General features: G+C 43.1%; 1 protein-coding gene across 2 annotated transcripts; it reads left to right on the top strand.

Annotated features, from left to right (window-relative positions):
• The first annotated feature begins 24,365 nt into the window (after positions 1-24,365).
• ZNF652 (zinc finger protein 652) lies at positions 24,366-86,096 on the top strand. Of its 2 annotated transcripts, XM_061176241.1 has the most exons (7): positions 24,366-24,593; positions 60,753-60,849; positions 70,946-72,105; positions 74,729-74,876; positions 75,237-75,352; positions 75,818-75,962; positions 83,656-86,096. In XM_061176241.1, exons 3-7 carry the CDS (start codon positions 71,203-71,205, stop codon positions 84,165-84,167), a joined length of 1,824 nt encoding a protein of 607 aa, XP_061032224.1. In that variant the 5' UTR covers positions 24,366-24,593; positions 60,753-60,849; positions 70,946-71,202; the 3' UTR covers positions 84,168-86,096. The 2 variants fall into 2 exon arrangements, with proteins under 2 accessions (XP_061032224.1, XP_061032225.1); XM_061176242.1 differs by lacking the exon at positions 60,753-60,849.
• The last annotated feature ends 37,706 nt before the right edge of the window (positions 86,097-123,802 follow it).

Here is a 123,802-nt window from a genome sequence, read left to right as displayed (position 1 = left end):
TGCTATTTCCCTCATCCGTGTCCATAACCCTCCCGCCTCACTCACTTCCTTTGGGGATCCTTTCCTATCTAACTCCACCCCCACTGGAGTCACAACAGCACAGAACTGAGTAGCAGGCTTTCAGATCCTCAGGAACAACCCCTTCATTTGGGAGAGGAGGGGGAGGAGACTTGCCCAACGTCCCACAGGATGCGGGTTGCAAAGCCAAGGGTGGAATCCAGGTGTCCACACTCTGTCTAGTACTGTCTCCATCCCATCTCTCAGCTTCCAGGATTCTATATCCGGGCCCCCTTGTCCTGTAAATCCTTTGCACTTACAGGTGGGCTTGTGCATGAGGGGTCTTCATTCTCTTCGTAGGCACACTTCCATCCCCAGCTAGACCACAGCAGGCAGAGACAACACCTTCTCCTTCGTAAGGCCCTTCCTTCCAGGGCACTGCAGCCATCCTTGCTGACACTGTGAAACTCCGAGCTGGCCTGGACATCCCAGATTTATCACCCCAGAAGGTAACTAAGTTTGTAGAAAGAACATGGGTTCTAGAATTAGAAAGCTTTGTGTTTGGATTCTGACTCTGCCAATTACTAGCTTGGGAGACCTTGGGTAAATTACTTAGCTACTTCAATCATCCTTTTTTTTTCTTATCAAAACTAAAGATACGAATATCCACATTGCAGTGTTGTTAAGGAATAAATGAGTTGACAGATGTGAAAATGCTCAGCACAGGGCTCAGCCCACAGGAGATGCTCAAAATATTCTCGTTCCTGTCCCTATTTGTGTTCTAAGGGGCTGCCTGCCTCTCCCTAATGTCAGAGATCAGGAAACTCCTTTGGAATTCTGAGGTAGCAATAGACACCTACGTGCCCCTGATTCCATGCCTATAGCTATTGAGAAGGGGGCATAGGGACCATCATGGGTCTAACCCTGGTTTGATTCAAACAAGAAGATGTAGAAGTTGAGTTCCAGGCTTCTCCTCCCAGGAGCCCGGATGTCTTGGGGTAGGTGGCTTAATCTAGCACTCAGGAAGCTGTGTTCAGGCCTTCCTTATTTGAGGTTGAGGGTACAGGTTGGCTGCACAGATTCCGAAGTGTGCCTTGTACAAAGAATTTCCACAAGTCCCTTTATATCTCCAGGTCTCCATTTCCCCATCCTTACAATGAAGGGGTGAACACCCTATCAGCTGTTTGCCAACTGAGCTTGGGGGAGTGTGGAATGGGTCCAGTCTTTCCCCTGCTACAGCCAGAGCAGTGCTGAGTTTAGCAGTCTTACAGGAAGGCCTTAGTCACTGCTGTCATTTAAAGGAAGGGCTCCACAGCTACAAAAGTTTGAAATCCACTGTCATGGAAGCTGTTCTCAAAGGTTCCTTTCATCTCTCAAGTCTGTTTCAGGCCCAGCCCGGCAAAGCTGTGGCCTCTCTTCTCCACCAGATGGCAGCAACCTGCCTGCTGCTGCAGATGCCAGGCTGCGTTGACAAGCACAAGATGTTCAGAAAAATATCCTAGGGAAGGGACCAGGAGGACATTAGCACCAGCTCTGAGGGTAAGTAAATAGATCAAGGTGACCGTCTGCAGATGACTTCCTGATACAAAACCCCCTGGGCATCTGTGGCTGTAAACATACCAAGTGACCTGCCCCAAGCACCAGCCAAACTGGTGCTACCCCTCTCTTTGCCAGGTGGGAGATCGCCACCAGCTCAGCTTAACTCTTTCTAAAACCAGGGCGGTTCCAAGTGTGCTGGATAGTGAGGCTTTGGCAGCCTGAGGTCACTTTGGAGAGCTCAACAGTTGTTAATGAATTAGTGAGACACAGAGGGGACATCACATTCTCCTTCGGAGGCCCCAAGAGTTTCCTTCCAGCTTCCCTTCCCCAAACACTCGTGAGGAAGAGCAAAATCAAATCTGTTAGGCTTAGGGGTGGTTTGACCTTCCACCTTGTGGATGCTCTGTGAATGAACAGACCTGAAAAGGACAAGTGTCATGTACACAAGTTGGTCCATTTATTCATCCAACAACTATTGAGCACCTACTGTGTGCAGTCCTGGGCTAGATGCTTCAGGGGATTAGAAGATGAATCAGATACAGGTCCTTTATAAAGAAGCGAACACAAGTTAGTCCAAATGACAGGTGATCAGGTCGTGTGTGTTGAAGTCATATTGTATATCTTCTTCTCCCTTCAGATTTCTGTTCCTTATTGTTTGGTTCAGGTCAAAAGTTAAATGATGAGGCCATGAAATGGAGGAAGACACAGGGAAAGGGAGTGGTTAAAAGGAAACCAGAGACAGCTCAAACATTTACCATAAGGAATCCACAAAGTGGAATGTCGAATGGCTCTGCTGTTACTGATGTGTACAGATCTTAAAGCAAAGCACTTTCCCCATCTCCTCCCATCAGTTGTCCTGGAGAATGTATGATCCTAGCTCTACCCTGTTTCATCTTGCAAATGCACACTGCCCGATTCTTTAAATTGGCTTAAAAATAATACTAATTGCTTTGATATTTTTTATTTTAAATGATACAGAGAAGTACAAAGAATTAAACAGAATGGACCATAATCCCATTGCCCACAGGTAATATTTTTAAAATATGTATATCTATCTCAATATCATATATACATCACTTTAAAATGCAAATGGTACAGGAAGATACATAATGAACACTGAATGCCTTCCCACCACTTTTCTTCCACAGTTCCTCTCCCCAAAATAACCGCTGTTATGTTACTTAAATTTCCTTTCAGTAAAAAAAAAAAAAAAAAAGTCATGCATTCTGGAGCACATACATCTCTAAACCTATATGAACATGTCCTCTGCTGTTCTGATTATTTGCAGAAAAGGGATCACGCTGTTCTGTATCTTGCTGCTTTCATTTACTGAAATATCTTGGACATCTCACCACAGTAGCACAAACAAATCCACCCCATTGTTTTTAATGGCTACAGCGTTTCCCCCGGTGTGGATCTATCATGTTTCGTTGTCACGAATCGGCTTTTGGATGACTTGCTGGTGGTTTTTCGTGTGTTTTGCTGTTGCAAACAAAACCACAATGCGTGCAGCCCCATTTTTCAAAGGGTCCAATCTCTGCACAAGGTTTTCTTACAAGGCAAAAGGGTTGTGTCCAGGGTCCTAGGAAATAATTTTGGGGGTGGGGAGTTGGCATTGTTTGAGCCCCTGGAGCTGCCCAGAGGCTTCATATTATGAATGTGTGACTCTGACTTCTCTGGGGAAGTCATTACTCCACCTCTTTACCCTGCCGACCTGGCATGGCTGCTCCCAGGCTAGCCATCCAAGTGTGGCTGCCCTGGGATGGGTCTCTGCTCTGGAGTCCCAGATGGTTGAGGGCTTGCTGGGTTGGTTGGTGGGCTCCCTGGAACTCTTGGCTCAGCTGGGGTTCTTCTACTTAGCTGGGGTTCATGGCTGCACGGTGCTGCTCTGAGATTCACAAACAAACAGGAAGCCAGGCCACTTCCTCCTTGCTGTGGCTGGTCCCCCGTCCTTATCACCCAGTTGGCCCAGAGGGGAAGGGGCAGCCCAGGATTCACAAGGCAGCTTCCTGGCAGAGGTGGCAGGGGAATTCTGGGTCCCACTGCCAGGATGAGCTTCCCAGCCCTGTGCACCTATTTGTTCAGCTGGGACAGCCCTATTGAGAATCAAAGTTAGGCTCCGATCTCCCCCTTTCAAGAAGACTTTTCTGATAAAGCCCACCCTGTTTGGCTCCCCCTTACCCCTTTGGTTCTGAGATGGAGCGCTTTCGAACTTGTAGTAAGCAGCTCTCTGGGTGTTTGTGGTGGGAGAGTGTTTTCTCCCGAAGGCAGCACCAACATTTTCTTGACTTTTCCCAGTACCCACGCAGCACGGCACTCTGCTCATGCGGGATGCCCAATAAATGTTGGTAGACTGAATGACTGACCAACTCCAAAAGGGGTGCCAGGGAACAAGCGAGACGGAACAGGGCTGTAGTCCCGGCTCATGGTGGGGTCAGAAGGCATCGCTGCTCAGGACCGGACCATGGGGTGTCTGACCGCCGGGAGTGGTGGGGACTGTAAAGAGAGTGTGAAGCAGAGGTGTGGCTGGGGCCGAGGCCGGGGATGAGGGCTGCAGATACTATAGTCCACAAGTCCCGAAGGCCCACTAGACTGCCCGGAACATCAGTTCCCTGGTTTCCAATCAATAATCAGTTAGTTGCTATATACGTTACACCGGGGGGCGGGAGGTGGGGGGGTGGAGGGTGCCCTTTTTTTTAACAAATTCAAATTTATAAAGCACAGTCAACATAAAAACAATGCTGAATATACTTTTAATCCTTCATGGTGACTCAGAGGGCATAGTAGGACACCTCGGTGCTTGGGGCTGTCCTTACGCCTATCAATTACTTTAGAGGTCCTTACGTCTATCAGTTACTTTAGAGAACATTAGCCGTGGGCCCAGCAGCCTGCAGTGAGTCACTATCAGTTGCTTAAAAACAAAAATCTCGGCTATCAACTCGCTTAGTTGCCACTGTTCTCTTTTTTTTAAGAAAGTCGAGGACAGAAACCAAACTTAAAAACAAACAATAACTAGGAAACCCTAAAAGCTCAGTTATCTTCCCTTTGCAGTTGTTTGGGCTTCAAACAAAAGTTTCTCTGTTAAGCACCCGCGGTGCAGAGAAGCCTGTGGAGGTTGGAGGCCATCCGTGAGGACTGAGCAATGGGGGTCCAGGCTGGGGCTGAAGCGGAAGGCGAAGCAGGAAGGGCTGCCTGGAGGTGGAGACCTTGGACATTACAGGAGGGCAGAGAGGGAGTCGGAGCTCCCTGAGCTGCATCTCCAAAGCTGCAAAGATGGTGCAGACCACGGACCAGCAGCTCCCCTGACGCCACCTAATGTGGGTCACACAGGTGGACAGAGAGGTGACCCTGGAGGCCTGGTGAGGTTCCAGCACTTGTGATCCTCACCTGGCTCCATATACAATCTCATAGCATCGCGGGAGGAGGGTCAGCTCCCTACGTGTCCTGCACAGTTCCCAAAGCTTTGACCAACAGCCAGTTTAGGGTGTTTCCCCCGTAAGCAGAGAAGGGAGAGCTTTATAGAGATGGCTAAGGGTGAGGGCCAAGGCTGGGCCCAGCATGAGGCCACGAACTGTAGCCTCCAAGGCTGGCAAACCACCGGACAGTAAGAGATGAGTGGAAACCTCAGCTTAAAATACCCAATCTTGTTGTAAAGAGAAAGAAGAACAGGAAGGAAGTGTGGGCAGGCAAGGCAGAATAGACAAAAAGCCCCAGAGAAGAATGAGATGTTATTAATGGCCAGAAGCTGATCAGGTAGAACAGGTGGGGAAAGACCTCCAGGTGCCCGAGGGGCTGGTGGGCAGGGGAGGGGATCATGTGCGCGGTGCAGGCACACCCTCCCAGAGAAACGATTTGGACCTACTGAGACCAGGATTCAGATCTCCCCCAAAGAGCCCTTGGCCCAGGAATGGAGTGGCTGGGCACGGGGCCACCCCAGAGGAGAGTGGGGCAGGGGTGACCAGAGGGAGACTGTCATGTCTGTCCTTCCCTCTCGGGGGAGAGAGCCACCTGAGCCACCAGACCCTCAGCTCACGCCTGGGCAGGGTGGAAGGGTGTTCAGCTGGCCTTGGAACAGAAGTCACTCTTGTGGAGGGAAGGGAGAACAGGGAGAGGGCTGAGTGAAGTGGCATGGCGCCGACTCCACGCCACCGAGGTTACAATCAGGGCTCTGGATCCAAGATGCTGAGTTTCACTCCTGACTCAGCCACTTACTAGCTGCATGACCTGGAACTGATGCATAACTTCTCTGTGCTTCAGTTTCCTCATCTGTAAAATGGAGATGCCAGGAGTGGCAACCTCATGGTGTTGTGGTGAGGATTAAGTGAGCAAATATGCCCAAGCTTTCTAGAACAGTACCTGGTACCTAGTATTGTTTTTTAAGTGTTAGCCTTTGTGGGGTGGAGTAGGGGGCAGTGCAGGTGATGGGTGGGAAGAAGTTCCCAACACCTCATGTCCATGGGACAGCGCTTCGCAGAGAGCCTGCACCGCACCACGCTAGGAAGGAGGGGATAGAAATAAGATAGATGTGATCTAAGCTCTCAGGAACCAGTGGCTTATGGAGGACACAGACAGCTAACCAATCACATTTCAGCATAATACAAGAGCGTTTCATACCAAGTGCTGGAGCGCTTGGAAGATGGAGTAACTTTCCCTGCCTTCAGTGTTTGGGAGGCACGGGGCATGCTAGTCTTAGAGGTTTAGTAACATAAGTCATCAGGCCGAGAAGGGAACATGGTATTCAAGGTGGGGCTCCTGGGCGATTGCCCGGGGTCGAGAGCAGAGAGGGTGGCTGGGAGTGAGCAGTTTGGAAGGGTCAGCTGGGCCTGGGCTGGCAATTCTCTGCCAAGAGTTCGAACTTTAGCCTCTAGGCATGAGGCAAGTGGAGAGGCTAGGAAGGGGGGACCCAAATCAGACTCTTGTATTTGAAAGAATTCTCTGGCAGAAATGTGGAGGGGAAATGAGAGGGGACGAGAACAGTGGCAGGGAGGCCAATTGGTTAAGCAACCTAGCAATGGTCAGGGCCAGAGACACCAAAAGGAAGGCCCTTAGAAAGTGGACTAATGGGGGTTAAGGATAAATTAGGAGCTTGGGATCAACATATACACACTACTATATCCAAAACAGATAATCAACAAGGACCTACTGTATAGCACTCAATATTCTGTAATAACGTATATGGGAAAAGAATCTGAAAAAGAATGGACATATGTATATGTATAACTGAATCACTTTGCTGTACACCTGAAACTAACACAACATTGTAAATCAACTATAAATAAAATAAAAATTAAATTAAAATAAAAATTAATAAAATTAAAATAAAACTTAAATTAAAAAAATAAGCTACAAGCATATATAGTACAACATGGGGAATACAGCCAATATTTTATAATAACTATAAATGGAGTATAACCATTAAAATTTGTGAACCACTATATTGTACACCTATAACATATGATATTGTACAGCAACTATACTTCAATTAAAAAATAAAATAAAATAAAATAAAAATACTGCTCAAGAAAAAAAAAAAAGAAAGACAGTAGACTAATTTGGAAGGATGGCAAGCAGAAAGGAGGGGAAACTGACCCTGTGGTTTCTGGTCTGGGCAACTGAGTGTTTAGTGGTGTCCTTATTGGAGATGGGGAAGAAAGGGAGCAAAGCGGGCTTGACAAAGAAGGTTTAGAAAGGGTGAGCTTGAGGGAATTCCCTGGTGGTCCAGTGGTTAGGACTCTGTGCTTTCACTGCTAAGGGCCTGGTCAGGGAACCAAGATCCCCACAAGCCATGCAGCGTGGCCAAAAAAAGAAAAAGAAAAGGAAAGAAAGACAGCAAGCTTGAGCTTGAGGTGGCTGAGATAGCCAGGAGGGGCTTGGAGAAAGAGGAAATGGTAGTGCAGTGATGGAAATGAGGTGGGGTTGCAGAAGACTCCCTTCAGAGTGAATCAAGGAACGTTGGACACGGAGCCGTGGGCGATGTATGACACGTGGGGTCTGCAGGGTGAAACACAGAAGCAAGGGTACCAGAGGGGCTGACAGGGCTCCCCCACTCCCTAGCTCATGGCTAGAAACCTGCAAAGTATCACAGTTTCCATTGCCTAGCTAAATGACATTACGGATTACATTACATAAATTTAACTAAATTAACCTTCACAAAATGGACACTGGGTTTAAAAAGATTCCTGCCAAGGAACTGCAGGTTAGAGATCATCCTAACTCAGCAAGCACTAGCACACGAGAAAGTCGCACCATTGGCACTTCTCACATGAGCTCTTTGTCAGCCCCATCAGGAGGTTAACACAGGGACAATCTGATCAGGTCTAACACGATGACAGCCACAAAACTTTTTTTGTAATTTGTAATTATCAAGGTCACTATTTGATATGTGAATTACACTTTCCACCATTGTTAAAAACAAACCTCACCCAAGTATATATTGTGCCCTGAGATATAATGATAGTAGGCTGTGTGTACAATTTGTAAGTAATTGAACTTATATGAAGGGCACATGCTCAAATTTTATAATTGGTGAGATGTAACTTCTCAGTAGGAGAGTTGTCATCTCACTCAGGATTTGATTTGGGGGAAAATTCTTAAGTCATAGGTTTCGGGTCCCAGGGCATGAACTGCTTTCCTACTTTATCAGTTCCACACATCTGAAGTGCTATGTATTGCATTTACCTCTTAGAACAAAAGATGCTTGTACTCAAAGTGTGGCCGCAATGGCTCACTTCTCTTTCGTTGCCATGGTCCTTCTCTTCTTTCTTGGGATGAGGGAAAGATTAGTTGAGCTCCCTGGAGAAAAGCATTAAGTAAATACAAGGTGTTGCCAAAGTTATTGTTACTGTTATTAACAACACTAACAGGCAGCAGCAGTGAACACTGCTCCAAGGTGTTCTCATAAGGATCCAGGTGAGAGGTTTCTAAACACATCCAACCTCTCATCTCTTAACAACACTTGAATCCAGCGGTCCTGCTGGCATATGAGTCCCATGGCACATGGAGGCTGATGGGGCTTAGAAAAACGGAAGCCCCCAAGGGATGGGATTGCCATTCTCTGAGGAAGGGAAGAGCTCGCCTCCTGCTAGGCAGAGCGCAAGTTCACACTGGACCAGCGACTGGTTGAGAAAAGCCTTCCGCATGTCGGCCCAACGCTGGGAGCTAATACCTTCACCGGATACTTGGGTACCTGCATTCCACTACCCCGAGGAAACTGGGGAGAACACACATGCATACAATTTTATATTAAAATAATTACTTTTACTTTTTCAAAGCACATTTGTGTGGGGAAGTTAATAGGGTGGGGATGATTATTTGCCACAATTTATGCCCAACACTTATTTATTGAGCATGTGTCGTGTATGCAGGATGCTGTACTAGGTGCTATGAGGACACAGAGATGGAGACCTCAGCACACTGATGACCCCAGTGGGCAAGTTGAGATATGCACATAACCAGGGCAGAGGGTGGACCCAGGGGCTTGAGGTTCAGACAAAGAAGAACCAGCATTCCAAGGTGGGAAGAGAGTCAGACAGTCATGGAAGCAATGATCTCTGGCCTGGACCTCAAAGGCTAGGAAGGTCTGGCCAGGTAGAAATGAAGAAAATGACATTCCCAAAGAAGGATGGCAACCCCAGAATGAGAAAGCATGGGATATGCATGACCAACAGCAAGGAGTCACTTTTGGCTGGCATCTGGAGGGTGAAGAAGAGTGGGGTTGGAAAGGTGAATTAGAACCAGATCTTTGGGACTTCCCTGGTGGTCCAGTGGTTAAGACTCCACGCTTCCATTGGAGGGGGCCCTGGTTCGATTCCTGGTCAGAGAACTAAGATCCTGCATGCTGCATGGCATGGCCAAAAAAAAAAGAACCAGATCTTCAACAGCCATATGCTGGACTACGAGATTCAGAGTTTATCTTCAGTGAACAAGGGGAAACCTTGGAAGTTTTTGGGCAGGTGAGACAGTGAATCCAAAGAAGTTGAAAACAAAATGAAACTTGCCCAGGGTTCCTACCGTGAGTTAATTTGTGGCCCAGCGAGGACTTGAATTCTGATTTGTATTGACACAGGCAAAGCTCCTGGACCTAAAACTGACCAGACAAAAATGGGTCTGTGGGAAAGCGCTCCAGGCCAGGGATGGCCAGAGTGCTTCTCTGGGAAACCCAGGAGCCCGAGGCTCCAAGAAGCCTGGCGTCCTACCCTCGACCCTCTAGTTGAGCTCACTCTTCCCATGGAACCTGGGGGCTGGATGAGCCGGTAGCTGGACTGCAGTCCTTGGGAACACAAATGGATTGGGCTGGGAATGGCTAAGTGTGGGATCACTGCAATAAAATGAAGGGAAAGGAGCCCTCGGAGTGTCTTGGGGTGTGGGGAGCGCAGGGCGTGGGCCTCACATTCCTGGATGGTTGAGACGCCACAGCTGATGATTATCATTATTATTCCTGCTCTGGCTTCTCCGAGCTTTCATGCTGCAGGACCCTGCCTTGCTGGCTGGGCTTCACCAACTAACAAGTCCTCCTGGGGTGGGGCAGGGCAGGGCGGGCGGCTCCTGGCTGCAAGGGAACACAACACCATTGTGGGTTTCTTCCCCAGTGAGACCAGGGAACTTCCTAACCCTGGAAGCAGGGGCAGACTTTCTCAAGGGGGAAACTGAGGCACAGAGCCAGGGTATGATGTGACCGAGATCCTGGGGGCTTCCCTCTCCTGCCGCTACTCACCAGACCATACTTATCCTTCCCCAACTGGAGCAGATCTTGTCGGCCTGGAGGGGAGCCAGGGAAGGCGTGGATGCTAGAAGAGATAATTGGGTCTGGGCCAGGACAGCAGAACTGAAACCTTCCTTGCCAGGCGATGTGGGCATCATGAGGTCAGGTTCCTGGTTTCTCATCTCTCTGGAAGGTCCTTCCTTATGCGTGGATCTTCCCCAAGCCCCTGAGGAAGGCCAACGCCGCAGACGCGGATGTGCAAAATGCCTGGCTCTCTCGCATCAGACGTTACATTCAGCACCTGGAGAGGAAGAGCCCCGGTCTCATAAAGATGGGTCAGGCCAGGGGCAGAGGGCCAGACGATGGCTCCGAGACAGGGAAAGGGGCGTGTGTGCATGCACGCGCACATTTGCTTATGCCAGGCTTCCAGCAGTGACATGTCCCTGCCTGCCCAGATGAGATCAAAGAGAGAAAGACTAGGAGGAAACGTGAACAACACCTGATGACTGGGTGGGGGGCTGAGTGGGATCCTATCGGCAGTGGGAACCCCAAGGAGAAGGGAGGGAGTGACCTGACCAGCTGAGGCTGAGATCCAGTTGGCAGGTGCTAGAGTCACCTTCCCTACTCTTTGCTGTTCACCTAGAGAGCCGCAGTCTTTGGGAACATCTTCTGGCTTAAAGCAGAGGGGGGACAACACAGAAGAGTAGGCCGAGGAGGTTGGAGGAGAGAAGACAGTAAACAGGGCTTCAGGGGCCTCCACAAGCTCTCACATCCTCAGTGCCTCCCAGAGCCAGCCCACCAGCATTCATTTATCTAGCATTTATTAAGCAGCTACTGTGTGCAAGGCACTCACTCTGCTTGGGGCTGTGGGTGTAGATGCTTAAGACATGGCCTCTGCCCTCAGGAGAAAGACGAATCTTCCTATTTGGTTTCACCCCCACTCCACACGGTGCAACGCCAGGATCCCGGGCTGGGTCCCAAGGCGCCTTCCTCTTTGGCCATTTTTGGCTATTACTGCACTGGCCCTTGCTTCTGTTCCCACCGTCAGCTCTGAGTTCACACAGCAGCAAGGCTCACTAGAGTTCTTACCGCATTCTTGACACTCACCCGGCTGAAACATTCACCCTTCAGCCACAAAAGTCGTCTCTGGAGCTTGCCACTGTGATTAGGTGGCTCCAAGAAGACGCACTGTTCTTCGGGTAACCCTACCCTCTTCCAGATCAAGTACAGCCTGTAAAACCCCCGCCTGCTTGCCTTCCCCTGTCGGTGACCTGAAGAACCTGCAGGGGTTCCCTGTTACTCAGCAGATACAAATGGAACTTTGGGGCTATTTTCCAGAGACCTCCCATGCATTTCTAGCGCTTTTTATTATTACCCAGTGGTGTCCCTATGCACCCCCAGCACACCCATCTTGTAATGTAACTCAACATCTGAGCAAGAGCAAAGAGCTCTTTATGGGAATCACTTCCACATTTATAGTTGATTTATTCAACAAATATTTAATAACAGCCGCTCTGTACCAGGCACTGTGATACATACTGAAATGGCTCTAATGGTGTCTAGGGCACACATGCCTCCGGTCCTGGGGGAGCCCATGAACTAGCAGTCAGGACAGACACTAATAATGAAAACAGAATGGGATGTGTGGTCAGACTGGATGACCATCCGGGGTTCCTGAGAGTCTGGGCATTTCCACTGTGGCCACAGAGATCTCTTTTACTTCCTGCCTGGATTCTTCACAGAGCAGAGTGTGCCTTGCTGGGGAGGAGTGAAGAATGTTCCAACAGGATGTCCACATGGTAAGACCCCAAGGGCATCAGCCCCCATTCTGTTCTCCTCACGGGGGCGGGGGTGCCTAGGCCCCACCCTTCATGAATTCAGTCTCCTAGGGAAGTGACACAGGAAGCAGGGACAGAATTAAGAGCTTAAGAATTCCACATCCATATATGTATATGTATAGCTGATTCACTTTGTTATAAAGCAGAAACTAACACACCATTGGAAAGCAATTATACTCCAATAAAGATGTTTAAAAAAAAAAAAAAAAGAATTCCACGTCCAAACAAACCATTTGGGCCATGAAACTGAGAAGGGCTGCAGAAGGCACTTCCCGATTTCACCATGCTGGGAAATACCAGGTCCCGCCACTTCTCCAGAAAGCAGCCACCTTGTTGAGGGTGAAATCCACTCTCCTCTGTTCTCTGACTACATCGCCCATGAGAGATAGTACCCCTGTGTTTCATTTTGAAACTTGTCCATGAATGAAGGCTCTAACCTCTCATGCAGATGTTAGATGTTGCGTCAGTGTTTAACCACTGTAATTGGCAGAAAAAGTCCTCCAACTATCTAACCAAGATGAGACACTGCAAATTCCACCCTCTTGCTCATCTGCTGCTCTCTGTGGAATGCAGAAAATAAGGAAAAGTTACAAAGCATTCCCTACTCCTAATGTTCCCAGAAAACTTCTGTAAACCTGACATATATAAAAGGGCTTCAGATCTGATGACCCTCATTCTCTCTAAGTGTCAGCATCCCATATGGAAATTTTTTTAGAGGTAGTGATGGTGGGGGCAGGTGGGGGGGACAGAGAGCTCCCACATTCTTGAATACAAGCCTCCTGGGTGCTTTCCTGGGCCCCACTCCTGGTGGGGGTCTCTCCCTGTTTGGTGCCTCTGTCACCTGGTTGTGAAACTGGAATGGGCCCCAAGAATGCTGTGGAGGTGGCATGTGGGGCGCGGCAGGCATGTGCAATGCAGCAATAGAGCATTCCTTCTGAGGTGTGCCTGGTAGAAATGAAAGGGGCTTGAGCTCTAAAACAAGAAAAGCGTCAGAGAAATAAAATTTTCAAAGGCTGCTGCCCTAAGTTTGTGGGAGTTTCCTAAATCAACGGGCAAATCCCTACATTAGAAAGAGTTTCTTTCCCTCCTTCCTCCCTCCCTCCCTTCTTTTCTTCCTTCCTTTCTTTTCTCTCTCTTTTTCAATGGAAACACCTTTCTCCTCTCTTCCAGCCTCAATTCTACCATCCTTTCAGGTCAAGTTAACGGCCAACCTCTTTCATACAACTTTCCCATCTAGTCAATCTCTGGTTGTCCGCTCCTTTCTCTGAATTCCCATTGAATTCTATTAAATTTTGGGGTTTGGTATGACTACACAGTGTCTCGTGTTCCCCAGCTGTTTTATGTACATGAGTCTTGTCTCCCCAACCAGGCTGTAGATGTCTAGAGGGCAGAGGCCATTCCTTACATTTTGGAGTCCCTCAGCCCAGGGCTGGGTATGTAATAGGCCTTTATTGAGACCTTCATTTGCCTTTTACTTCTCATTAAACATCAGATAATTCATACAGGAAAAAAAATTCAGAAGTGTAATAAATGTGAATAAGCCTTCGTTTGGGTAGAGTCACTAACCGTCTTATACAACACCAGAGAATTCTTACTGGAAAGAAACCTGTATCTGATGTGTCCGTGCGAGAGCCCTCGGGTGAGTCTGGAGGCTTGGAAGGCACATCTGACTCAGTGTCCTGGAACTTAATTACATAGAATGTGATGTGCGGAAACTTTCGCTCAAGATGAGACCCAACATCGGCGTGCACATTAGAGAGAATCCATGAATCCGAAGAATGTGGAAAAACCTCCCTAAAGATCTTCACCAACCAGCATCAGAGGATTCACCTGAGAATCAAGAGCAGTGTAGATGCAGGGGATACAATAGGCTGCGATGTGGCCACAGCTCCTGTCTCTGTGCAGCTCGTCTCTAGACCCATTTCCCAGCTGAAAAAACTGAGACTTGGAGAGGAAGCATTGTCTACCGTGGGTACAGCTGGAATATTACAAAACTTTGATTAGCACTTTTTCTTTTTTAACTTGAAACACTCCCATGTCTCACTTTCTTTGTCATTATCTCTCACTAGGGAAGGGAAGGGATGATTTCCCCCTAACGCTTGTTGTCAACGGAGAAACGGGGCTGGAGGGGTTGCATCACTGGTCCACTGCACAGGTCAGGATAAGAGCTCTATTCTCTGGGGACTTTTATTTGATGTGCTGGGGACCATGCTAGGTACTAAGGGAGACCAAAGGTGAGAAGAGAGGTCCTGTGCCCTCAAATAGCTTTTAACCCAGGGAGGGAAGTGACCGGTCCTTAATATCTGCTTTAACAGAAGTGCATACGAATTGCAGCAGAGGCATGAAATGCAGGAAAGGAGCCCTACGTTCCTTTGGGGGAAGTAGGAAAAGCCTCACAGAGGAGGTATTGTTTTAGCTGAGACATAAAGGATGAGGAGTTTGCCAGACAAACAAGTGAGGATAAGGTGTTCCAGGCAAAGGCATTGACGTAAGAAAGGGCATGGCTGTTAAGGATCCTGAAGAAGTTCAATATGTAAAGCATGGGGTGGGGTGGGGCATAAGCTAGCCAGGCAGTTAGACAGGGGGAAGATAACATGAGGCCCTTGAACGCCTTGCAAAGCAGTTTAGATTTCCCTTTAAGCAATGGAAGCTGTATTAGTTTCCTACTGCTGCTGTAACAAATCACCACAAACTGAGTGGCATAAAACAACACAGATTTATTTATTTATTTTTTATAAATTTATTTTATTTATTTATTTTTGGCTGCATTGGATCTTCGTTGCTGCGCATGGGCTTTCTCTAGTTGTGGCGAGCGGGGGCTACTCTTCGTTGCAGTGCGCAGGCTTCTCACTGCAGTGGCTTCTTTTGTTGCAGAGCACGGGCTCTAGGCGCGCGGGCTTCAGTAGTTGTAGCACGTGGGCTCAGTAGTTGTGGCTCGCGGGCTCTAGAGTGCAGGCTCGGCAGTTGTGGCACACGGGCTTAGCTGCCCCACAGCATGTGGGATCTTCCCGGACCAGGGCTCGAACCTGTTTCCCCTGCTTTGGCAGGCAGATTCTTAACCACTGCGCCACCAGGGAAGCCCAACACAGATTTATTATCTGACAGTTCTGGAGGTCAGAAGCTTCACTTGGCCAAAATCAAGGTGGCAGCGGGCTGTGTTCCTTCTGGAGGCTTTAGGGAAGAGTCAGCTTTTTGCCTATCCCTATTTCTAGAAGCTGCCCACATTCCTTGGTGCTTGTCCCTCTCCCATCTTAAAGCCAGCAATCACACCATTCTGACCACCGCTTCCTGGTCACATCTCCTTCTCTGACTCTAATGTTCTTGCCTCTCTCTCCTAAGGACCTTTGTGATTAGATTGGACCCACTGGATAATCCAGGCTAAGGTCTGCATTTCAAGATCCTTAACTTAATCCCATCTGCAAAGTCCCTTTCACCAATGTAAGGTAACATATTCACAGGTTCCAGGTTTAGGGAGCCATTATTCTGCTTGTCACAGGAGCCATTCAAGAATTCTGAGCAGGAGAGTGGTGTGACTGAATTGGGGTGTTGGGCAGTACAGCGTTGTGGTTCAAAGAGTAGGTTTAGGAGTCTGACTACCTGGGTTCAATCCTGAGTCTCTCACGTAAGGCTTATGTGACCTTAAGTCATTTCCTACTTCATTTCTCTCTGCCTTGCTTTCCTCATCTGTGAAATGCGGATACCTACCTCAAAAGGAAGTTTGAAGGATTCTATGGGATAACAGAGGTGCAACATTTAGGACAGTGGAAAGCACTCAATAAGTTGGGGACATCTAGGTGCTTAGTAGGTGCTACGAACAGCGACCTGGTCAGGAAAAAGACATGCACAGTCAATGCCACGCAGAGCAGAACCCAGCTTCCTACGGGACCCATTTCCACAGGACCATCAACACGATAGGAAGGTCTCCAAGCACCAGGGGATTCTTTGGCGCAGAGGAAATATGCAGCTCCTCTGAATGGCACCATACCGCTCAGTGGAGCACTCACCTTCTCCGTCTCTGTTGGCAAAATGAAATGAGGGATGTAAGTTGCCCCTGTCTGTTCCCATTCTTAGGTGAGGTTCCGTCTGTGTTGGATAATATTAGAGAGTAGGTGATGTTTTGTCTTAAGCTCTTCCCTGAGATCTCTGAAACAACTGTTTGGTTTGACACAGGGCCACTTAAAGACCTGGTGACATCTTACCCATGCACCCAGTGTGATGGTAAGTGTGCTTCTGAGTCGATGGGCATCTGGTTTAGGGCCTCTTGCTTCCCTATCTTCTCTGTCCCCATTTTTCTGTCACCAATGAACCTGAAGCTATAAAAGAATATCTCTTTCCTGTTGCTTTTTTCTCTAAGGAACTCCAAAGGAGTGGCTATGGATCTCCTAGAAGTTTACTTGTAAGTGGATAAAACACAGGACACCCAGTTAAATCTGAATTTTTGCATAAACAATGAATAATTTTAGTAGGTCCTACGTGTTACTATGTGTTTAGTACTACTTTAAAACCAGATTATTTGATTAACCAGAACACTCCGTTCCCTAAGTCCACCATATAACACTTTACTCTATGTTCTTTGATGTAATCTGCAAGGGAGATTGGTATTCAAGCCCTGAAAGTTCTAGTACCTTCTAGAAGATTACGTTCTCTGTACTAATACAGGGAAGGGAGGGAAGGCTGTGTTTCTAGAGGGATGGCAAGGGTCAGAATAGTAAGGACTGGTCCCTCTTATTTCCCTGATATGAATGGTGATGGCGCTTCAGCTGTGACACAGTTTCTTCTTCTGCCCAACTCTGAGATTCAGAGAAGCTCAGATCCTGCTCTGTATCTCACCTGCCCTCTTCATTAATTGGGAGCATCATCCCCGCTGCTCCATGACCTAAAGATGACCAGGATACCCATTCTCTTTAGGTATACTGAGATTTTTTGTCTATATTGCTGTCTTTGATGTTGACTAGGATAACGATGATGACTCTCACCATCTATGGCATGTAAGTGAAAGTCTGTCCTTGGATTGAGTGTGTGTAATTTGTAGTCACTGTTACGTGAAACAAATAAAAGAACGGTTGAAATCTGCAAGGGTAGTCACTATTGGCACTAGGTTTGCTCAAGGTTTGGCTCCCAGGCTCCATCCCATATGACTCCGCAATCTAGAATGATCCTCCTCTTTTTACTCACCTCTAGCCCTCACTCTAAACTTCGCTCCTTGGTCTGTGTGGGGTAAACACCTGAAATCCTCCAATTTACCTTGTTTGCAGGCCAAGGCTCAGCCTTGCCACCAGTTAGGGCTTCAAGCAGATGGTCACTTCCTGGTCCCTCCCTGGTCATCTGCAGGCCACTCTCCACTGCAGCATATTGTCCAGCCTGGTGCTGTCAGGTGGGACTTGAGTTTTCACATCAAAGTTGTTTAGACATGTTGTGATGGCTGATTTCTATATTTCTATACTCACCCCATTTAAGTATCATTTCAGAGACTCTAAGTAAATGCAAAAGATTATAACAGCTTATGAAATGGGAAGTGAACCCTGGATTTTACCCCTCTGGATGTGAACGAACCCACCCAGCCAATGGCAGGAGGCTGAGCCCCACAGGATTAACTGTGTCCTCTAGCACCTCCATCACTTCTAGAAAAAGGTGGCCCTGAGGGGCCAGGGGAATTAATGACTTAATGCCTACAAAGCTCTAGGAACAACTTGCTGCAGGTAAGGTCTCATTATCGTTAATTGTTGTTATTATTGTTGTTATTGTTGTTCTTAACCCAACTCCTGTGAAAAGCTGCCACAGCTTTGTTAACGACCTCAGGTCAGGGGTTTAATGAATACCTCTGAATGCCAGAGGCCCCAGGCACTGTGTTCCCGCCCCCCACATCCAGGCTCCACCTCCCCTGAGCTCCACCCTCAGGATCCTCTCCACCCACAGATCTTCCCAGGCGCTACCTGAGGGGCTCCATCATTCTTCAGTCCTGCTGACAACTCCAGCTCCCTCTGCAGCCCCCAGTTTCAGACACCCTCATCCCCTTTGCCACCCCTCCCCCGTAATCTCACACACCTCCTTTGGCCATGCCTTCCCTTTTCTGCAGTTTTCTTGCCCCCCCAACACGTTTCTTGGGGCTCCCAAACTGTTCTCCTGAGACGAGCCTTTTGAGGGTCACTAAAGCTAAAGGGGGTACCCTGAGCCCTGTCCTTCCCCCTTGCAGCCCCCATGTCCTGCACTGCATCCCAGGTCTCCCATCCCACCTCTGTGAGAATTTCGGGATTGTTCCTCAGGTAGCGAGGCCGGTTGGGTGGATTGCCAGGTTTAGGATTACGGAGTTTGGCACTAACGCACAGCCCCGTGCAGCCGCCTTCTTTAATTAATTAATTCCAATTTTTAAAAACCATGTCTTCAATTGGACCTCAGTGCATGCCTCTGGGGCATATGTCACATCAATTACAGACAACAATTAAGCATGCTGCCTAAAAGAATCCGAGAGCCTCTTTAAAGACTCAAACACAATTCGGGCCTAACTGCCTTAGATCACTCCCCTGTAGATGGACCTTGAGGCAGAACCCCCCAGGGGAGGAATTGGGCTGCAACAGTCCATTTAGAGATGGGAGATGTTCTCCTGTTGTGGGTCCCTGCCCTGGGCTGCCCACACTCCCTAACCCCAGGATTCCTCTTGGCCTTTGCTTAGATATCCAGGAAGCTAAGCTATTGCAGGTAGTGTGGTAGCCTAGCTTCTCTGGGGTAGTACCAACGTCCCTCAGATCCCAAAGCCCACCTCTCTACTGTCCTAACTGGCCATCTTGCATGGATAAAGATGAATCTCAGGCCCTCACACAACAGGACAGACAGAGACTAAGTTAATCTGTCCTTCCATCCGTAGAGATGGTAGACGCAGGGTTAACTAATGCTTTCACAAGTGGTTTGAATCAGGAAAATGGTTAGAGAGGCTGCTTGAGGGTAGAGATGATTTCTTCATGGTCCTTGATTCCCACCTTGCATGACAGACACTTACTTAGTAGTTATTTCAGGAAGGTTGATAGAATGTTGATGACAAGAAGAGGAAAGAGCATGCAGTGCAGCTACAAATAGTTTTTCCGTGTGCGAAGCAAGTAGGCAGATGGGACTGGTCTAAAACCTTAGCCTCATTAACATTGTCCTTTCTACCCAACTGGAATTTAAAAAATCATTAATAGGCCAGGTAAACATGGCTTTCCTTATCTATTTAACTCATTTCTTTATTGGCGTATGTGAGTTGACCGTCAATCACTTTGTCCCTTTATGTTGGCCAGAATCGTGGCTGGCCATCTGAGTCCAAACTTCCAGACAGCAGAGACCACATCTGTTCCATGTGCTTTGTATGGTGTCCAGCAAAGGGCTGCAGTACCGTGTCACAGACAAGTCCTGGACTTGGACCCTGGAGACCCAGGATTTCATTCTGGCCATGTTACCCTTAAAATCCGGACATTGTTTTTAATTTGATGTTAAAAAAAATAGCGGAAATGTTTTCTGCCCTTCCTACCTCCCAGGGTTGAGGGAAGGATTAAATGAAATACTGTAAAGGAAAGATTTGTAGTAATTGTCACATACGTCTTTTTTGTTTGTTTTTTGGTTTTTTTGTTTGGTTTTGGTTTTGGGTTTTTTTGGCTGCATTGGGTCTTTGTTGCTGTGCGCGGGCTTTCTCTAGTTGCAGTGAGCAGGGGCTACTCTTGGTTGCGGTGCGCGGGCTTCTCATTGCCGTGGCTGGTCTTTGTTGTGGAGCACGGGCTCTAGGCGCGCAGGCTTCCATAGTTGTGGCACGGGGGCTCAGTAGTTGTGGCTTGTGTGCTCTAGAGCACAGGCTCAGTAGTTGTGGCGCACGGGCTTAGTTGCTCCGCAGCATGTGGGATCTTCCCAGACTAGGGATCGAACCTGTGTCCCCCGCATTGGCAGGCGGATTCTTAATCACTGCACCAACAGGAAAGTCCCCATATGTGTGTTTTTAAAAAAATTATAAAATGCATTTTGATGATAAGGACACCAGAGTAATCGTGATCCAAACTCTGAGATGTTTCAAATGGAGAAGCTGATGTATAGAGACCACAGCTGCAGGGAGCTATGAACCAACTGATGGTCCCAGGCCATGCTACAGCTAAAACCAGCTGAGACTGAAGTGACACTGGCTATCTCAATAGCCTCCCTCATCTCCATCCCCAAAGCAAAACAGCTCCACTCACACACCTGGCCTTTTGGTGCATTCTGGCATTTGTTTTAACTTTTCTCTGGAATTTTAGTGGGGGTGGTGGGAGCTGAGGGGGCACAGAATGAAAGTGCCCATGGACCACATATACACATGTCCACAAGTGCACGCACACGTACAAGCCCCATGGCAGACAAGCCAAAAGTCCAGCTTTCTGAGCTGTCTTTAAACATTATCGCTTAGAGAGCTGAGAAAAAAAAAAGTGAATACAAAAGGAGAGTCCAGGACATCTTTATCCATTCTGTAAAAGGGGCAGTTTCCTATAGGAAGGGCTTAAAGATGAGAATTGGATAGTAACTCTTAGGAAAGGAATGGAATTACAAGGTATTAATGAACACAGTCAACTTTCTAAAGTAGAATCCTAGGTATCAGATCTGGAAGGCACTAAGAGCCATATAATCCCCTCTTTTTACAAAGCCTCAGAGGTGGAGTGATTGAACAAAGGTCACAGCACTACAAGTATTAGGGCCTAGGAGACCACGACCAGGGCTCTGGCCCCAAGTCCGGTGCAGTAGGACGGGGTTACATTAGTTAATGGGTGGGCAGGGAGCCACAGCCACTGCCCCTCTATAAGTACAGGTGGAAAGAACTATTATTGACTGGGGGTACACCCCTGGAAACTTGGGGAGCAAAGAAATGCAGTGAATAGGGAGCTTGTACCAGGCTGTCCAGCTCACCTTACAGGAACAAGATAATTCTGCTGCTGTTTAAATTAAATTTGTGAAGGTTTCCAGAGCTGTCAAAATATAAAGAATTTTCACTAAAATTTTTAAATCAAAAAAAAAAAAAAAATTGGTGGGCCTAGTGGTTAGGATTCCAGGCTTTCACTGCCATGGCCCAGGTTCATTCCCTGGTCAGGGAACTGAGATCCCGCAAGCCACGTGGCGTGGCCAAAAGAAAAAGGGGGGACGGGGGGTTCTGTTGGTTTCTGCCCACGGCCTTAATGAGAAAGTTAGTGAAGAACTATCCAGGACCAGGAAACCAGGATGACAGAAGCCTCGTCTTCCAATAAGGCCAGATGTGGGTGCTAAATGTTGCCTATAATGACTGCCAAGACGAAGAAGGGAGGCACTGGGACTAGCAAAGTGATGACAGCCCTTCTTCCTGTAGGTTCTCAAGGGGGAAGAGTTAAGGGGGAGCAGAGGAAATGCGATCGCCTTGCCAGGCCCACGGCCTTCCAAAGTACCAGTTACCAAGGCTTCAGATACACAGGGCAAGTGCCAGGGGCCTGGAGAGAGCAAGGACGAAAAAAAACATGAAATAAAGGAGATGCAGATGTAGAACTGAATATCAGAATTATTATCCCTCACATGGCCAGGCTACCTGTTTTCAATCCAGAGGACTATGTAGCTGTCTTTCCGAGAAGGCCTGTTAAACCCTTTAAGAGAACAGCACATTGGGAGTCCTGCTTTGCCTCCATTGTTGACTGGGCTGGGTGACTTGGGCTGAGCCAGTAAACATACCTTGGCCTGGATTTCCTTCACTGGGAATAATACCTGTTCTGCCTGCTTCATGGGGTTGTTGCAAAATCTGATAATGGACATAACCTTTCTGCAAAAACCATAAAGCACGCTTCAAATGGAAGGTGACCATATTACTATTTCAATGACTAGGAGCCCTTCAGAGGTTTGGCCTGTGGGTAGAAACTCCTAGAGACTTGGTTCTTTAGCCGTCGCTCTGCATACCCCTCTTCCAAGCAGGATAGCCCTGACAGGCAGAGGGTGGGGGATGGATCAAATGTCCAAGAAGGCAAAGCTGGACACCTCAGTCAGATATTCTAGGCTCACCAGCCTCCACGGATGCCAAGTTATTTCTCACACTGAATCTAAGTCTTTTCTTTTACTACTTACGCTTGCTTCCTCCTGTTCTGCCTGAAGAGTTTCTCTACTTGCTGAAATATGATATCATTTTTAGTGTTTACCCACTGAAGACACTCACTATTGAAGAACATGACCCAAAGTTGCTAAACTGCAATCCCTAGAGTATGGAGTCCAAGTGTAATAAAAACCAAGCATATGTTTTTGGAAGTAGCTAAGGACAGAGTTAACCCTCAAACCCCTTTATAAAGTTTCAATCTCTTCCCTAACCTTTTCCCAGACTCAGGTCACTTTACTCCCCACAGGAATTTTTGGGGGGCTGCTATTTTGGGGAGAAATACCTGCGTCTGTCTTCAAAATGTTGAGAGCTCAGCCTTAGTGCAAGAACATTTGTTAAGTGTGCTTTTAATAATGGAAGGATAATAAGGAATTCCAATTAAGATAAAATTTGGAGGGACTTCCCCGGTAGCGCAGTGATTAAGAATGCGCCTGGGGCTTCCCTGGTGGCGCAGTGGTTGAGAATCTGCCTGCCAATGCAGGGGACACGGGTTCGAGCCCTGGTCTGGGAGGATCCCACATGCCGCGGAGCGACTGGGCCCGTGAGCCACAATTGCTGAGCCTGCGCGTCTGGAGCCTGTGCTCCGCAACAGCAGAGGCCGCGATGGTGAGAGGCCCGCGCACCGCGATGAAGAGTGGTCCCCGCTTGCCACAACTAGAGAAGGCCCTCGCACAGAAACGAAGACCCAACACAGCCAAAATAAATTAATTAATTAATTAATATTAAAAAAAAAAAAAAAAAGAATGCGCCTGCCAAGGCAGGGGACACGGGTTCGATACCTGGTCCGGGAAGATCCCACATGCCGCAGAGCAACTAAGCCCACGCGCTACAACTACTGAGCCTACGCTCTAGAGCCCGCAAGCCACAACTACTGAGCCCGCGCGCCTAGAGCCCGAGTTCCGCAGCAAGAGAAGCCACCGCAATGAGAAGCCCATGCAACGTAACAGAGTAGCCCCTGCTCGCAGCAACTAGAGAAAAACCCGTGCGCAGCAACGAAGACCCAACACAGACAAAAATGAAAAAATAAATTTATTTAAAAAAAAAAAAGATAAACTTCGGAAAACATCAAGGAAGTATGGTTTATGGTGGGAAAGGTCATGCCTTGGTTCTACTCCATCTAAGGCCTTTACCTTGCCGGGTTCATTTCCCCTCTCTGTACTCCAAGCACTTTCAATTATGGACTACTTCTCTTGGCTATGAACTTGGATAAATGCTACCTTGTTAGCTAATAGTACCCTTAATTATATTAATGATTAATAGCTAATTAGTCATAATACTATAATACTTAAATGGAGGCTTCCTTTCTTTTGGCAGCTCCCTGTCTCAAGTGCACGCGCGTGCGCGCACACACGCACACACACATATCCCCTTCCCTATTTCTGGCCACAGAACAAGCACGGCTCTAAATTTGTTCTTCTGACCACTCTGGGTGATCTCTAAATTTCTCGTTTTTATTAGCTGTCCCATTACTCTAGCGAATGACCACTACTGCTTATATTTTGCCTCTTTTATTTCTGTCTTCTGTCACTCACACTGCTCTTCAGTAACAAGGAGGCCAGAGTCAAGCTGTTTGTTTTCTTACCTTATTTCATAAACCAAAAAAGCTCTTTTACTTCTAAATCTCACTCGGGCCTACTTTTCTTCACTTCACCTTTCCCTAATCTTAACCCGCCCCTTACTTCGTGGAATCCCGCCCCCCAGAACCCAAAGCTCACTCCCTCTCTACGTTTTGGCTTCCTTTCAGCAGCCACGCCCCCAGACCCAAGGAGAGCGGTGCGCACGCGCACTCCACGCCTTTACCTGGGTGCCCGGGAGTGGGCGGAGTGGGGGAGGCGGGGGTGGAGCGGGAATCGGCAGTTTTGTGGGCGGTGGAGCGCTCACAATGTGGCAGGAGGGAGAAAAGGTGCGCCGGGGCCGGCCCCGAGGGCTGCGCATGCGCGCCGCCGCGCCCAGCGCCGGGATGCCAGGGGGGCGGGCGGAGGGAGGTGTCGGGCTCCCCGTTGGGCGGGGGGGCCGGAGAGGGAAGGGGCCGCGGGCGCGCGCGCGCTCTCGCCGCCGCTCCCCCTCCCTCCCTCCTTCCCTCCCTGCCGTCCTCTCCGCACACACAAGCACACACGCACACCCCCTCCCCTGCCTCCCTCCCCGCGCGCCGCCCGCCCCGCCGGCCCCGCTCGCCCTCGCGCGCTCGGAAGGGAGTCGCGAGACGTCGGAGCGGCGGCCACGTAGCGCTGCGGCGGCGGCGGCGGCGGCGGCGGCGGCCGAGGCCGGGACTGCGGAGCGGCCCTGAGGACAGACGTTGGGCAGGGGGGAGGGGCCGGCCCGGCCGGCGGTTGTTACTCGAGCGCCGCGGCTACAGGCCCCCCGCCGCAGGGATGGACCGCCGAGGCGGCGGTCGGGGCGGCGGAGGCGGAGGCGGCCGGCCCTGGTGAGTAGGGGCCCCTGCCCCCAACGCACACGCCACAGTCGCGGCTGCGCCCCTGGCAGCAGTCCTTCCTCTCCGCCGCCCGCTGAGCCGACTGGGGCTCTGGGCGCCGGGTTAGCCCTTCGCCAAGGCAGCTGCGTCCAGTAGGCCGGAGCAGCCCCCATCCGGCGGGGAGGCCCGGGGCGCTGCGCTCTTCTGGCCCTGAGCCTGGGCCGGGGGCTCCCGCTTCTGCACCTTCGCCCCCTCCTTCCCGGACCCGGGCTGGACTCCAGTTTTGCAGAGTCCGCTCGCCCCGCGGCCCGCGGGGAGGCTGGTGTTGCACGGGTTAGCGGGCCGAGGGGGAGGTTTGCACCAGTCCTCCTCCGAGCATTCGCCTGCCCTGAAGCTGGTGGCTTGCACCCCCTGCCTCCCCTGCCCTGCGCCCGCGCCCAAACCCCCAACCCCCGGGAGTATTGTGCCGCCTGAGATAAAATGTATCTAGTGTACACCCGCCCCACACTCACCCGGAGGGTAATGCAGACCTTTCTCCACCCCCACCACCTCCTCCCCTCCAATCAGGCTCTGCTTGAGATTCTTAGATGGGAGCCACTAAAGGTAGTGACACCCGCGTTACATCTGCACAGAACATGTTCATTGTCGAGGAATGTCTCCTGTAGAAATGATAAATGCCCCTGCCTCACCCTCGAAGACTGTCTTCACGATTTAAGATCCCATATGCTCTTCTTGAAGAGAGCCAGTCTTTGATCACATCTAGCATATCCCTCCCCCACAAAACACACACACACACTTCCTGATTGCGGAACAGTCCCTGTCATCGCGGATCCATTGTCAGGAATGGCTTGTGCCAATCAAAGGAATGTGCTTTTGCCTTTGGAGAAGGGTGCTTTCCACAACCATGTTCTCAGGATGGTGCTGCGTGAGTCTGTCTTTGATTGTCCCGTGTTCAAGCATCATTATTACAGTGTTTCCCCTATATGCATCTCCCATGGACCCTCAGTAATACCTGAGTGATGCTTTTTTCCCAGTTAATTACATACATATGGTGTGTGGGAAGTTCATTTTATTTTAAATTTCATTTATTTTTGTTGTAATTTTTAACGTCTGTGGTCAAGGCATAGTAAATATATAGAGTAATATTTTGGGAAGAACGTGTATTTTTTCCCAGAGACGGCCAGGTCCACATTGTTCTGGGAATGGCAACTAGCACATGCTTTGTTGACACATGTGTATGCTTAGGGAATGAAGAGCTGCTGTGGCTGGCATGTGAGAGTGTGTGCAGGTGATGTTCCCATGTAGGGCTGATCTGAGAGTGGCGAGCTGTACTGTGATAGGGCTGGCAGGCATCTTGGATGTTTGTATCAGGATGGTGCACATGTATGCAGATAGATACTACCTTTAGTATAATTTTGTTTAAAATGTTCACTGCTGAGTTTTAGGGATTCTGGAAAAGTCTACTTCAGTGGTTCTTAACCTTTCTTTGGAGTCATGGAAACCTTTAGGACCCTCTTCTCGGTGAAATAGACACACATACTTTTGTATGCAATTACAGTCATCTTGAGCCTGGTCCTGGGACCTCAGGTTAAGATCTATATTATGCAAAAGTGAAAGGAATTTGAGTTTTGTGTTTTGCTTTGTTTTGTTTCTCTCTTGAGGATTGGCATTACCTTGGTCCTGAGCAATAAGCAACAAAGTAGATTAAATATGTATCCTTGTGTTCTGTTCTTTGATTACAGTGAGTTAGGTATTTGTAAGGTATCATTTCCCTGTCTTCCTGTAAAGAGATGTATGTGAGAGTTTCAGAAACAGTTAAAACTGAACTCAAAATAACTTGCCTAAATTTGACCAGTTGATAACATATATTCCTTGCACTATCTTCTAAATGTAATAAATTTCAACAACAGTCAGTGGTCTGTTTTCTGATGCCTATCTGGAATTGTTTTGTGTTCTTTGAGGTTGATCCCATCTCTTAAAAGAAGGCCTTATCATTCCCGTAATAGAGCACCTGCTCTGTGAAGATTTTTCAACTTTATTAAATATGATTTCATGTCTTTTTTCAGGGTGATGTTGCCATCAGAATCATCCATTTTTAAATGTTTTAATGGAAGGATTTTCAATAAACGTGATTGAAGTGGCTTATATTACAGGTTATATATTTTTTTCATGTCATGCCTTAAGTTTTACTGTCAGAAGTTATTTGCCTATCCTAAACTCAAAGTATTTCAAAGTTGCAAATATGTTGCTTTTCTTTGTCAGTGTAGTATAGTGACAAATCATTAAAATCTCAGGGGACAGTGTGCTTCCTTGATTTAATATTGCAGAACCTCTTCTAACCAGTCACTTACCTAGTTAAACACCCACACACCACAAAGCAGCTGATCATGTAACTCATATGGCTGTGAGAACAGCATTCTCTCTGCCAGATTCAAAGCTTGGAAGCTGGAAAACAATTGCATAGCAGTGAAACACTTACGGAGTAGTGGTGCCAGCAGCTCACTCTCATTAATACAAACAGCTTGCTTTAGTTTTTTCAATGCTCTTTGTCAGACACCCTTCTTCAGACACCCTTCCCTTGGGAGGTTTCAGATCAGCAGCTCCTACTCAAGGGAAACAGCACCTACTTTCTGCAACTGTGGCCTCAAGATCTGATTCGTGACACCCAGAGCTGTTTGCATTTCTGCTCTAAGTATGAGAAGTAATCTTGTAGTGTGGTAAGAAGATACTTTTCAAGTCTGTAGAAAAAAGTTGATTAGTAATGCTGCTGATGTGATTTTGTTTTTGAATGTCTGAAGCCTATCAAAGAAGTAAACTGTAAAAGTGAATTGCTTAAAAAAATCACCTTTTTCTCAAGAGTTTTAGAAAATTTCACCAAAAATGTGAATACACTCTTGAGTTTCATTTCCCTTGTTCTAAAAAGTCAGTTGATTTTGAATCATAGCCTTTGGAACTAGTTATTCTAAAGGAGGTGACTGAGTTTTCTCGCTGGGAAATCCTGGGTCTTGTGCCGTGGTTTTAGGTATGATATTTTTCTCATCTATTGTCATCATTTCAGACGGTTAGCACTTGAATTTACTTTGATAAAGGAGAGCTGCTGTTGGAGTTAGTGACTTTAGCTGACGGAGGATCAGGGAGATGGCTCTTTGGACCCAGGCAGAACGAAGTTTGAATAAAGCGCCACTGGCTTTATGGCATTGGACAAGTCACTTTGACCTCTCGAGCCTCAGTTTCCTCATCAGCAGAACAGGATTTGTTATAGGTATTAGAGATAATGTATGCAAACTTCTAGAACAGTTCCTGGCACATATGCGCATTAAGGACTCAGTAAATGGTAGGACACAAGTGATGTGGGAGTGAAACTACAGATCATTTTGGCTTACAGGATTTAGAGGGCTGGTTCTGCGATCTGCATACTTTGTGCTGATTTGGGATGAAAAAATTGCAAATATTTGACTTGGAGCATACCTAAGTCTTGCAGGTGCACTGTGCTTATTGGAACTTTGATTTGTTGCTCTATGGCTGGCTGAACTTGGTGGAGACAATAAAACTTGGCTCCAAATTCTACAGTGTTACCCACAGGCTGTGCTTGTTTTAAGCCTTTACAGAGCTTATGCGGTGAAAGGGGTGTTTTAGGACATTAACGTAGCTCAGTAAGTTCTGTGTCCAGAGTTGAATCACGTGCAAAGCCGTGTGTAAATTTTCATGGTTAATGCAAGCCATAAAGTGCTTGGTAGAATCAGTGAAGACATCAGATGCTTATTTTAGTTAATCTGTTTGTTTATATAGCAGTTACCTTTGATTTTTGAAAACACTTACGAACATTTTTCCTTAAAGAATTCCTATTGCTCTTCTGAGGTTTTTAGTCAAAAAGGCAGTTTTATGGTAAAATATGACATTATCTTTTTCCTTTTTTAAATATAGTTTAAGACTGGTTACTTTGAAAAGTAGATTCAAGAGCATGTGTACAGTTTTATTCAGTGCATAGAGCTTTTAAAATAGGATTTCTTGGGTTCTATAGAATTAAATTATTCTGTCATTTTTGCAGAATATCACTGTGTTAAGTCTATGAACCCACCAAAGTTAGCTAGAGACTTTTCAGATAAGGTAGACACATCAGTAATGCATTAGGATTTACCTCAAGGGAATCTGCTAAACCTTATTTTCTTTTATTATTGAGCCACCTAGGGGCTTGCCCATCAGTGGAATCAGTCACTAGTATTGGGTTGCTGATAAAGAGGGATTGGCAAATAATGGTCTTAGACTTTCCTTAGACTTTGCAGAACACTTGAAAAAACTTAACCTCGGCCAGAATGTATAATATTAATAACACCATCATTAATGCTGTGTGAGCCCAGACTGACTAAACAAATAAAATTTAGATGATTGAGTTACGTATTTTTTTCTCAACTATAATACATTTGCTAAGTAAAATTTTTCTTGGAAAAGGGTGCTATTTTTTTAATTATTATTTTTTCTAGTTTACTAGAGTCAAATGGCTTAGCAGATAGCTAGTTGCTTTTGTCAGTTTCTTGATAGACCAGTCAGTGTGTGGTGAGAAGGGTTTGTTGGAAGAGAATAAGAATGGAAATGATGCAAAGAATGGCTCCTTAGCCTGATTGTTTGGTCTTTACTATGCATGTGGCATCAGAGGGTTGTGACTCTACCTGGATTTCACCAAGATATGCAGTGATGGGTGATTCCTTTTGTCTTTAATGCTAGTGTAGAATATAGTCTTTTACACATTTATACTTTTCAGCTTTGGAATTTTGATTCAGTTTGGGGAATTCAATGGAATATAACTTCTTAATTACACTGCGTGAACTATAAAATGAGTTTTATAACTAGGTTTTTAGGAATTGTTTTCACCCTTCTGAATGTATCATTTTAATAGATCTAGAGTAGTATCAGTGGCCTAGAAACATTGAAATACATGGGAAGTGTTTCATTTTTTGAGGGGGTGGCAAGGAGAGTGTTTATGATCTCAATTGTGTGCATAAATATGTATTTTTTCCCAGTTCCTCTTAAAACTGTGACCCAGATGCCCAGGGACTTTTCCTGTATTAATATACTAGGAGCTAGAGTTTGAAGTTACCTTGCCTGAAAGATCCTGAGCCCTTCAGTTTTCTTTTTAGCATACCAGGCATACAAAGTCATTTAAATTAACTCATCAAAAGTTTGGAAAAAACCTAAATGTCCATCAGTAAGAATTGGGTAAATAAAGTAACATATATTCATGCAATTGAATAAATTTTATATGGCTACAAAAACGAATGAAGAAACTGTGTATTACTATGGAAAATCTCTAAGCCATATGTAAGTGTAATACAGTATGTACTCATTTGAGTATGGCTTATAAGATGCACCCATATCATTATATGTAACAATAATTAGTTTATTCTCATATAATATTCTGTTGTATGCATATATTATAATTTATTTCTCCATTCTACCATTAATGGACATTTGGATTGTTTCTGGTATAGTTGTCATGAGTAATGCTGCTCTATTCACTATATTCTCTTCTGTATTTAAAATTTTTGATCCATGCAAGTGTATACTACATAATTTTTTTTAATTTAAAAATTATCTCATTTCAAATGGCTAGTTTCCTCCTGTCAGGTTGTGGTAAAGAAAGTATACACTTCTGCATCCATTCCAACTTGGCGGGGATTGTAACAATAACCAAAGGACAGTTTGTTCTGCCTTTCAGTATCTCCTCAACCTTTTCATCACCTCAAATGGAAAGTTAGATTTTCTTTCTTTAAAGATGACTTGTGTCTCTAGGGTCAGGTGGTACAGTGAGTACCAAAAAACATGTCCAGAGAAGCCAACTGTTGCAGGGTTGTACTGTTCTAAATCTAGAGCTGATGTTTATTTAATCCCTGTAACACTGTTCCTCGAACTTTTGGACCATGATTCACAGTAAGAAGCAGTATATGCATGCCTACATTATTCACTCACATACATGTCCCCACCCACAACTGAAAGAAAAGCTTCATGAAACAGTATTTACCCTTACCATCTGTGAGGCAGTCTGTTATTTTACTCTATTTCATTTGTAAAAATTGGGTTGGGGCAGACAGTTTGAAAATCACTGCCCTAAACAGAGCTTAACAAAAAGTATTTTCTTGAAGTAGATGCTAAGCAAATGCTTACTGGATTAAATGGGGGTGGGGAGTGATAAAACGAAAAGCTGGGCTTAAAGGTATGAGTTTGAAAGTAGAAAGCTAAGAAGTGTGGCATGAAGAAAATCATCATATTTATGACCTTACTCCATATGGAGGAGTAATTCTTAAAGACCTGAAACTCTGGAAAGGTTAAGGTTAGAGTCTCATTTTGCCTAGCATTTAAACTGTGTTCTTCTGAGAGGTAGGACACCTGCTATTACTTAATACACACACATACACACACGCACACACACACACACACACACAGACGAGCACAGGCTACCTGTTTATTCATTAAATTAGGTAGAATTGAGAGGACTAAGAAATATGTACAAACAAATATATACAAATACAGACAGTGTAATCTTCTTTAACACAGAATCTGGTTTAAACAACAATTTATTTGTGTACAGTGGTTACAGAATAAAAATACATCAAGGACTCAGTAGTGAATTTTTACTTCTGTGTGAAAGTCAGACTCTGGGCTTGGACTATATTTCAGAGACAGCTGTATCAGAAAAGCGATCATCAGAACCTGGTTCTCTGGAAGGACAAAACTTAAAAGTTACTTGGTTGGAGTTGTCTTCCATTTCCATACCCAAAGTTATGTATACTGTGAATATGTCTATATTTTTTTTTATTTATTTCTTTATCTACCATTTAATTCTCATATAACCCTTTGAGGTAGGTATTATTATCCCCATTTTGCCAACAGGGAAATTAAGACAAAATGAGGCTATGTAACTTGCCAAGTTGAATGTATTCTTTTCTTGGCATTGAGATTTTATAGGAAAAGACCCATCAAATCATTTTATTTTGCTAATTGAAGAATTAATTTTAAAATTGAATTTAAAAACCCATAAATATTTCTGGCTTTTAGAAGCCAGAGACTGAGTAAGTAATTTGTTTTAGTTTTTTTTTTTGTTTTTGTTTTTAATATTTATTTATTTATTTTATTTTTGGCTGTGTTGGGTCTTCTGTGCAAGTTGGGTTTCTGTGCGAGGGCTTTCTCTAGTTGTGGCAAGCGGGGGCCAGTCTTCATCGCGGTGCGCGGGCCTCTCACTATCGTGGCCTCTCACTATCGTGGCCTCTCTTGTTGCGGAGCACAGGCTCCAGACGCGCAGGCTCAGTAGCTGTGGCTCACGGGCCCAGTTGCTCCGCGGCATGTGGGATCTTCCCGGACCAGGGCTCGAACCCGTTTCCCCCGCATTGGCAGGCGGATTTTCAACCACTGCGCCACCAGGGAAGCCCTGTTTTAGTTTTTTTTATTTTTTATTTTATGTATTTTTTTTTGGCCACACCGTGCAGCATACGGGATCCTAGTTCCCCGACCAGGGATCGAACCCATGGCCCCTGCAGTGGAAGCGCAGAGTCCTAACCACTCGACCACCAGGGAAGTCCCTGGGCTTTTTGTTGTTTTGGTTTTTTTTTTGGCTGCATTGGGTCTTCGTTGCTGCGCGCGGGGTTTCTCTAGTTGCAGCGAGTGGGGGCTACTCTTCGTTGTGGTGCACGGGCTTCTCATTGCAGTGGCTTCTCTTGTTGCGGAGCACAGGCTCTAGGCGTGCAGGCTTCAGTAGTTGCAGCACGTGGGCTCAGTAGTTGCAGCACACAGACCCCTAGAGTGCACGGGCTTCAGTAGTTGCAGTGCATGGAAGGAAGTCCCTATTTTAATTTTTAAATTAATGTACAGTAAAATTGACATTTTGGCATGTGTACAGTTCTTTAAGTATCAATACCTGTATATATTCATGTAACCACCACCACAATCAGGATACAGAACAAGTCCATCACCCAAAGACTCCTTCTGTAATCCCTTTTCATTCATACTCTCCCCTACCCTCCACTCTGACAACTATTGATCTGTTGTCCGTCTCTATAGTCTTGTCTTTTGGAGAATGCTATGTAAGTGGGATCATTCTGTATGTAACCCTTTGAGACTGGCTTCTTTCACTCAGCATAATGCCTATGAGATTCATCCAAGTTTTTGTGTGGATCAACAGTTTGTTCCTTTTTATCGCCAAGTAATATTCCACTGTGTGGATGTACCACAGGTTGTTTATTCATTCACCAGTTGAAGGACATTTGGATCGTTTCCAGTTGTGGGTGAATGTAAGTTCTCATTTCTCTAGAGTAAATACCTAGGAATGGGACTGCTTGATGATATGGTGTGTGTATGTTTCACTTTATAAGAAACTGCCAAACTGTTTTCCAGAGAGTGTGCCCTTTTGCATCTCCACCAGTAACATATGAAAGTCCCATTTGTTCTGCATCTTTGCGACACTTGAAATTGTCAGTATTTTTAATTTTAGCCATCCTAATGGGTATGTAGGAATAACTCATTTTGAGCCTTATGACCAGAATCTGGGTGATAGGCCCAGCTCTGCCATCAACTAGCTGTTGACCTTACAGGAACCATTTAACATTTTAAAGCTTCATCCTTCCTCATCTCTCATATAATGGAGAATATTGAATGTGTTATAAGTTCTCTTGCAGCTCCCCAGTTCATTGGTGTGGAAAGATAAATCCTTGGCAAGAGGACAGATTTCTGTTGCTTGTGCAAAAAAAATCTATTGACTGATCTCAGCTAAGGTACATATTTATAAATAGAATCTTTGTGAAATAACTTGATATTTATAACTATAGTTTAGCTCTAGCTAAGCATAATAATACTGTGACGTGTCGTGTCTATAAGCTAAAATTATATAGCTAATGTTGCAGTTAAATTGACAACCTAGAGTCTTTGGCTAATGTCTGATTTTTTTTTTTTTTTTTTTAATTTTATTTATTTATTTATGGCTGTGTTGGGTCTTCGTTTCTGTGCGAGGGCTTTCTCTAGTTGCGGCAAGCGGCAGCCACTCTTCATCGCGGTGCGCAGGCCTCTCACTGTCGCGGCCTCTCGTTGCGGAGCACAGGCTCCAGACGCGCAGGCTCAGCAATTGTGGCTCACAGGCCTAGTCGCTCCGCGGCATGTGGGATCTTCCCAGAGCAGGGCTCGAACCCGTATCCCCTGCATTGGCAGGCAGATTCTCAACCACTGCGCCACCAGGGAAGCCCTGATGTTTTTATAGTAGAACTGTTTCTCAGCTTTCTAGGGTTATAGTTTACAGTAAGTTTAATAACAAATATTTTGCCATTTTCAGTCATGAACGGGATCACTTTTTAAAAATTACATATTTGGGTACTTAATGTCTTATTTGAGTGTGAAACAAATTGCTTCTATAGCATTATGAAGAATAGCTTTATTATTTTTCAAAAAAATGATACAGTCTTATCCAAAATTATTTAAGGATTACAGAAAATATAAAGAAAAAAATAAAATATCTCCTTCCCCATCTTTACCCCTGTCCTGAGATATCTCTCAATATGAGCATATATACGCATAGTTGTATATGCATAGTTTTACATAGTGAGATTGCGTGATTCCATTCCCACATGTTCTTTAGTCTTTTTTTTTTCATGTGGACATATTTCTGTGTCTGTTAATATAAACCTATGTCATAATTCGGTTATGTAGTATGCCAGTGTCTGTGTATATCATTATTTATGTTTCAAATTTTTGTTATATTAAATAGTGCTATAATGAATGCCCTTGTGTACGCATCTTTGTATACCTGTGGTATTATCTACTAATGAGGAATTCTCGATGGCTGGGTCCAAAAATATGCACACTTCACACTTAGGAAAATAGTGCTAAGCTGTTCTAAGGAAGGTTATTCCATATTCACATAGCATTCTGAGCTATAGTCGGCCATACCAGCTGATGTCAGAAGTCAGTCAGGTTATCTTGGCATTAGCCAGTTTGGGATTTAAGCCATAAAACATACCTATACATGTTTGTAGGTGGATCCTGCTGAAAAAACCCAGCCCGTTTCGTAACTGATAGTCTTTACCAAGTAAACCTGAAAAAGTTTAAAAACATCAAAGTTAAAAAAACAGTTTTTTAGGGAATTCCCTGGTTGTCCAGTGGTTAAGACTCTGAAGGCCCCAGTTCAGTCCTTGGTGGGGAAACTGAAATCCTGCAAGCCTAGCGGCACGGCCCGCTCCCCCCCCAAAAAAAAAGTTTAAAAAAAACTCACTTTTGAGAAAAACTAATAAACCAACTTGCTTTTTTAATTCAAAGAAAATCTTTTAATTAATGTGATTATGTCAATTTGTGTTATCCCAGTAAGTTCTCCTTTTTAAAATAAAAAATTTAAAATTTTGGAATAATTTTAGATTTACAGAAAAGTTACAAAGAGAGTACCTATATACCACCTCATCCAGTTCTCTTCTTTTTTCTTCCTCAAAATGAACACATATACATTTATTTCTTGGTTATAAAAAGAAAACCTTGGATTAAAATCTACACTTAAAAATATTATAATAACAGAGTACAACTAACTGTATATAGAAATATTATAAATTGTGATTGATAATCTTTAATAACTGTGTGGTCTTCTTGTGGTTTATGGAATAATGGTAGAGTTTAAGGTCCAATGCTCTTAAAAGTTTATTTTCCTTCTTTCTATAACTATGCTTCCATTTCCTAACCTATTACTGATACATAGAGTTTTACCTAACAGCCATTTAAGATAAAATAATTTAGTCTTCCACATTACTCTGAAACCTAAATTGAAAACAAATATTTCTTTAAAAGCAATTACATATTTCCGTGCTTATTACTTGCTCCACATATATTATAAAAGTTGAGTGCTTTATATTAGAGAAGTTAATCTGAAATCATTCTTAGCCAAATTCATTGTTCTCTTATAATTGTTAGAACAGGTAAAATAAAATGGTAGGAACATTAAAGTTGGAACATGTTTATTGTATGTTTGGCAAACTGAAAATTAACATTTGAAAATTACTTCACTGTGTTGACATTTTGTTTAGTTATAATAAAGGTAGAAATATGAAAATATTGCAGATGGTTATATCTTATGAATAAGGTCGAAAACCATATAAACACAAAGCATAATAATAAGTATAACGTTTGTATAGGATTTTGAGGTATTTTTCACATATATTACTCTTTTTAAAATTTTTTAAATTTAATTTAATTTTTTATTGAAGTATAGTTGATTTACAATGTCATCTTAGTTTCAGGTGTACAGCAAAGTGATTCAGATATATATATATATTTTTTTTCTTTTTCAGATTCTTTCCCTTATAGGTTATTACAAAATATTGAGTGTAGTTCCCCTCATCTAGTTCTGTTATTGTTTAAAGTCTTACATACACTAAGAAACCAACACTGGTACATTACTATCAACTTAACTCCAAACTTAATTCAGATATCACTAGTTTTTCAACTAACATCATTTTTCTATTTGGAAACATCCTAAATCAAGCTTTTAAACTCTATACTTGAATAAGCTTGAATATCTGTTCATAGATTAATTTTAGTCATACAGTGTACCTATGTATATACCGTATATAATGTATCTGGATGTCTATATTTGTTTAGACAAATTTAAGTTTTCTTTGACATTATTATCTTTGAAAGTTATCTTTTGATGTTCACAGTCATTCTCTCCAAGGCTATTTTAGGGTAGGTTTGAAGGTCTTTTTCCCCACCCTTCTTGTGTCCATGCAGAAAAATGGTTTATAACATGGATGAGTGTAGCTCTTGCACAGTGATAACCCTTTTCAGTCCAGTTACAGGTCCCTGTCTCCAGGAGCACATGGAAAATAGCCACCTTTTGTTTACTAGAAAATTAACTTGTGCCAGATGGTTACACTGTCTGCAGTGTCTGGCTCTGAGAGAATATAAGTATTAAGCAGTTCTTGAAGGAGAAAAAGGTGCTGGTCTTGAGGCAGAATACCATTACAGATGGGGTACTACTTGAGTATCTTTCACTCTGCACTTGCTAATGCAGAAAATCCCTCCTGAGGCAAACCATGGCATCCAAACTCTATATTAATTTAAATCATTCCCTGAAACAGTTTAGTTTATGGAAGAGGAGGAAGAAATTGACAACATCACATGGATATGGATTTTTAAAAATCACTTTCCTCCCAGCGTAAACAGAACTGTTGAGTATTCTTTCCATTAGCTTACACGTCCTTTTAAAAGAAAATAAAAATCCTCCTAAGCATTCTACGAAACAAAAATGGTGGTCAAGAAAAGCTTCATGAGGAAGGTACTTTTGAGCTAGGTCTTAAAAGGTGGCTAGGATGTTATGGTCATATGGATGGCAGGGGGAATGATGTTCTAGGTAGAAGGAAAGAATGACATAGTCAAAGGCTTAGAAGTGGAAAAAGTCAAGGTGCATTTGAAAAATAGCATGAGGATGTTAGGTGCGGGGGAGGACTTTGGGAGCCAAGACTGAAAAAGTCAGTTGGGCGCAGATGGTGGAGGGCTTTTGAATGCTTTGCTAAGGAACTGAACTTTATTCCAAGGCTCTAGAAACCAGTAAAGGTTTGTAGCTAGGGAGTGACACGATCCAAATTCTTTAGGAAAATGTAGTTTAAAGAATCTCTGTGTAAGGTGGTTTGAAAGAGGGAGGCAGAAAGACTGTTGTAATCTGTGTATGAGATGATGAGGGCCTGAACTCAGAGGTTACGTTAGCAATTGGAACAGGGAGGACAAGGCAGTTTTTAAAAACAGGACTTGTTGGTTCATTAGATATTGGGGTAAGGTAGAAGGAACAAGCCCAAAATGAAGATGAGGTTTGGATCCTCAGAGACTATAGCTGCTTCATTTAGATCTTCCACAAACTTGACCATAAAATAAGAACTTAAAATCAATAGCATCCTAGAACTGAGGAAAAGTATGTAGCATCCTTGTTTTAGAAACAATAAAATGGAGCTTAGAACTGAGAATACATGATATTTGCTGACTCATGATGGAGGGAGAAAACCAGGGAAGGAAGAAGGTAGTTTTTCATTTAATGGTGAGAACCGTGGCTATGGCCTGTGCTTACATCTGACTTTTATACAGTGAAATGCTTACGGCCATTGTACTTACGGTGATAGCAACACCACAACACTGACTGAATAAGAAGAGAATCCTGGTCACCTCATAGTACAGCAGATTTAGAAAATCATCTAAAATGGTCTTCTGCACACCCACAATTCTCTCTGTATAAACATACATGTACTTTGTTTGGATAATGGTTTCCTAGTTGGACCTGTAAATATGAAGGTGGCAGAATGTACTGTGTAGTATATCAGCTGGAGAACACATATAAAGTAGCTTTAATGCCAGTTCTTACTAAAATATTGGCTATGTACTTAAGCAGTATAGATCTAAAACCTTACCTGTAGCCAGATCTACATAGTAAGTTCCACATGAAGACAGAAGTTTGTGGTTCAGTTTTATTGTCCTGTCACTGAAACATTAAAAGCTAACTTAGTATCTGGGATACAGTAATGTCTACTCTCTAAAGGCTGGATTCTGATCTTGACTGAGTGATGACCTTATTAGGCAAATTGTTTTACTTCTAACATGTTTAATTTTTCTTTTATACTTTTGATCATTCTGTGTTAGCATATTTGGGATTAAAGTTTTATTAAATCAGAAATATACCATAAGACCTGTATGCAGAAAACTATAAGACACTGATGAAAGAAATTAAAGATGGTACAAACAGATGGAGAGGTACACCATGTTCTTGGATTGGAAGAATCAATATTGTGAAAATGACTATACTACCCAAAGCAATCTGCAGATTCAATGCAATCCCTATCAAATTACCAATGGCATTTTTTACAGAACTAGAACAAAAAAATCTTAAAATTTGTATGGAGACACAAAAGACCCTGAATAGCCAAAGTGGTCTTGAGGGGAAAAAACAGAGCTGGAAGAATCAGACTCCCTGACTTCAGACTATACTACAAAGCTACAGTAATCAAGACAATATGGTACTGGCACAAGAACAGAAATATAGATCAACGGAACAGGACAGAAAGCCCAGAGATAAACCCACGCACCTATGGTCAACTAATCTTTGACAAAGGCGGCAAGGATATACAGTGGAGAAAAGACAGTCTCTTCAATAAGTGGTGCTGGGAACACTGGACAGCTGCATGTAAAAGAATGAAATTAGAACACTCCCTAACACCATACACAAAAATAAACTCAAAATGGATTAGAGACCTAAATGTAAGACTGGACACTATAAAACTCTTAGAGGAAAACATAGGAAGAACACTCTTTGACATAAATCACTTTGATCCACCTCCTAGAGTAATGGAAATAAAAACAAAAATAAACAAATGGGACCTAATGAAACTTCAAAGCTTTTGCAAAGCAAAGGAGACTACAAACAAGACAAAAAGACAACCCTCAGAATGGGAGAAAATATTTGCAAACGAGTCAATGGACAAAGGATTAATCTCCAAAATATATAAACAGCTCATGCAGCTCAATATTAAAAGAACAAACAACCCAGTCCAAAAATGGGCAGAAGACCTAAATAGACATTTCTCCAAAGAAGACATACAGGTGGCCAAGAAGCACATGAAAAGCTGCTCAACGTCACTAATTATTAGAGAAATGCAAATCAAAACTACAATGAGGTATCACCTCACACCAGTTAGAATGGGCATCATCAGAAAATCTACAAACAACAAATGCTGGAGAGGGTGTGGAGAAAAGGGAATCCTCTTGCACTGTTGGTGGGAATGTAAATTGATGCAGCCACTATGGAGAACAGTATGGATGTTCCTTAAAGAACTAAAAATAGAATTACCATATGACCCAGCAATCCCACTACTGGGCATATACCCAGAGAAAACCATAATTCAGAAAGACACATGCACCCCAATGTTCATTGCAGCACTATTTACAATAGCCAGGACATGGAAGCAACCTAAATGCCCATTGACAGATGAATAGATAAAGAAGATGTGGTACATATATACAATGCAATATTACTCAGCCATAAAAAGGAACAAAATTGAGTCATTTGTAGAGACGTGGATGGATCTAGGGACTGTCATACAGAGTGAAGTAAGTCAGAAAGAGAAAAACAAATATCGTATATTAACGCATATATATGGAACCTGGAAAAATGGTACAGATGAACAGGTTTGCAGGGCAGAAATTGAGACACAGATGTAGAGAACAAATGTATGGACACCAAGGGGGGAAAGTGGTGTGGGGTGAGGGTGGTGGTGTGATGAATTGGGAGATTGAAATTGACATGTATACACTGATGTGTATAAAATGGATAACTAATAAGAACCTGCTGTTTAAAAAAATAAATAAAATTAAATTTAAAAAAAAAGTACACACAAAGTACTCTACACTTAACCATAATGTATAGCTGGGTTTATTTCTATTTAATAATAAATATTTTTCTCCCACAAAAAAAGAAGGAAATATACCATATTGCTTACATTATAGTTTTTAGAGATATAAAATTTAAGTTGTATAAAAGAAAATTAAATGTAGTCATAATACAGAGGGATTTTCAAACTGTATTTTACTTCTGTAATTCCTTAGTTATGTCAAAAGGTTAATTTAGAGTTAATTGTAGTTGTCACAAAATATTTTTTCTCCATTGTTGTCAGGTTATAGTGTCCTGTATGTTTCTAAATTATGATATTATTTTTGGTCTTTCAAAACCCTTTTTATATTATAGAAATTCTCAAATATAAAAACGGGAAAATATAATGAACCAAAATATACCCATATCCCAGCTTCAACAATTATTAGTACATGGCTAATCTTGTTTCATATATATCCACCCTCACTATAATTCCGTCCCTCCAATGACTTTGAAGAAATTCTAAATGTCATATCATATTATTTTTATATACAAAAATTCTTTTTTTAAAAAAAGACAATACCATGATTATACTAAAAGACTTTCTGACCATCATTAAGTGTTCGGTCAGTGGTTTTTTAAGTCTTTTGTCATTTACAGACAGTTCTGGGTGTACTCTGATGCTTTTGCAAAAATGTTCCTATAAAAGGGTTTCATCTTCAAGGAATTCATGGAAAAGACTCTGACAGTACAGGTTTCTGGTAACTGACTATACTGCTGAACTGAATGAATGAGCATTTTCAGAACTCTAATGGAAAACTGATGAATTCATAAAAGTGCTAACAAAAGATCAAGATAAAGAAAATTAATTACATGGGACTGAGTGAACTGATGAGGATGATTATAATTTTTGTGACTTTCTGTTTGAATTAAAAAAAAAAAATCCCACAGGGACTCAGAGGCAAAAAATATAGAAATCAATTTTCACTGCAAAGTAAAGGAGCTGTTACAGTGGAGGATTACTGGACTGAATGTCAATATTATGATATAGTATGAGTGTGTTTCTGTTTGGTAATTGCAATCATTGTTGCTTTTGTTGTGGTCATCCATTTACAATGCTTGGTGTCAGTTTATTTATCTGTTGTAAAAATAAAATACAGTGTGTGTGTGTGAAAAAAAAAAAAAAGACAACTTAATACCATGATTATAGTAAAAGACTTCCTGACCATCATTAAGTGTTCAGTCAGTGTCTGTACTTCCCAATTGACTCATAATTGTTTTTTCAGTTAGTGTTTTCAACATTTAGACACAGGCTAGAATGTTGAATTAAGGTGCAAAGAAGAGTGATTGGTTAATATGTCTGTTAAGTCTCTTTATAAGTTCTCCTTCCTTTTTTTCTCTTTCTTTCTTTTTCTTTCTTTTTCCTTGGAATTTTTGTTGAAGAATCCCTATCATTTGTTGTATAGTCTCCCATAGTCTGGATTGTGCTGATTATATCCATGTGATATCGTTTAACATGTTCCTCGGTGACTTTTACTTCCTGTAAATTGGCTTTTAGATCTACAGTCTTGATCAGATTAAGGTTCAGTTTTTCTTGTGGGTGCAGGGCAAGACTAATAGCTGGTGGTGTATAATTCTACCAGGAGACGTACAGTGCTGGTTGTTTCTTCTTTGGTACTGTTACCAGCCACTGATGATCTTTGCCTATATCTATTAATTCATCGTGGGTTGCAAAATAATACCAAACACTATAACTTCTTCTTCAATTATTAGCTGGAATACTTCTATAAAAAGAAATTTCCCCTCAACAAATATTTAGTTTCCTTGAGGTACAGATCTGATAGGAATGGAGATTCTAAATGCTTGATTCTTGCCCTTCACTTACCAGTTTTCAGAAGAATGAGTTGGTTCTCTTAGCATCCTCTAAAGGTGACCAATGGATTTAAGCATATTTGAAGTGTTTCAGTGCATTACTGTTATTCATCCTTGTTGATACTCAGTTGTCCTGTTTTTGTCCATTAGGAGCTTATCAGGCTGGCTCCTGAGTCTTTTTTTTAATATATAAATTCATTTATTTATTATTTTTGGCCACGTTGGGTCTTCGTTGCTGTGTGCAGGCTTTCTCCAGTTGCGGCGAGCGGGGACTACCCTTCATTGTGGTGCGCGGGCTTCTTATTGTGGTGGCTTCTCGTGGCAGATCATAGGCTCTGGGCATGCGGGCTTCAGTAGTTGTGGCACGTGGGCTCAGTAGTTGTGGCTCGCAGGCTCTAGAGCACAGGCTCAGTAGTTGTGGCACGTGGGCTCAGTAGTTGTGGCTTGCAGGCTCTAGAGCACAGGCTCAGTAGTTGTGGCGCACAGGCTTAGTTGCTCCGGGACATGTGGGATCTTCCCGGACCAGGGCTTGATCCCGTGTCCCCTGCATTGGCAGGCGGATTCTTAACCACTGTGCCACAGAGAAGTCCCTCCTGAGTCTTTTTTTTTTAATAATTTTTTTATAGATTTATTTATTTTTATTTATTTATTTTTGCCTGAGTTGGGTCTTCGTTGCTGCATGCAGGCTTTCCCTAGTTGCGGTGAGTGAGGGCTACTCTTCATTGCAGTGCGTGGGCTTCTCATTGCAGTGGTTTCTCTTGTTGTGGAGCACGGGCTCTAGGCACACAGGCTTCAGTAGTTGTGGCACGTGGGCTCAGTAGTTGTGGCTCATGGGCTCTAGAGCACAGGCCTCAATCTGGACCTCATTATGTTCTCAGTACTGAGCTAGACACAGGCTAGAATGTTGAAGTAGTATTTTAAAAAGAACTATCTCTCCTCAAGGGGCTTATAGTCTTTAAAGTTTCTACTTTTTTATTCATTTGATTTATTTACTCTGTATACATTTTTTTAAAAATAAATTTATTTATTTATTTATTATTTTTGGCTGTGCTGGGTCTTTGTTGCTGTGCACGGCCTTCTCATTGCGTTGGCTCCTCTTGTCGCAGAGCATGGGCTCTAGGCGCACAAGCTTCAGTAGTTGTGGCTTGTGGGCTGTAGAGCACAGGCTCAGTAGTTGTGGCTCACGGGCTTAGCTGCTCCGCGGCATGTGGGATCTTCCCGGACCAGGGCTCGAACCTGTGTCCCCTGCATTGGCAGGCAGATTCTTAACCGCTGCGCCACCAGGGAAGTCCCTCTGTACACATTTTGATGTGGTAAAATCAGATTTTGATTTTCTCGTATTTGATTAAAGCAAATCTTTGATTTTATTGTATGACAGGTATATATCAGAATGAGATGAAGGTCTAAAATAAGTTACTTTTTATAATTTAAGAAAATCTAATGTGTAATAAAAATGAATAAAATGAATTAAAAAAGATAAAATCTGGAAATGATACACATTTTACAAACCTATTGCCATATAGGAACAGTAGTATGTTTGTTTTTTGCATAAATGGGTAACCATATAATTTATTATCCAGACTGGGAGAGATGTGTGAGAGGGGCATTATTAACAATTAATCTGGGCTTCCCTGGTGGAGCAGTGGTTGAGAATCCGCCTGCCAGTGCGGGGGACACGGGTTCGAGCCCTGGTCTGGAAGATCCCACATGCTGCGGAGCAACTAAGCCCGTGTGCCACAACTACTGAGCCTGTGCTCTACAGCCCGTGAGCCACAACTACTGAGCCCGCATGCTGCAACTACTGAAGCTCACGCGCCTAGAGCCCATGCTCTGCAGCAAGAGAAGCCACCGCAATGAGAAGCCCACGCACCGCAACAAAGAGTAGCCCCCGCTCTCCACAACTAGAGAAAGCCTGCGTGCAGCAACAAAGACCCAACACAGCCAAAAATAAATAAATAAGTAAATTTATTAAAAAAAAAAAAAGAATACATGTCCATTGTAAAAATATTAGAAAACCTAGGTTACATTACCTCTTTACCAGCAACCCTCACCTCCTCTTCCAAAAAAAGTCATCTGTCCTCTGATTGGGTTTTATTTTAAGGGAGAAAAGAGCATAGCAGTTATATACTCAACTAGTTCGTACTCTCTCAGAGCCCCTCTCACCTTTTAGTCAGCAGGCCTTAATTTCCTCTATTTATGAAAGAGACTAATACTTACTTGACAGGAACTTTGTGATCTTAGATAGATATGGGGTTTTGGCAAGGAGGAGCTGGGGAAGGAGGGAGCAGTTGCTAGAACAATGGTTCTGTGATCAAAACTCTGATTGCTCTAGCCACATTTCTTAAAGGTGTTGCCAAAAGTAGTTGGTAGAAATTTTACATTGATGTGAACCAGTGTGAAAACTCTTTGATTTTGGTAAGGGAAGTATATTTAAAGATATTACAAGAAAAACCCACATTACTAATTAAAATATTTTCCTCAGCATAAACAGGTGAAGGAGAATTAGTCTTGGTCATATGTCCCCAGGCCTTTAACTGGGCAACCTGCTTGGTCACATTGGCTTGATTATCTTGATCACTCATTGGATTTGGGTTATGACAAAAGTTATTTAAAAACAAAACAAGTAGGCAAACAAGTATTCAGGTTTTTAACTGATTACGTCTATTTATAGCACATATATTGTGAAGAGCTGTGGTTTTCTTTAGATTAAGAAAAGCATCCTGTAAAAATCATCCTCCCCACATAAATGTTTCCTCCACCCACTCATTTGTCTGCAAGCCAGGAGTCTGTTCACTTCCTCTTGGGCTCAGTGCCTTTGCTGTTCGTAGGCTCGTTTTTTAGACATTCCAGTGCAGTTAAAATATAAATTCTAAAGTGTGTATTGTTACTAATTAATTTATTTTATACCCTCAAAGTAACTTCTCTGGGGCTTATAGGGAGATAGTGTCTTGGAACAGGTTGTTCACTCAGAAATGTGGATGTTTGGGATTTTTGTCTTTCTGAAATATGCATAGTATTCACAGCTCAATATGGAGAACCATGTTTTGGGAAAAAGTAATTAAGAATTCTATGTGGAAAAACCTTTGTATATTTGAACGTCTTCCACCAGCTTTCTCTGCTCAGGTTATTACTGACCAATTACTGAACCAGGGAGCAAATAGTCAAGAGTAATTTTGTGTGATGCTGGGGATTTTTGCGCCTCACAGGCAGATTGTTAAATTGCCACATGTTCTATAGGTTAGCCTTGAGTTAACATTTTAGTGTTATCTCACCAATAACTAACAGCAGCTTATCAATGTGATACATGTATATGTGTGCGTGTTTGTATATGTATGTGTTCGTAAGTACTGTGCTTTTCTTCCCTTAAACTGAACAGTTGAGATGTGTTGTAGCATGAAGATGTATTGACTTTTTTTCCTCCTCTGCTTTACCTGTTATATGGCATTTAATGAAAAAATCTTGCTCGAAAGTTGCAGATCCCTTGAGGGCAACAAACACTACACTCAAAGTGAAACTAGGTTACTGCTTCTGCAACATGCAGTGGTTTGTATCAAAAGCTGTTTTGGTCTTAACTTTGAAATTATCCCCTTTTCTTTGAAGTGGTCATATTTTAATTTGGAGTGGTTTTAAATTTTAGAATTTCCTGAAGTGAACATTAAAATGTTTTAATATTTTCTTACGTGGTTGTGTACACAAGCTTATAGAAGGCTTATCTCCGGAAAGCGTATTTCTTCAATAAGACCAAAGGGAAAAAATACTTCAGATTTGAGAATGTATTAAAGACTGATACAATGAGGTATCACCTCACACCAGTTAGAATGGGCATCATCAGAAAATCTACAAACAACAAATGCTGGAGAGGGTGTGGAGAAAAGGGAACCCTCTTGCACTGTTGGTGGGAATGTAAATTGATACAGCCACTATGGAGAACAATATGGAGGTTCCTTAAAAAACGAAAAATAGAATTACCATATGATCCAGCAATCCCACTACTGGGCATATACCCAGAGAAAACCATAATTCAAAAAGACACATGCACCCCAGTGTTCATTGCAGCACTATTTACAATATCCAGGTCATGGAAGCAACCTAAATGCCCATCGACAGACAAATGGATAAAGAAGATGTGGTACATATATACAATGGGATATTACTCAGCCATAAAAAGGAACGAAATTGGGTCATTTGTAGAGATGTGGATGGATCTAGAGACTCATACAGAGTGAAGTAAGTCAGAAAGAGAAAAACAAATATCGTATATTAACGCATAGATGTGGAACCTAGAAAAATGGTACAGGTGAACTGGTTTGCTGGGCAGAAATTGAGACACAGATGTAGAGAACAAACATATGGACACCAAGGGGGGAAAGTGGTGGTGGGGAGGGTGATGTGATGAATTGGGAGACTGGGATTGACATGTATACACTGATGTGTATAAAAGTGATGACTAATAAGAACCTGCTGTATAAAAAAAAATATATATATATATATATATATATATATATATATAAAAGACAAAGTGTTTTAGGAGGGTATTCCAAACAGTTTTAGGTAGCTATGTTATAGATTTCCTTAGCTTTTAAAATATCTGAGCTTTTATGATTTAGTACTTTGTGTTTTAATATTGGAATCATCTTTTTAGTATAACCAAGAGAAGATTAGGTACTTTTTATTAACTATTTACTATTACTACTTATTGTGATAGATAATCGTTTTTCTTTTGGTTGATATGTTCTGAAATGAGGTAGAGATTAAGCTTGTGGCTTTATCATACTTTTTCATCTGTATATAATTTTTTAAAGCTTAATAAACTAACCTACTCTAACAAATTCCAAAATGTTTTCTTGTAATGGGTTCCTTGTGGTAAAAGGTGGTCCTTCCCATCAGCATGTAAACACACTCAAGCCTCTCCCATCTTTAAAAACCGAATGCAAACCTTTTGTCTATTTGGAGTCCAGTTCCAGCTGCCATTCCTCAGCTGCCATTCCCTCTTCCTCACAGGGTAGGCTGGTTGATTGAGCAGGCCCCACAGCGAGGAGTGGTAGCTCCAGAACTTAGCCCAAGTCTGAGCCCTTAACCATTTTACTAATTAACTCAAGACGGCTGTTTTTCCAGGGAGAAGGAGGCTGTGGAAGGACAAGGTGGCCTTTATGTTAAGGAATTATTCAGCCACTAAATTCAGTGGTCATTTTTCTCTATCTTACTCAATGTTTTAGCAGCATTTGATGCAGCTGAAAAGTTCTTCTTTCTTGAAGCTTAATCTCTTGGCTTCTGCGCCTTGCAGTTTAGTGTTTTCATTTTACCTCAGTGTTGATTTCTTCTTTCTTCCTTGTTGGCTTTTTCTCCTCTGCCCATAGGGTGCCCTAAAGCTTTCTTTTCTCTCTCTATCTGGTCTTCCCAGCCCTCAAATGTAAATTATTTCTGTATGCTGCTGTCTCCCAAATATATGGGTCCAGTCTTGACTTCTCCCCTGATCTTCTATCCAATTGACTACTTGATGTCTCTGCATAGATGTCTAATTTGCATCTCAAACATGACTGTATAAATTAAGATGCTTTGGGTTTCAAATGATAGAAAATCCAATTCAAAATAATTTGAAAATAAGGAAAATTTATCATAACAAGTAACAAGATGCCTCAGTCTAGGATTGGCTTAAATCTGTGGCTTAGTGACATCATCAAGGACCCACATTCTTTCCACCTTCTGCTCTGCCATCTTGGACTTGTCTGCTTTGTCCTTTAGCCAGTTCTCATCATGGATGCAAGATGGGTACCACAGTTCCAGGCATCATATCCAGACAAGATGGCATCCAGCAGAGGGTGGTGGTTAGTGCTTTCTTATGCTTTTTTTTAAGAGTTTGGAAATCTTTCTCAGAAGCCTTCCAGCTGATTTCACTTAAATCTCTCTGTCCAAAACTTAATAATGGACCCACCTCTAAATCAATCACTGGCAATGGGAATGTGGTCATATAAACAAATTTTATACAATACGGGATGAAATAAGTGTAATAAAGCCAGGAGTAGTACAGTGGAAATACGCACAGGAAAAGTGATAGGGGCTGGGGATTTTTAGAAAGAGTTAGTGGTGTTTGAACTGAATATTGAGAGATTAGTGAGATTCAGTTGATAGGGAGAGAAATAAGGGCATTCTCGGCTGACGGGGCAGGATACACAAATGACTGGCATGAGAAGTTATATGGCATGCTCAGGGAACATTGAGTAGACAGACCTTAATAGAGTTTGTGGAGGGATGTGGAGGGAAATGATGTTAGAAAGGTAAAGTGAGGGGTCTAATCTTTTTTTTTTTTTTTTTTTTTTTGGCTGTGTTGGGTCTTCGTTGCTGCACGCGGGCTTTCTCTAGTTGCGGCGAGCGGGGGCTACTCTTCGTTGCGGTGCACGGGCTTCTCATTGTGGTGGCTTCTCTTCTTGTGGGGCACGAGCTCTAGGGCACGCAGGCTTCAGCAGTTGTGGTGCGTGGGGTCTAATCTTGAAGGAGGTTTGGACTTAATTTTTTGGTAGTGGTTGTCATTGTAAAGGAATGTTAGGAATATTTAGCAAAAAACTTATCTAGTCACTCTGCAAAAGATAGAACTAGATCTCTGAATTGAGGCTGATTGTCTTAACAGTAATAAAAAAGATGTGCTCTCCCACCTGTATTTTCCTGTTAGATATGGGTATGGAAATTCAAATTGTCTAAATCATCTTTGATATTTTTCTTTATCATTTACATCTAATGAGAAAACTCTGTTGATTTTCCCTTTTTTTTTTTTTTTTGACTCTCTCTGCCACTGTTAGTGATGCCCACATCTCTCAGCTCTACAGTCAAACCCTTCCATTTTCTGTCCCTACACTGACTGCATTTATAACCTTATCACCAGCTAACCCCTGGTAAAGTCCCTTTGACTGGGCCTAAGTATACTGTGCTTCTTCACGATAACAGCCTTACTCTCCTCATCCTGTCTTCTCATTTCCTCTCTGCTTCTTCAGATCCCTCCTTCATTCAGGACCTAGCTCAGATCTCATGCTCTTCACAAGGCTTTCCATAGCCTGTCCATTCTACATCTTTCTTGCCCTTTTAAATAGTTATATGGCACCTTTTTAAAAAATACCATTTGTTTTTTTTGGCAGTTGTGACTTTTTTTTTATAAATTTATTTATATTTTATTTATTTTTGGTTGCATTGGGTCTTCGTTGCTGCGCGCAGGCTTTCTCTAGTCGCAGCGAGCGGGGGCTACTCTTCTTTGCGGTGCGCGTGCTTCTCATTGCAGTGGCTTCTCTAGTTGCGGAGCACAGGCTGTAGGCGCACGGGCTATGGTAGTTGTGGTGCGTGGGCTCTAGAGCGCAGGCTCAGTAGTTGTGGCACACAGGCTTAGTTGCTCCGTGGTATGTGGGATCTCCCCAGACCAGGGCTCGAACCCGTGTCCCCTGCATTGGCAGGTGGATTCTTAACCACTGTGCCACCAGGGAAGACCCACTTGTAACTTATTTTTTGTGTATAGTTCTTGCTCCCCAAACAAATTTAAGCTTGTGAAGGTTGGGGTCAATACAATAATTATTTGAAGGAATAAATAAATAAATATCTTCTTATTTAGACTCTTGGTACTTTGCGTATAGATGATAGTTAAAGCTTGTGAATGAAGAGTAGAGTGCGGTAATTGGACAGAAAACACAGTGCATAAACCCATTTGACCTGTAAACTTTGCCTTTATAATCAGAAAAAAAAAGTTAAAAGCTATATCTCTCTTTAGAGTAAAAAAGGAGATCTGGGCATTCACAAATAGACCCTATGTTTGAGAAGCAGCAATTTTAGTAAAGAGTCCCATCACTTCCAAGACTGTGACACACTGGATATCTCGTGAGGATTCATTAACCATAACTCAGTGTGGTTAGGGTTACAGCCCAGACCCCAGTATCAACCTCTTCTCTATGTTCAGCTGTACTTCCCAAAAGGGATGGAGGATCCATTGGCTCAGTTTGCCACCATCCAGCACAGAACACCTCTGTTGGATAGAGTTGTGCTCTACACCACCTACAGAGTGATTGGGCACTTTTGCCTTTAATTTTGACACAGTTGTGGCATTGCTACCTGGCTTTGTTTTACTCAGCCTACAGCTTATGTTTTTTAAAAAAAAAGGACTATTAACAGTAAGGTAGCAATGGGTATGGCAGGTTATCTGAGGCTTCATAGGTTGCTTCTACATCCCATTTGGCATGTTGCCTTAAACGCCTTCTGATCAAGGCAGAGGATTGAATAGAATCATCCAAGGAATGGTGTTATACGTGGTCATATCCCTCTCTACTCTGAGAAAGTGTGGTAGACCTAGTGTTGTTTTTGGAAAAAGTTACCTATACCATGGTTAAGGCTATGGGCCAGTCCCATTTAGTGTCATGCTTATTTCAAGATTGTAGATAGCATATTCCCTTAACTCAGGCATCCCCATCCTGAGATTAATAAACTAATTTTAGTGTTCAGAAAGTCAAATGGAAATTATGGTAAAAGCTGGAGAGTCTAACCAAGAAGTTATGATAGGCTACTTTTTTATATTTGGTTAGCAAAAAATAAAAAAGTATGACCTACATGCAATTTCTTAGACACAACTTTTTTTTTTTTTTGGCTGTGCCACGCAGCATGTGGGATCCTAGTTCCCGGACCAGGGATCAAACCCGCGCCCACTGCATTGTAAGTGTGGAGTGTTAACCACTGGACCACCAGGGAAGTCCCTCTTAGACACAACTTTTAAAAACAGTGCTCCATGGGAACATGGGAGGGGCATAGGAAGAGTGGCGAGGGGAGTATATGATAGCCCTTAATGTTGAAAAGGTTGGGAATATTGTGTGGCAGTAGGTGACCAGATGAGCTAGGCAAGAGAATGGAAAGAAACAGTCAGCAGAAACAGTAAGTGTCACTGGTGGGAGGGAATCCCTTAAGTGTGTAGCTGAGAAAACTGAGGGTTCGAAAGGTAAGGTAACCTGCTCAGCAGTATGGAAGAGCCCCAAATAGAGCCAGTCCAAATTCTCTGATGCTCAGCACTGTGGGTGGTTTTGAATTTTCCACTCAGTCTCATTGCATCCCTGCTGTTAGAGCCCAGTTCATCACTTATGACCTATCCAGTAAGTCAATAATGTCATTGTTATATAAAATAACTAATTTTCAGATAATCTTTTATTTCAGACCATCTTTGGACTACTAGTGTCCAGATAGCCTATTTCATCTCATTTCATTTGTTTATTTATATTGAGATATAATTTATATACCATATAATTCACCATTTTAAAGTGTACAACTCAGTTTTTTTTAGTGTATTCAGAGAGCTGTGCAACCATCACCAATATCTATTTCCAAAATATTTTCAGCACCCCAAAAGGAAACCTGGAATCCGTTAGCAGTCACTCCCTACTCCTCCCTAACCCCAGCTCCTCTCAATCGCTAATTTACTTTCTGTCTTCATGTATTTGCTTATTCTGACCATTTCATGTAAATGCAATCATACAATGTGTTGTCTTTTGTGTCTGGCTTCTTTGCTTAGCATAATGCTTTCAGGATTCATCCATGCTGTACAACGTCTCAGTACTTCATTCCTTTTTATGACTGATAGTATTCCATTGTGTGGGTATAGGTTTTATGCACGCATTCATCATCAGTTGGTGTATAATTGGATTGTTTCCACTTTTGGGCTATTATGAACAATGCTGCTATGAACATTTACATACAAGTTTTTGTATGAACATATATTTTCAGTTCTCTTGAGTACATACCTAGGAGTGGGATGACAGGTCATGTGGTAACTCTATGTTTGACATTTTGAGGAACTGTCAAACTGTTTTCAAAAGTGACTGTACCAGTTTATATTCCCATCAGTAATGTATGAAGCTTCCAATTTCTCCACATCCTAGCCAACACTTGCTTCTTTCCAGTTTTTTATTATAGCCACCATAGGAGGTATGAAGTGGTATCTTATTGTGGTTTTGATTTGCATTTTTTTAATGACTAAAGATATTGAGCATCTTTCCCTGTACAAATTGACCATTTGTATATCTTCTTTGGAGAAATGTCTATTCAAGTGTTTTGCCCATTTAAAAATTGGGTTATCTTTTTATTGTTGAGTTGTAAGAGTTCTTTATATATTCTGGATACTAGACCCTTATCAGACCTATGATTTGCAAATATTTTTTCCCATTCTCTGGGTTATCTCTTTACTTTTCTGATGGTGACCTTTGACACCCCAAAGGTTTCTATTTTGATAAAGTTCAGTTTATATTCTTTCTTTGGTTGCTTATGGCCTACTTCAGTTTTTAAACTTTCCCTTCCTCATCTTTTCTTTTCTTTCATCTCCACTGCATCATGTTCACTGTGGAAAAATGCATGCAACAAACTCTAAAATGACATAAATCTCTGCTCTGCTATCCATAATCTATAACTTCTTTAGGAATGATCCTCTCAAGTAGGAAGGGGAAAGGAGCCAACACTGAAAGCCCCCTATGTGCTGGGAACTTTGCCTGTGTTATCAGATTAAATAGGTGTGGGTACTATTATTCTTCTTTTACGGGGGAACACACTGAGATCAAGTGAGATTAATTGGCTTGTCTGAGGTTATACATCTGGTTAATTAGCATATTAGGGTTTATACTAAGATCTTTTATTCTACATTTAATGATGTTACTCAACACAGTTCTTTCATTCAACTGTTAATTCTTTTATGACCATAGATATGCTGGAGAGATTCAGAGAAAAAGATGTAGGAAAGAAGAGCAAAGGAGGTAGAGGAAATTTTAACTTACCAACTTAATCTAAATGTGTATTACAAATATAGAAAAGTAAAAGCTGCTGTACGACAGGAGTTCCTAGACTGGGGTTTGGGGATCCTTAGGGGGATCCATGGATGGGTTTCTCGAAATGGGCAGACTCCTTGAAATTGCATGTAAATGTTTATGTGTTCATTTTTGTGGGGAGAGAAGATTTGTAGTTTTCCAAAGATTCTTAAAAGTTTAAGAATTACAGCCAAGGAGAGGAAAATACAGACTTAGGAAGGAAAAGGCAAGTGGTATGTTAGCAATTCATCTTTTTCCATTGGACATGGTTTGGGTTAAACCTTCCCATAGGGTTTCAAATAATTTGTTTTAGATTAGTTGTTTATACCTGGTTTAAGACTAGTTCAGTTAAACTTTCTTCCAAATGTTAATTTTTGAAGTGTCAAAAATTTTTTGTTAATGAGAAAACGGTAACAATCCTTTGTCTTTTGGTAGGTCAAATATATAAATTAAATTCCAACGTTTCCTGGTGGTGTTCACACATTGTAAAATATAACGTATGAATGTAATGAGGGCATTTCTTAGTTATTTTCATTTTCTAAATGAGTTTTTAATTCAAGTTCACAATGATCTAGTCAACTTGACGTATACATAGGCCTCTCACAATGGCTTACATTATAGGTAACCACGATGCGAACATCTGAACCTGCTAAACAGGTCTCAGTTCTAACTTAAAGTGTTACTTTTAAGGAGTTTAAGAAAAGTAAGATTCACAAGGCCTTTTAAGTCTCTGATTTTTCTTAATAAAACTAATAGGCAGGATATGAACTACTAATGATCAAGGTACTCACATTGATAGCCATTTTGAAAATGGACTAGTGCATTAAATGTGATAATTGCGTTCCATAAAACAACCTTTGGTCAAAGCTAGACTGAGACTTTCTAAGATTATGTATCTTGTCGATATGTTCTTCTGATTGTTTTTAAGGGTGCTGAAAGTGTTCATGTATCCAGGACTTTGTCAGATTTTAATGGGAAAGATAACAATAATACAAAACTCTTACTCTTCTTTTAAAAATAACTCCTTTGTTTAAATTACATCCTCCTGTCTGTAGATGACTTTTGTGAATTGAATTGAATAATGGAAAAATGTTGTAAAAGTATGTTGTAATCATCCAGGTCCTGCAGTGTAACCTACTTAGTATTTGATTTCTTCTTTGGCCCTAGGGGGTTATTGGTGAAAGTTAAGGTTGCTTAAGCCACTGTGTGATGAGTAATGCACATTAGTTTTTATTGTCTTATATGGAAATGTGGAGACTGTTGATGCTTGAAGGTAATTAGGTAGTACCTAGGAGAAGTACCTCTCCTTTGTCCTCTCCTACTAGCTTCACTTGCATATTACTGAGGAAACACAAGACAGTCTCATTTAAATGCATATGTGGGGCTTCCCTGATGGCGCAGTGGTTAAGAATCCCCCCCCCCCCAATGCAGGGGACACGGGTTTGATCCCTGGTCTGGGAAGATCCCACATGCCGCAGAGCAACTAAGCCCGTGTGCCACAACTACTGAAGCCCATGCACCTAGAGCCCGTGCTCTGCAACAAGAGAAGCCACCGCAATGAGAAGCCCGCGCACCGCAAAGAAGAGTAGCCCACGCTCTCCGCAACTAGAGAAAGCCCGCGCACAGCAGCGAAGACCCAACGCAGCCAAAAATAAATAAATAAATTTATAATAAATAAATAAATGCATATGTGAAAAACTGCAGTGAAATTTTATTTTTACAAAAGGTTTGTCTAAAGTTGGACGTGACAGGCATTTCTCAATTTCATTTCTTACAGATAACGGATTAAATGGACTGCTTAAAAATAATTATTTGACATTAAATTTTGGTAGATGAGATTACATTAAAACTAGTTATATTTTTCAACTATATAAAATATAGGCATCTGAGAACACTTTATGATGTTTATCTAAAATATGGTCCAATGATATATGTCATTTGAGGTTTTGTTTATTGTAAAGTTGACTTTTACATGTTGGTGTTGGTAGCTTTTCTAGTGCATCCCAGGTCGATTTTGTGAGCACCTTTAGAAAGTAAGCATTTAATAAATGTTTAACAAATGTATGATAAATGTGCTTTACGTAATCTAAAGTATCATATAAATGCATATAACTGTCACCACTACCATATGTGTTTCGTAGATCAGAGGGTAGTATTTACCAAGTTTTTCAGTTTTGCAGTTTGTTTTCTTGGCTCCCGCTTTTCAGATTGGCAGACTGGGGCATAGGTTGGTAAAATTTAAGGGTTGACAATACCAAAATTTAGGTTAAAAATGAACCCTGGGACCTCCCTGTTGGTGCAGTGGTTAAGGATCCGCCTACCGATGCAGGGGACACAGGTTCGATCCCTGGTCTGGGAAGATCCCACATGCCTCAGAGCCGCTAAGCCCGTGCGCCACAACTACTGAAGCCTGCACTTTAGGGCCTGCATGCTGCAACTACTGAGCCCGCGTGCTGCAACTACTGAAGTTGGCGCACCTAGAGCCCATGCTCCGCAACAAGAGAAGCCACCACAGTGCGAAGCCCGCGCACCGCAAAGAAGAGTAGTCCCTGCTCCCCGCAACTAGAAAAAGCCCGCGCACAACAACAAAGACCCAACACAGCCAAAAAAAATGAACCCTAATTATCGATCCCATCATTAAGCCTGTATGGTCACACATTATTTACCATAATAATATGGCTTGTTTTATATAAAAGAACAAGATCTTAATCTCCCTCACCTGTTTCTCCCCTCCCCCTCCCCCCTGGCTCCCCACTCCTCTGGCAACCACCTGTTTGTTCTCTGTATCTGTGACTCTGTTTCTGGTTTGTTGTTTGCTTACTTGTTTTGTTTTTTAGATTCCACATATAAGTGAAATCATACAGTATCTGACTTATTTTACTTAGCATAATACCCTCTAGATCCCTCCATATTGTCACAAATGGCAAGATCTCATTCTTTTTCATGGCTGAGTAATATTCCTGTGTGTGTGTGTGTAAATATATATGTATGCATACACACCGTATCTTCTTGATCTATTCATCTTTGTTTTTTGGCCACACCGCATGGCATGCGGGATCTTAGTTCCCCGAGAAGGAATTGGACCTGTGACCCCTGCCATGGAAGCACAGAGTCTTAACCACTGGGCCTCCAGGGAAGTTCCTCCATTCATCTGTTGATGGGCACTTAGGTTGCTTACATTTCTTGGCTATTGTAAATAATGCTACATTGAACATAGGAGTTTTCTTTGGATATATACGCAGGAGTGGAATTGCTGGATCAAATGGTAGTTCTATTTTTAATTATTTGAGGAATCTCCATACTGTTTTCCATAGTGGTTGCTCTTACAGATTGTTTTTAAGGAAAAGACAGGACATGGTGAGATTTCATTTATTTTAGGCCTACTGAAAGTAGAACCTACTGTATTATCAAAAAAAAAAAAATTAAGGTTTTAGTGTGGACATGAGTCTTACACTCAGTTTAATTACTAGGTAGGGAAATTAATTATTTCATAAGGAATGCATTCTTGTAGGGAACGTTTTAGAATTACAGTTTGGATATTTTAAATTTTATTTTAGTCAGTACTAATATAGGATTTAGTGTAAAATCGTTTGTGCTTTTTATTTTGTTTTTATCCTAATTCCTGGTATTATTTTCCTACTCCTATTTTTTTCTACTTCAATTTCTTTACTTATTTTAAGTTTATTCTATTTTGCTTAATTGTATATCTGTTTTATCATATATATGTTTCAAAGATATACTTAAATATAGGTCTACAGTTGTTTGCTGTCATGTAATTTGACCCCTAAAACACAACTCTAATTATATTAGTTCCTTCCTTAAAAACCTTTGATGTTCTATCTTGTCATCCATATTAACTACAAACTCTTCAGTCCAGCCTTCAAGGTTGGCCACAATATGGCAATAACTCACCTATTGGGACTTCCCTGGTGGCTCAGTGGTTGGGAGTCCGCCTGCCAATGCAGGGGACACAGGTTCGAGCCCTGGTCTGGGAAGGTCCCACATGCCACGTAGCAACTAAGCCCGTGCGCCACAACTGCTGAGCCTGCGCTCTAGAGCCCATGAGCCACAGCTATTGAGCTCGCGTGCTGCATCTACTGAAGCCCACGCGCCTAGAGCCTATGCTCCGCAATAGGAGAGGCCACCGCAATGAGAAGCCCGCGCACCACAGTAAAGAGTAGCCCCCGCTCGCCGCAACTAGAGAAAGCCCGCGCGCAGCAACGAAGATCCCAACACAGCCAAAAATAAATAAATAAATAAATTTATTTTTTTAAAAATAATAATAACTCACCTATCTTGCCACCTCTCCCTTCCTCAAGCCCTATATTCTAGCAAAACTAAACAACTTACACGGTCTCTTGTTTAAGAATATTCTTAATATTAAGAATTCTTAATATTCTTAATATTAATTTAAGAATATACCTCACTATTACCCCATTCTAATTTCACTTTACTAGAAATGACTTTTTCTGCCTTCATTTCTGCCAGTCTAAAACCTGCCTGCCCTTCAAGTTTTCCTGAAATGTACTGTCCTTCACAAAACTTTTACTGATTTTCCCACCTGCATGCAGTGTCTCTTCCAAGCTTCAGATTTCTAGTTTTGTTTTTTTTTTTTTTACTCATAGTAAGCACATAGTTAGTAGTTGTTAAATAATTACCTGACCATCCAAAGACTTTGAGATTAGTTGTTATTTGACAAATGTATCACTGACATAGTTTCCTAATGAGAAAAAAATGAGTAGCCTTCGGCAAAAGCAGGAAAGCTTTGACTAAAGTATCAGACCATTGCATTGCTATCACAGACCCAAATGTCATCCTGTCCATTCTTCCTAGTGGATCTTTTTTTCTTTTTTTTTTTTGAAAGAACTTTGCTGATAGGCATTTATCTTTCCCTTCTTGATCCTTTCTATTTCTTGGTGGTTTTAGTTTTGGCCTGATCGTCATAGGTAGTTGTATGCTTTAGAAACCTCTCCATTCAGCAGGACCAGGGTCTGGCAGTACATGGGTGGTTTGAGCTTTGGAAACAGGTCAGGGGCCATGGCTCTGAAGGAGTGGAATAAGCAGAGGTACCAGACTGATATACCTTACCAGGTTGCCTTTTCAACTTGCAAAGACTCGTCCAAAATAGGGTCTTTTTAACATACAAGGAGGATGCATAGGTACATATTTCAATAGAAAAAAAATTAAATTTGTTGAAATTAACTATTAAAACTTCTCAGGGAACAAAATTGTTTTCCTTTTAAGACTAATAAACACTCTTGAAGACTGCATAAACTTATTTTGTAGTCCACTTGGGGAAAAAATGGCATTGAAAACACATTCTGAAAGCTGTACTTTACTATCTGTATATATGCTGTCATATTTTCTAACTTTTTTTAAAAAACTGTATTTTCTTCCCAGTAGCTGGTCCAGCTTTTACAGTACTAGGACTGACTGCTTCTCAGATGGTGAACCCCTGACATACACACCACGTTTTCCCCCAAGTTGTGTACACTAATTATAGCAAGACACTAAGGAATGACCCACTTCATTTTGGAATTTATTTTATGCTACTTCAGACAATTATCTTTAAGAACAGATGAACTTGTGTTGTTTTAATACCATAGATGAATTTAAGCAGCTTTAAATATCATTGAGGGTTATTTCTTATTTGCCTCTTCCGTCTACCTTCAGGTTCTCAGAGCTCAATATATTCACTTAGACAGTCTTCTAAAAAACTAAGATGATTTGTAATAAGTAAGTTAGAACTGAGGATACGCATGAAGAGTTGGATAATGGAACATGGAAGGTTCTAATTTCCCTAATGTGGTTTTGGTATTGTAAAGGTTACTCTATTGTGCCCTTAGGAGATATTTTAAGTTTTCTGGAAACAGAATAAAGAAAGATTATCACCCAAAACTCAGACAAGGGAAAAGGTGCCAAAACCAAATGAAGAAAGTAAAATGTGGGCAGAATGCCCATATGTGTCTCAAAGTGAACAATTAGACTGTCTTCTATTGTGACAGTGTGATTTATTGGTGTTTCTATGAGCCTTCCTGATTTTAATAGTGGTGAGATGTCACTTTCAGGTTCATATGGGGGGACTTCCCTGGCGGTCCAGTGCTTAAGACTCTGCTCTTCCACTGCAGGTTCATATGGTAATCCTATATATGTGTACATCATTTAAAATCATATAAAGCAAAAAAGGGGGGATTTCCAGGTGGTCCAGTGGTTAGGACTCAGCGCTCTCACTGCCGGGGCCCGGGTTCAGTCCCTGGTCGGGGAACTAAGATCCCACAAGCCACGCAGCGTGGCGCCCCCCCCCCAAAAAAATAGAATAAAGCACTTTAATTCTAATTTTTTAAAGAAGGAAAAGTCTTATTTTCTAACTTATTAAGTAGAGAATTCCCACGTGAATTGATCCCTTCGTCTGTCTGATTTTTAAACTTTTCACCTAGCAATTCTGTCTCTGCTGTCTAGCTTAAGACTGAGACCATTGATATATGTAATACATATACATATTCATAAAGAACTGCATTAGCTAGGTTATGCTGCAGCAACAAACCACCTCCCAATCTAGGTGGCTTAAACAATGAAGGATTTGTTTCTCACCGCATGGCCATGGTAGATCAGCAGGGGAGCTCTGCTCGTGTCACTCAGTGATCCAGGCTGATGGAACAACCACCACCTTCTTGTACACTACTGGTCACCGTGCTAAGAGGGAAATGAAGTCTGAAGGGTCTCTCACTAGCTCAGAAGTGACTCACATTGCTTATTTCACAACATGATGGCCAGATCTAGTCATGTAGTCCCATGTAACTAGGCAGGGCCAGGAAGCACAACACTGCCTGTGCCAGGGAGACAGCTGAAAATATATGATAAACAGCACTATTCTTTTGGTCACCAGATAGTCGATCTACTCTCTCTCACAGGCAAAATACACTCACTTCCTCCCCAAGTAGGGAACCCCAAGGTCCTATCAAATCATGGCATCAAGCTTGAAGTCCAGGATCTCTGAGTGATGCAAGGATGTGATGACTGGTGGTCTATTCGTGAGGAGATGGTGCACATAGTAGCCTCTACATCAGGCCCAGATGTTGCTCTTTTTGATCCATAGACTTATGAAAGAAATTGACAAATGATTGGCTGCCCTCACATACAATATACAGTGGTGACTAGCAACAGGATGATAAAAATAAACACTCCCATTTGAAAGGGGGAAGAACAGGAGACCTATAGCAGTCAGTGGACTGCAGCAAATTCTGCAATTCCTCTGAGCAGTCATTGAGAGGACCCCTCCAGGGCTGGGGAATGTTCTTGAAGAGACCCTGACTTGGCTCCTTAGCTCACTTGTCTGTTCTTTCTTTGCTCCCTAGCTCCAGCTTATTGGACCTCCTCCTCCTCCTCCTCCTCCTCCTCCTCCTTTTTTTCCTATTATGTTCCTTGGCTATATCCCAAATGGACAATGAGGAATATACCCCTTTAAGGGGATGAACAGCTTTCTTAGTCCACTTCCTGCCATAGATGCTTGGGAACCCAAAGATCATTTTAAGACGGCTTGAATAGTCATAGGCTCTCAAGCCCAGGCTGGTGGTCGTTTTGGCAGTATAACTCTCAAAAACTTAGTTGGATTTTTACTTATTTGTTTCCAGTCAGCTCCATGTGCCCTAGCCACGTCCACAATTCTTTTCTAACCATACTTCATAGATTTGCTGCATAACTCTGCCTTATTGGTCTCATACTTCTTCCTTGACTTAATTTTGAATACAGGTATTTCTGCCATAATGCCGTATATGCTTTCCTGAATTCTGCAGAATTGCACACTAAAATAAACAGGGCTTATGGGAAAAACAGGATTGGGCAGACCACTCAAAAGCTGTGGAACACTGTAACCAGTGCACTAATAAAAGCAAAATTAATTAAAATAAAAACAGTAGCATATTAAATCTCCAGTGGCATATGCACTCAGCATCAGTCGGTTGGAGCTTTACAGACTCAATCCCCTGGGTGCTTGTTTCCTCCTCTGAGATTTTGGGGTCTTGAAGACATTTACATATAATAGAGACTAATTTCATTACAGTAAAAATTTGATCTATGGTATGGTGTATGCTTCAGCAATCAAAAACTTTCTTTCTTTTTTAAACACAGGAGGAAAAACATATACCCTCAACTTCATCAGATATAAAGTGGAAAGTGCAGTGGTTCATGAAGCAGCTGAACCAGCCACAACTTGCATTAAAGGAAGGTACAGAAGTGGGATGTTTAGCTTTTTTCTTAGTGTTTTCATATATTGCTAAAGCTTTCTTTTTAATTTGGGAAAGCTTTCTCCTGATCAAACAGGAAAATTTCGTATAAACCAGCATGACTTCTGTGTTATATTGACATCATTTCCCTATTTACTAATAGCATTTGAACTAATTTACATCAAAGAAACATGCTTTGTAGCAAAACAGACTAAGAGACTGCTTTGGTGAGAGAACCTCTCTTTAGTCTCTTTTTAGAAAAGCTATTTTATTCAGCACTACCTTAATCAGTTGGGAGGTTTTATCAGTGGTTGTGAAGGCCAAAACTTTCACTTGATCCTTGCCTCAAGACTGAATTCCCATCAGCATTTGTAGCTCAGAGACCTTCTCAGTTGTGTGTTAAGCACTTGCTTCTTCTAACCCTACAAATCACTGACCTTCTGGACTCCTTTTTTCATGATTGGAAACTGACTGATTCTTTCCTGAATTCATCCTTTGCAAATAATAATTTGTCGAATACAGCCAAGAGTAACCAACACACTCTCTTAATAGTCCATTTTCCCACTAGAGCTATACGTTTTTATGGCATATTAACCCTCTTCACCACTGTGCAATATGAGCTGCTCTCCTTTTAGCCTCTGATAACTTTTTCCTTGCCTCCTTCTACCCAGCTCCTAAGCCTTCACCATATACTTTAGGTTTTTTGGTGAGGCAGCACCACACTTCCGGATTCCACCTGCTAGGAGAGGCCAGGTTATGCTGCAGTAGTAAACAACACAAGATCTCAGTGGCTTTGTAGTGGGAAGCAGCAGCATAGCACAGGGAGATCAGCTCAGTGCTTTTTGACCACCTAGAGGAGTGGGATAGGGAGGGTGGGAGGGAGGTTCAAGCGGGAGGAGATACGGGGATATATGTATGCATATGGCTGATTCACTTTGTTGTACAACAGAAACTAACACCTAACACAGCATTGTGAAGCAATTATACTCCAGTAAAGATGTATTTAAAAAAAAAAAAAAAGACCTCAGTGGCTTTGAAAACATGCTCTCCTTCAAATTAAATAAAAAACAAAAAAGTTTAAAGATCCACAGCATTATGCATATCCTGTGGGTCATTTTGTTACTTAGTGTCCCAGGTTGATAGCAGTCATAGCAGTCATCACCTTAAGGATTGCTGGTCCCTGTCTCAGAGGGAAGAGAGGTCTGGAGGGTCTCATATTGCTCTTCCATGTATCACTTCTACTTAGCTGTACTGGCTGGAAATAGTCACACAGCCCCACCCAACTACAGGAGAGGGGGCAGGGTCAGAAAGTGCAGGTCTGTCATGTGCCCAGAAGGCCGAGGGTCAGGGGTATTTCGGAAGAACAAATTGACCACTGCCTCAGAGGATATCCTTTCATTTATTTTTCTTTGTCTTCATGATTTTGTTTTATTCCTATCTTTTTCTGGTTAATTGAATTTTACTGTCTCTCCTCCCTTGCTTAATTTGAGATAATTAATGTGGGTAAGTTTATTTACTGGTACTTGTAGTAGTTTACATTATTTCCACGAGTCAGAAATTTGGGCAATACAAAATAAAGCTACTATGATTTTCCTACTTAAAATGCAAGGTACAAAACTGATGCAAAAAGGTATGTGGTTACAGGAATAATTGAGTTTTAATTATTTTGGAATGTCATTTGTCATAGTAGAAATAGACCATGAGCTTTGGAGTCAGGCAGGCCTGGAGTCAAACATTGCTTCTGTCATTTAATAGATAGGTGATCTTAGACAAATAATTTGACCTCTCAGAGGCATAATTTCCTCTTTTATAAATACAAAAAAGTACAAATATATCTATTCAGATGTCAAGTAAAAAAAATGGTGGCATTTATCACCGTTTCTTTCTGAAATTCTACTAAAATGAAAGTCAAATAATTTTTTATAATTAATTAATTGATTGATTTGGCCACACCATGCGGCTTGTGTGATCTTAGTTCCCCAACCAGAGATTGAAGCTAGGCCCTCGGCAGTGAAAGCACAGAGTCCTAACCATCGGACTGCCAAGGAATTCCCTAAATAATTTTTTTAAAAGAATAAATCCATAAGGAGAGAAAATGGAAGGGAGACAATAACAGAGGAATGATAGAAATAGTTGTGAATTATGTATTATAGTCATAATAGTGTAAGCAATAATAGTGTAAGCAATAATAATAAATAATAATTTATTATAATATTAATTTCATTATTAAAATTATTGTTTTAATAATAAAATAATAATATTTATTTTAATAATATTTATATTTATTTTTTATATTTTATTTATATTTTAATATATTTTATATTTTATTTATATTTATAATTTATTAATAATAATATTTAATAATATTTATTATTAATAATAATAAAAGCAATAATAGTGTAAGCAATACTGACTTAACAAAAAAGTGATACAACTATATGGGGAGGATGAAGGGAGAGTTGGGAGCAATAAGGTAAGAAAACTATAGTGGGAGACAAGTGGTACTATCTAAAATTGAAAAAAAAAAGTCAAGAAATAGAAATATAATCACAGGGACTTCCATGGTGGTCCAGTGGTTAAGACTCGGCACTTTCACTGCTGAGGGCCCAGGTTCAGTCCCTGGTCAGGGAACTAAGATCCCACATGCCATGCAGCATGGCCCGCCAAAAAAAGGAAATATAATCAAATTGTTTAGAAATATGAAAGTAAATACAAGGGGAAGGGGATTAGGAACCAAGATGGCGGAGTAGAAGGACGTGCTCTCACTCCCTCTTGCGAGAACACCAGAATCACAACTAGCTGCTGGACAGTCATTGACAGGAAGACACCGGAACTCACCAAAACAGACACCCCACATCCAAAGACAAAGGAGAAGCCACAATGAGACGGTAGGAGGGGCGCAATCACAGTTAAATCAAATCCCATAACTGCTGGGTGGGTGACTCACAGACTGGAGAACACTTATACCACAGAAGTCCACCCACTGGAGTGAAGGTTCTGAGCCCCACGTCAGAGTTCCCAACCTGGGGGTCTGGCAACGGGAGGAGGAATTCCTAGAGAATCAGACTTTGAAGGCTAGTGGGATTTGATTGCAGGACTTCGACAGGACTGGGGGAAACAGAGACTCCACTCTTGGAGGGCACACACAAAGTAGTGTGTGCATCGGGACCCAGGGGAAGGAGCAGTGACCCCAGGGGGGACTGAACCAGACCTACCTGCTAGTGTTGGAGGGTCTCCTGCAGAGGCGGGGGGTGGCTGTGGCTCACCGTGGGGACAAGGACACTGGCAGCAGAAGTTCTGGGAAGTACTCCTTGGCATGAGCCCTCCCAGAGTGTGCCAGTAGCCCCACCAAAGAGCCCAGGTAGGCTCCGGTGTTGGGTTGCTTCAGACCAAACAACCAACAGGGAGGGAACCCAGCCCCACCCATCAGCAGTCAAGCGGATTAAAGTTTTACTGCGCTCTGCCCACCAGAGCAACAGTCAGCTCTACCCACCACCAGTCCCTCCCATCAGGAAACTTGCACAAGCCTCTTAGATAGCCTCATCCACCAGAGGGCAGACAGCAGAAGCAAGAAGAACTACAATCCTGCAGCCTGTGGAACAAAAACCACATTCACAGAAAGATAGACAAGATGAAAAGGCAAAGGGCTATGTACCAGATGAAGGAACAAGATAAAACCCCAGAAAAACAACTAAATGAAGTGGAGATAGGCAACCTTGCAGAAAAAGAATTCAGAATAATGATAGTGAAGATGATCCAGGACCTCGGAAAAAGAAAGGAGGCAAAGATCGAGAAGATGCAAGAAACGTTTAACAAAGACCTAGAAGAATTAAAGAACAAACAAACAGAGATGAACAATACAATAACTGAAATGAAAAATACACTAGAAGGAATCAATAGCGGAATAACTGAGGCAGAAGAATGGATAAGTGACCTGGAAGACAGAATGGTGGAATTCACTGCTGCGGAACAGAATAAAGAAAAAAGAATGAAAAGAAATGAAGACAGCCTAAGAGACCTCTGGGACAACATTAAACGCAACAACATTCGCATTATAGGGGTCCCAGAAGGAGAAGAGAGAAAGGACCCGAGAAAATATTTGAAGAGATTATAGTCGAAAACTTCCCTAACATGGGAAAGGAACTAGCCACCCAAGTCCAGGAAGCGCAGAGAGTCCCATACAGGATAAACCCTGGGAGAAACACGCCGAGACACATAGTAATCAAACTGGCAAAAATTAAAGACAAAAATTATTGAAAGCAGCAAGGGAAAAATGACAACATACAAGGGAACTCCCATAATGTTAGCAGCTGATTTCTCAACAGAAACTCTACAAGCCAGAAGGGAGTGGCATGATATACTTAAAGTGATGAAAGGGAAGAACCTACAACCAAGATTACTCTACCCGGCAAGGATCTCATTCAGATTCAATGGAGAAATCAAAAGCTTTACAGACACGCAAAAGCTAAGAGAATTCAGCACCACCAAACCAGCTCTACAACAAATGCTAAGGGAACTTCTCTAAGTGGGAAACACAAGAGAAGAAAAGAACCTACAAAAACAAACGCGAAACAATTAAGAAAATGGTCATAGGAACATACATATTGATAATTACCTTAAAAATGAATGGACTAAATGCTCCAACCAAAAGACACAGGCTTGCTGAATGGATACAAAAACAAGACCCATCTATATGCTGTCTACAGGAGACCCATTTCAGACCTAGGGACACATACAGACTGAAAGTGAGGGGATGAAAAAAGATATTCCATGCAAATGGAAATCAAAGCTGGAGTAGCAATACTCATATCAGATAAAATAGACTTTAAAATAAAGAATGTTACAAGAGACAAGGAAGGACACTACATAATGATCAAGGGATCAATCCAAGAAGAAGATGTAACAATTATAAATATATATGCACCCAACATAGGAGCACCTCAATACATAAGGCAACTGCTAACAGCTATAAAAGAGGAAATCGACAATAACACAGTAATAGTGGGGGACTTTAACACCTCACCTTCACCAATGGACCGATCATCCAAAGTGAAAATAAATAAGGAAACAGAAGCTTTAAATGACACAATAGACCAGATAGATTTAATTGATATTTATAAGACATTCCATCCAAAAACAGCAGATTACACTTTCTTCTCAAGTGTGCACGGAACATTCTCCAGGATAGATCACATCTTGGGTCACAAATCAAGCCTCAGTAAATTTAAGAAAATTGAAATCATATCAAGCATCTTTTCTGACCCCAACGCCATGAGATTAGAAATGAATTACAGGGAAAAAAACGTAAAAAACACAAACACATGGAGGCTAAACAATATGTTACTAAATAATCAAGAGATCACTGAAGAAATCAAAGAGGAAATCAGAAAATACCTAGAGACAAATGACAATGAAAACATGATGATCCAAAACCTATGGGATGCAGCAAAAGCAGTTCTAAGAGGGAAGTTTATAACTATACAAGCCTACCTCAAGAAACAAGAAAAATCTCAAATAAACAATCTAACCTTACACCTAAAGGAACTAGAGAAAGAAGAACAAACAAAACCCAAAGTTAGCAGAAGGAAAGAAATCATAAAGATCAGAGCAGACAGAGGCAAAGAATATACAAATCAATTTTCACTGCAAAGTGAAGGAGCTGTTACAGTGGAGGATTACTGGACTGAATGTCAATATTATGACATAGTATGAGTGTGTTTCATGTTTGGTAATTGCAATCATTGTTGCTTTTGTTGTGGTCATCCATGTACAATGCTTGGTGTCAGTCTATTTATCGCTTGTAAAAATAAAATACAGTGTGTGTGTGTGGAAAAAAAAAAAAAGATCAGAGCAGAAATAAATGAAATAGAAACAAAGAAAACAATAGCAAAGATCAATAAAACTAAAAGCTGGTTCTTTGAGAAGATAAACAAAATTGATAAGCCATTAGCCAGACTCATCAAGAAAAAGAGGGAGAGGACTCAAATCAATAAAATTAGAAATGAAAAAGGAGAAGTTACAACAGACACCGCAGAAATACAAAGCATCCTAAGAGACTACTACAAGCAACTCTATGCCAATAAAATGGACAACCTGGAAGAAATGGACAAATTCTTAGAAAGGTATAACCTTCCAAGACTGAACCAGGAAGAAATAGAAAATATGAACAGACCAATCACAAGTAATGAAATTGAAACTGTGATTAAAAATCTTCCAACAAACAAAAGTCCAGGACCAGATGGCTTCACAGGTGAATTCTATCCAACATTTAGAGAAGAGCTAACACCCATCCTTCTCAAACTCTTCCAAAAAAACTGCAGAGGAAGGAACACTCCCAAACTCATTCTATGAGGCCACCATCACCCTGATACCAAAACCAGACAAAGATACTACAAAAGAAAATTACAGACCAATATCACTGATGAATATAGATGCAAAAATCCTCAACAAAATACTAGCAAACAGAATCCAACAACACATTGAAAGGATCATACACCATGATCAAGCGGGATTTATCCCAGGGATGCAAGGATTCTTCAATATACGCAAATCAATCTGATAAACCGTATTAACAAATTGAGGAATAAAAACCGTATGATCATCTCAATAGATGCAGAAAAAGCTTTTGACAAAATTCAACACCCATTTACGATAAAAACTCTCCAGAAAGTGGGCATAGAGGGAACCTACTTCCACATAATAAAGGCCATATATGACAAACCCACAGCAAGCATCATTCTCAATGGTGAAAAACTGAAAGCATTTCCTCTAAGATAAGGGACAAGACAAGGATGTCCACTCTCACCACTATTATTCAACATAGTTTTGGAAGTCCTAGCCACGGCAATCAGAGAAGAAAAAGAAAGAAAAGGAATCCAAATTGGAAAAGAAGAAGTAAAACTGTCACTGTTTGCAGATGACATGATACTATACATAGAGAATCCTAAAGATGCCACCAGAAAACTACTAGAGCTAATCAGTGAATTTGGTAAAGTTGCAGGATACAAAATTAATACACAGAAATCTCTTGCATTCCTATACACTAATGGTGAAAAATCTGAAAGAGAAATTAAAGAAGCACTCCCATATACCATTGCAACAAAAAGAATAAAATACCTAAGAATAAACCTACCTGGGGAGACAAAAGACCTGTATGCAGAAAACTATAAGACACTGATGAAAGAAATTAAAGATGATACCAACAGATGGAGAGATATACCATGTTCTTGGATTGGAAGAGTCAATATTGTGAAAATGACTATACTACCCAAAGCAATCTGCAGATTCAATGCAATCCCTATCAAATTACCAATGGCATTTTTTACAGAACTAGAACAAAAAATCTTAAAATTTGTATGGAGACACAAAAGACCCCGAATAGCCAAAGCAGTCTTGAGGGAAAAAGACGGAGCTGGAGGAATCAGACTCCCTGACTTCAGACTATACTACAAAACTACAGTAATCAAGACAATATGGTACTGGCACAAAAACAGAAACATAGATCAATGGAACAAGATAGAAAGCCCAGAGATAAACCCACGCACCTATGGTCAACTAATCTATGACAAAGGAGGCAAGGATATACAATGGAGAAAAGACAGTCTCTTCAGTAAGTGGTGCTGGGAAAACTGGACAGCTACATGTAAAAGAATGAAATTAGAACACTCCCTAACAGCATACACAAAAATAAACTCAAAATGGATTAGAGACCTAAATGTAAGAGCGGACACTCTAAAACTCTTAGAGGAAAACATAGGAAGAACACTCTTTGACATAAATCACAGCAAGATCTTTTTTGATCCACCTCCTAGAGTAATGGAAATAAAAACAAAAATAAACAAATGGGACCTAATGAAACTTCAAAGCTTTTGCACAGCAAAGGAAACCATAAACAAGATGAAAAGACAACCCTCAGAGTGGGAGAAAATGTTTGCAAACGAATCAACGGACAAAGGATTAATCTGCAAAATATATAAACAGCTCATGCAACTCAATATTAAAAAAACAAACAACCCAATCCAAAAATGGGCAGAAGACCTAAATAGACATTTCTCCAAAGAAGACATACAGATGGCCAAGAAGCACATGAAAAGCTGCTCAACATCAGTAATCATTAGAGAAATGCAAATCAAAATACAATGAGGTATCACCTCACACCAGTTAGAATGGGCATCATCAGAAAATCTACAAACAACAAATGCTGGAGAGGGTGTGGAGAAAAGAGAACCCTCTTGCACTGTTAGTGGGAATGTAAATTGATGCAGCCACTATGGAGAACAGTATGGAGGTTCCTTAAAGAACTAAAAATAGAATTACCATATGACCCAGCAATCCCACTACTGGGCATATACCCAGAGAAAACCATAATTCAGAAAGACACATGCACCCCAATGTTCATTGCAGCACTGTTTACAATAGCCAGGTCATGGAAGCAACCTAAATGCCCATCGACAGACAAATGGATAAAGAAGATGTGGTACATATATACAATGGAATATTACTCAACCATAAAAAGGAACGAAATTAGGTCATTTGTAGAGACGTGGATGGATCTAGAGACTGTCATACAGAGTGAAGTAAGTCAGAAAGAGAAAAACAAATATCATATATTAACACATATATGTGGAACCTAGAAAAATGGTACAGATGAACCGGTTTGCAGGGCAGAAATAGAGACACAGATGTAGAGAACAAATGTATGGACACCAAGGGGGGAAAGCGGCGGGGGGGTGGGGGGGTGGGGTGATGAATTGGGCGATTGGGATTGACGTGTATAAAATTGATGACTAAGAAGGACCTGCTGTATAAAAAAATAAATAAAATTCAAGAATTAAAAAAAATAATAGAAAAAAAGAAGAAGAATACAAGGGGAAGGGGAAGAGGAACAGCTAAAAGGAACACTTTTGTCTCAGGTATGGGACTCAGATGGGATGGAGCAGGCAGAGGATGGCTGCTTTTGTTATAAACCTTGCAGTATATTTGACTTGTAAAACTGTGTATGATTTTTCTGAGTGATTACTTTGATAAAAAATTTAAAATAAGTTTAAAAATCAACCCCAAAGTTTTGTAGTGAATATTAACTAAAAATAATAAATAATGAGCACCTTTACAATTCTGTGGACATAGCAGGTATTCAGTAAATACTAGTTTCCTTCCTTTTGTCAATTAGATAGAGTATGTGCTTGCAGTAATATTCATATGACTCAGAGGTTAGGCGGTTGGCTAAGCAGCAATGTGAGGTATGTCACAAAGCAAATTATGTGCCTTTCTCATCATTTTTTTTTAATGGATGGTTTTATTTTTCTTGGAACCATATCAACCTTATGGTTACTGTTTCTTAGAATTTAGACTTCTGTGCAACTGACACATGAAAACTCACCTGGTTATTGAGTGGATCTAGAGACCTATGCATAGAACAAATTTAAAAATACTTAGCAACTTTGAAATTACTCTAAGAAACCTGAAAACAATAATATCTATACCTAGATTATAAATTATTTAAGGCCAGTGACATTTCTCTCTCTTCTGTAGTTGTCAGTTAGCTGCTTTATTTTCCTGGTCCACAGTACCTAGCCCGCTACTCCCTTTGTTCCATGAGCTCTCACCGTGGTGGATGGTGGTGACTGATATTGAAAAGAAAACCAGCCAGCATAAGGTCCTTGCATGTTTCATGGACAACGCATATTGTGTAACTAGACTGTAAACTCCTTGGGGACACAGACCATATATTCTGCCATGTCAGTACGTCCAGGATAATGAATGCTATGCAAAAACAGATATTCACTTAGTCATCAAATATACACTGAACACCTACTAAGTGCTGGTAGTCACTGTGCTAAGCTCTAAGAATACCTCAGTGAACTGGACAGGTAATGACTCCTGCTGTCTTAGAATTTACATTCTAACAGAATGTTTGTTGAATTCATGTAACCCAGTAAAATGATGGCCCACACTGAACCATTTAAACAGGATAAAGAGTTGTATATATAAAGAGTTTAATCATTTTAAGATATGATTGTTGTATGATGTCAGTGCATGCTATAGGAAGGAAATAAGAGATATCTGATCTTTTTTCTCTTTTTTCTCTTTTCTTTGCAGATAAGATGCTCCACGTCATTTGCAGCTTTCTTCAAAAGAAAAATCACTAGTGCTCTGCTCTTGCCATAATACCAAACTTTTTGACTTACGCTTTGGTGCTGCAACACTGGAAGAATTGCACACAGGTTCCAGGAATACCTTTTTTTTCATTTGAGTGATTCTTTGTGGATGGAAAAAGATTTGAGTCTTAATAATTACCCTGTTTTAAAGCTATTTCTCTATAGTCTGAACCGCTTAATAAATTAGGCCACTTGCCAATGAGCCACACAGTCAGTTCTTGTCAGGAGCTGGTTGAAAACTGTGCTGTGCATGTAGCAGGAATGGCACAAGAAGATAGCCGTCGTGGTCAAGTGCCATCTACCTTTTATCATGGTGCCAACCAGGAACTTGACCTGTCCACCAAAGTGTACAAAAGGGAATCAGGAAGTCCTTATTCTGTGTTAGTGGACACCAAGATGAGCAAACCACATCTCCATGAAACAGAAGAGCAGCCATATTTCAGGGAGACAAGAGCAGTGTCTGACGTGCATGCTGTTAAAGAAGACCGGGAGAATTCTGATGACACAGAAGAGGAGGAGGAGGAGGAAGTCTCCTACAAAAGGGAGCAGATCATAGTGGAGGTAAACCTTAATAATCAAACATTAAATGTATCTAAAGGGGAAAAGGGTGTCTCTTCTCAGTCCAAAGAGACTCCTGTTCTTAAGACAAGCAGTGAGGAGGAAGAGGAAGAGAGTGAGGAAGAGGCCACGGATGACAGTAATGACTATGGAGAAAACGAAAGGCAGAAGAAAAAGGAGAAGATAGTGGAGAAAGTCAGCGTTACACAAAGGAGAACGAGGAGAGCTGCCTCTGTTGCCGCAGCTGCCACCTCCCCTACTCCCAGAGCTACAAGAGGTCGTAGGAAGAGTGTAGAGCCACCTAAGCGTAAGAAGCGGGCCGCAAAGGAGCCCAAAGCGCCAGTCCAGAAAGCTAAGTGTGAAGAGAAAGAGACTCTGACCTGTGAGAAGTGCCCCAGGGTGTTTAATACTCGCTGGTACCTGGAGAAGCACATGAACGTTACTCATAGGCGCATGCAGATTTGTGATAAGTGTGGCAAGAAGTTTGTCCTGGAAAGTGAGCTGTCCCTTCACCAGCAAACAGACTGTGAAAAAAATATTCAGGTAGGTTTCATCACCAAGAGGGCAAACTTTCCAGGATAGAACCTGGCTGTTCACACTCACCTGGTGTCTGCCCAAGAGAATAAATACAATAGAGGCTGAAGGGACAGTTTTCACCAGTTTATCTTTTCAAAAGCCCCTGCTTTGGTCTTTTCAAAACCAGGCTTAACATTTTCTTTCCAAAGCATTAAATTTAACTGACGCTGGACTAGTGGGAACCCAGGTACATTGGAAGGGGGATCTGTTATAGGTGATTGGCAAGGAAGTAAAGTCAACACCGACTTTGCACTGAGATTTACTCTTGTAAGACATGTAATATAATTCATTCTGGCATCTTCTCTGTCAAGGTGGGAGATACCAAGTAAAGGTCAGGAGTAGAGAGAGGTCCTTTTCTAAGGTGTGAAAGGATGCCAGATGCTAGTGCAGCTGATGGGGACAAAAACCGTAATGACTCAGACTGGTGGAAATGGAAGATCTCCAGGAGTGAGTTTGCTTTTACCGGTGGAGAGATGACAAGACTAAATTTGTCAAGAGGCTGAGCCCATGGGAATATGCAGACTTTAAACGAGGCTGAGCTGGTTGAAAATGTTGCCCACTTGGCAGTAGGGTTATATAATGCTACTGTGCAGTATTGTTAAGGTAACAAAACATGGTATTCAAACGAGGCTAGTCCCTGAAAGGACTATATTGTGATAGGTTAAGAGGTGTGCTAATTATATCATGTTGAGTGAATTATATTATGTTGAGCTATGTTGGTTTGCACATGTGAATGCCTATTAATGAATATTCATAAAAGGTAAGTCTATTGATGTCTCCAAAAGATATGTAAAATAGAAATTTCTTGTACCATATTTAAGCTAAACTTCTTTTAGAAGATGAAATTGTTTTGTTTCAGTGTGTTTCTTGAAATACTCCTGATTTGGAGTGCTCCTTATTTTTCACGTTTCTTTCTTGCTTTTAATCGACAACCAAGATCATTGCTTTACTTTAAAAATATAAATTATATTTTTATAATTTTTAAAAATTATAAAATTTTTTTTAAATATAAATTATATTTGCTAAAAATTCACTGCTTTTTGATTTGTCAGTTGTGACTTGATCTCTGACACGCTTGGTAAATAAAAGAAGACTGAATCATGGTGCCTACCCTCCAATAACTACTGGTGCCCAGGGCCTGGTTCTGAACTGGTTGCAACAGTTCAGGCCAAAAGGAGTGCAATGCTGTGCTGCACCCTAGGGGTGAAACTTAGTTCTGTAATGATTCGTTGCTGAAAAAGGTATATCTTGATCTTGATGTTTATATAGTTGGTTTTTTTTTTACTTAAATTTGCTTCATTAAGTACAGAAAACATTTAATAAATCCTTTTTTTGTGTGACTTTCTTCACTACTCCTCACCATAATTTCATTTAAACTTGTGTTTAGGTTTTGTGGATTCTGCTAAAGGAACTCTTTTTGCATTTCTAATCCTGATGACCTGGTAACAAGTAAAAATTAAAACTGTGCCCTACAAAATAGCTTATAGGAGTTGTCTGTCCTTTTCTTGAGCAGTATCCAACCAGAGGCTTATCTTTGTGACTCTTCTCAGAGTCCTTGTTTCCTGAAGGGATAATGTGTTCAGAGATCTTTATTTACAGTGAATAACAACTTGCTCCCTTCAGTATCACAGAGTCTGATGGTTACCTAGAACTTCCTAATATTGTTTTTAACCAGAAGTATTTTATTTTGATACATGTTATGATAGCCTAGACTAGTGATGATCCGTAATACAGGGAACTAGGCAGGACCGCCTGTGTCTCCTACAGATGCCTATGTGAGAGATCTGGAGCTGGGCTCCCCGGGAAAAGGGAGGATGAGACCAACAGCTGAGGGGTCATATTAAATTCTGCCAGGGGGAAATGTTTAATAGAGAAAATTAGATTTGGGAAAATACAATAAAATCTCAATAATTTGTGTCAGTGAAGGCTCCAAATGCATTGTCTAAGCTACAAAAACATTGTTATACTTCTACAGATATATAACCATTAATGTATGCTTTATCTTGTTTTTATTTATGTTAATTTAAAATTAGTTTGTATTCTCTGGTAAACACGTATTAACTGCATAGTAACCCATGTGTAGGAAACAGCTGCTCTTGGTAATCCATATATTAAAAAAAAAAAAAACTTGAAGGTTCTTTTCAAAGGTATAATGCTAATTTGATAAAAGCAGTCAGTTCTTTGATATTAGTGGAACTTTCTTTTTGCCTTACTTTTTGCCACTGTCTTCATACTCCCAAAGTGTCTCTAAAAAAATTCATCTTGGAAAATAGAACATAAGGATGTTGGTGTTGGTGTTTGAATCTGGACTTTGTGGATTTGTTTGGATTCTGGCCTGTGCCACGAATCTAAAGCACACCCATTTCATGGGACTTCCCTGGTGGTCCAGTGGTTAAGACTCGGCACTTTCACTGCCATGTCCCAGGTTCAACCAACCCCTGGTCAGGAGAACTAAGATCCTGCAAGCTGTGCAGCTTGGCCAAAAATAATAATAATAATAATAAAGCACACCCATTTCAGCTGCCAGTCAGCAGGCGTGGCTTTCTGGAAGCTCCTATAAATAAAGATTATTTCTATTTATCCTGCTCAGTGTGTTTCCTGTAATAAATCATTCAAGAAACTCTGGTCCCTTCATGAACATATCAAGATCGTCCATGGATATGCAGAAAAGAAATTTTCCTGTGAAATTTGTGAGAAGAAATTCTATACCATGGCTCATGTACGGAAACACATGGTTGGTAAGTTTTTTCTGTTGCTTTCCTCGCACACCTATAATTTTCCCTTGTTCTTTGGTGTGTTTTATGCTTTGGATTGGGCAGGATATGAGGAACTGCCTTATTTGAATCAGTTTTGACTTGCTGAAACTAAATACAACGTGTCTTCAGTAAGCATCACCAAATTGGATGGTAGAGTCTTCCACACGCAGGTTTCTTTTCAACATTGTTATTTTTTTCCTTCAGAACTTTGCCGTTAAAGCCTCACAGATTAGAGAGTGATCAATTAAGATGGCATGACCACCTTACAGTACGACATATCTCTTTTCCCGTTTGAGCCTTTTGGTGGACTGTTTTTGAGTATAAGTGCATTCTGTGTTGCAGCACACACGAAAGACATGCCATTTACCTGTGAAACCTGTGGAAAGTCATTCAAACGCAGTATGTCACTCAAGGTGCACTCCTTGCAGCACTCTGGAGAGAAGCCCTTCAGATGCGAGGTAAGGCGTGTGCTGCCCACCAGGCCCAGGCATGGGGGCTGGCTTACGCATACGTGGTGAGCAGTGGGAGAGAGGTGTGCCTTGTGCAAGGCACAAGGCTGCGTTTCCACAGAGCCGTCAGACCCGTGCCCTGAGCGTTGTGTTATGTCACTGCTGGGTAGAGAGCGGTCATTTTTAACACAGAGTTAACTGTCTTAGATTAGGTTAAATTTGGGAATAACACATGACGAGTCATTTTACTTTTCTCAGTAATTCAGAGAAGTTAGATATACTTCAGTGATAATTATTTGAGAAATTTTCACTTTTATTATAACTCAGCTACAGAAATATAGCAGAGCCAAATAGTTGACACAAGCAGGTTCTATTTTGAGTATGAAAAATATACCTAATCTCAGGCTAGGTAGGGTGGGCGCAGGTAAAGCTGCTATGCTTGGCACTCAAAAATCTCCACTGTGTCCAATGCAGAACTGTGACGAAAGGTTTCAGTACAAGTACCAGCTACGCTCCCACATGAGCATCCACATTGGGCACAAACAGTTCATGTGCCAGTGGTGTGGCAAGGATTTCAACATGAAGCAGTACTTCGACGAACACATGAAAACACACACTGGTAAGAATTTCTTGGGAAAGGTACAGATATGTCTCAAGCACTTGTTAATTATCACCTGTGAGTCTGTTTACTTAAAATTCTAAACCACGAGTCTGCATTCGAAGTCCAAATTCCGCTTTAAATAAACCTGATATATAAAAATACAAATTTATAATGCCGAAAAATTAGGTTTTCATAATTTTATTTATTTAAAAAAGGATTGTTAGTGCCTTTTAACTGTGGGTTCCTTCAAGATGACGGACTCTTTATTTGGGACACGGGATCTCCTGAAATTGTATGAAACTTGTTTTGCATATGTGTGTATGTTATTTTTCTAAGGAGAGGGTTCTGGGTCTTTAAAAAATGGAGGACATTGTTTTTTTGGTTTTTTAAATTTATTTATTTATTTATTTATTTATTTATTTTATTTTTGGCTGCGTTAGGTCTTCATTGCTGCATGCGGGCTTTCTCTAGTTGCCATGAGTGGGGGCTACTCTTTTGCGATGTGCGGGCTTCTCATTGCAGTGGCTTCTCTTGTTGCGGAGCACGGGCTCTAGGTGCACGGGCTTCAGTAGTTGTGGCACGCGGGCTCAGTAGTTGTGGCTTGTGGGCTCTAGAGCGCAGGCTCAGTAGTTGCGGCGCACGGGCTGAGTTACCCCGTGGCATGTGGGATCTTCCTGGACCAGGGCTCGAACCTGTGTTCCCTGCATTGGCAGATGGATTCTTATCCTCTGCGCCACCAGGGAAGTCCCTGAGGACATTGTTTTTAATAGGATACCCTCTCAATATTCTTAAAGTTTGATTGGATTTTATTTACCAAAATTCACTACTTTTCACGAACACATCCATCAAGTGAGTTTAAGTAGTATTTTAACTACGTTGTGTTTTCAGAGGTATATGCTTCATAGCATAGATTTGAGTCTTGTAAGCATTGGATCACACAGCCTCCAGGAAGCTGGTTAGAATAATAGCCGCCTGTAAACACTGGGGCATTGTACGTCTGTCTCATCTTGACGCTCCGGAATTAGCTGTCTTTGCACAAATTTAACAGTGTGAAACATATTTCAAGTTTCTAAATAAAATCTAATCACAGGATTCTAGGTTCTATTAGTCTACAGAGTAGCAGAGCTAGAAAGAACCACAAGAGATTATCTTGCTTAGCCTGCTTAACTAGTGGTGAGGAAATTCTGCCCATGGCTGGGCCTCTGTAGTTCCCATCTCTATTAAGTCCAAAGAAAAATACCTGCCTGGTGAGCTTCTTTCCCATTCAGAGCAGCACCTCTGATTTCAAGGAATAAGCTAGAGGAAGAGCCATGAGAGGAGTTTAAGTAAATTACATCTCAAAAGGTAGTGATAACTTTGAAGCCTAAGTGGATAGCAGGATATATCAGAGTATTTTAACAAATTCTCCTCTTAAAATCTGGTGGCTCTTGGACAGGCTCTTAGTTCTGAGTCGCTTTTAGGGTGCAGTTTTTTGTTAATTCAGCAGGAAACTATGGAACTAGACAGAAAATAAGTTTTTTTGAAGGCAGAAGCTGTATCACATTCACACACTGTGCTTGGCACATAGTAGATGCCCAGTAAATGTTTGTCGCAAGATTGGAAGGAACCTCCAACCACTTAAGCCTCTGCGCTCACCTCCTCTTTTCTGCCCATCTCCCTGCGCTTCTTCCTCCCGGGTCCTCCCTCTCTCCTTCTCCTTCTGCGTTTCTTACTGTTTCTTCTTTCCCCTTTGTCCTTTTTCTTTCTTCAGGCCCTTAAATGTCCATAATGTGAAACTGAAGTGTACCTTTTGTGATTAATGTATAAGTTGAATAAAACTTTATGTTAAGTATTATTCTTTGACCAAATAGGCAAGCTGAACATTCCCTGTTTCTTCTAAAGGAATACAGCCACCTAAATTCACTTAAGTTTTTATTTTTCTCATTAAAAGTAGTAGTACATACTTATTAAAGTATATTAGAAAGTATGAAAATTGAAATGATCTATAATCTTATCAATGAGAGATGACTACTGTTAACATTTTAGCACATATTTTTTTAATTCTATAGTTTCTTAATATACATATAGATACTAATGCATAAGTGCTTATACGTTCATGTATATAGTAATAAAACAAAAGTTGGGTCTTTATGCTCTGTTATAACCTGCTTTTTATTTTACTGTATTATGTCATTAACAGTAATATCATTTTAATGGTTGTATAATAGTCCTTCTTATAAATTTGCTGTAATAATAGCCATCATTTATTATGCACATATATGTCGAGTACTATCTTAAATACTTTACATACATCATCTCATTTAATCAGTATAACCTTTACAGTGGTCCTGTTAAGGATGTTATCTCCATTTTATTTAGCCAGTTCCCTATTGGACATTTAGATTATTTCTATTTCCAATTTTTCTACTGTTATAAATAATACTGTGACAAACAACTTTGTGGCTAACACATCCATGATTATTTACTTAGGATAAATTCCTAGAAATGGGATTATTAGGGCAAAGGGATGTGTATAGTTTTAAGACTTGGTGGTATGTATTGCAAAATAGCCATCCACATATACTCTTACCAGCTGTGCATGAAAATACCCATTTTCCCAACCCTATCCAATGCTAAATAAAATCATTGTTGAATTAATAGGTGAAAAATGGTTTCTTACTGTGTTAATTTGCACTTAATTGCTAAATAAGATTGAGCATTTTTTTTCATATGCTTGTTGGGTATCAGTATATTTTCTTTTCTGAATTGCTTGTGCCTTTTCTGTATTCATCTTGCCATTGCAGTGTTTGGCTTTTTCTTATTGTTTATGATAGCTCTTTATATAATAGCTCTTTGTATATATTTATATATATGGGACATTGTTTAACACCGATATTAAAATTCTTTTCCCTGGTTTGCATCTGCCTCTTAGTATTGTTTGTAATGCTCACACTGGGAAAGCGCTGGATGGTGGAGTTGGACAAACCTGGCTCTGCCATTCACTAGCAGTGTGACCTTAAGTGAACTGTGCAACCCCTGTAGGCCTCTGGTTCCTTGGTACTAAATAAGGATGACAGTAGTACCTGAAAGGATCCAAAAAGGGTTAGCTTTTAAAGAAGAAAAGGGATAGCTCTTTTAAGGCTGGATGAAACCACATTTAGAGTATGTTTTGGTGGGGGTTAAGGCCATTGCAGGAACTGACATTGATTGGGCTGTTTCTTTGCAGTTAAAGAGAAGTGAGGTAGATCTTATCTAGGGAAGCCGACCAGCCCTCAGGCAGGGTTTCCTGGGATGGTGTGGACATGGGGTGAGCTCAACATAGAATAATTGTTGATTCTCTTTGTACCAGGCACAGTGCTAAGTGCCGAGGGATACAGGATGAATTAAGACCTGTTTTTTGCCCTGAAGGAGCTTACAGTCCAGTGATAGTGATGATGATGATGATGATAATAATAGCAGCACTAAAATGCACTGAATGTCTACCATGTACCAAATAGTGTTCTAAGCACTTTCCTCGAATTTCTAACTTATCGCAATAACCTATTATTATTATCTTCATTTTTCAGATGAGGCTCAGAGAGTAAAGAACTTGTCCAAGGCAGTCTGACTCCAGAAACACATACTTAGTTATTCTGATACAAATTTAATGAAGCAAGTAATAAAAGGGAGGGATACACAGGACATCATGAGGGCAAAAAGCACCATCCCAGAGTCTGGTTCTCAGCTTCCAGAATTTGTCAGTGTACCCAAGCAGATGAGGGTCAGAGGGATTGATCTGTGCTAAATAATCTTAATAATATATAAATAAAGTTGCTAATTTACAGTGAAAAGCCTGAGTGACAAGTGGTTCCGAACTCTTATGTTCTTTGGTCTGAATATTCTTTGCCTAAAATAAATTTATATTAGAAGCTAAATTATAATCACAAGATCATCAGGGACAGGAAATTACAGCAAAGGAAGGTAATTGAATGATCTTAATTGTGAGTACCATCCTTCATGGAATCCAAGAAGCCATCAGTTTTAAGACAAACCTCATTTATATATGGCTAAGAAAATGCTGCAAATTAAAGAATGACACGTCACCGATTGTTATGGTATATGTCAGTTTCACAGATGTAAATATTTGGGGGGAAATGCATGTCTTAGAATTAACTAATATTTATTTATAAATATTAATTAAGAATCTACTAAACGGGGCTATTGTAGCGAACAAGACTGAAATAGTCCCTAGATTCACAGAGCTTATAGTCACGTTGGGGTGATAGACAGGCAAGGCATAACAGTGGTTTGGTGATGAGAGCACAGTAAGTACAACTAAATGAAGTTGGTTAGAGTTTGATGGATTGGGGGAGGAGGGGAGGCAGGGAGTATAATAAGACATGATACTGGAGAGCAGTAAGCAAGTACCACATCACAGAATAAGCCATGTAGAAAAGTTTGAGCTTTATTCTAAGGACAGTGGGACGTTCTTCAGTGGTTTTAAGCAGAACGTGACACATCTGAAAGTTCGCTCTGGCTACAGTGTGGAGAGTGGATTGGAGGGTGGGAAGCAAGAATAGAGATGGTGAAACCAGTCAGGTGGATATTGCAGTAATCCAGGTGAACGATTGTAATGTTATGATAGGCCAGATATATAGATACACGGATTTCTGATGCTGTTCAAGGATATTCATAAGCAGATTGGGATGCTTGTGTTCATTGGCCAGATCACTTTTTCCTTTGAAAGTTAAAAAGACAGCTAACTAGCCAAATTCTTGCTCTTTCTATCTTCCCTGCAGATTCTGTCTTCATTTATTATGTGCATTCTTCAGACTCATTACAATACTGTTTCTTATAATTAGCTTTATCTGTATGTAACAATCAGGTTACATCATAAGATGTATTGACATATGTGCTTTCTAGTTACCTTGATGGACTTAGCTGTTAGTACCTCCTCCAGCCACCCATTTACTAGCACTTCCTTAAAGTGGGACATTGTGCAGGTGGTTGATTTCAAATGTTACATTTTGATTTTTCCTTGTTTCAGCCTCATTGTAATCTTACCTTGAGGTTTCAGGGAAACCTTATCATCAGTCATTAGCACAGTTAGGAGATGGGGCCTAATGAATAATGAGAGTTAGAGTTGGGTGGGATTGTGGGTTTATGTCTGGAATAACAAATGTGGGAAATTTGGTAGGACATCAAGAAATGGATAAAAGATTATTAAGTAGTTAAAAGGACACATTTAAATTTGAATACATGGATTTATGGTAGGCCAGTTCTAATAGTTTTTAGTCTTTCTGTGGCAAATCATTATAGCCTAGAAGACTACAAATGAGAGACAGATGATGAGAGAGATCCAGGACTGGATCCAGGTTTGAGCACATAACAGAAAGTTACATGTCCATACATTAAGTAAACTGTCAATGAATAAAGTGTCTAGTGAACCTAAAAAGTGATTAGTGAATTAAGTGGAGAATGTTTGCTTGTATTAGACTAATAATTCAAAGATTAGGTCCTTTGGCTCTGGTTCCGCATGGCTGTTAGGAATGAAGACTGTTAACTCTGGAGAGTCAAGGAGGAAGGGGTCAAGGGGGTTGATAGGTTATCAAACAGGTGTGCTTTTAAAACATTTTATTATACAAGTAAATCATGTTTATTTTAGAAAATAGGAAGTACATATAAGCATAAAAAATAAAGTAAAATGTCACTCATAATCCCATTATCTAGAGATGATCACTGGTAACATTTGTTGTATTTCTTACCATATTTTCCTACACATATTTTTCATTAAAAATGGATAATACCATGCATACGTGTTCATAACTTGCTTGTTTTACTTAATAGGCTATAGATAATAGATTATAGATTTTCATGTTAATAACTACATTTCTATACTTTTATAATATTGTTTTTAATGGCACTCTCCATTAGATGGGTATACCACAACTGATTTAATCAATTCCATTTAACATAGAATTTGAAGTTTTTAATTGGAGGAAATGGATTAAAAAGAAGGAACACAAGCCAGTAGAGAATTTGTCTAGAAAGATGAATATGAATCACAGTGAAGAGCCTAGCAGTGGCAGTGATTGAATAATGAAAGGTAGGAAGATAGAAGAAATATTATAGTCCGCAAATAGTACTGGTAACTATGGAGAAAACTGATCCCTCCTGACGGTTCGATTCAGTGTCTCATGGGAAGTGAGGAAAAGTCTGGCTTCCATGGAAGGAGGCAACAGGAGATGTCAGTTTTCAAAGGCAGAGAGAAGAAATAAGGACTACAATGTGGATAAAGAGGAGTTTGCTCGTAGTGTTAGAAGGAGTCCCAAAGTGGAGGAAAACAGTAAGAAAATAACATTCCTTTGTGTGTTCAGGAATGCACAAAACGTTGAGGTGTAACGCGCCATTGTTTTACGTGTCTGGCGCCAGACTGCAGAGTTTTAAATCGTGCCTCTCCACTGGCTGTAGAACCTCCAGCAAGTTTCTTAATTTCCTCATCAGTAAAATAGGGATAATAGCGTACCTACCTCATAAGGCTGTGAGGATCACCAAAGGTTAATAAGGTGTCAAGTGATTAGAACAGTGCCAAGCACACAGTAAGACTCCATACACAATAGCTCTTATTTATACAGAGTAGAATAAGGACACCTGTTAGAAACAAAGGGAGTAATAATTGAAGTGAGAGCAAACTCTTGTAGCAGGAGCTACAGTAGAGATACAAGCTACATACACTGAGCATTGGTGAAGGAAATGATAAATACAAGCACATGGTCGCTGAAGCACATGTAGACAGGTATTCCGCACCGCGCCACAGCATTCTGGATGAAGTGATCATGGACGTGTGTGTTCAAACATCATTTTGTTTCTCCCTATGGCCTGGGGAGAGAGGCAGGCAGCCATAGCATAGAACTAAGCAGTAAGTCCAAAGGAAAGTTAGGAAGTTTAAAAATTGACCCCTTAGAACCCAAACCTAATTTCCTCCCTAAGTGCCGTTAGAACTAAGGGGTTTTGTTTCCTTTTCGGCTCATTGTCCCAGTGGTTCTCCACCGAGAATGGTAGCCTGCCGCTCAACCCTTCCCACACCCATGGGCATTTGGAAATGGTGTGGGGACATTCTTGATGGTCAGAATTTCTTGGGGGCGTATAGTAGTCTGGCGCCAGGACCACTGAGCGCTCTTCAGGTGTGCAGACAGCCCCACGTAATGGAGAACCGCCTGCAGAGAAACACTGTGGTGCGAAATCTGTGTGGTAGGGTGAGTCAGTCCAGAATTTCCCCAAATAGCAAAAGCGTAAGCCGCATTCTAAGGATTATGTTCGAGTAGACGTGCGGAGACTTATTTACTCCACAAGACATTTTCAGCAAAGTCCTACTCTGGGTTTGAATGACAGAAATTGCTCACAAATCAGCTCGCCTATGCTTAGAGGCAGAGATTCATCTGTGGGCTTTGGTTCCCTGGAACACAGGAAAGCCGTTTGAACACTTCTTCCTGTAGGATGTGGAAGATCACTACTGTAGAAGCCTTTTTTTTTCTTTTAACCAAGCCCAGATGATAGGCTGTAAGTAAGTTTTAGTTGTATCTGCTCTTTTTTTGTTAAGTCCCAACTTTGGGGAACTCTTTTATGACTATTAGAATATAATATGCCATAAGGGAGAGGAGTGGTAACCTCCTTTTTTAATATAAGGAATAGCTGGAGCACATACTTGCCGCCTAGTGTGTTAATCCTGTTTTTGTGTCTGTGTTCGTCTCAGGAGAGAAACCCTTTATCTGTGAAATCTGTGGCAAAAGCTTCACCAGCCGCCCCAACATGAAGAGGCACCGCAGAACTCATACAGGCGAGAAGCCCTATCCGTGTGATGTGTGCGGCCAGCGGTTCCGCTTCTCCAACATGCTTAAGGCCCACAAGGAGAAGTGCTTTCGGGTGACCAGCCCCGTGAACGTGCCGCCTGCTGTCCAGATCCCACTCACAACCTCCCCGGCCACCCCGGTTCCTTCTGTGGGGAGCACCCCCACGACCCCCGCCCCTCCCATCAGTATGAACCCCGTCAGCACGCTAACCCCTCGGCCCATGCCCCACCCCTTCTCGCACCTTCACATCCACGCGCACCCTCACCACCCACACCACCTTCCTATCCCCCCAGTCCCTCACCTCCCCCCACCTCCAGCTCTCTTTAAGAGTGAGCCTTTAAATAACAGGGGCCAGGGTGAGGACACCTTCCTGCGGCACCTGGCAGAGAAGAACAGTTCAGCCCAGCATCACTAACATCCATCTCCTTAAATGTGTTCTCCACGAGTTCCGTGCCCCGGTGTGAGTTTGCAGAGAGGGGGTTGGTGAGCATTTCTGTAGCTGTCAGACTCTCCTCAGCCTCCACCAAGAGCTTTGTCATGGTCTTGGTGAATCAGCACATCCGAGGGAGTGGACAAGAAGACCTTGAGCTCACGGAGGGAACTGTCGAACCAGGGAACCACCGAACTAAAGCCCAAATTGCTTGCATTTTCTGGTGACTTTTATAAATTTCAAATACTCAGACTTGTGGAATTTTATAATTTCATATCAGCTGATGAGGTATGCTTGCTTTTATATCCTGGACTTCTCCTCAAAGAGGGGACAGGCCTGGTTTCCTTTGTACTAATCGGGAAGGCTGTGACATTAATCCAGAGCATTAATTGTATCACTGTGTATCGTAACAAATTCTTTTCAGCTTTTGGTGCTGGCTTCAGAGTTGAGCTAGCCATGTTTCACAGTATATCAAGCATTATAGAGAAAGACAGAAATTTTCTTCTTTGTGTAGCTCTCCTAATGCACTCTTTATTTTACTACAGAAATTATTTTAGAGTTTTTGTATAGACTTCTTTAGTAGTCTGTTTCTAAAATGAAATGTATTTCAATAAGCAGTGTAATTTTTTCAGTGTAGCTGGACCTATGTTGTAAAATAGAAAAAATTTTTATAATCATCAAAATGTGATTCTTAAAGATGCATATAACTTCTATAGTTCAAAGTTATTCTTACATCCGTACAACTCAAAGGTGCTTCAGAGACTAGATGTATCTGAAAGGGTCTCCAGGCCAGGTTATTGCAAAAACGAGGTTTTGCTTTCGGAATTTGGCATAAGTACTTGGTAGTTTTTTAATCTCTGCTTAACACTCGGGGGCCTGTTAGGCTCGTGGACATGCTGTGTCCTCCATGTTTCGTTTGGTTCAGTTAGTACGTTGAATGGAATGATTTGCAGAGGGTTGAGCCTTTTCCAGGGAGGTCACCTGAAGCTGGCCTGTTTTGAAAATCTGAGTAAAGCTGTTCACCGTCAAGAGGAGGAGGTGACGGAGGCTGTTTCCTCTCAGTCACGTCTCGCTTCCCCCAGAAACGTGTTCAGGTTCAGCCTCTGTGGGACGACAAATGGAAGTCTCCTAATACACTGCTCACTTTAAGGTTGCTTTATTTTTCTAGAATTGTTACAAAAAGATAAAATAGTACACTAAAGTCACAAACATGATGTTGCTGATAGTGGCTGAGAAATTTGGGTAAGAACACAAATTGGTTATGACTTTTAAAATGTCTCTTCTATCCATGGATGTAGTCACAACTTCGAGCTATTCTAACACAGTTTAAATTGTGGTGAGAGAGAGAAAACGACGTTTTGCTGCCCTGTCCTCTGCAAGCGATGATGTGATAGCAGCCTTCTTGGATAAGGAGAGCCACAAATGGGGCAGGTTTGAAAGAGTTTGGGTAACTTCTAAAGAGCATGGTCAATCAGGAGCTCATTAGAAGAAAGGCTGAACAGAAGGGCTAACAGATTGGTTATATTTAACTGATCACATTTATCCTGACTCAGTGTAGCTAAAAATTTTGTAATTTTTCATCTCAGCGAACTGAGTTTCAAAGCGAGGTCTACTTTCTTTCTTTCTCTCTCTCTCTCTCTCATTTTTTTAATCTTGAAATTTCTTCATTTTTCTTTCCTCAAGGTTTTAAATCTTTGCCTGAATCAGAACCCTGACTTTTATTTATTTTTTATTTTTAATATTAAGTGTGCAGATAGACTTACAGCACTTTTCTGGCTGATTAGCTCTGTGGTAGGAAAACTGGAACTCTTTCCATTGAGGTTAAGTCCCTATTTTTAAAATATCGCATTCTCTGTTAGCTTTTTGGTTTAATATTTCCAGATTTTTTCCTTCTGATTACTGCCTTTGTCTTCTATAATGAGCATAGGAAAATTTGGGAATGAGACGGAAAAGTATCTCAAGACATACTTTTCCTGTTTTTGGTTTTAACTTCTAAGGAATGTGGTTTTAAATATTTGTGTACATTCTTTGAACACTCAAGTACCCAAACCAATAAGAAAAGTTAATTCCTTATTTATGACTGTTATATCTTTAGTGGCTGCCTCCCCTTATTTACACAGTCTCCTTGGCATTCCATGACAAGTTTGTGGATATACACCTTTGTGTGGACATACCATTATTTCATGTCCAAGCTTGTAATATTAAAATGATGTTTAAGATGTAAATTACAGCTTAGTTAATTGGTTATACCTTATTTTGTTCTAAATAAATTTACAATATTGGGCAGCAGTTCTGAATTCTAGACTTGAGACCATTGACTCAACCATTTTATGAGGTGTACTATAATTACACACTGGAAAATTCAGGTAGTCATATTTGATTTTTCATTCAAGTGAATATAGCCATAAGAAAATATCTACATAGGAAAAAAAAATATCTACGTAGGAAAACCAATATTAAGCAAATAATCACCACCACCCTTAACAGAAGCAAAGAAAGGATTATCTCTTTAAGAAATCAGCATTGTCACACAATACAGTTCTTAGTGAAATGTATTGTGGAACAATCTGGAAACTTCCAATTTTTCTTCCCTAGATAAGTATACCTTCCCTGATTTGGGGATTGTGGTCTTCGGGAAAACTGCTCAGAATATAATGACTCCTCATCAGTGTCATATTACATATGCCTAATGAAATGCATTAAGAATATTCGTAACAGTAATGCTTCTGAATACAAGAACTGCAGAATTAAGCCTTAAACATATATGTGCATCAGGTTTAACACGCTTAAGACTCAAACTCAGGGTTAAAATTTTGATTGGGGTCCTCTACTAAAATAAAAGTTGCATTGTATGGTGTGTTCCCTCCCACCTATAGTACAGCACCCTGTGACTTCTTCAAAACTTATTACCTACTTGTTATCTGTTTATGAAAAAAAGAACTATGGAGGAGTTTGAGTTCTCAGCCCTTATCTGTACTTAAATTTTAAAGACAACAAAGGCCACATTTCAGCATTATATAGATACCAAATTGAGGCTGTTTCTCATGACTTAATTTTACTGTCTTCAAAGGCTTGTATCGTTGCTAGAGTTAAGACTTACTTGAAAATTCCCAGCTTGAGTTGCTATTGCTTTTTAAATTTTTTTTGCACTTTTCTATTCTTTTCTCATAGATTTATCATTCAAATATAAACTCTTCCTTAGCCTTAATGAAAGGCTGCTTGTTGCTTTCTCAAATTGAGTGGGGCAGGCTCATGCTGAGTCAGATTTTACATTTGAATGAAGAAAATAAGATGAACAGTTTAAAAGCATGTGGCTTCCTTTCCATGTATATTTGTGATTTGATTCTTATTTTTAGCAAGCAGGGAAGTCTCCACATAAAACTTTACTACAGTAGTTCAAAGTAACCTTTGCAAATCACTTACGTATACTTTTACAGTCTACCATTTTTACATTAACTGTTCTAAATTAATGACTGAGCATGGACATTACCATAGTTGTACCATCTTTTTTAAAACTACATTGGTTGGAAGTACCTTTTCATTGTGGTTAGAATGCTCCCTCCCTATAATTTGATTGTCCCTTGTATACTAACTGGAGGCAAAATACTCTGAAGAGATACTTGTAAACTTTTAATTTTCTACTTCTTGAAATTTTTTTCACTTTTTATGTTTTTTTGAATGGATATGCTTGTTTAGCTTAATTTTTATTTCACTGGAAGTTTTAAATTTTAAGAAAACCAAGCAGAAATAGAAATCCATTGCAGATGTGTATATATATTTACCACATCTTGAAGATTTCCGTTAGTGAAACACAGAATGGTAGGTGGGGTTTTAATGTTTAAAAAAAAAAAGAAAGAGAGAGAAAAGAAAACTAAAGTTAGAGAAACCGATCTGTTTGAGCTACTGCGTAGAAGAGACAACTTTTACTACATCGCTGATCCACATGATGAACATTTCGATGCTGCTCCAGACTGTATGGGAAGTATTTGATGGAAAAGGGATAAGTTACATTTAAGAATTTTATCAACTATCTCCCATTACAAAAATCAACTCACTTGGAATTCTTCAGGCTATAGAATTGAGCACGTAAATATTGGGTTTTAATTTTCCTTTGCCTAAACCAAGATAGGAAATTTCCCAAAAGATCATTTTTTTTCGGGAATGAAAGGTCATTAGCCACTAGAGATACTGGCATTATTATGTACTAGCAACACCCTAGCTAACCTGCTTTTGTCATCTGTAGTGTTTATAACAAATAACAATGACCTTCCAACCCTGGACACTACCTCGATAAAGCAAACCAGAGATCCTCTCTACACTTTCTATGGAAGCCATAAAGGTTGCCATCAATATATCTACTTTCATAGTTCTGTACTTTTATACTCTCTAGACTTTTTATAGACTTTGTGATCAGATCTTTTTGTCTTAGAGGATAGGTTTTGCAAGATTCAAAGGAAAATCAAACTCCTTGGTTGTCCCAGCTTTGAAGCTTTAGCCTCAGTAAATTTGTTTAAAGAACTAGATAATGTACCACTTATCAAATTTTTCATTAAACTATTTTGCAGAATTGCATATCGGGAAAACAAACTTCTCTTTCTCATTCCCTAAGTAGAAGCTATACTGTTGCAAGAAACTACTTACAAAGTGGATTTCTACCTTGTTAGACTCTGTGTATAACTTGATAATATATGTATTGTCATAATGTTCCTGGAGTTGTTTTTATTTCCTTATGACAGATTAGTGAGTGTACATCTCTCACTAATCCTGTGTTATCTCACTGCAGCTTCAGTCTCTCTCACTCTGTTCTTGAGTGCCTTCAAAAAGCCAGCATCATGGAACATTCTTTTCCTGATCTAAATCCTACCTCTGATTATTCATCCTCCATGAGTATTGGAACTCACTCTTATTCCAATTGATTTGTCTCCACAAACTAGCTCTAAAACCTTGGATGTGAATTTTTTATGTATTTCTGTTTTGTTCCCCCATGTCACGTTTAGATTACATTTTAAACTTTTATTTATATCTTATGTCGTCACGTATTACATCTCTAGTGATGAAAGGTTTTGTCCTTATCTGAACTCCTCATGTTCTTTTCTTTCACCAAAAAGTAGATGTTCCTTTCAAATTAAAGGTCATTGAGTATCTCTTTTGCACATCTTTTTCTCCTCTTAGTCTTCCCGAATGCCTCCCCTTTCTGGTTAAGGGATCTTGAATGCTGCTCTTGCTATGCCCTGTTCGGATATGCTCTCTCTCTTCGAGAAACACTGTGCCAGGTTGTACCCATAATGTTATTTTAGTCAAATTAATTTAAAATTGCTCTCTGGGTTTATCAGAAGTCCTTTACTGATGTTTGATCTGCCTCTCTCATCCTTCTGTCCCTCAAAAACTTCCAGTTACTTTCTCTTCTACTTGTTCACATCTAATTAATCTTTAAAATATTGTTGATACGTAGTATATGAAGGATGTAATAAAAAGGAGGTTTCAGTGTGTTCTCCATGTGACATGAGCACCTTATTGATAAAACATTGTAGCAATTGGCTCATCTCTCACAGTCAGGACTGCAGCTTGTGCTGTGTACAGGTCTCTTGCTCCCTTTCAGTTCTCCTCCAAAACTGAAAACAAATAGAACTCATTAAAATGAGGAAATTAGATTGCTTTTTTTTTAAGTGAATGAAAGCTATTGAGTTGAGCATTTTGGCCTTAGTCGAAATTTTTCCTTTCTGACTTAAAACGTCATGCCTCTTTCCTTAAAGTTAATATTACTAATACTCAGGTTTTCAAGGCTAACTAACAACCACATGAAGTGGGAGTCTAAGAAGGCAGCTGTTAATAAATTCTTGTTCCTTTTATCTGGCGACAGTATGTTATTGGTGGGACAGTGTAATATTGTGAGAATGCTTATGTTTGATAATGAATAAATTCAAGACATTTGAAGATGTCACTGGCTGTTTGGAATGGGAATACTCGTTTACAAAATGAAAAAAGTAGATTTCTACAGAAATAAGTAACAAGAGTTTCTTGTTTGAAATCTTTTTGCTTTAGTATGCCTTGATAGTCCCCAAACCTAGAAGTTTGCCTCTTTTAGGTAGTAACTGGCTACCTAAAGTAACCACTTTGAATCTGTGGCTTTTCTCCTGGGAATCTCAGGCAGTACAGCAGTGGGAGCCGTGCGGGGAGTGGGGGAGGTGGGGGGGTGCTCACACCTGAGGAGCCGCATCCCTGAGACAGACTGTTGGCTTGTTTCATGTCTTTGTATGTAGGAGACGTTTGGCATAAGTATCAAAGGGCCTTTGCCCCTAAGAAGTGTCTCCTCCACTTTCTAGTTTCACACTATTTGAGCTTCCCTGGTGAGATCAGGGATGTTACAAATTACTTGAAAATGATTTTGGGGATGGGGCAAGAAGGGGTAGGAGCTGAATTTTGCTTAACTTTGGAAGGAAATCTGGAACTTGCATTGTTGGTTTTGATCAACCAAAGAGCCTGTCTCTATAGTGGATGTGCCAAAGAATCAAGTTGTTTCTAAATATCCAGCTCCTCTGAACAAACGCCGCTTCCTTCTTACCTGCCTTTAACAGGTGAAAAGGGACCGTGTGATCACAAGGCCGGAGACACCAACTCACATTCTGCATAGGACTTGAGGCTGCGTTTAATTGCATTCAAAAGTTGGTGGGAAATATTTTGTTCTTTTAGAATCTCTAGCCTATCCTAGAAATATCTTTTCTATGCTTCATTATTCAACTCATTAGACTTGTTCCAAAAGTAAAAAAGAAAGAAACTGTGTGGCATAGTTTTGGTGTTTACTGCTGAAGTTGTATCCCCAACCATATATATGCAGCCTCTGAAAATCAGATGAATTCTTCTCAATCTTCCGTAAGTCTGCATGTGCATCTTCCTCTTGATATGGGCAGTATGATTCTGCTCCACCAGCAGTACTGGCTTTGTCCACAAGGGAGCAACAAAATACTTTAGCTTCTTTATTCTCACCTTCTAAAGAAAGATCCCGCTTTTAAGTCTCTTATAGAATATTCTCTCTAGGCTCAATATTTATTTATAGATCTTGGTTTTTAAGACATTTTCCCTTATTACTAAGTGCTCAGCCTTCATGATGGAAACAAAGGTTGATATGTGGGTCAGAGGTCCTTGTGGGTCAGGCATCTGAATTAGCCTTTTTACATATTGGTGCCAGAGATTGAAAGCCAGAACCTTCCCATGGGGGAATCCGTTGTGTGCTAAATGCAGAGCAGGAAGGCCACCCTCCTTACTTCTTTTCTCCCAAATCCCACCACCAGCGCAGGGTCATTACATCTCTGAGAAGGACAAGAGCGGCAGGGGTAACTCTGGAGTATGAATGAGGAAGTGCTTCTTACCTTCTCTGCTCCAAGCAGATGTCTGTTACAGCAGAGACCAAGTCAGCGGGGTCAGCCCTGTGTCCTGACCCGTAGGGAGTCCCCTGCAGCAGTCACTCCTCCCGGTTAGAATTCAGTTTGTGTTCCCTCTGTGTCAGTTTCTTGTCTTAGGGCTCCTGACCCTCATCAGCTCTCTGACCGGAAGTTTCGTTTGTGCTCATAGCAGCACCTTCCTCACAAGAAGCAGGTCAGTAATCAACTAAGAGGAAACACCAGACCCAAGCTATTTAGCCCGTAGAGCCAGGAGGCATTTGCACCTGGAATGGCCTTGCGAACAGATACCTGCTTGGCCCTTTTTCCCCAGCCAAGTCTGACCCTGAGCGATACAGACAGATAGAGGCATCCACTTGTAACCCCAGCACTTGGCGAAAAACAAAACTGAACCTGTGATTGGTTTAGGTAACAGGGGGCCAGGTGTAACTTGTTTATCTTTATTTTTGTTTTCCCCAACAGTACTGAAATCACTTGCACTTTTCCTCATTTCTTAAAGAAAAAATCCAGTTTGCTTGCCAGGAATTGTTCAGCGTTAGGTTTACAAAGCTTGTTGTTGAATGTTGAACATTTGTCCAAAGGAGCTTGACAAAACAGAAGCTGCTTGGTCCCTGTTCTGCCTGCTAGGTCATAAGGATTAAGGCCATGTAGCTGGGGTACTTGTGTCAAGTCCAGAAGAGGGCAGTGTCCCTCTCCTACCTCTGTGAGGACGCAATTGAAGGTGAAGTTGGACTCATGTAGGACAGGTACCTCTCGTGCTGCAAAGAAGTTTAGAGGAGTCTTTCAGTTGGGGAGGTGACAGGTAATAGGACAGGATCTCGTAAGATGGGAAAGATACTGGGGAGAGGAGAGCTGCTTGGCCCCAGGGAACCGTAGTGAGGGGGAACCAAGCTTCCCTCCTGAGTCTCCAAACTTGCCCAGCTTCCCTGAGTCCTCTGTATTCCAGCATCCTGTCAGATCCCTCAATGTACTGATTTTCCCCCCTTGTGTTAACTATACCAATATTATTTTTTTAGCAATTGAAATGCACTTTTTAATTTCAACTCAATCATGATTTTAAGTATAAAAAATTTATAGACTGTTAAAACTACTTTTTTGTGTATTTTTAACCACTTGATGTAGCGTTGTTTATTTTATTCTTATGAGACTCTGGTACAAGGTGTGCCACTTCATGATATTTCTGAGATGCTGGGCCTTTGGATGTGTACGGTAACCAACTTAATGCTAATGTTCACAGTAAAAAAAAAAAAAAAGAAAGTAGTCATATCCATTGTGTGTATTTCTTCACTTCATTTCTTCCTTATCCTCAGGTGACAGTCCTCATAATAGGCTGCCCAGCCCACAAATCCTGCTGACCTCTTTATGAAGGGTAACATGTTTTCAAGGCTGCTGGCCAAAGTTAGAGTGATTAGTTCTCTTTTATTCTCTGCTGCCTGGCTCAGTGCTGATTGGTTTCAGTAACACTACTCTGTCTAGCTGAACGATAATCTGAACATATCCTAGAAAACAGTGTTTGAAAAAAAGGATCACGATTGGGTTCTGAATCAGTTTGAAGAAAAAGAAGACAGATGGAAAGCGCTTACAGAGTACACTCAGTGCAAAGCAATGATTATAAAATGTGGTACTTGGATGAGGCTCCTTTTCCTTCCCCTATTCCCATTAATTCGTGCACTCATCTGTTTACTCCACAAATGTTTATGGAGTGCCTAACATGTATTGGGCCCTGACCTGGCCACCGGGGGTTCAGCCGTGAACAAGACACAGTCCCTGCTCTCATGGAGCCCGTGTTCCAGTGGAGGAAACCTGACAACAAACAAGTAAATAATTCTCCAACACTGAGGCTTGCCCTCAGAGCTATTACTGTAGCCACTGGAGGGTCAACTATTTTCTATCCAGCCTTTCAAGCGCAGGTTCCACCCTGTTTCTTTCTGTCTAAGGATTCCAGTGAGGGAGTTAAGCACATAGAAGGGAAATCTTGTTCAAGGTTCCTTTTGTTTAAAACCTCTTAGAACGGAACAAAACTGCCCAAATCATAGAATTACCATTCTTATTCTCTATCATCTTGTAACTCTGACTAGATGCTGATGTTAACACACTTTTTTCATGAATATAAAGTAGATATTCCCCCTACCCCAGTGTATACTAAATCAGTGGCTTTCAAACTTTGGCTGTGACCCATAGTAAGAAATGTATTTTCTCATTACTTGGCTGTCCAATATACATATCTATGAGTTTATTTATACAAGTGAATTAAAAATCCAAGAAAAATATCTTTGTGCTGCACTTTGATATTTTCTATTCTATTTTTTAAATGCTGATCGTGAACTACTAAATTAATTTTAAGACCCACTAAGCCCTACCTGCAGTTTGAAGAATGTTTTTCTAAAGCAGTGTATATGTGTATTATTTTATTCCAGCAGCAGCCTGAATTCAATTTCATACAGAATCGGGTTGTTTTAACTGGATCTTCTAACATTTTAAGTCTTACGTGTTTCTATTTCTGACTGGGTCCAAACTCTGAAGCTCCCTGCACAGATTAGCCATCTCTCATTCTGGTGCCCTGCAGTGGAGACAGGTCAAATCTTGGGCACACTGCAGTCAGTCCTATCTCATGGGGCCTCTAACCCACTGCCGGTACAATGATCCTCGATGAGTCACGCCTCCTTTTGTCCACACCCTTTTGTAGTCTGTCCTTGCCCCTCCTTCCATTAAACTCCCAGTAAGAAGTGTGGCCATTCTCAGCTCCCTTGAATCTGGGCCGGTCTTAGGAATTCTTTGACCAATAGAATGTGGGGAAATGATGTTGCAAGTCCTGGAGCCTTGTGCAGCTTCTGCCTTTAATTCTCTTGGAATATGACTGAGGAAGCTCAGGTGAGACCACTGACTGATGAGAAACTGCGTGGAGAGAGAGGTCCCAGCTGTCCCTGTCAAGGTTCCAGGCACGTGGTTGAGGCCATCGCAGACCCTTCAGTTCAGCTGACACTCCAACTAAACGCATGCTTAAGAGCCCAGGTAATACCAGCAGAATAACTGCCCAACCAACCCAAAGAATCACCAGAAATAAATTACTTTTGTTAGAAACCACTAAGCTTTGGGGTGGTTTGTTACACAGCAACAAGATAACTTGGAAACGCCCTCAGATTTAGGTCTAACAGTTACTAAGAGCTTATAACTTTGCACAGTCCATTATGCAAGAACTTTGGGGGGGGCATAACGATATAACAGTTTTAGCTCATGTGTAACCCTGCTACTTCTATTTCCAATCCCTATTCAGCAGCTATGAACTTGGAGAGGAAGGAGGGTTTCCTCATGTCCACAGCTGATTTCATCAAGAACACCACCATTTCAGAATTCCCCTCCACCCAGACTTCTGGCCTGCTCTTCTGTGTTCCCAGCCTTATTCCTGAACTTCCTGGGTTAGGTACTGCCTGGGTTTAGAGCCCTCTGACTGGTACATCTCACCCCCAGTCCCTGCACCTAAAGCATGGTAGCCCCTTACTTAGCTTCAATCTTTGCAACGACATTGACCTTCCCAAGATGTTATCAGGGGAGACAGTAAAAGAGTTAGAAACACACAGGCTTGTTCACAGACAAACTTGGGCTCGATCTTTTCTCCCCTAACCGTCACTTCTGTGGCTGCGAGTAAGTTATCTAACCACTCTGCGCCTGTTTCCACATCTGCAAGGGAGGATATTAATAGCAACTCCCTTAAGGTCACTGTGAGGATTGAATAAAGCCGTGCAGGTAAAATGCTCAGCTTGGTGTTTGCCAGGTAGTAGTTGTGACAGGCAGCTCTAGGGTGGCCCCCACCTCCTGGTAGTCACACCCTGTGCAATCCTCTCGCCTTTAGTTGGGCTGGTTTCACAACTTGCTTCTCAGGAATGGAATATGACAGAAATGATGCAGTGTCACTTCCAAGGTTAGTTACAAAAAGACTCTTGGTCGTGGTCTCTACCTCTCCAATCACCAGCTGCCGTGTCATGAAAATACTTAAGGCAGCCTATGGACGACTTGTCCAGGAACGGAAGCCTGCCAGCAACCCCATGAGTGAGCTTGGAACTGGGCTCTCCAGCACAGTAGAGTCTAGAAGTGACTTAGCCCAAGCCAGTAGCTTGGTGACCCTGAGCCAAAGACACCTGTCTAAGCTGAGCTCAGATTCATGACCAACAAACTATGGAATAATACGTGTTTGTTGTTTTAAGCTACTAAGTTTGGGGGTAATTTGTGCAGCAATAGAAAATTAATACGAAGTACAAATGTTATCTATTAGCAGATAGAGAAAACAATGATTGCAGTGGATGCTGTGGTGTGCTTCCCAGATTCTCCCCTCTTCAGGGTCGAGGCACTCATTCTCCCAGCTGCTCCAGAGCGTTTGTGCTGACAGCTCTCAGCTGAGTCTGTCTCCAGGAATTGCTCTCAGCTGAAGACAGCCACCTCCCCCAAAGTCACACCTCCTCCCCTCCCCAAGGGCAGCCCACATCCAATGACTAGTTGGCACAGAGGTATAATGACCCGGACCTGTTGCCTCAAGGGGGGAAATTTTGAAGAGCTGCCCTCTCCTGAGCTCCTGTGAGATCAGCCGAGGACTTTATTGTGAATTCATCACAGTTCCACTCTGCCCAACTTGACCTCTGTCCAATCCTTCTTCTCTGAAGACTTTCCAAGTTTTCATTCTTGGGAGCCTGACCTAATACAGTTGGTACCAGGACTGGCTAGGGGAAGCAGAGTCAAAAACGGGCTTTTGTACCCTTGGTAGGCAGCTGGTGATGGAGACACCATCACTAGTGATAGGTGGGACAACTGTTCAAACTGTCATCAGTGGTGACCCTGTAAAAGGGAATGCACTTCCGGGGTGGCAGGGGGTGGGGGGCGGCGATATCACAGGCTTTTGAGAGGCGGGGGAGGTACTAATTCTAAAGACAGTGGAATCTGAAGGCTGTCGGTGAGCACCATTGACACATTAGGGAAAGATAATGAATGGCCAAGGGTGTTTAACCACCAAATGAAGACAAATGTGAAAGCCGGAGGGCCTTGTGTTGTTGAAAGTCCCCCTCATTTGTGATATTTGTTATGTAGCGATAGAAAACTAAAACACGTGTGGGTACCTGGAAGCAGGGTGCCATAACAAATACCTAAAAAGGTAGATTGCCTTGAACTGACTTTTAGTAGAAATATGTACATTAAAGACAGTGCAGGTCAAAAGAATATGAGGAAAATTTAGAGATCCTAAATTGTCTTAGAGAAAGCCTCAATCTCCATGAACAGATCGTTAATAGAAAGATGAACTTAAGACACTGACGGTAAGGGCTCAGATGGAATTGAGAAATATGTTATTGGAACTGAAGGGAAGGTAACTCTTGTTACGTAGTGGCAGAAAGCTTAGCAGAATTGTGTCTAGCAGTTACGTGGAAAACAGAACTTATAAGCAAGGAATGTGGATATTTAGCAGAGATTTTCTAGGTTTCTGGTTTCTATATTTTCTGGTTTCTTTTTGCTGCTGATAGTAAAATACAAGAGGAGAGAAATAAATCAAGGGAAGAACTGTTAAAAGGAACGGGGACTTGATGATTTGAGAAATTCTCAGCCTATCCAGATTGCAAAAGATACTAAAATTCAGAAATGGCTGCCAAAAACTGGCATAGAGAAAAGCCCTGGTATGTGGCTATACAACCTTTTGCCGAGGCTTCAGAAAGATCCAGAAGCCAGTCACAAGAGATCAAGGAATGTATTAGTTTGCTAGGGCTGCCACAATGAATTACCACAAACTTGGTGGCTTAAACAACAAAAATGTATTGTCTCACAGTTCCCAAGGCTACAAAACCAAGATCAAGGTGTCAACAGGGTTGGTTCCTTCTGAAGACTGATCATCTGTTCCATGCCTCTCTCCTAGCTTCTGGAGTGTTACTGGCAATCTCTGGAGTTCCGTGGCTCATAGAAGCATCACCCTGATCTCTACCTCCATCTTCTCATGGAATCTCCGTGTGTGTGTGTGTGTGTGTGTGTGTGTGTGTGTGTGTGTGTTTCCCCTTGTTATAAGGACACCAGTCATATTGGATTAAGGGTCCACCCTATTCCAGGTTGACTTCATCTTAATTGCCTCTGCAACAACCCTATTTCCAAATAAGATCACATTCTGAGGTACTGGGGGTTAGGATTTCAAGGTATGAATTTTGGGAGGACACGATTCAATCTATATTAAGGTATTTGACATAGATCTCAATCAAACCAGGGGTCCTCTAGGAAGCTTAGGGGTTATTGCCCCTTAGCCTTCTCAGCAGAAGCCAAATATAGAAGAGGGATTATTCCAGAAAGACATGTGGGAGAGACTTTTGTCTAATGGAGTGATTCCCTGTGCCATCAATGCAAAGCCCACAAGGTTCTTGAGAAATTTATACCCACAGGAAAAGAAAGACACAGAGTAGAAGATGAAAGAAGGCTTTTGGGTCCCCCAAATTTCACTGGCAGGGAGCAGTTTGATAAAAAGGTCTCAGCTACAAACATGTCCTGTCTTCCATGAAAAACGAAGAGGGGGCATCCAAGAGCCCAGAGGGCAGAGTCAAGAGCCATGAAGAGTTGTTCCCAGGCCTTGAAACCTAATAGAGTTTGCTTGACTAGATTTAACAGCTGCTTTGGACTGGTGACATTTCCTGCTTTCTGAACCAGAATACAACCATTGTCCTAAGCCTGTCCCACCATTGTGTGTTGGGGGCATATAACTTATTTCTTTTTAATATATTTATTTATTTTATTTATTATTTTTGGCTGTGTTGGGTCTTCGTTGCTGCGTGTGGGCTTTCTCTAGTTGCGGCGAGCGGGAGCTACTCTTCGTTGCGGTGCGCGGGCTTCTCATTGCGGTGGCTTCTCATTGTGGTGGCTTCTCTTCTTGCGGAGCATGGGCTCTGGGCGCGCGGGCTTCAGTAGTTGTGGCTTGCGGGCTCTAGAGCGCAGGCTCAGTAGCTGTGGCGCACGGGCTTAAGTGCTCCGCGGCATGTGGGATCTTCCCGGACCAGGGCTAGAACCCATGTCCCCTGCATTGGCAGGCGGATTCTTAACCAGTGTACCACCAGGGAAGCCCTAACTTATTTCTTTAGTTTCACAGGTCCCTAGATGGAGAGGAACGGTGCCCAGGAGCTGTACTTAGTGGCTGATACTCAGCAGATTCATCTGCACCTGATTTACATGATGAAACTTTATACTTTTGAGCTGATGATATTTAGATGAGATTTTGGATTTTGAATTGATGCTATAATAGGATGAGACCCTTGGGAACATTGGAAGGGGATGAGTGTATTTTGCGTTTAGGAGGGATGCGAATCTTTGGGGGCCACAGGGTAGACTGTAGAAGGCAGGATTCTAAAAATGGCCCTCCAAGATTCTATGCCCTAATCCATGGAACCTGTTAATTCGATGGGACTCTACTCCTATGATTATGTTATGATATGGCACAGCGGACCTGACACCCTGAGCAGAAACCAGTCCAGCCTGCCCAGACTCCTAACCTACATAATTGCATGATACTAAGTGGATGTTGCTTAGAACAGCTGTTTGTGGTCACTTGTTATGCAGCAATAGAAAACTAACTGTCTTGGCAGCATATAAGGAGAAACTCTCATCTCCTGCAGTCAGAAAGCAGAAAAGCTGAAGATCAGGTCCAGGACTTAAATATAAGCGTAGCAGAGCTCCAGATAAAGTTGAATTCTCATCCACTACAAGTCTACTATGACAAGTTCAGGGGCCTGGTTGGGAAGGGGTGGAACCCTGAGATCTGTAATGGGGACATCTGAGTCCAAGGAGTCCCAGGTCTCCCTGAATCCTCTGGTACTGCAGAAGTGGTTCATTCCTTCCTGGAAGAGACTAATTTCCCCCTCTTGCTTAAAGAGGATGCAGAGACCTCTGCCTTGCACACCTTGCTGAGTCTACTCCATCTCTCCTCCTGGCTACCAAACCAATAACTAGGGCCAAGCCACAATATCACCTAGCCAGGGAAGTGCTGGCCTTGCCAAAGGAAGAAAAGGACTGTGCCGTTGTCAATTTTTGCCTCTTCGCCCCAAATATACCCTTCACTGCCTGATCTGTAAGAATGGCTCTGAGCCCTTTAAATATTTCTCCTTTGCCAGTTGGCAAAATGCTAAGCTTCATCACTAGAGGGCCATGGAGGACCTTTGCAGGAGAAAGGGGTTTTCCTTCGTAATTCTAGTGTGTCACTCCTGGCAGGCTCCTGCAGCTTCTCCAGCTCCTGGCTTCTGCAGCATGGGCAGCTTCCCAACTGTCCAGTTCTGGTGCATGACAGTCAGCAGCACCTAGCAGCCAGCAGCATTTCCCAGCGCTCCCCTCAGTAAGTTTCACAGTGGACTGTCCCCAGCGACACACCTCCCCATGCATGGCTCCCCCAGGCATCCTGGAGGGCAGATTTCGATGAGTTTGCAGGGCGGACTTCCAGCAAGTCCACCTGCTCATCGCCACAGTGACTCTTCTGCCGTCCTTCGAGCCATGACCACATCCTCTCAGCAAGATCCGGATCTCAGCCCAGGGATGGATGGCCTCTTCCTTGGGTGCTCCATCCCAGCATTAGGTAGGGGTGGTGGCTGTTCCTTAGATCTGCTACTCCTATACTCTTTTGAGTTCTCTTTGTTTTTTACTAGCCAATCCTTTATTACTCCAATTCCCTATTATACTTCATTATTCTACATATTGAACTTTTCCTGTCCAAATTACAATGTGGTTTCTGTCTCCTCCTCGGACTCTGACTGATTCAGCCTCCATATTCTGAAGTTGCAGGACCTAGCCAGCATGTACTAACAGAAGCCAGGACAGTGTTATGGGACTAGATCAAGTTTATTGATATGGGAGCATTCTGATAATGGACCCTAGCAAAGATCCCAGGAGATGGTGCTAATACACTGCTAAGATGGCTGTTGGAAATTGGAAGAAAAAAAATGGCCTACACTAAGAGAAGTAGAAAAGTTAAAATGGCTATGGAAGGCTCAGAGAAGTGAGAGTGCTGGAGTGGATATACTATGAAGAGCTAGAAAATTCAACAGCTGACTATATTCCACAGGAAGGCCTGAAGGACACCCCTTTTACCAAAAGGATTAGAAATCTCTGGTAAGGGACACCATCATCACTGAGAAGCTCCATGTGTCTGTCCTCTGCATACCACAGCTGATGGTACAGAGCTAGACTCCCTAATAGCAATAAGGATGGTAGCATCTGTACATAATGGAGGCAGATGGTAGCACTTAAACATCAGAGGCAAGGTGGATTCAAGTATAATGAGTGGCTGTGTCAGATTTTGGGGGCGTGGTGTAGCTGATCTACAGAGAGCTACAGAGGTGATTAATAGAACATGTCATTATATCCTTGCTAAATTCACCAGTCTGGCCTTTGCAAAAAACAGACAGGGCCTAGGGGATTAAAATGGACCACTGGGGACTTCCCTGGCGGTCCAGTGGTTAAGACTCCACACTCCCAGTGCAGGGGACTCGGTTCGATCCCTGGTCGGGGCAGATCCCACGTGCTGCGTGGCACAGCGGAAAAGGAAAAAAAAAAAAAAGGACCACTGCAAACTCAACAAATGGTAGCCCCATTGAAACTGCTGTACCAGATGTAGTATCTTTGCTAAAGGTAATTAACCCAGCCTCAGGTACATGTTTTACAGCCATTGATCTAGTGAATACCTTCTTTTCCATCCCTGTCAAGGAGAAGCAGAAAAAATTTACATTCACTTTAGATGGATAAAAGTATATACTATGGCCTTATTCCTGCTACCCTCCACCTGTGTTCTCCCTCCTGCCTTCTGATATAACATAGTCCAAAGAGACCTGACTGTCTGGATATCCTGAATAGCATCACATTGATACACGACACTGATGACATTATATTAATCAGACTGGAGGGGCAAGAAGTGGCAAGTATTTTGGAGGCTTTGCTAAGACATGTTTACTCTAGAGGGTAGAAAATAATCCCTAAGAAGATTCTAGGGCCTGCCACATCAGTGAAATGTTTAGGGGTCCAGTGATCTAGGGCATCCAAAAGAAAGGACAAATGATTTCATCCTGCACCTCCCAACTCAAAGAAAAAAGTACAATGCCTTGTGGGCCTCTATGGGTTTTGGAGACATCTTTCCATACTTGGCAATGCTGCTTCAACTCATGTAAATGATGGCACAAAGGGATGCCAACTTTGAGCAGGGTCCAGAGTTGAAAAGAGTTCTTCAGCAGGTCCAGGCCATGGTGCAAGCTGATCTACCACTTCGCAGATAAGGGCCATACAACTGTGGCATTAGAGGCATCCATGAGGAAATTATGTGGAGTTTATAGCAAGCCCAAATAGGAGAATTATGTAGACACATGGGGTCTGGAGCAGGTCTACTCTATTTGCATAAGATCATTATAAACTTTTTGCAGAACAGCTTCTGGAATGCCACTGAACCCTGGTATTAAACAGAACATCTGACCACGGCCATCAGTGTTCATGCAGCCAGAACTTCCTATCATGAGCTCGATTCTGTCAGACTCATCAGTTGAACTTGAGCAAAGACAGAGGGCACAAGTAGGACGTACAAGTAAGCTACACAAGCACGTGGCCCAGACCCCCATGTCTCCCACCACACAGGTACCTCTCCACTGGTTATCCATGTTTGGTGGATACGTGGGAGTGGTGGGGGGGCACTTTATGATCATCTGAAGGAAGAGGGGAAAAAAAGGAGAGCTTGGTTCACAAATGGGTTGGCTTCCTGGACGCACGCTGGGAACAGACTCGTGCTGCACTGCAACCCTCTCTGGGTCGTCCCAAGGAACAGCAGTGAGGGAGGATCCTCCCGTGGGCAGAGCTTCGGCGGCGCACCCAGACATCCACTGCATGTGGAAAGAGAAGCAGCCTGAGGTAAGAACATACCAGAAACATGCACAGGGGCAAATGGTCTGACTAGTTGTCCAGGGGCTTGAGAAATAAAGTTTGGAAGATCAGGGACAAGGAAGCATGGTAAAGAGATATGCAGAATGACCTATGGGAATGGGCATGAAGTGTGAAGATTTTCACAATACACGTTAAAGGCCATCTGAGACATCTACCATGTCTACACTACACATGCCAAGTAGACCAAATAACTGGGCCAGTTGACATTAGCCAGTCTCCGTCATTGGTCAACCCAGTGCTCACTCAATGGGTACATGAATGGAGATCCATGAGAGCAGGGAATGAAAGTTATAACTGGTTCAACTAGCACAGACTCCCACTCACCAAGATTCACCTAGCTACTGCCAACCAACCTGCCACTAAGAGGCCAATGCCATGGCCCTGATATGGCACCACCATTCCTCAAAGAAATCAACTAGCCACTTGGTAACAAGTTGGCCACATTGGAGCCCTTCTACTCTGGATGAAGCAAGACTTGACTGGAATCAACACATACTCTGGGTATAGGTTTGCCTTTCCTGCCACAGGGACGGTGATAGTTAGTTCTCTGTGTCAACTTGACTAGGCTATAACACCCTATTCAATCAAACACCAATTCAATCTAGGTTTTGCTGTGATGGCAATTAACATCTACAGTCTGTCGACTTTAAGTAAAGGAGATTATCCACGATAATTTGGGTGGGCCTCATCTAATCAGTTGAAAGGCCTTAAACTCAACGGTGAGATTTCCCTGAGGAGGAAGAAATTCCACTGTGGACTGCAGTATCAGCCCCTGCCTGAGAGTTTCAGCCTGCTGGCCTGCCTAATAAATTTTGGACATGTCTAGCTGCCCCCCTCAATTGTATAAGCCAGTTCCTCGCAATAAGTCTCTATAGCTATAGATAGATACAGATATATCTCCTACTGGTTCTGTCTCTCTGATAGAGCCCTGGCTGATATAGGGCCTGTTGCAGCATCACTATCTGAGGGCTTACTTTTAAGAAAAACAGGGCTTCCCTGGTGGCGCAGTGGTTGAGAATCTGCCTGCCAATGCAGGGGACACGGGTTCGAGTCCTGGTCTGGGAAGATCCCACATGCTGCAGAGCAACTAGGCCCGTGAGCCACAACTACTGAGCCTGCGCGTCTGGAGCCTATGCTCCGCAACAAGAGAGGCCGCGATAGTGAGGGGCCCGCGCACCGCGATGAAGAGTGGCCCCCACTCGCCGCAACTAGAGAAAGCCCTCGCACAGAAACAAAGACCCAACACAGCCATAAATAAATAAATTAATTAATAATTTAAAAAAGAAAAGAAAAACAGAAGCATGGGAGTGGACAGAAAGCCTCCGGCTCCCAAATCACCAGTTTCCAGGGAACCCAACTTAAGGCCACAGCTCACCTGTCCCAAGCACCTGTTGTGTGGTAGCCATTAATGTGGACTTGATGTTAAATACACGACCAGGGAGGAAGAAAACTATTCAGGATCACAACTCTCCAGGCTAATAATCATAGATGGTGGCAAATCACATTTTGTAATGTTGTCAATGGATGATAGGAATGGTAACCAGGGAGTGTGGCCAGCCTGAGTGGGTGGGCACAGATTCATCCAAAGAAGACTTTCATCGAAAAGTCTCCCCCTTGAGAAATGGGCAGGTGCTGATGTTGGGGTGAAGTCAGGGGTCTCTGCAGGATGAATGCAGCACAGCCCCCTGCAGTCCCTCACGTGTGAAGTGACCGGATCAAGCCCTGAAAGGGGTCAGAAGCAGAGGAACGAGAGGTTGACCAGTCAGAGTAATGAGAGGTGCTCCGCTGGAGTCAGGAATACTGAACTGAAAAATGAGAACAGTCAGCATTCAGTGTTTGGAAATTACTTTTCTTGCTTTCTGGTTGTGACTTTGTAAAAATCAGTTTAGGAGGCCACTGAGCTGCCTTGACTGATGCACTGATTTCACAGCTGGGTTTGTCTTCGTCTCATGCTGGGCCCGGGTGAGAGGACATTCATTTCCGTAGGCCAGCCCAGCGGAGGATTAATATCAGGGAACTCACTGGGGAAATGCCAGCCCAACGCGGTCCCGGAGCCACAGAACTTTTAAAAAACAGGAATGCAAGCAGGCCGAGGTAAATGACAGTGGCTTCGGTTAGCAAATAATATCCCAGACAATCTCAGACCACAAAATAGTGTTCACCCTGGAAACCTATAAAATTAGAACTTCAAACATTAGCTAGTTACCAAATTAAGACTCTTTTATTTACCTTCCTCACCCTCAGGGAGCCACATCTTTCTGCCCAGGTCGGCACCACAAGGAGAATGAATAGAATGATGTACTGGGGGATGATGTGACATGTTTGGGTTGGGTCCATGAAGACCCACACCCGCTGTCTTGAGTGAAAGAACAGGGCCCTTTTCAAAGGATTTGGTTTTTTCCACCTCTTTGTGATCCAAGTTACCAGACCGTACGGAAGGGTCAAGGAGAGAGCTGGGGACTTCAGCTCAGGAGACCAACGGTGGAGCATCTGAAACCTCCACTGTACTCAGGGATCCATTCTAGTGAATCCAGAGAGCGGCCCCATCCGTTGAATCACAGCTTGTGGGTCTGACAGGAGAGCAGGCTCCATCAAGGCCGCCTGACCAGCAAATGGCAGAACTGTCTATAGCCCCTCTGCCTCTTCCACCGTCCTCCAGACCAGCCCTCTCACCACCACACAGCCCCTCTGCCTGGCCCTGATCTCACCCTCCACATGCTCACGCAGGCCTGGGCCCCAGAGGCAGGCTCTCCTCCTCCACTTTCACTCCTGTGTTCTAGACTGATGGGCAGGACAGTCACCAGGAGACACTGTTTTCCACGTGACAGGGGATAAAGTTAGCCAGGTGGGCTTCAGTTTCAAGAGTCTGAATTCCCTAGGTCTAAACTCCATGTTTCACAGTGCTTGGAGTCTCAGCCCTCATTTTCCAGGTGAGGAAACTGACTCCTGGAGAGAAGTGACCAATCAAGGCCACACTGCAAGCTCATGGCAGAGCTGAGGCTGCATCCTTCGGAAAGTCAGTCCCAGGACCTCCTTGTAGCACTCCTTTCTTATCCTTACACTTGCATGTTGGTATTTCTCTTATTTCAGTCTTCTAAAATAATATAAAAATTCTAATTCATTCATATTTTAAAGGAGGGGAAGCAATATAGAGATCAATCCAAAAAACAGCAGTAGGTTCCAGCTTCATTTTTACTGGATATTCATTCTATAACCGTGTGTTTAAAGCAGCACTTTGCCATTCTGAGTTGGCTTTGTCTTGTGCTGAGACATTTGCATCCTCTGAGCACCCCATGCCAGACAGCAGGGACCAAGGAGTCTGGGAAATAGTTTCTTCACTAGTGGATAAGCCACACTCAGATAATCAAGAATCAAATGCTCAGATTCACCAGGCTATCCTTGTGGTGTCTACGAGTAGAGAGAGAAATGGAAACTACCTCTCCTCTCCTGGACTAGGATAAATGGAACACTAGACCCCGGTTTCCGTCCAGGCGATGCCAAGATTTTAAAGGGTTCAAATCCCCACTGCTGCTGCCAGCTCGGTCTATCTGTCTGCGAGGCTGTCTCTCGTTGCCTCCCCCAACGGCCCAGGCAGCTCTGGTCTTGCTGATGGATGCTGGGTCAAGGCTGAACATAATAATGGCCTTTTCCAGACTGCTGCGTTGGTGCCCCATTTCAGGCAGCTGGGAATTCAGGTCTCCAGCTTCCCCAGCAAGTCATCTCAAGATGACAGAAACACTGACCATGTATGCAAAGAGCACCAGCCTAGAAAACAGGCTCTATCAGCCTGATAGAGGCTCCAGCCTCTATCACAACCCACCTTTCTGGGCCAACCATTCACCCTTCAAAACCCAGCTCAAGTACCACTTCCTTTGTGTATGGTCCTACTGTGAGCTCCTGAGGGAGGAGAACTGTCTTGATCATCTCATCTTTCAAGATACTCAATATACAAATAAGTAATTATGGAATTTCTCCAGAATGAGAGGGTGGTCTTGAAGATGGGTTCCTTATTTAAGAGTCTGTGATGACCCCAATCTGACTTCCAGGATTGGGCCCTAATGCCTGACAGGCACAGAGAGGTGAAAGACCTAGGATTCCTAAACCCTCAGACCAAGTGTGCACGATCCAAGTGTTCCAACCTAGTCAGTCTCTGAGAAGTTACATGGATACATCATGTACACAGGCATGACAAAGATCTGGAGGTTAGATGTGCCTCTCTTATTTCTGTGGGCATAGATCAGTGATCTGTGGGCATGAGGTCTGTCATCACAGTGTGAGACGACATGGTGTTTCTCTAATAGGTGAGAAAATGGAGTGGTTCCCCAAGGGAATGGGGATGGAAAGAGAAATATCTAGAGGGGTTGAGTGATTTGCTGAACCACACACATGCTGAGGGGTGATCCAGATTCTCCGCTGACATTCTCAGTTTCCCCTCTGGGTTTTCCTGACCAAAGAAAGTCTTGACCAGGCTAAGGTTTGCAATCAACGCAGCAGACACAGCTGGCCATTTCCTCTCTGAACTGTTTGCGGGCAGGGCAGGGATCTAGGAAGAGCTACTTTTGAAGTGGGACTTATATGCCGAGGGTCCTCCTTGATGTGGTTTGAAACACTGCCATGGTATGTTTGGATAATGGCTAAATTAGCCCTCCTGACTAGGCTAATAAAGACTGAGAATGAAGGGATGTCTAAATATTACTCTGGGACACAGTTTGAGAATCGCCTGTGGGTAGAATGGAAGAACCCCATCAAGAGGTACAAGATAGTAGAAAAATCAAATCCACCTCCCATCCCCACTTTCCCAGTTCTGGGCATTTTTTAAAGGTAGAGAAAAAACAGGCAGTCAGAGGTCAAATCAGGTCTCTGGGCATCTCCGCCCCTTCCAGGTGCCAGAGAAGAAAATGCCATTGTGTGTGTGTGCTGGGGGGAGAGGCAGCCTGGGGGTGTTGGAAAGCCCACTGCTGCCAGGCTGCAAACGGCCAGCAAGGTTGTGCAGGTGATTTGTGGAGCCAGTGGGTGAGACCTTATAACACTCTGGGCCCCTGGAGGCAGGCTTTTATTAGAAACCTTCCATTTTCTGGCATTTCACTAATTTAGCCAAACCACTCCTGGCAAAAAGTCTGACTGTCCTTAGTCCCAGGGTGGGTTTGATTTAATTTAACGTAGGTAGGAGAGTGTTGGAGAAAGGGCCCTGGGCTGGGCGAGGAAAACGTAGGCCCCAGTCCCGGCTGGGCAGTAACTTACCTTGGGACCTTGACCTTGAACAAATCAACCTCCTTCTCTGGGACTCTGTTTCCCCAGCAGTAAAACCCACAGGGTTAACCTTAGGCTCGCTCCGCCCCGCTCCACCATGGGATGCCATCCTACAGTTAGTTCTACGATTGATTGGCTCGTTCGAGCAGAGGTAACGTTACCCAAGCGCAGAGGAAAGGCTCGCGCTCTTAGGACTCGACTCCGGGCATCGGAGGCGGGGGCCCAGCGTAACTTGTTTGAGCCCCCAAGTTGCCAACTCAAGTTGAGCAAGTGTCCTGAGGTGACCAAGGGGGCCAGCGAGGGGCCGTGCGCCCTGCAACCGCTAGCTGCCGCCCCGCGCCCCGGGAGCGCCACGTGTGGCCGGGAAGGGCGTGGGCTCCCCGGCCCGAGAAGCGACGCTCCCGGCGGCCGCACCCGTCCCGGAACGTGGCGCCAACGGAGGCGTGGCGGCGGCCAGGGGGCCGCTGCCCGCCCGAGCCCGACGCCGGCCCTGCCGCGGGCCAAGTCGTCCTTCCTGGACGTGACACGCTCCGCACTCCCGCGACCGCGAACCAGGAAGCGCAGGGGACGCCCGGCAGGCGAGGGGAGGGGCGGGGGGGGAGGAGCGGGGAGCAGGAGGGGGTGGCCATGGCAACGGGTGGGGGCCGGGAGGGGACGTGTGTGCAAAGCTGCTCTCTCCAAGTGTCGCTGCGCGGCCTCCGCTCACCGCCCCCGCCGTCTGAATAGCTGTTCTGTCTCCGAGGATCCCCTCGTCGGCAGCTGATTGTTTAACTCCCAGACTGGCTGGCTCTGTTGAATTTCCAGACGCCTCTTTGGGACAGGTCCTGGAGGAGGGGGGGCGGAATTTTTTTCGGGAAAAGCCGAGCACAAATAATCTTGCCTCTGCTCGCCTCTCTTTTGATCCTCATGCCATCTGGGCCTGCGACTCGGCGGGGCCAGTAACCCCCTTTTACAGATGGCAAAACTGAGGGGCGAAGCCACTTAGCCAAAAGCGCATCGCGAGATACAACTAACGGAAACGAGAGAATTCCTATTCCTCCATTGTCAGCGCCCACAGTGAAGTTCTGGAAAACCCTCCGTTGCAGGGCTCAGAATTGGACAGGCCAATCTCCCTCTTTTTCTGCCTGCATCCCCTGGCGAGGGAATGGCAGGCTTCCAGGATGTAAGCCAGAAGGGAGGCAGGACCTAGGTCCTGGACCCTGTTTTGGGCTCCCTGGCTTCCTTTTACTGGATGGCTCCACTTTCTCCCTCCCGTCTCCACCTTTCCTGGCTTCACTTCATCAGGGTGGGAGGCTAAGGACCACTCCTATTTTCTCATTAATAAATCTGATTAAAGACCACTTGAGTGTTCTAACTTGTGGAACTTGAGCAAGCTCCTTCCCCATTATGGGCCTCAGTTTTCCAATCTATATAAGGACTCTATTAACCCCTAAGAAATTTTCCAGCACTAATATTCCAGGATTCTAATTCAGATACTTTCTCTGCAGGCAATAGCCTGCTGTAAGGAGTTAACTTTTCTTCCTTTTCTCCATATCATAATTATACTTATCTCCCCAGCACCTGTGCACATAGTAGCACTCAATAAAAGGCTATTAAGTAAGTATAAAGGTATATCTTTGCCTGTCCCCTCTCTCCTAACAAATTCCTAATGATGAGCAAAGAAAAAAATAAGTGAGTTTATCAACTCTTTCCAAATATCTCTGCATCACCTTGCATGATGAGATGCTGACAGCCACCTCCTGAGGCTGGTGGGGCAGCAGAAATATTTCAGTTCAGAAGCTGGGTTTGAATTTGATCTCTGCCCCTCCCTTACTGCCTCTAGCACATAGCCTCTCTGAACCCTTGGAGTCTTAGGTGTTCCCTGGCCTGTGGGTATATCAGAAACAACGGCTCCCATTTTAGAGGTGACAAAACCAAATAAGTGAAGTGACTTGGCCAAGAGCATACCACAAAATACAAGATGGCAGATACAAGATCATTTCCTCATTTGTTCAGTGAGGAAAATAATGATTCCTGTTTTACAGGATTGAAGGAAGCTCAGCTGGACTAGAAGGGAAGGCTGTCTATAAGCCATAAACTGCTAGTTGTTGGACGCTGCGATGGTAGCAGTAACACTGTGGCCTAGCGTGGGGCTATGAGAAGATTTCTTACCTTAGACATTTGCATCTGGTCCATAAATAGGGCTGGGCATAGGCACTGGACTCAGAGGATGAACAAGACAAGTGCTGGAGGTAGAAGACAGCCAAGTACGAGCACAGCACCTCAAGGTGGTTTTCAAGAAGTACACACGGGGCATGTAAGCAACACCTCCCCTCCCAGTGTATTGGGTTGGTTTGTTCTGTTTTGTTTGTTTGTTTTGTTTTACCATCTCTGCCATCATGAGCAGCTCCCTTAAGGGAAATATGCACAGTTCAGGACCTGCCACCCTTCACCCAGCTTGGGTGCCACACCTAAGGGAGAGGTCAGTTGGGTGACTCCCCTGTCACCTTTTCTTGAGGTCTCCAAAAACCTTTTCCCAAAAACCTCGGGAACAAGTTTGCTGGCTTTTCTTGTGGTTCAGCTTCAACCTGCAGTGGAAACACAGCAGGTGGTCATATTTGGGATGTTTGGTTTTTTACCTTGTACCTGAACAATGCTCTAAATATTTTACATTTATTTTTCAAATAAATTTACATTTACTCATACATGTATATGGTTCAAATACTCATGCATGTGGTAAAAAATTCAAAAGGTACAAAAGAGAATATAGTAAAATGTAAGTCTTCCTCACTCCCCTGCCCTCAAGCCTTGAGTTCCCCTCCCCAGAGATAACCACTCTTATTAATTTCTTTTATGTCCTTCCAGAAATCAAGTATTCTCTTTTAGGAAATTTTTTGGGGGGGGAGGAGGATTGTTGTTTGCTTTATTTTATGGTACTTTTTTTTTTTTTGGCCGCACCTCACGGCATGTGGGATCTTCCCCAACCAAGGATCGAACCCATGCCCCCTGCAGTGGAAGCGCAGAGTCTTAACTGGACCCCAGGGAAGTCCTATGGTACATTTTAGATAGATGATTTTAATTGTTAAAGTGAAAACATTCACTTTGAAATGAAATTTAAAGGAACTTTAAAGTGAAAAATGAATTTAATCTTTTTTGTCTTTTTCTTGATCTTTTTTTAAACTTATTTATTTATTTTTATTGAAGTGTAGTTGATTTACAATGTTGTGTTAGTTTCAGGTGTACAGCAAAGTGATTCAGTTATACATACATATATATCTATTTTTTTTCAGATTCTTTTCCCTTATAGGTAATTACAAAATATTGAGTATAGTTCCCTGTGCTGTACAGTAGGTACTTGTTGGTTAGATAATTTTATATATAGTAGTGTGTATATGTTAATCCCAAGCTCCTAATTTATCCCTCCCCTCTCTTTTAGCAATATTTTTAAAGCCATGTTTGTCAAGACATGCTCTATAGACCACCTGAGTCAGAATCACCAGAGTGTCTGCTCCCTGAGTTGCAGTCATTAGAGTTGGAGAACACTTGATTTGAAGAATTTGACAGCTTATCATCCTGTGGTTGGAAAGATATTTCCATATGTTCCTATTTCTAGATGAGGAGACTGTGGCCATACCTGGTCAGCTTCATGCCAGATCTAGAACCGGAGTTTCCAACACTTTCAGCTACCCCAGTGTTTTACAGACTCTGTGTGTGTGTGATTAGTAGCAAATCTTTTTTCCGAAAGGAAATTGTACCTGTACACATGTAAAATAAAAGCAGAGCTCCTCCTCCTGTTGAAGTGGGTTGGGGCAGGGTAGGGGGCACTCAGCAAGCCTCCTCTGCCTTATGGCAGCCCCTGTGGCACCTGCTTGGAATCCAGAGGTTGAAAGACCACAGTCTCAGCTGACATCCTCGAGGTGACAGGAACTTTGTATTCAGATGGTCGAATCCAAGGTGGGAGAATCCTAGATACTCCCGGTGCCTGGTAAACTCCACCAGGCTTCCTTGAATCCCTCAAGCCCCTGAAGGCAGTTTACAGAGAAAGCTGCTCGAAGCCCAACGGCCCCAAGAAGAGAGGTGGCCTCCTTTGAGCATCTACATCCCGATCAATTCAAGTACATTTATGGAGACCTCCGATGTGCCCAGTGCAATAAACTCCAAGCAGTTTAAAATTAGTCCCTGCCCTCCCATTGCCCTCAATGTACCTGGAGAGAGAAGACATAAACAGAAGTGATGACATTAGGCAGGTGTGTGCTGGGTGAGGGGTGAAGGCGGGCGAGCAGGCAGGTAAGTCATCTTCTCTCTGGATTTGGGGGAGCTGGAGAAGGCCTTGGGTGGAAAGGCAGGAGGAACAGCAGGACACCCTTCCTGCGGGGGGAAGCTGGGCCACTGTCCCTCCAGACACGGTCAGAGTCGAAGAAGCGGCAAATCGGGACCTGAAACCTTAACCCCAGCTGAATTAAACTAACTGGCTTGAGGGACTTGGGTTTAGATCTTCACAGCCAAAACGTCCATCCTTCAAACCTGCTTCTCCATAAATAGCAACTCTATCCTTCCCGTCGCCCCTTCTGGCTCACTCGACTCTCTCACAAGCACTGGCCTCCTGCTGCTTGTTCCCTCTGCCGGAAACCTCTTCCCCAAACATCTGCACAGCTGGATCCCTCACTGCGTCCCACACCTTATCAGCTGGGCTTCGTCCAGCTGTCTTTGAATAAATATCACCCTTCCCCCCACTCTCAATACCCTTCCCTGCCTTATGTTCTCCATAGCACATATAGCTGTCCGGCATTCTATACATTTACTTATTGGTTGCCTCTCCCATTAGATGTGAGCTCCATGAGGGCAAAAAGGTCTGTGCCCCTGGTGCCTGGAATAGCACCAGACACATAGTAGGTACGTAATAAGCATTCGTTGAACGAATGAGTGCGTGAATGACTTCCCCTTAAGGATTCTCCATAGAATCCTCCCTAGGATGGAGAGGGCTGCTCATGGTGGCAGGAGCTCTGACTTGGGGACAGCGGTAGGAGCCAGCTACGTCCTGGGGCAATTTCACTGCGAGCAGTCATAAGAGCAGATCGCAAGTCTCACCAGAAGGCGCAGGTGCAAGTTGAAGCAGCTTCTCACAGCGAATGACGAGGATCCCGGGGGGAGGAGGAAGACCCGGCCTTGGGAAGGACCACCACAGGGCTTGGGAGGAGCAGGTGGAAGGCGTGGTTCCCTGTTCCCTGCACTGCTCAGTCACCACAGACCCTGAGCCAGGGACCGAGAGAGAGGAGCCAGTCATGAGTGATGGGAGTGGCTGAGGCTGTGGCCAGGTGTCCCTTCCTATCCCCTGACTCAGTGCCCTTAACCTGACCTTGGCTCCCTGGATGAATCAGCAAGTTCCAGCCTCTGGGGTTTGTTGCCGCACTTCCCTCCGGGGCGGACTGGAGGATCTTGCGTGACATTAAGTAATACACCTGGGCGGGCAGGAGGCTCAGGAAGCCAGCAGCAGCCTGGGGACAAGGGTCATCCAGGGCCAAGGCTGTGTCTCCGTATAGAGACCCCAGCCCAAAAAACAGCTGATGCTGGGAACTTGGGGGTGGGGAGGGGTTCCCAGCCTCAGCTGAAAATCAGCACCTGGGGTACAAGTAGTTGAAGAAATACAGTTTGGAGGCAGCACATCCTCACAGAAAGTGAATATGAGTGTGCCTTGCTTTAAGCCACCACTTACAGGAAAACTGCATAGCTCCTGAGGATAAACCAAGGAGCAAGTCCATATTTTAAAGAAGGACTCTCTTTGGGGATAGTGGGCATGGGTGAGCTCCCCTAGTGAACTGGAAATTGTTGCCTTTATGAATATTCCGCTTCCACATAATAATCATTTGGAATGTGGCACTCTCTGATTTATAAAATGCCTTCAAAGATGTAAATAACTTTTTCCACATATATATTCTCATCAGATTATCAGAGGGTCCTATGAGATCCCCATTTTACAGATGAGAAAACAGAGGCCTAGAGTGGGTAAGTCATACAGTTCAGCCAGGTTTTTGGACTTGAAGATCTTCCCAGCCCAGCATGCTGTCCCCATGTGATTCCTACAACATCTCTACAGAGCAGGAGACTATGATCCATGTGACAGAAGAGAAAACCGAAACCCAGTGGGTAAAGGCTCCAACCAGATTCTCGACTCTGAGCCCAGACTTTGGAATCAGACAAAGTTTACCACTCACTAGCTTTACTTAGCACTTATTTGACCTCTATGGGCCTCGGTTTCCTCATCTATAAAATGGGGTAATAATACTCATGTCACGCAAGCTGTGAGGGTGAACTGATGTATGTTATTGCTTAGAGCAGTGACTGACACATAGCTGCTATTTTTATGCCTGTCATTCTTGTTATTTTTACAGTATCTCACACTTGTTATGTGAAATATCCACAGAGACATGTTATGGAGTCTCCTCCAGGGGTGAGCAAGATGTCAGCCCCTCCCTCATCCCAGGCTTTCACTCCCTTCCTGCTCTCACCCCTTCCAGAAGGTCACACCAGGCTTATTCTCTCCCAACCCCCAGGAGCTGCCCTGCCACCGGCCCTAGCCCCACCTCACAGCTGCCTTGGCCAAGGATGAAGGGCAATCCCCACAGCCCCTGCCAGCATGTGGTCACCCCGCCTCTGCCTGCAGCAGGGCCTGGAGCCCGGACGGGCCTGGCAGGCTACCAGTGCTTCCTTGGTAGGATGCCCCACCGCTCCCTCCGGGTCCCTCTATTCTGGAAGCTGTAATTTAGACGGCCTTCCCCGCCCCAATTGCTATCTGTGGCAGAAGTCACCCTTCCCTCAGGCCCTGCCCACCCCCACTAGGCTGCTTTTTCATAAACAGCTCCTAGGCTGCCCTGTTATCTTAGGCGCCGTGGCTCTGGGGAGGAGGCCCTGCCACCCTGGAGATACAAATGACCCCTCAATCCCAGGGGAAGCCAGACCACGGCAGGCAAAGGAAGGATGGAACCCTCACCCACCAGAGCCCAATATAGCAGCCCTCAGAACCTGACCCTGCAGTCTGCCAGGGCGGGTGGGGTGCAGAAAAGAGGAGAGCCTGTCATTATGCCCCCAACACCCTAGGGACTGGGTCAGCTTAGGCTGTGGTCTCCCCAGCAGCCCCTGCCTCAGCTCGGCATGCTCAGCCACAGGGCCATGGGGTGGGGTGGGTGGCATAGGGGGCCGTGTGGCAGTCAATAACAGCAGCAAAAGTGATGTTTCTAAAATGCAAATGTGACTGTGTCAATCCCTAGCTCCACACCTTCAGTGGCTCCCCATGGCCCTTAGGGATGAGCCTCATAACACCCTCTGCCCTCTGCCCTTTCTACCACCTCTCTCACTTTCGGACCTTTGCACAAGCTCTTCGCCTGCCTAGACACAGTTCTTCTCTTCATCTAGCTCCTACCCATACTGCAGGTCTTAGCTTAGAAGTCACTTCTCATGGACCCTTCCCCTGACATCACCACCCATCACACTCCTCCCAGGTCCTCCCTTAGACTGGAATGAGTGTCCCTCCCACGTTCACCTGAAGCACCAGGCCCTTGCCTATACACTTGTCTCTCTCCCTTGCTGGCTCTAAGTGCTCCCAGGGCAGGAACTCTGTCTTGCTCAGATTGTTTCTAACACCTAGCCCAGTCCTGGTATACAGTAGGTGTTCAAGAAAAGTTTGTTGAAAGGGAATTTCCTGGCAGTCCTGTGCTTAGAACTCTGCGCTTCCACTGCAGGGGGCCCGGGTTCAATCCCTGCTCAGGGAACTAGGATCCCACAAGCTGCACAGCACGGCCAAAAAAAAAAAAACGTTTGTTGAAAGAACTCATTGATGAATAAAGGGATGGCTCTTCTGCCCTCCAGGATGAGTGGGTCTCTTGGGGGCAGGGGTATTTGCTGCTTTGGGCCCTTCATTTTCCCAGAAAGCCCCATCTTCAGTGTTCTGTCCCTTTGTCCTCTAAGTGTAACTTCAGGCTTGCTGCACTGTCTGTCCGTTCTGATCTGGAATATACAGTTGCTATCGTCATGGGCCTGCCATTGGGGAGCCCTGAGGGGCTCTGAGGACACACTGTAGGACAAGGCAGACACCCCTGTGTTGAGAGGGAGGAAGGCACAGAAAGAGGGAGTCCCCAGGCCATGGGTCACTTACAAGCAACAATGCTGTTACTAGGAGGCAGATGCGGGTTCTTATTTCGGCACTTTTTGCTGTGATACCTCCGTATCACACACTTTGTATTCTGCTTGCTCCAAAGACAGACATTGCAAAGAAGAGCCTACAACTACAGCAATGAAGCTGGAGTTAGATTGTTCTACCTGTTATCCCCCTAAATTATTGGAGGATCTCTGAAATTTGACCTCTGCATCCAAATTGCATTTCCTCCATCGTTTCTCTCATCCTGAAGTTTCACTTGAGCTTCTCCCAGACCGCCTGCCTGGGAGACTGGGAAAATATGGGCACTGCAGCTGCTTCTACCTCCTGAGAGCCTGAGACCCACTCCCAGGAATACAGCCACGGAGCCAAGGTCTAGGGCCCAGGCCTTTTAGGGGTAGAAGAGTGGGGGCTCAGCACACCACCTCCCTGCTCCTGGAGGCTGCCTGATGATGTGGCCAAAACCAGGCCTGGTGAGGACAATCAATCTAGCGGCAAAATATATTACAAAGTGCGAGCTCTGGTAGGTCCCATAATCCAGACATGCTCCCACCTCAGGGCCTTTGCACTTGCTGTTCCCGCTGCCTGATGCTCTTCCCCTCAGGTTTCTCTAGGGCTCACACCCATGGGTCTTTGTTTAACTGACCCTTTCGCAGTCAGACCTTCCCTGGTCGCCCTATTTAAATGGAACCTCTCTCACTCCCACCCCAATTCCCTGCTTTATCTTTCTCCACAGCACTTAGTGCTTATCTAACATATAGGGTTCCTTTTCTCCCTCCCTCCCTCCATCCTTTCCTTCCTTCCACTGTCTCCTTTCTACAGAATGTAAGAAACGTGTACAGATGTATCACTCGTTTAGTTCTCTATGGCTGTGTAACAGATAACCCTAAATTTTTAGCAGCTTAAAACTAGCATTTATTATCTCCCACAGTTTTTGAGAGCCAGGAATCCTGGAATCCACAGTTGTTTTTTTTTTTGAATTTTTTTTTTTTTTTTTAATTTTATTTTTGGCTGTGTTGGGTCTTCGTTTCTGTGCCAGGGCTTTCTCTAGTTGCGGCAAGTGGGGGCCTCTCTTCATCGCGGTGCGCTGGCCTCTCACTATCGTGGCCTCTCTTGTTGCGGAGCTCAGGCTCCAGACGCGCAGGCTCAGTAGTTGTAGCTCACCCGCCCAGTTGCTCCGCGGCATGTGGGATCTTCCCAGACCAGGGCTCGAACCCGTGTCCCCTGCATTGGCAGGCAGACTCTCAACCACTGCGCCACCAGGGAAGCCCGAATCCACAGTTTTTGAGAGCCAGAGGTGAAGTTGCAGTCACCTCAAGACCTGACCCAGGCTGAGGGTCTGCATCCACACTGACTTGTGTGGTTGCTGACAGGCCTCAGGTCTGCGCTGGCTGCTGGCCGGAGGCTTCAGTTCCTTGCCTTGTGGGCCTCCCTATAGGACTATTCATGACTTGGCACCTTGCTGCCACGAGAGCAAGTAATCCAAAAAGAGGAAGAGCAAGAGAGTGAGAGAGCCCCCAGGAGGGAAGCCACAGTCTTATAACCTATATTGGAAGAGACGTCCCTTCGTTTTTGCCCAATGCCACAGGTCAGACTAACCCTGGGTGTGGCCACCAGGAGGCAGGCATCACTGAGGCCATCTTGGAAGCTGGCTACCAATCTCCAACACATCTTCCACACAGAGAAGATGCTCAAGAAATAGTTGTAGAATGAAAGAAGGAAGGTAGGAATGATTTCAGCAGAAATCAGTTCTCATGGGGAGCTAATAGCTGTGACCACTGCCCCATCCCTGAAGGATTTGGACCACATTCAGCTTCCCTCACCCTCCACCCCACCTCTGTCCCCGCGATGCTGTCTTATAATTCAACTCCACCTCTTCCCAGCCATGTGACCTCGGACAAGCTGCTAAACTCACGGGCCTGTTGTGGGGATGAAAAGAGATGAGGGTGTAAGCATCATAGTGTCTGACCCACACAGCCCTCAAGAAATGTGGCCATCATAGGCCGTACTGTGTGTTACTAATACCAGAGGGAAAAACTAAAGTATCTCCCTGGCGTCAGGAGCAGTTTTAGAGCTGCGTGTGTCGTGTGTGTGTTTCTACATGTTGACTCCTCCAGGAGAAGTGCCTGAGAGGAGCTGTCCAGGGTCTCAGTGCCGAGGATGGGTCATGTGGGCCAGAGATGGTCACGTGCTGGGGCCTTAGTCACCCAAACAAGCAGGACAGACTGTTGAGCACATGGGCCGCTGTCCATTTACAATAAGTAGCATGTGTTACCCCAGTGGTGCTTAACCTTTTTGCGGGAAGGGGAGAGGAGGGCAGGTGGTGTCACGAAACTTTTTGAAAGTTTCCATAAAAAATGCACATTGGTACATAAACACACAAAAATGTATGTAATAAACTCAGGCCATTCCCAGATGGACCACAGATTCAAAATGCTAGCACCGGACTGTGACCTTCTTGAAGGCAATGAGGAGCTTGTGTCTCTTGAACAAATGAATGCATGAATGAATAAAAAAAGAACAAAAGAGTCAACTGCCAAAAAGGCCAGAATCTTGGAATCTTTACTGGTTAGCAGCACATCATCTCCCCTGGTATAATCACCTCTGGCTGGCTTCATAAGACCTGGGTTCAAGTTTTGCCTTATCCACCCTACTGACTGTATGACCTTGGACTTGTCACCTAACCTCTCTCAGCCTCATTTTCCTCATCAGGAAAATAATGTGAATTACAGAGAGTGTTTTTTTTGTTTTAAGTTTTTTTTTTTTTTTTTGGCCACGCAGCGCAGCTTGCGGGATCTTAGTTCCCCAACCAGGGATCGAACCCGTGCCCCCTTCAGTGGAAACGTGAGTCCTAACCACTGGAGCACCAGGGAAGTCCCCAGAGTGTTTTGTAAGCTCCAAAGTCTACTGAAAACATGAGGGACTCTTATTTTTGGTGCACCTGGACCTAGGCAAAAGGAACCCAAAAAAATGTTCCTATCAACCTGCCCTCAAGGCCTCCAGCTCCCATCAGCACAGGCCTGCCTTAGGATAGGGAGATTCCTGGGTGGGGCAGCTTGCTCAGAGGAAGGTGTAAAGACATGCTGAGCTGCCAACCCCATCTATTTTAGCATATCCACAGTCAGATGGCCAGGTTGCAACACAACAGAGGCTGGGACAGCTTGCTTTGGTCTCATTCCAGGCCTAAGGCCACACCCTACAGCAGTAGATGAGGTAGAGACTCCTGCAATCCTTCAGGCAACAAGTATTTATTGTGCGGCTGGCTGCTCTAGATCAAGGCCTGTGCAGGTGCTGCGGATATCCTGGGAGCAAACACACTATGGCCCTATCCTCGTGGAGGTGACAGTCTGATGGGAGGCAGACATTAATCAATCACCCAGGACAAGTACAGAGTGCTGTGGAGATGTGGAATGGGAGGTCCTGACATCAAGGTGGGAGGAGGGGTTGTGGGCATAACAAATTTCCTTTTAGAAGTGACATACGAGCTGAGCCCTGAACTCAGTGAGAGGCCATGGATGGTGTGGGAAGAGGCTACAGCATGTGCAAAGGGCCTGTGGTAGCACATGTGAAAGTCTGAAATAAGGCTGGTATGTTTAGAACACACAATACGAGGAGGAGAAGGATGCAAGAAGTAACCATGGACACAAGGCAGGCAGAGACTGAATCGCCCTGTTCTCTCTAACGTGACATTTGCAAAAATGAAGAGACTAGAGTGGCAGATTTCAAGCCTCTGAAAGCTGTTTCACAGAAGGAGGGTGCTTAGAAGCCAAATGAGACGAACTACCCCAGCAAGTGGGATCTGAGTCAGACAGCACAGACTTCCTGGCCCAGAGGAGGCCCTAGGGGATTACTTTGTCTACTTCATCTGTAGTGGGGGTCTGCCAGGTAGCAGAAAGGGTGTTTGCTCATTCATTTCTCTATCCTGTTCCCCCTGCCACATTACTCCCCAATCTTGTTGTTTAGTGGCAGAGGACAGCAGACAGCTCAGTCAGGGTGAGCCCGTTGTATGGAGAAGGGGCAGGGGCTGGGGAAGGCAGGGAGGGAAATGTTACCCGAAAAACTGCGTTTGCCTCTTGGTGGTGTCCAGCCAAAAGACACAACCAAGCCAAAGAGTGGGAAAAGGAAGGATTAATTACTTGCAACAAGTAAGGAAAACACAAGGGATCTTCCCCAAAGCAGCAAAATTGAAGTTTTAAGCTAAGGGTACATGCATACTCTTGAAGGGAATTGGGCAGTGTACGCATATTCATGAAGTGGCTTGAGCAGAAGAGAGTCAGCATAGAATTGGGGCAAAGGTGGACAGAGTTCAAGCTTTAGTTGATTGAAGTCAGAAAAGGTCAGCATCATCACTCCTTTTGTTCCGATCAGTCTGCGGTCTCAGCTGTAGTTATCATCCTCCACCTGGGTGGGGGTCTTAATTCCTGCAGAATTCAAAGTTATGCATCACATTGTTATGTATATCCCTTGAGAGTTAGTGTTAGGGTTAGGGTTAGGAACTAGGACTCTGTTTAATCGCTGAGCTATTGTTTCTTGATTGCCGTTCCTTTGTTCCTGCCCGTAAAATAATTAATAACTGAGACCTGTTTAAGGGCATGCTTTGTAGCCAGGCTTAGATCACAAAATGGCTTAGGTCAAAAATGGCCTCACTTATGTCAAGAAAGCCAGGCCTGGTTCTCTCTCTCCGGGGACCCCCTACCCTATCTGCTTACAGAAAGATGCAGGGGTGGAGAGGTGTTTGGGGTGTTTCCAGGCTGCTCAGGGAAGGTGGAAAAGAGAGGGAAGCGGACAGCCAGCAGCAGCCAAGAAGGAGAATGGTCAGGGTGGGGCATCTCTAGGGGACCCTACCCCTGGATTATGAGTCTCTTCTTTTTCCTGGAGGCACCTCAGGTCCCAGCTGCCTTACCTGCTGAAGGACAAGACAGAAGGGCCCTGATGGTCACAGGTAGAACAGAGCTGCCAGTTCTCTGAAACTCCCCCCCCACCACCACCAACCAGGGATCGAACCCGTGCCCCCTTCAGTGGAAGTATGGAGTCGTAACCACTGGACTGCCAGGGAATTCCCTCTGACACTCTTTTGGGAAGAACTATTTGCTTGTCCCGGTCTTCTTTCTAAATTATATCTCCTGGATGGGTCTATGTCTTGCTCAATGTCATATCTCCCAGTGCCTGATGCAGATAATATTTGTTGAATGAATGAAAGGACAAACCCATAAATACTGTATAGTAGTGGTGATTGAGAGAGCAGGAGACTGGCACTCACAGCTACTGATGCGACCCAGCTCTGAAGATCTGAGCCTTGATCTATGTTATTGCCAGATTCTTCCAAGGATGGGGGTGAGGGTGGGGCAGCCTATTCCAATCTATAGGAGGGCAACTCAAAACTCAGAGACTTTTAAGGCAGGCCATGTGATGATTAAGAATAGAGCTCTGCGGCTGACTGCCTGGGTTCAAGTCCTGTTTCTGCCTCTTCCTAGCTCTGTGACCTTGGACAAATTACATACCACTCTCTTTGCCTCGTTTTTCTCATCTGTAAAATGGGGGAACTAGTAGATCATAGGCTTGATGTGAGAATGAAGAAAGCTGAGGCTTTTGGAACACTGCTTGGCACACATTAAGTGCTCCATCAATGTCAGTAATTGTTGTCTAGGAAGGAGATGAGATGCCTGGAAAGGGATTTATCCAGCCCTGATCCCTAAGCCCCAGCACAATACCTTAGACCCAGAGCACCTAAAACAGATCTTGCAGAACTGCCTGAGCGGGAGCACTCCCAGTGGCCTCTTCCACTAAGCCCACCTGCATCAGTTACCAGATCCCCAAGGGAACCTCTGCCTTCTGCAGACAGAAAAGTGCTGAACTGAACATTGGGACTGACCGCCACTTGCTACACAGCGTCTTTGGGCAAGGTGCTTTCTTAACGTCCCCAAGCTTCTGCTTTCTTATTTGTAAAATGGAAATACTAAAACCCAACTGCCAGGGTTGATGTGGGGATTATGTTCTTGGCACCCAGTCGGTGCCCAGTGCCCGGTGCCCGAATGCAATTGTCCCAGCAGCGATCTGCTCTTCCCTCTGGCCCGTGCCCCTCTCACCACCAGGCAGATTGGAGAGTCAGAGGCCACATTCCTGGCCTCCCGGCCTCACAGGCCTTACAACCAAAACCTCGGGGGCAAGAGTTGCATCCTCTTTGTGAAGACCAGCTGGAGAGCTCTATTCCTGGCCGCCTGAGTCAGGGTTCACCAGGGACTCCTGTCCCTGTCACCTCAGATGACTCCCATCCCCACAAGCTCTCTGCCAGATGGACTGAGCTGAGTTCTAAGGTGAACCCCATGGGAGGGGAGGAAGTTCTGCAGCCAGAGCGCTGGGCAGAGGCCTCAACCTGCTGGGGGCGGGGATGGGGTGTGGTAGCAGGTGGGAATTCCCATTCCTTCTGTCCCCATCTTTAGACACATGGCTGATCATCCAACTTGCTTACTCATTGGCACAATGAGAGGGGAAATTTTAAAGAGAGATAGGGTGTGTCCTGAAAATTTTAGTGCAGGGAGAATTAGGAGTTTCTACATTTATTCCATAAAGGCGCTTTGCATGAAGCCCCTGTTGAACTTTGGTATTCCTGTGGCTGGAAGGCGAAATCAGGCAGTAAGAACACACTATAGAGGGCTACAGGAAGTTCTCTGCCCACCCCTCCTTCAGCCCCAGGGGTGAATTTGGAAACAAGGTTAAAAGGGCTAATTGCATCAAAGGGATTAGAATCTAGTGCCTCCTGAGAGCATGTGACCCTGGACAAGTCATTTGATCTCAATTTCCCTGTTGTAAACGGGAATAAATCCGAAGTGACTGTTGGTGTGAAGATTTAACAGGGAACGCAAGTGGAGCACTAATGTTGAGGAGACTAATGTTTGAGGTGAACACAGCAGGGGACTTATTTCATCCAACAACAAATATCTAAGGCCTACTATGTGCCAGGGTCTATATGCTAGGGACTAAGGGGACACTAATAAATAAGACAAGCGTGGTCTCCGCCCTCATGTTGCCTACAGGAGAAGCAGCGAGGCAGACACTGAATGAGAGGGTGTGGCGTGATGATTAAGGCAGCCAGGTTGGAAGCCCAGCTCTACCGTTCACCAGCTGAGTGACCCTGGTCTAGCTCAACTCTTTGTGCCTTGATTTCCCAACAGTAAAACGAGCCATGCACCCACTTCGTAGGGTGGTGAGGATTTCATGAACTGACATATGGAAAAATATTTATGTTACCTGAAAACTAGGTTCGCCTCTTGTTGGGTGTTGAGCCAAAAGACACAACCAAACCAAAGAGCAGGAGAAGGAAGAATTTATTATTTAAAGCACACTTTCACTGCTGTGGCCCGGGTTCAACCCCTGATCAGGGAACTAAGATCCTGCAAGCCAGGCAGCATGGCAAAAAAAAAAAAAAAGTCAATAAGGAGAACACCAGGCATCTTTCCCAAAGGAGATTCAGCATAGAACTGGGGCAAAGGTCAACAAAGTTCAATCTTTACTTGATTAAAGTCAGGAGGGTCAACATCTTCATTCCGTCCTCCACCTGGGCAGGGGCCTTAGTTCCTACAGAACTCAAAGATATGTATCAGATTGTTATGCAGATCCCTTGAGGAGGAACTAGGACTCTGTTTTATCGCTGAGCTATTGTTTCTTGACTGCTTTTCCTTTTTTCCTGCATTTCCTCACTTTCCTTAGACTCATGAATTACTGAAACCTGTTAACGATAAGCACCGTGGCCAGGATCAGATCACAAAATGGCTTAGGTCAAAAATGGCCTCTCGGGCTTCCCTGGTGGTGCAGTGGTTAAGAATCTGCCTGCCAATGCAGGGGACACGGGTTCGAGCCCTGGTCTGGGAGGATCCCTACATGCCGCGGAGCAACTAAGCCCGTGAGCCACAACTACTGAGCCTGCGCGT

The sequence above is a fragment of the Eubalaena glacialis genome, chromosome 19 (assembly GCF_028564815.1).
Source record: "Eubalaena glacialis isolate mEubGla1 chromosome 19, mEubGla1.1.hap2.+ XY, whole genome shotgun sequence".
Lineage (NCBI taxonomy): Eukaryota > Metazoa > Chordata > Mammalia > Artiodactyla > Balaenidae > Eubalaena > Eubalaena glacialis.
The sequence above is the reverse complement of the archived record's forward strand: the minus strand, read 5'-3'. Positions and strand labels throughout refer to the sequence as shown.

Bases quoted from the DNA above. Each gene is read 5' to 3' on its own strand.
- ZNF652 (XM_061176242.1), top strand. From the start codon at position 71,203: ATGAGCCACACAGTCAGTTCTTGTCAGGAGCTGGTTGAAAACTGTGCT. The intron at 72,106-74,728 runs GTAGGTTTCATC...TATCCTGCTCAG, and splicing joins ACTGTGAAAAAAATATTCAG to TGTGTTTCCTGTAATAAATC. The intron at 74,877-75,236 runs GTAAGTTTTTTC...TCTGTGTTGCAG, and splicing joins TGTACGGAAACACATGGTTG to CACACACGAAAGACATGCCA.